At 30.2% G+C, this 123,643-nt stretch overlaps 10 protein-coding genes across 14 annotated transcripts in view; 4 read left to right on the forward strand and 6 right to left on the reverse strand.

Annotated features, from left to right (window-relative positions):
- The first annotated feature begins 21,902 nt into the window (after positions 1 to 21,902).
- On the forward strand, positions 21,903 to 38,090 carry LOC124420974 (beta-1,3-glucosyltransferase-like). Its single transcript, XM_046955563.1, has 3 exons — positions 21,903 to 22,147; positions 22,226 to 22,432; positions 38,085 to 38,090. Exons 1-3 carry the CDS (start codon positions 22,007 to 22,009, stop codon positions 38,088 to 38,090), a joined length of 354 nt encoding a protein of 117 aa, XP_046811519.1. The 5' UTR covers positions 21,903 to 22,006.
- A 16,503-nt stretch (positions 38,091 to 54,593) lies between these two features.
- Positions 54,594 to 56,886, reverse strand: LOC111688066 (myotubularin-related protein 2). Its single transcript, XM_023450557.2, has 2 exons — positions 55,245 to 56,886; positions 54,594 to 55,188 (listed from the first exon to the last, which is right to left on the reverse strand). The coding sequence occupies exons 1-2, from the start codon at positions 56,788 to 56,790 to the stop codon at positions 54,866 to 54,868; spliced, it is 1,869 nt and encodes a 622-aa protein (XP_023306325.1). The 5' UTR covers positions 56,791 to 56,886; the 3' UTR covers positions 54,594 to 54,865.
- Positions 56,887 to 57,250: 364 nt separating this feature from the next.
- LOC111688071 (FAST kinase domain-containing protein 1, mitochondrial) lies at positions 57,251 to 61,799 on the forward strand. Its single transcript, XM_023450562.2, has 9 exons — positions 57,251 to 57,760; positions 58,276 to 59,603; positions 59,658 to 59,806; positions 59,865 to 60,144; positions 60,202 to 60,352; positions 60,426 to 60,549; positions 60,613 to 60,722; positions 61,205 to 61,287; positions 61,348 to 61,799. The coding sequence occupies exons 1-9, from the start codon at positions 57,368 to 57,370 to the stop codon at positions 61,553 to 61,555; spliced, it is 2,826 nt and encodes a 941-aa protein (XP_023306330.2). The 5' UTR covers positions 57,251 to 57,367; the 3' UTR covers positions 61,556 to 61,799.
- On the reverse strand, positions 61,688 to 67,341 carry LOC111688070 (phosphoribosylformylglycinamidine synthase). 2 transcript variants are annotated; one of them, XM_023450561.2, is made up of 9 exons: positions 67,281 to 67,341; positions 66,843 to 67,059; positions 66,612 to 66,739; positions 65,198 to 66,117; positions 65,054 to 65,133; positions 64,730 to 64,990; positions 64,443 to 64,657; positions 62,583 to 64,380; positions 61,688 to 62,515 (listed from the first exon to the last, which is right to left on the reverse strand). In XM_023450561.2, the coding sequence occupies exons 3-9, from the start codon at positions 66,687 to 66,689 to the stop codon at positions 61,815 to 61,817; spliced, it is 4,053 nt and encodes a 1,350-aa protein (XP_023306329.2). In that variant the 5' UTR covers positions 66,690 to 66,739; positions 66,843 to 67,059; positions 67,281 to 67,341; the 3' UTR covers positions 61,688 to 61,814. The 2 variants fall into 2 exon arrangements, with proteins under 2 accessions (XP_023306329.2, XP_023306328.2); XM_023450560.2 differs by having other exon boundaries at positions 66,827 to 67,059.
- Positions 67,342 to 70,771: 3,430 nt separating this feature from the next.
- Positions 70,772 to 72,389, reverse strand: LOC111688064 (protein slowmo). Its single transcript, XM_023450555.2, has 2 exons — positions 72,236 to 72,389; positions 70,772 to 72,115 (listed from the first exon to the last, which is right to left on the reverse strand). The coding sequence occupies exon 2, from the start codon at positions 71,983 to 71,985 to the stop codon at positions 71,338 to 71,340; it is 648 nt and encodes a 215-aa protein (XP_023306323.1). The 5' UTR covers positions 71,986 to 72,115; positions 72,236 to 72,389; the 3' UTR covers positions 70,772 to 71,337.
- Positions 72,390 to 74,825: 2,436 nt separating this feature from the next.
- LOC111688063 (ras-related protein rab7) lies at positions 74,826 to 77,668 on the reverse strand. The gene has a single exon (XM_023450554.2). The coding sequence runs from the start codon at positions 77,271 to 77,273 to the stop codon at positions 76,647 to 76,649; it is 627 nt and encodes a 208-aa protein (XP_023306322.1). The 5' UTR covers positions 77,274 to 77,668; the 3' UTR covers positions 74,826 to 76,646.
- Positions 77,669 to 78,155: 487 nt separating this feature from the next.
- Positions 78,156 to 78,906, reverse strand: LOC111688069. The gene has a single exon (XM_023450559.2). It carries the CDS (start codon positions 78,802 to 78,804, stop codon positions 78,274 to 78,276), a length of 531 nt encoding a protein of 176 aa, XP_023306327.2. The 5' UTR covers positions 78,805 to 78,906; the 3' UTR covers positions 78,156 to 78,273.
- A 1,995-nt stretch (positions 78,907 to 80,901) lies between these two features.
- Positions 80,902 to 86,090, forward strand: LOC111688068 (sesquipedalian-1). Its single transcript, XM_023450558.2, has 4 exons — positions 80,902 to 81,381; positions 81,451 to 81,645; positions 81,710 to 81,943; positions 85,319 to 86,090. The coding sequence occupies exons 1-4, from the start codon at positions 81,180 to 81,182 to the stop codon at positions 85,714 to 85,716; spliced, it is 1,029 nt and encodes a 342-aa protein (XP_023306326.2). The 5' UTR covers positions 80,902 to 81,179; the 3' UTR covers positions 85,717 to 86,090.
- A 1,969-nt stretch (positions 86,091 to 88,059) lies between these two features.
- Positions 88,060 to 91,839, forward strand: LOC111688065 (protein RCC2 homolog). Of its 2 annotated transcripts, none has more exons than XM_023450556.2 (4): positions 88,060 to 88,215; positions 89,149 to 89,510; positions 90,199 to 90,777; positions 90,846 to 91,839. In XM_023450556.2, the coding sequence occupies exons 2-4, from the start codon at positions 89,175 to 89,177 to the stop codon at positions 91,380 to 91,382; spliced, it is 1,452 nt and encodes a 483-aa protein (XP_023306324.2). In that variant the 5' UTR covers positions 88,060 to 88,215; positions 89,149 to 89,174; the 3' UTR covers positions 91,383 to 91,839. The 2 variants fall into 2 exon arrangements, with proteins under 2 accessions (XP_023306324.2, XP_046812405.1); XM_046956449.1 differs by lacking the exon at positions 88,060 to 88,215 and adding an exon at positions 88,494 to 88,706.
- Positions 91,840 to 107,326: 15,487 nt separating this feature from the next.
- LOC111689752 overlaps positions 107,327 to 123,643 on the reverse strand; it is a 33,373-nt gene continuing 17,056 nt past the window's right edge. For all 3 annotated transcript variants that reach the window (XM_046945171.1, XM_046945170.1, XM_046945169.1), the window contains 4 exons: positions 110,531 to 111,221; positions 108,804 to 109,483; positions 108,164 to 108,426; positions 107,327 to 108,100 (listed from right to left, as the gene is read on the reverse strand). In XM_046945171.1, coding sequence (XP_046801127.1) covers positions 107,847 to 108,100; positions 108,164 to 108,426; positions 108,804 to 109,483; positions 110,531 to 111,082 — 1,749 coding nt within the window. In that variant the 5' untranslated portion in view covers positions 111,083 to 111,221 and the 3' untranslated portion in view covers positions 107,327 to 107,846. The remainder of the gene's footprint in view (positions 108,101 to 108,163; positions 108,427 to 108,803; positions 109,484 to 110,530; positions 111,222 to 123,643) is intronic.

Here is a 123,643-nt window from a genome sequence, read left to right on the forward strand (position 1 = left end):
CTCTTTAGCTTTAACCGTTTAGGCTGTGCGATGATGAATCAGTCAATCAGTCAGTCAGTCAGTCAGTCAGTCAGTCAGTAACGTTAGAATTTTATATATATAGATAAACAAAAAAGTTATACAATCCAATTCAACTCGTTATTCTCAAAAAATATTTGACTGGATCTTTACGCCTGGCGTTGCTTTTAAATTCTTTTTTATATGTTTTGTACAAAAAGTATAAAAAAATTGAATACCACACTAGGGATTCGTTGCTCAAAAACACTAAATAAATCCTTGTGGAATATATGTTTAATTTTAGAATTTCTTTGAAGAGAAGTGAAGAGGTGAATTAAGCATAAAAAAGGAAAATTACAAAATGTAAAATTTGAATAATATTAATTTTTAGACAACTCGCTTTTAAGTTAAACTAAACGCAAGGAAATGACTAGTGTTAAATACTTGTAAAGTAGATTCAAGAAATGAAAATTTATAAATATTATAACTTTAGAGGACATTTGAAATTTAAACAACTTGAGTAGTGTTCTTATGGTTTTAAAAATTATTCAATTAAAATAATAATAAAACTAATCCTACTTAAACTCCTGCGGTTATGAAAAATGTTGTATACATGTGTAACTAGGATGGAGCAAATTGCTAACACACATACAAACCACACAAACTTTTAAAACCAGTAAATTTTTACTTGTGTTTGTCTACTCCGTTTGTTCTATTTCATGTTCTGTTTAATGATTGTGTCTTTTTAAAATGTAAATCCTTTTAAAGTTAAAAATTTAATCATATAACAAGTAAAACTCTTGATAAAAGCGACAAGCTAGCAAATAAACACCTGTATATAATTTCAATAGCAGACATAAAACATTTTTATTTACTTAGAACAAATATAACAGAGGTTCTAAATATGTTAAATTTATATAAACTCCACTGTAAAGATAGATGATAGAGAATATATATAAGTTTATAGCACCAAGAAAAAATCACCAGAGAACCAACATTGAATGAAGAATAATTTTAAATTATTGTGATTTTAAGCCCTTTGTCTGTTTTTATCTTAAATAGAGAGTTATACCAGTAAGAAAATAATCCTTAACATCTTTTTACACCCTACACCACTTTAGTGGGGAGGGTTTTATGCGTTTGTGTTGTTGTTTGTAACACCCAAAAATATTGGTCCTACACCCACTTTTAAGTATTCCAATCGGCTCAGAATCACTTTCTGGTTTTATATAACTTAGTTTTATATAATTTTCAAAAACACTACTGATTTTTGTAATGATCGGGCCTCATTTGACCCTAACCCCCACACAAACTCCCCTTCAGAAAATGACTCGAAGGTTAAAATAATAAAGACAAATAAGGCATGATCATTTCTGTTACGGCTTAAATAAAGCTTAGATGTGCCAATTTAAATAGAGTTATTAAAATATTTAATATTAATTTTAAATCAATTTATTGAGTAAAAGTTAATGTTCGATTGCAATAATATTGGTCCTCAGGATAAAGGTAAATCCTTAATACCCTTTCAATTATAGTAGTGTAGGGTAAAGTCATATGCCTTGCTATAACTAATTGTTATGTATTTACCTACAAGTTCGGCAACTGGTTTTTGTGTAAAATTGATACAACAAACGCATACAAACATATATACATATATTTTACACATTACCAACAAGATAAAAAACAAACACAAATAAATCACTGCAGCTTTTCAAAATCATAGCAGTAATGCTTAACAACACACATTAACACTGCAGCACAACAAAAAACAAAAATACACCAATAAATTTTATGAAATTTTTATCAGCAAAATCGCCTGATGTAATTTTAAATAAATATTTTATGGTTCACCTATAAATATAAGTATAAAAGGATATTTGGTCACAAATGAAACTTTCAGTGCAGATATGCTGGGAAGTCTTAAAATTACTGGAAATAAATTTAAAGATAAATAAGTTGAACATTCACCACTGTACAAACATACCTTTTGACTAATGTTACAAATTACAAATTGAATTCGATGCTAGAACAAAGAAATCGATAGGAAACCATTTGGGATTTTCAAAAAAAATCTATGTCATATATGAGTGCATTTTTGCAAACATATAGCAAATATCCCTGGTGCAAGAGGAGGCTGATGATAATAACGCATGCAAAAATTCTAATTCTGTAAGAAAATACTAGTTGTTTACATAAATAAAATGAAACGAAAAATCTACGTATTTCCTTTTAATATCATAAACCACAATCTGTATTAATACTGGCTACATATACATATGTTTGTAACTCCGTGTGGCAATTGCATTGAAGATGATTTAAAGTTTCATCCTAGTCATCACTTTGAAAACTATTACAAAAGTTTGCAGTGATTCTTGATAGTAAGTGTATTAATATCTTGAAGATAATCTGCTTTATATACATCCATATAAATCCAAAAAGTTTTAGTAATCGAACAAATTTAATCTTGTGAAACAATAATTCTGAAATACATTAGTCTGTCTCAGTATGGGGATTCAGTATAAGATCAAAAATCTTTAAGGCTATAAAACAACATATATTTTTTTTCTCTAATATCATCCATCGCCTTCAGATTTTCCATGTTACCACCAATAATGCTGTAAGTATTAAAAATTTACGCAAAACTCATTTTGATTCATAATTATTAATGCATTTGTATTAATGTTTATAATCAGGGCAAGGATTTTAATGCACTAAAAAATTAAAAATATGCGCTTATAATACGCACTATAAAATGGAAAAATATGCACTAAAAATGAGAAAAATATGCACCAAAAATATTTCTTTATTAAGGAATATTTTAATAGATATTCAGATCATAAGTGTCTGACAAATATAAAGACTAAGAAATAACTTTAAATAAAACATATTTGATTTCTGAAAGTTTAAAGCTTGATAGCAATTCTTATAAAATTTGGTGAATGAATGTATTTTTGTATAAATTATATTTCTTCAGAATTTTATCGTTTTTTAATGTTTTTAAGTGAATTATGGACGTGAGAGAGATATAAGAACCAAATTTCATTAAAGTTATCGTTTTATATGGACACACAGACGGACTGACTGAGAAATTGATACTGAACCGAAACTTTAAGGACCAATATTTTGGACGTTACAATTATCAGCATTTATAACAAAATATGCAACAACAAATCGATGCCATTTTGTAGCAAATATTTTAATTTGAAAAGAAAACATGTTGTAAGTTAATTTGAGTTACTGACTACAAACATGCATTTGCAAACCTTGCCCGGTTTATAATGCATGTGATGTATATTTATTTTATCTAATTTAAAGAAAGTTAATGAGAAAAACTCCAAAGGCTGGTAATTTACTTCTAGAAATACGTATCTGCCAACACCTGTATATTTTTCATTATCTATTTATATCCTTTTATAGTAGTTTATTTCTTTATCATTCTAATTAAAATGTTTCACATTAGAAGACAAATATACAGGTCTTAATATACATAAGATACAAAATGTTGTGCACATGTATGTGTTGCCTGCAATTAGAAAGGATTTGGATTTTGCTGAGTCTCTAATTTGTAAAGTACATCACATTTTTTACTTTAATATTTTATTTGATATTGTATCACCTTAGGTTTATATAGGTTGTTCATATCTTTTACATATTAATTACACGTCACTTTTGAAATTTTATTTGTCTTTAAATATATTTTTACCTTTTTATGTAAGAAGATACCTAAAATTATATAATAAAATATATTTAATACTGAAATTGTATTATATTTCTATGCTCAGTTACATGAACGTAATACCTAAGAATTTTACAATCAATGTTCGTAGGAAAGCTTGTTTCCTGAATCATATCACTCTCAACTCAGTCTTGCTTATTTTGAGGAGATTTCTAGTCTTGCTCTCATCAGGTTACACCATAGGATCAGGTATATAACAAGTGTGTACACGCATTACGTCACTATTACCATATAATTGTCTGACAATTATTATAGTCAGATGTGCGAATGTATTGCATTTATGGATTCATTGGCAGATAAATGTTTGCTATTGGTAACATGCTGCGTTAAAAGAACCTATACACATAAAATAAGATCCGGCAACATTTGCCATACAACAACCTGCTAATGGTGTAAACTGACAATTTTACTTGGTAGATAAATTGATGGTCTCACAATTATTTGGCAATGTAATTGTAAGGTTTTCTTGCAATCGTCTAAACTGACAATTCATCTGTTACTAACATGTCTAATTGACATATCTAACAACGTTGGTAGATCTAACAATCGTGTATGCATACAAACATGTGGCTTAAGTAAGCAAATAGTTTATAGTATACGGGTCGTATGAGTGATATAAATATAAATACACAAAATTTCAATGAGTATACGCTCTGATGAACACAAATAAGAAAAAATAAACAAACATACAATTAAAACAAATTTGTAAAATTCTAAAAAACTACAAAACTGTAAACTTTAATGTTGGTAATATGATTTCAGTCACATAATTTCCTTCTAAATGTTAACAAGTCAAAGTTACACAAACATAAATGTACATTTTCATTCATAAAATCACAAAATATTTGATTATGCGCAATAAACGCAGAGCTCAAACTGCAATGAGTGAAATTATAAACAATATAAGATAGAAATCTACTATTATATAAAATTCAAGTAAATTGTATCTTCAAACTGCCAATAAACGAAATATTTATAAACAGTTGATGTTGGTACATCAATAGAAATGGATCATAAAGCTCTGTATCAAACAAACTGATTTGATAAAAAACACGTGTAGAATAATACAAATTTATGACAGAAAATGTAAGCAAATATTTTTACAATTACAAAGGGTGTATAATTTCATTGTCAGCTTGCATATTAAACTATTATGTAGTAATTAATAAAATGATAACTTTATAAATTTAAATTGGGCTGTTAATTAATTTGTGAACTAACAATTCACAGGACAAATATTAACGAAAGTAATAAGTATGAATAATGTTTTTATTAAACACAGTTATGCCCTTTTTTAACACTTACATGAAAATAAAACTGCAATAACTAACAGAAATAACGGTTTTATTACTAAGGTTGTCATTCGAATAAAAATTATTCGATTAATCGAGGAAAATTTTTTGTTCTTCTTCGATCGAATAAAAAATTTCAAATTTTGAATTAAGAATAATTCGAACAATTTTTCTCGAATATTCGAATAAAATGTTAATGTTACTTTTTGCTCATATTTCATTATTATTATTGTTGAACAAAGAAATAACAATTAAAAAATCTGTTATAATTTAAACAAGACTTCTACTACTTTTTGTAACTTATAAAAATGTATATTTTGCAATGTTAAAAGTAGAATGCCTCTTGTTTTAGAAGTGATTCTAGGTTTTTTTTTTAAATGCTTGCAATAAGTAAAAAAAGATAGTTCCTAAAAAAACCTGTTATGTAGTTTCCATACTGGTATTTTTACGCGAGTTATATACGTTAAAGTATTTTTCTGCTGAAATCTTTATATGGGAGGTAGGACCGATTCTTGACCGATGTTTCTTAAAAATATTAAGCCAGTTTTCTAAAGGGAACCTTATATGAGCGCAAGATAAAATCGTAGACAAATATTGCCCATTTTCAATATCTAACAAAAAATATTTTGTTAAAATTTCAACTCTAAACATCGTATACATATGTACTTTATCATTATCAGGGCAAGAATTTCTATGCAATGCATGTTTTTAGTCAGAAATTCAAAATAACTTTTAACTAGTTTTCTTTTCGAATTAAAGAATTTGCTATAAAATTCAAACGATTTTAAACACGAATAGTTGGCAACGCTAGGTATTATTAATTGACCCACCTTTATTGAAATATTTGTTTATTATACCATCATTTATTCATATTGAAAACAAACAATGACATTCATCAATTGTAATTGTTTATTCATTCTTGATTAACTCCATTGTTGTATTTACATACATTTCTCTTATATTTAGATATTTCATGTTCAATTTAAATTACATAGGACAGCACATTCTAAACGCATTAGTTTACGTAGATATTTAAAAAATTGTATATAATAGCAAAAAGTGTTAAAACATTACGCTATCATAAAACATTGTTCAAGAGTATGCTGATGTTCAAAATATAAATAAATCTTAGGAAGATCTTCAAAAACATGAGTATTTCATTTAATATATTTCAAAATTTTCACAATCTCAGGCTCCGAAGTTTAAAAGATTTAGTTCATTGCAAACAAATTGAGTATTTATATTTATAGAGTACATGAAGCTCCGCTTCCCAAATTACCAATTTTAATATTTTTTAAGATTATATATATGGCATCACTTGATTCATTTAACTTATGAAGATATTTAAAAATAAAACTCTCTTCATTCTAGAAGATGTGTTGTTTACTTTTTATGTTTTGATTTGTTTGTTATTTAGTTCAAGCATACGTACGTGTGACTTGTGTTTCTATGTATTAGTAACAACTTTTAATGCTTATAGCTTCCAAAATTCTAAACCGATCTCGTTAATATTATATATATAATTATATATATATATATATTATATATATATATATTATATATAATATATATATATATATATAATATATATATATTATATATATATTATATATATATATATTATAATATATATATATATATATTTGTGCATATTTGCGAACAAATACCTTTAAAATTATATACCCTTGTCCAATATCGAATGTATACTACTATAAGAGTATATACTATAAGAGTAAAAGGGGTCACAAAAAATCGCCTTGCCTATTAATTATATAGATATAATATTTATATAATCTCATTGAAAGCATTTTCTTTGGATCTATTCTTTCTATAAGTTTTGTAGTAAATAAACGACAACCTGACAGTTATTTTAACAATTTTCTATACTTTTCAAACTTCATCTATCGATGTTCTATCGAAATCTAAAGGAATATAATCAAAAATCAATAGAAATGCAACCAAATATAGAATGTACTGCATGAAATATTATATTACCCAGGAGACTGGACAATACATAATTTGCATAATTTAATACCAAAACAAGTGTTACTTCAAACAAACATGAAAACGAAAATGAGTACAACTACAAATAATAATCAACAAGTGGAAATAACCAGTGAAATCTCTTTCTGATCGGTACATAATTAGTCATAGCAACTTCCTAAAAAACAGAAATGCACAAACTTCATTAACATAGTATTACGATTGAGATTTCACATATACAAACATCATTAAACTTTACAAATGTTTTGCCACAGTAATAAATATACTTCCTTTTTCCTTCTTTTGTTTTAGCGTTTCAGGCGTTTGCCAAGTACTCTACATGCTGAAGATGGTTTAAATTATATTACGGGTGGTGGTGGCATCGCATTATCATTGCCAGTGGTTAAACTTATTTTGAAGCATTGTTCGTGTCCTTCAGCCACGGCGCCTGATGATATGATTTTAGGCTCTTGTTTCCATTCACTTCAACTGAAAGCTTAGCACTCGCCAAGGTTTCATCAAGTAAGTTTTATCTTTAATTTTTAAATTAATATTTAAATATACAGAAATGCATAAATTTATTCGCCTCAACTTAAATATTATTTAGTAGATACATCAAAATTTCTTCACTTCAGGATCGCCCTAATGACTAGCTCTTGGAGTTGCTGTAGCAAGAGCCGGCAGTTTTGTTTGTGGTTTGCCGCTAAGGACCATCAACTGTTAGCTATGGAAAATCACGTGCATAAAAATCTTATTGAGATGGATTACAGTTCCATGAATCGTAAGCTGTTGGCGAAAACGGAACCGTTGAATTTAAATGAGATTCCTGTTTCTTTGGAATCTTCATTATATCATTCCAAGGAACACCATGTTGATCTTTAATCAAATGTTTTTTATCTTATAAAAAGCATTATATTTATTTGAAACTAAAACATTTTCTCAAAAGTTAAAAAAGTTGGAAAGTCATATGCAATTTTGAAGCCAACCCTATATGTTTTTGTAAAGAATAATAAGAAAATTTGCTTTAAGTAAACAAAGTACAAAGTGATTTAGTAAGTTCAAGACATTACTTAGTTTTGGCTGTATAGTTTTTGTATAAAATTCTAGAAATTGTTTCCTCTACTTATATATATTTATTCACAATAATATTTTGAAATCTAAAACTGAAAATTTCTGATTCAAACATTTATTTGTCACCGCATATTTACTTTCACAATATTCCGCATTAGCCAGTTATAAATATGGTGGTCTTGTTTATGCAGCAATTTGGCCATTACATTAATTTCGATATTATTTTTGTATATAGTAGGAAAAATATAAAACTTCAAATATAAAACTTCAATTTGTGTTTAATTAAATGGCTGTGGCAAACAAAGTTGTTGTGCAGAATAAGTGCGGAAGAGTGTTTATCTTTGTGTATAGGTATACTTTTAAATATTGCTTAAATTGAAAGGAAATCATTGTTAAATAGAAGGAAAAACAACATTTAATTTAAACTTGTTGATCACTAACAATACTTGTTGCTGGTAAATTATTATAAACACTTTAAATTGCAGTTGCAGCACTGGTTTCAATAGCATCAATTAGCATTTAAAAACATCAAGATTTATTGGAACCATTGCAGTATTTTTATTCTAATTGCTATGAAATATACTTATTGGTTATTTGTTATGTCCACCACATGTGTATTAGAATAATTTGTCATTTGCTTAGAATAATTTGTTATTTATCAAGTATACGTCGTGAAGTGCAATCAGTTGTTTTGCTACTTGACATTAGAATTTGCCAATAGTGAAACCAAATAGTTTTTTCTCTTTTAAAATAATTAGTGAGAAATTCTAAAATCTTATACAAGCAAGTTTTCTATATTCTAAAAAAAAACGAATTAAGTACAAATTTCATTACAGAAAATCACAAAATACAAAAATGTCCCCATTTATATATTCTCACTTACTCCGGGCCCTAATTTAATATTCCTAGCTTCAACTTAATTTATAGAACGACAAAATACAAAAATATTTTCTTTAATATATTCTCATTTAAGCAGGACTCTACAGAATATAATTTATAGTTTATTGGTAGCGTGTTGTTCTTTCAAATCAGAGAAAAGACTTAATCAATTCCGCTTTCTACAAGGAAAATTAAAATATAGAAATTACAAATGAAACGAGAATAAGGTGAAGAGCATAGGAAGGAACTTTCCATATTACAGGCTTAAAGTTCATGGTTTTTTGGCCACACACGAAATAAAACGGAACAAAAACTCTGGATATGAAGTTCAAATTTTTAATATATTTTTCTTTCTTTGCATTACGCCTTAATATACTTGTGATTAACATTGTATATGAGAACAGAAAATTAAATTAAAAAAATCAAAAAAAATTTTTCATTTATCAAAAAATATTTTTTGGGTTAACATTTGATGAATTTTAAGCAAATTAGATTAGATGAATTTTAAGCAAAATTTGTTGCTTAAAATTAGGATCATGATCTAGTGATGATTGGAATGGTTTTATACTTATGAATGAATTTGTAGATACATGTATTTGGGTAGCATTAAAAAAACATACATATTTAAATAGTTCTTAATACACATGTATTTTAACTAGAAAGTTGTTATAGATACTTTTTGATACACTTGAGTTCCAGCTAGGAAGGTGATGTAGAAACAATTTTACTTACTAGGTATATCGGTAAGAATGTAGGAATAGCTACTTTACCACACACAATAATATTTTAAAAATGGTATAATCTACTCACAATATCGCAAACCAAGTATATAAGTTAGTGTGTCATTTTTAAGCGGCCATACCTTGTGTAAAGTAAGCCGGAGTGTGTGTTAGTTTGTAAGCACTTTCGAATACATAATAAGCAACACAATATCAATGTAGTAAGCTATAAATTTTCTAAATACTTTCTAAATAAAAGTATAAAAATAAAATAAATTAAATTAACGTATGTATATTTACTTTGATGCATTACATTTTTTGATCTTTAAATGAAAACATTTTCAATATATTTCATATTCCAAATAAATAAATTTGTTTATTTTATTTTTAGTGCTATTATATATATATATATATATATTATATATATATATATATATATATATATATATATATATTATATATATATATATATATATATATTATATTATATATATATATATATATATATATATATATATATTATATATATATATATATATATATATTCTACAAAATATGACCAGGAATTGGACCAAATTAGTCGGAAATGCATTGTTTTTAGTCAAGAGGATTTACAAAAGCTAAGCATTAGTAGACTAAAGTGTTTTGTTACAAATAATGTACTTATTTTACAAAGGGATTTTGTTGGCAATTGATCCACCGAATATGTGTATTTCTCCAAATAGACAATAGAATTGAATAATTGAAATAGTTTATTTATTCTTAATGAAGTTTATTGTTGATATCTACATACATTTATCTATAACAAATGTAAGAAATCCACAATATTTAAAAATTAAACAAAAAACGTACAACACATACATACGTACTACATGGTCTAATGTTCGAAAGCACGAAAAAACCAAAAACGTGAGAAGCACAAAAAACATGGATTACAATGATGGCGAAACAAACGACATACATATATGCGGAATAAATAACAAATGAAGTCAATGACAAATGTATAAAAATTCTTATTTTTTAAATGCAAGGACAATACTCTATATGCTGAAGAAGGTTTCCGTTATATTTTAAAATATGAAGAAAACACCTGTACATTCAAAAGAAAAACAATTTTTTTGCATTTTTTCCATTTCATTTAATTAAGAACATTATGCACTAGAACGCTAATATTAGGAATATTTTGACTAATGCTTAATAGTGAAAATATAAAAATATTTTATTTATTAAACTATTTGCATTATTCGTAGTTGGAATCGGGTATGTTAAAGTGTCAAAAATTGTTTATAATATTTATTTATTTATTTGTCACATTTTACGAATGGATGAAGACAATGTTTAGTATCTTTAAAGAAAAACTTAAACTATAGTCATCAAAATCTTTAAAAGGATCTGCAATGCAATAAAAAAGGATGTAACTTTAACATAATATCATCTTTCGCATCAGTAGGCTAATAATTCACTGAGTATATCCAACCAATTAAAGTAACTTGCATATATAACAGTTCTATTTACAGTAAAATTGCAAGAATCGTATTTAAATTGTTTTTTTTTTTTTTTTTTTTTTTGAATGACCTGAAGATTTTTTTAATATTATGATAAAAATATATATATATATGCAAAAAATTATAATTCTCTTGCTTTCTTCTTTTTTCATCTTCTTCCAATAGCAAGGTTATGGAAAGTTTAAAAAGTTTTTCGTCATGTCATTTAGGAGTACAAAAAAAGCTAAAATATTTTTCACATATTTTGTATGGCAATGTCACTTGAAGGATATAAGAAAAACGCGGAATGGAAAATTCAAATCAATGAGACTTATATGAACACTGGCAGTCTTAGCGGTATTCTGCTATGATTGCGAAATTCAACAAGATCAAGCTTTCAAAATTCAACAAATAAAATATGTATGTATGTGTTTCATATTTGTAGATGTAATCATCGATTGAAGTTTTAAATTTAAAATTATGTAAAATGCAAATTTATAATATTGAAAATTAATACACATTGAACAGAATGATATATAAACATGTATGATGTAAATTTTATTTTATTAACTCTTTTAAACAAACTATAGTTGGTCGGAGATGGACTAAAGAGCTTGTAGCCGCAAGAACCACAAACTTTTTTAATCTCTATGAAGCAGATGGAAGAAAACAAAAGAAATATGATACTTTAATAAGATTATTGTTTGTGTAGATTAAAATAATAGTTTAGAAATTCTTTAACTATTACTATACTAATTAAATTGAAATTCACTGATTGTAATATTCTTATTCTTTTTGTTTCTAAAACTCTTTACTTTGCGTAGAAAATATTTTCATACAATTTATATGATAATATATGGATAACATACGATATCACAATTCTCTATTATGAGCCTTTTGTCCCACAACCGTGACCTACAAAAATTGTATTTTCATTGTTATTTCTTACGCGTTAACTAAAGTATTTCATTGGCAATTCCTTGATGTATATGTATTAAGATTAAGTGCTTAAAGTTTATGTTTTTTGGTCAAAAATATGGAAAGTAAAAGGAAAATAAATCTTATCAGATTTTGTTGATTTTAGAACAAATCATACTTACTTTTAAAATTAAATACTTTTATTAGAAGATAAGTAATTTTTCTTTAACAATAGCAAAATAAGGAACGTTTTTCTTTGTGAATAACAAAACTTTTGCTTATATTTTGGAACACGTAAGTATGAAATTGTGCTTCGCTTGCCACAGTTATTAATCACCCTTTATAACACTAGTTAAAAATTACAAATATTAACACAAAAGTTCTTTTCATTGAAAATAAATCTCTATCGGTATATTAACACAAAATCCTTGTTTCTATAGTTTATAGTATAGTATTTTTAAGTCACTAAGTTAAAGCCTACAGAAAGTAGAACTAAATCTCATATTCACAAAGACTCTAATAAACCGTAATAAAGTTATATTACGGTTTATTACGGTTTGTTTATTTGTGTATCAACAGGGCGTATGAATTATTTAAACGAAATTTATTATAGATACGTTATGAGCTACTTATAGGTATTTAATAAGACAACTTCACAAAAGGCTTTAAATACCACAATTATGAGTGTAAAAATTTTTTTAGATCGCAAAAGTTTGCTTAACAGTAGAAATAATAAAGACGTATTTTAATTAGATATCAAATTGTCATTATTGTGTATGTATGTATATGAACTAGAGTATTCAAACGATTAATTGTCGTTTGGTTAATCGATTAATTTTTGACGATTAATCGTTCAAATAAATGAAAATTTTTAGATTTCAAATAACGAATAAACCGAATAATTTCTATCAATTAACCGATTAAGAAAAACTCACTATTTAGCAGTAAAATTACTATGTATTTTCTACAAAATTTAATATTTTTATAATAAATTTTCTTCTTTTCTTAATCAATTTTCTAAAATAAAGAAAATTTATTTGATGATTTTTGAAAAGAAATCATGGAAAATAATTATATCGCTTTTATTTTTAAATCAGTTTTTTATTTTTGGGAACATTGTTGTGTTCTTAAGTATTTCTAATGAGTTTTCAGCAACAGCTATAGTTGAACTAGTGTTCAATGGAACGTATTAATTCTAGAACTCGTTGAAAATCTTAAAAACAATAATGTCTTTATATAAAAAAAGCATTTCACATAAACAGGAATAATTTCTAGTATTTGATAAAAAACTAAACAAAGAATAGAAGTGAAAATAATATTTTTGTTTTTAAACCGTGCAAAAGTTATTTTTAAACATGAAAAAATCTGTGCGTACAGATCTTCAGCTCTTATGCTCCTGTAAAATGACTTTAAGGTTTAAAAGACATCCAATTTCAAAAGATGGAATTCCAAATTTATATTAAAAAGTTGGTATTAATATTAATTTTAAATGAAGCTGAAATAATATAATTTAATTGAAATCATCAAGAAAGAATTGGAAATCTTAAAGAAAATTTGTCACAAAAAAGTGGTTAAAAGTTTTTGAGTCGAAAATTAACCTTTTTAAATTTAATTTGTTTTTTGTTATTTCTCTAAGTGAGAAAGATAAATAATATAGATAGAATGTACAGATTCCCAGCTTTCATTTGATACCAATAATAAATATTTTAAGTATTCGTTTGTAGTACTTTAAACTTTGAAATCCTTTTATAAGGACATACAAATCGGAGTACGCAATTCAATAAGTGGAATCTATTTTCAAATGCTTATCAACTTTTCTAGTTGTTAATGCTTTATTTAAAATTGTTACAGGGTGTATATCAGCCAAGCACAGAAAGAGAAACTGTTATTATAGTGGTAAGAAAATACTAAAAAAAAGATTTGTTAGTTACGCTTGCTATGATCAATAAATATTGTCGAATAAATAATTATTTGTCGAATAAACCGAATAAGACAAAAACCCGAATAATTGAATACTCTAATATGAACACATTAACTTTGATTAATATTAATTCTTTTTACTTTAGACATTTGGGATACGACTGTTGCCCATTTATGATTTAAATCACGTCTTAATTTAAAAAATTTATAATGTCGTGTATTCCAGAAGAACCTTAAATAAACAATATATTTAGAGTTTATTATAAAAAGAAGACATTAGAATAAAAAGATTAAGCATTATTTAAACATCAAATCACCTGTTTATTTGTTTGTATAATAATGCAGAATATTACAACTTTTTTTATTTGTACACAGATCACGTAGTTTAAAACTAAAAAAAAGCTTTTCACTCTCATTCCACAAAAAACTTCCATCGAAAAAGAAATCTGCCAAAAATAGAATGAAAGAAATGTTTAAACTTTATTCCCAAAGTTTATTATAAATTTTAAACGATTCAACAATTGCTGCAAATGTTGCTTGAGTTCCAAATCAACTGACAAAAATAATAACAACGGGAGCAGACATAGAATCAGTACACTGCACTGTTTTTTACTACACATGTACTACAGATGTTTTCGAACAAATTTACCAAATAATGTACATTTCTTAGGTTTTGTGGATATTGATATTACTTTCTAAGTTTTGAAACAATTCCACAAATATTAATTTTTAGATAACTTGCTTTTAAGTTAAACTAAACGCAATAGATTCAAGGAATGAAAATTTATAAATATGATAACTTTAGAGGACATTTGAAATTTAAACAACTTGAGTAGTGTTCTTAGGGTTTTAAAAATTTATTTAATTCACAGAAAATGAAGCAGTTTTCAATTTGTTTAAATAAAATAATAAAACTAATCCTAAAATGCAGTATAAATGTGTAATTAGGATGAAGCAAATTGCTAACACGTGTTTGTCTACTACGTTTTTTCCATTTCATGTTCTGTTTAAGAAATGTATGTTTTTAAAATATATGTAAATGATAGAAGAGACAAGCTAGCAAACAAACACCTGCATATAATTTCAATAGTAAACATAAAACATTATTACTTACTTGACATAAATATAACACAGATTCTAAACATGTTCATATTGTACATAAATGTTTGTAAATCATGAACTCTTCATATGAGAAAGAACTGACTTTTATAATTAGGATTTTTCGGTCCTTATCTGTTTTTATCTTTCTTTCCTAACAGTTATACCTGCAAGGAGACAAATTATAAAAATGTTTCTATAAATCTTTATGTTAAAGCCTTGGAACTGAAAATGATGCCAAAATTAGGAAAATTTTTATAATAATGTTCGTAAAAGTGATATGTTTTAAGTGGCAATTCAATTTGCTATTTAGTTAATTGTTTTTTTCAGATTGGATAAAGGAATGGATAAAAATTCCTTAATACTTTAAAAACTTTTTAACAATTCCTTTTGATATTTTGCATCTTAAGATAATGAATATAAATGATATGTATGTTTTAAAGCTTCATTATGTCATTTCACGACTGCTATTGAAATCTCCTTTTCTTTATAAAATTTTACATGTAAAGGAATAAAAATAATAAATTTAATAAAAATCCGACTTTTGTAGATTGTAAAATTTGTAACATCATAATGAAATATGAAATATATCGCCTCAAAGAGAGGATATACTACTATTTGGTGTACCTATTAATCAACTTATAATGTGTTAGTTCGTTTCGATTATTATCAACATAAACACTTGCAAAGAATAGTACAGCCAATTAGAACTGCACCTGTATCTACTCTTAAAATGAGCAGATGGGTGTCTGGTACTTTTTTGAAATTCGTACTTTTAAGGGGTAAAATGTTTAACAAAGGTGATTTTGGTACCTTTTTCAGCCCTTTATAAATTTTAAACTAATTAACATAATAAAATTTTTCTAAATATTTTGTATACATCTCTCAAAATTATGAGACACCTGTTTCGTACTTTTTTAAAACTTAGTCCTTTTTGGGTGTAAAAGGGACAAAACTGTATTTATGGTACTTTTTTTAGCACATTATGAAAACTTTTTCTGTTTATTGAATTATTCATATTAAATTACGCACTAGCTCTGTAATATTTATTGTAATAAAATTTTTGCTAATTCACTGGGTAAAAAAGTACCAAGGGGAAAAACGGGAAATTTAATTTTATTCAAACTCATTGAGCCAACTTTTATAAAATTTCAAAAAGTAGTTTATTTAATGCAGATTTTAATCGTTTGAGTTTTATCTGTGATATTTATGTAGATTTAAATAGAGAACATTTTGTAAACTTAATTGTCGAAAAAGTACATTTCTAAGCGAAAAGGGGAAACATTGTACTCTTTTTATTAGAACTTTCCACTTAGGTAAACTTTATTCCACTTTTGGTACTTTTTCTTCCTTCAAATGATACTCTATGTATTTTCTTTAATATGAACTGAAAACACATGATTATTAAACATACACGGTCCTCATTGAACAAGATTCTTTAAGAGACAACTTTTTAGTACTTTTTGCCTCATAAACTGTATTTTTTTAATTTTCTAAAATATTCAACCTAGAGACATTAATTTTAACATACATGGTCTTGACTGAATACTATTCTGTAAGTGGAAACTATTTGGTACTTTTCTATTCTTCAAATGCTTTTTTTATAATGGTTAACCGGAACACACAGTCCTTATTAAATGAGAATTTATTGAGAGACATCTTTGTACTTTTTCGTTTTTCCGATGGTACTTTTTGATATTTTACGATATTGAACATAGTTAGGGTAGCGAAGCACCCAGGGTATGCTAGTTTATTTATATTCTGTCACATACGCGTCAATTCTTGTATATATACTACAGATTCGCAACTTGTTTTTGAGTAAAATTAATGCCAAAAATGAAACAGGATGAAAAACAAACACAAATAAATCACTGAATGAATTTTGTGACATTTTTATCTTTATAAATCGCTGATAAAAAGTGGTAAGAGATATTTGGTCATTAATAAAACATTCAGGACAGGTCTGTAAAGAACTTTTAAAATTATTGGATATAAATTTAAAGATAAATAAGTTGAATAATCGCCACTGTGCAGACATATCTTTTGAATAATGTCAGTAATGTCATTGAATCTGACATTAGCACGAAGAAATCGTTAGGAAAACCATTTGCAATTTTCAAAAAAAAAATGTGATATATGAGTGCATTTTTGCGAACACATAACAAAAGTCCCTGGTGCAAGGGGCTGATCAAAACAACGCATGCAAAAAAATTAAATTTAGTAATGTTTGTATTCCTATGACTTTTTCTGTAATGCTATAGCAATTGAAATGTAGATTTACATAAATTAAATAAGAAGTGAGTATTGCAGTGACTCTTCATAACTGACTGCTATCATAACACTTAAGTACGATACATGAATATCTAGAAGATATGCTGTTTTATTTACAACCATTAAGGTCAAGGTGAAGAAGCAAATATAATTCTGTGAAACAAGAACTGATTGTTTTTTCCAAATAGTTTTGTGATATAAGTTCCTTTCTCAAGATTTTTTGTCATTTAAAAGTGTCCTGACCTAAACGGTTCCCTTTATTGGCTTTAGTAGTGACCTTAGTATTTTGAGTAATATGTTCCAATGGTCTGAAAACGAGAGCTCGTCTTTAACTCTCTAATCCTGAGTTTTGTTTATCTTCTAAACATATATAGTTATATTACAGTCCAATAGCAATTTGTTCAGCACTTTCTAAAGTTATGGACCGCCTGTATGGCTTTCGGAGAGGTCGCTCTACGGGAGACTTTCTAGCATTCCTTTCTGAGAAATGGTGTCATTCCATCATTTGGCAAAAGTAAAGTGGTTTCTCTAGATATTTCAAAGGCCTTTGATAGAGCGTGGCATGGTGCACTTGTATCAAAACTAATTGCATTTGTTGTCGGTAATAACTTCTCTCGATTTATTTCGAGCTTTCTCAGAAATCCCACTATACGGGTTGTCATAAATGAGATCTCATCAAACGAGTTCAAAATTAATTCATGGGTACCGCAAGACCCTATACCCTATTTCTTATCTTTATAAATGACCTTCTATGTCAAACTTCCAACTCTATCTACTCTTTTGCGGATGACAGCAATATCTGCCATTCTTATACATTCAATCATAGGCCAAGCCCTTAAGAGATTTGGGCAATGAGGCGCAATATGAATAATGGGGTCGTGTTAACAGCGTCGATTTTAACGTCCGTAGGACTCAATGTTGTATTTTTAACACATAAACGCTTGGCAGATACTGTTGTTCCATCTGTATATATAAACGGGTGGTGTAAATATTAAGGAATCAGAAACTCTTGATGTTCTTGACATGAAAATACAGTGCGATGTGCGCTGGACTTAACATATTTTTCAAGTGTCGAAAGAAGTATTCAAGTGTCTCGGTTTTTTGAAACGGTGTAAGACATACTTCACTTTATCTGATCATCTTATTATTTACACATCTTATATCTGACCGAAAATGGAATAAAACTTTCATATATGGGCCGGAGTCTATTTTGGAGCTACTCGACTGCGAACAGGAAAGGTCGAAGGTACTTATCGGTGACAGTAGGGTATCCAACTCTATTGATTCACAGAAGCACCGTCGCAACGTGGGGTATATTTCACTATTCTATCGATACTACAATGGAATGTGTTCCTTTGAAAGTAGGGAACTTGTTCCCGATACCCGTATATTCTTTCGCAACATACGTCTTTCTTCAAGAACATATCCATTTGTGGTAGATAGGCCAGTGGACCGCACAACACTTAACAGGGAAAATTCATTCTTCAGCCGAACTGTTCGTATGTGGAATAAACTTTCTGCAAAATACCTCTGCAGGAAGTTTATTGCCATTTTTTATATAAATTTCGATATAAGAAGACTTAAATCAAATATCCACAAACACTACTCCCTCTATCCTCCCTCCACAACCTATTTTCCTAGTTTCAACACAATGCTTCGCATAATTAGGAGTCATCTCCTGAGTGCTGGTCCAATTAAAACAAAAACATATAAAGTTATATCAAATACTTCTTCTCAAAATTACATTTAATGTAATACAATACAGCACTGTTCCATCCGATAGAAATGTACATGACTTAATATGTGATTTAATGTTGTGAACGTTCAAGGTCCCAAAATCTTGTAGAATAACCCGTTTTGAAAGATTACGTCAAAATAAGGAGATATAAAAACTATAACGAATGGTCTTAGTGACTACTTTAAAAACCTATAAGATTCCTTTAAAGTTTATCGTAAACATATTTTGATTCATACTTACATATCGTCATAGGAAATCTAAAAAGCCCTAAGTTACAAAAAATCAAAATCGACTTATTGAATGATGGACCGTATATAAATACATGTTCCTGCTAAATTTTACACTCCTACAATTAAAATCAACGTCCCTATTAAAGGAATTCTAAAAGATTATGTTCTAAAATTACTTTAAAATTTCGCCTATTTGACCAACAAAAACCGATTTAAATTTAGTTGAAAATGTTAAAACTTATTATTGTTTAATGTAACTTAGGCCTTTTTGGGTTTCAGAAAAAAATAATTCTCTAAAATCGCAAATTTGTCTTCAAATAATAATTGTCAATAAGAAATACATAAGCTTAACTTGAGAAAATTTTGAACATTTTTGGTTTATTTATCATTTTTGACAGTTTTTTGCTTCTTTTGAAAAATTTGTTCAATGTGATTAAGGGCTTTCATATGACGATATGTGTATGTATTTGTATATAATGCATGTGATGTTGATATATTTTATCAAATGCGAGAATAAACTCTAAAGGATAATCATTTACCTTGAGAAATATATATTTACATACACTTACATATATTTCTAACTATGTATTTATATCCTTTCATAGTAGTTCATTTCTTTCTCATTTTAATTAAAATATTTCTCAACAGAAGACAAATACACAGGTCTTGTTTATTTAGATACAAAATGTCGTTCATACATGTGTATATATGTGCTGCCTGTAATTAGAAATGATTTGGATTTTGTTGCATTATAAGTCTTTAGTTTATAAAGTGCATCACATTATTTACTTTTATATTTTATCAGACTTCTTATCACTTTGGATTTATACTTGTTTTATCATATCTTGTACATACTAATTACTCATGTATTTTTAAATTTTATTTTTCTTTAATTATATGTTTTTCATTTTATGTCAACTTTTCCTATTAAAAACTGAAATCGTAATTAATTATGAATTTATACAAAAAATGCTCATTCATATACTACGTATGCAAAGTTTACGGGTCGTATGAGTAATATCAATATAAACACACACAATTTCTATGAGTATACGCTCCGAAGAACGTATACAAGAAAACAAAAACACAAAATTAAAACAAATTTATAAAAATCTTCAAAAAATTACAAATTTAACGTTTTATAACATTTGTTGATAATATTCATGCAATGATATTTATTTAACGGATTTGGCAATATGACTTTAATCAGATAACTTTCTTGTAAACAAGTCAAAGTCAACCATTTTTTACATCAATTTTTCATTCATAAAATCACAAAATATTTGAGTTTGCGCAGTAAAGGAAAAACTCAAACTGCAATGAGTGAAATCATAAAAAATATGAAATAGAAATTAACTATTAAATAAAATTTATGTAAATTATATCTGTAAACTTACGATTAACAAAATATTTATAAACAGTTGATGTTCGTACAACAAAAGAAACGGATTTTCTCCTTAAACACCTATATAAAAATTAGATAGCACTAACTTACATAAATAATAGCGTAATTATCAAGTAACCCACGTCAACTTGAATATTTGTTTATCATTTCTATATAAATGTCATTTATATCATTTATATGACAAACAATAGAATTCATTAATTGTTATTGTTTATTCATTCTTGATTAACTTTGTTCTTGTATTTACATATATTTATCTTATATTTTAAGATATAAGATTTGTGTTCTAGTTTATATACAGAATAAACTACACTTTTTTAACGCAGTGTTCAGAGTATAGTTTATATACTGATTTAGTTTTTATAATAAAATATTTAAGTTGAATTGTACATTGCCTCCGATATACTTAAGTCATTTATTGTTGAATAAAATTATGGTCATTTATGTTAAATATTGAGGGTGGTTTTTTATAGGTGCTAGGGCCAAATGAGGCCCTATAATTATAAAGTTTATGAGTATCATCAAGGTTAGTATAGAACTTGGTTTTTGCAACTTTTTGTAGAGATACGAGTATATTATACATAATTATGAACATAAAAGCCATTTTTGGCGGGTTCAGTTGTATGGGAGCTAGGTAAAATAATGGACCGATGTTAACTATTTTCAATAGGCTTCGTCTACGGTACCATAAAAGATCACGTGCCAAATTTCATTGAATTATCTCCAAATTTGTTACGATAATGGAAATAGTTTGATTACAAAGTTTACAATCCCTTTTAGGGAGTGTTTTAGAAGTGTTAATGGTATTCAGTACAGTCTTGGCAATCAAAGCAAAAAAGGCACAACTGTTTATGAATATTTATTTTAAGTTTAGCAAAAGATAAATTAAAATCAATAAATTTCAATATTTTCATTTCAGTCTTCATAATTTCCATTTCTTATACTATTTTATTCACTAACTAAATATTCAAAATTACCAATGTCTGTGGCTTAGTAACAAATAAGTTCTTGAGTGTCAATATTTCTAAAGACAGCGATTGTCGGTATAATTTTACTAATTTAAATGATGTAGAATATTCATATACAAAGCTCATTAAACTTTAAATAATGATTTTTTCTTTTCTCTGGGTTTCTTTAGCGTTTCACGTATTTACCAAGTACTTGGTTGTTAAAATTCAATATATGAAAATTATTTGGGTGAGCTCTATGGCAATTGTTTACATGCTAAAAATGTATTCAATCATATAACGGATTGTGATGTTGGTATGGCATTCTCATTACCAGTGGTTAAACTTATTTCACTGCATCTCTCGTGCCCTTCAGCTACGCTGCCAGATGATATGATTTTAAGCTCTTGTATGCATGTGCCACTACCGAAAGCTTTGCATTTGTCAAGGTTTCATCAAGTAGGTTTAAATTTATATTTGGTCATTAATTTTAAATAAACACCAAAATAAACTATATTTATTTTCTCTTCATTTTAGGCTCGCCCTAATGACTACCCTTTGGAGTTACTGAAGCAAAAGCCGCCAGCTTCGTTTCACAACTTTAAGAAAATCGATTCCATTAAAATCTACAATCAGTGGTCTGCCTCTGGGGGCCATCAACTGTTCTTTAAGAAAAATCATGTCCATAAAAATCTCAATTATTACTATTACAGTTCCAAAAATCATGAACTATTAGCGAAAACGGTACCTTTGAATTTAAATGAAATTACTGTTTCTTGATTTTTTTAACGAAAACGTTTTCTCAAAAATTAATAAAAAATTGAGTGCGACAATTTTAACCAATCAGCTAAATAAGGTTATTGTTTATTTTAAGTGAGCAATATAGTAGTGAGCAATACAGTACAAGTAAAATTACAAGTAAAATTACAATACCAATAATAATAATAATACCTCAAATTTAAAGTAAGTCATTAGAATAGACTTGTTATAAATAATGCATACAGTATGTGGTTGTCATTAAAAAGTATATTATTGAGTAAATACAAGTCATTACGTAATTTTCGCTGAGTAGTTATTGTATATACGGGAACTGAAAAAATGTAGTTTAAAATGTTTTTTGTTGCCGCATGTTTACGCTCACAACATTTAGCAGCAGCCATTAACATGCATATATGATAGTCATGTTTATACAGCCATATGACCATTATATTAATTTCGATATTATTTTTGTATTTTAGCAAAAATATAAAACTGCCACTAGTGATTATCTAAATGGATGTGACAACAAAGTTTTCATGAAAATTACGTGCGGAGCAATGTTTATGTGTATGGGCAAAAAATTAAACAAAATTGTTTTTCAATATAAGTTAAGAAGAAATTTAAAAGCGCGAAATTTAACTATTTTTTTAGCAGTTTTAAAAAATATTAATTACTAACAAAACTTGTTTTTGCTAAAAACAACAAACAATCATTATTGCTTTTAATTCGTCAACATTAAAAATGGCTCTTTGCTGTTGCCAAACCGGTTGCGGCATCAACAACTTGCTTCAAAAAGATTTATTAGAATGACAATATACATATGTACATGTGCGGCATGAATAATATTGTTAATTTGTTACTAGCACTACATGATGTATGAGTTATTCGTTTATAAAATATATTGTATATCAAGTATACGCTGTAAAGTCCAATAACTTCTTTTGTGACTTGGTACATAGTTTGTGTCAATAGTGTAACCAATTCGTTTTCCTCCTTTTTAATACAAGTTTACAACAAATTTATAAAATTTTAAAAAATGTTTAAAAAATAAATGATGAAACAGAACACGACTGTAACTTCAAGCAAAAACGTTGTCAAAACGACATAGGCCCATAATTAAAGCTAAGGCAGTAATTACAAATTCTATTATTTCTTTTGTTTTTTTTTTATTTTTTTTTTAAATAAAAATATCTGATTACTATATAGTTCCACCCGCTAAGTTAAAAAATTGACACCGTATTATCCAATTCATTCGGAAGACAAAGAAGTTTGACACAAAAATAAAAGAATAGCAAAACCGTACGACATACAATGATACCACGTTATGGGAGCGATTGTGAATTGTGTAATATTTTGGATTCATGAGCGTGTAAAAAAAACAGTAAAAGTTGTATTTAATCCGAAATATTTTAACGCGTTTTTAACCTATTTCTAATTTTAATCGAATATTATGTATGGTACTTTATTATTTAAGGATAAAAAAAGTTCAAACTTCAACTTCCTTTCAAGGCAATCTAGTTATACTGCAGCAACTATCATCATGATACTCCTTAGAATGATAATTTTGTGTAGATTTTCATGCTGTTAAATTTTTAAATTTATTTCCACTTCTGCAAAATTTAGTAAAAATTTCTTAAAAGTGACGCAAAAATTTTAGTACAAAAAGGATGTTTTGTCATTCGAAATATAAGTCACGTATGGTTATTATTTAAACAAAACATTATTATGTTGTATCCAAACTAAAAGCAAATTAAAATTTGTTTAAAAGTTAATTATAAAAACCAGATATTTACATAAAAAATGCGCAATGTGTTCTAATAAGAAATTCAAAAGTGTTATTACTTATTCTTTATTAAAATAAATAAAAGAATAACAAATTATACTATTTAGTTTACAGATCACGTGCTTATTTAGGTTTCATTATATATGTTTCCTTTTTAAAAGAAACATTTAACAAAAAAATTTTAGATATAAAAATTTTTAACTTTATTTTCAAAATTTGAAGAAATTCCACACCCTTTCGAATTGTATATTAGAACATTTCAAATTGAATTTCAGAAATTTCTAATTATATTTCAGAAACTTTTAATTGGTCTTTGGGTTAAAAAACTTTTCATCCTGTGTACTGCATTAAACAACAAAGTGGAATGCACTTTACCGCAGTTGAGGATAACTTGAGTTATCTTGAATAGTTGTAGTTGTAGAAAGTTTACTACAATTTACGAAAAGCATCTAATCATTTGTCAATCAATACAACACATTTGTTATAAAGATTAATTAATTTAATAAATTTAATTAAAAGTTTATTATTTATTTGAAATAAATAATTTTTATTCGAATAGAAAATAACGCTTAGCACCGATAACTCCACCTCCGGTTATCGTTTAACCGATAAAAATATTTTTTTATTTTTTGTATGAAAACTCTCAATTTAACTTAAACATACAAAATAACCAGACATTGCAATAATGGTGGTTACTGAAACAAATTTTTCTTAAATTAAACTATTAACTAAAGTATTTCATTGATTTCATTGACAATGGTTTTGTGTATATGTTTTCCAAATTACGTGCTTTAAGTTCATGGTTTATTGGCCAAACACAAGAAAGGTGTATAAAATAAACCAAAAATCCCCTTACAATAAATAATGTAATCTGATATGGTTAAATGCTTTTTAACTTAAGTGACCATTAATAAAAGTGTTGACATTTTTCTTTAACAAAGTTCACGAATGTCTTTTCTTTAGTGTGGAAAAGTATTTATTTGTTTACTTATAGAACAAGTGAATACCAATAATAATCATTAATCACCGTGAATTAACTCATGTAATAAAAATTACAATTGTTGAAACAAGAATCAAGATAAGGGTCAATATGCACTACACCACTTTAGTGGGTATATAATAATTTTCTGTGTCGATTAAGCCATGTCTGTCTGTCCATGTAAACCTTATGGTCAAACTTAAAGGATAATTGGATACAATTTGCTACTCACATTATTGTTTACACCAGAACTCATAATTATGCCAAATAAACTATTATCTCTACAAACATAGACACAACTAACTTTTGTATATGCAAAATTTCATAAATAAAACTGAAAAATGAGCGGCCCTTATTTAACCCTCTCCTCCCTGCAAAGTCCCCATATAAAATTCCTTAAAAAAGGTTAGATTCCTTATAAATGCGTTTATTTCAATGATATTCAACTCAATTAACTTTAAATTTTCTGTTCACATTTTATTGTAAAAGTTATATATAAAAAACAAAATGTGGTTGTAAACTATTATCACATCTGCATCGTGTTTATTTTAATTATAATATTACACACTAGAATCTAAATATACAGGACTATACTGAGTAATTTAAAGATTAAACATACAAGGATGTACGAAATGTATAATTAATTTCTGAATGCATATTATATTTATATTTAATGAATTTATTTTAAGTCTTCTAATTAGTTTTGACAACTTATTTATTTATTTTTTTATACCCACCATCAAAAAAGATGGGGGGTATATTGTTTTTGTCATTCCGTTTGTAACACATTGAAATATACGTCTAAGACCCATAAAAGTATATATATTCTGGGTCCTTATTAGATTCTAAGACGATCTAGCCATGTCCGTCCGTCTGTCCGTCTGTCCGTCTGTCTGTCTGTCTGTTGAAAACACGATAGAGTCCAAACAGAAGTAGCTAGCGAGCTGAAATTTTGCACAGTTACTTATAGTTGACTCAGTTCGTTTGGTATTGAAAATGGGCAATATCGGTCCACGATTTCGCCTAGCCCCCATATAAGGCCCCCCTTAGAAAATGACATTATCACCCATAACTTACTAACAAAAGCATCAATAGCGGTATAATTCGGCACAAACATGTTTTATGGGGACATTAATCTTTTCGTAGAATTTTATAAGGATCGGTCAATAATTGACCCTACCCCCCATATAAAGTCCCCTTCAGAAAATGACTTTATCGCTCACAACTGACTAACAGAAACAGCAATAGCGGTGTAATTCGACACAAACATGTTTTATGGTGACATAAACCTTTCGTAGAATTTTATAAGGATCGGTCCATAATTGACCCTACCCCCCATATAAAGTCCCCTTCAGAAAATGACTTTATCGCCCATAACTGGCTAAGAGAAGCATCAATAGCAATGAAATTCGGCACAAACATGTTCTACGGGAACATAAATCTCTTCGTAGAATTTTATAGGGATCGGTCCATAATTGACCCTACCCCCCATATAAAGACCCCTTCAGAAAATGACTTTATCGCCCATAATTGACTAACAGAAGCATCATAAGCGGTATAATTCGGCACAAACATGTTTTATGAGGACATAAATTTCTTCGTAGAATTTTATAAGGATCGGTCAATAATTGACCCTACCCCCCATATAAAGTCCCCTTCGGAAAATTATTTTATCGCTCACAACTGACTAACAGAAGCATCAATAGCGGTATAATTCGGCACAAACATGTTTAATGGTGACATAAATCTCTTCGTAGAATTTTATAAGGATCGGTCCATAATTGACCCTACCCCCCATATAAAGACCCCTTCAGAAAATGACTTTATCGCCCATAACTGGCTAAGAGAAGCATCAATAGCAGTGAAATTCAGCACAAACATGTTCTACGAGAACATAAATCTCTTCGTAGAATTTTATAAGGATCGGTCCACAATTGACCCAACCCCCCATACAAAGTCCCCTTCGGAAAATGACTTTATCGCCCATAACTGCCTAACAGAAGTATCAAGAGAGGTTTTATTTGGCACAAACATGCTATATGAGGACATAAATCTCTCCGTAAAATTCTATAAGGATCGGTCCATAATTGACCCTAACCCCCATATAAAGTCCCCTTCGGAAAATTACTTTATCGCCCATAATTGGTTAAGAGAAGCATCAATAGCAGTGAAATTCGGCACAGATATGTTTTACGGAAACTTAAATCTCTTTTTAGAATTTTATAACGATTAGTCTATAATTGACCCTATCCCACCTATAAGGTCCCTTTCAGAAAACTCATATCTACCTTAAGAAGCATATATATGACAATAATATTCGACATACAAAAGTTTTATAGCAACTAAAATCATTTTCATAAATTTTATAAGGATGGGTCCATTATTGTCTGACCCCCCAAATAAGGTCCCCTATAGGCAATGAATTCATCGCTCATTACTACAAAATTCTACATAAACAAGTTTCGTGCGAGCCAAAATCTCCCTATCAATTTTTATAAGGATCGATCCTTATAATCCTTATCTCCCATATAAGGTCGCCTTGACTTTAATGCTCATATCTGCTCATAACATATATATAAAGCAATAAAATTCGACATAAAAAAGTTTTATAGGAAATAAAATCATTTTCATAAATTTAATGAAAATGGATTTATAATTGACCTTACCAAGGTCCCCTTCTGAAAATGATTTTAAGACTTGTTACTGACTCAAAAATGTGAGTACATCAGTAAAATTCTACATAAACATGAATGATTTGATGGTGGGTATATAAGATTCGGCATGGCCGAATATAACACTCTTACTTGTTTCAATTTAAAGTCTTATTTCATAATAATTTATCAAAGGTTTATATTGTAGAATATAAAAAACGGAATGACGAACTTATTTATATATCCTTCTAACCAAAATAGAGGGTATAACAAATAACTGTACTATACCCACCATCAATGCATATGTTTACATGACTTAATCATTAATACTATATATGCTAAATGATATGATAATGTATCGCCAGCCATATGATTATGATTTTCGAAATACAGACTTTAATGTGTGACCTTATTGAGGGGCTTGAAACCAATATGATTAAAATTTGAGATTTATTTTATTGATATACTAGCTTGTTCTGAGTGTTAAAGGCATTTTCTAACGAAGACCATATATTAGAGGTAAATTAAATTATAAACCGAATTATGAATCCTTACAGAATTAAGTGCAAAAATTTGAATTTCTAAAATACTTGATCATTTCGAATTTAATGGTTATAGGGATATTTTTAAGCTATTTATAAACATTAAAGTAGTTTTCTCTATGGGAATCTTATATGAGGGGAATAGTCATAAAACTGTAAAAACTATAAAACTATAATTAAATCCATTGCGAAAATTCAATCTGTCTGGACTGACGTATGGTCACAGAAAGGTCGTCTAAAAATTTAAGAAAGAACCAAACTATATGTAGATAATTTTACGAAGTGTTACAAAGCCTTTCTTCACTACTTGTTCATTATAATTTTAAGTTATTATATTAACATCATAACAACGTTGGAGTCAAGCACAAGTTCGCTTATAAATCACTACTTATATAAGCACATACAAAAAAGGAATAAAAAAGTATGTTTTCTTTTAGGTTAGGATTATGTTAGGTTGATGTGAGGATGTATACCACATCAAATCCGAAGAAATATACCTGGAAACTATCGGGGCTGTTGTGCGCACCTTATCATAAAAAATGGAACTAAAAATATTATTTTTCATTGTCCAGAAACTCTGTTTCCTGAACGTAATTCCCAAAAATCTTCTAATCAGTGTTAGTCAGGATTGTTATTTCCGGAATAACATCACTTCTAAGATACTTGGATTTAACTTCGACGAATGGCTGGCAGTAGCAAAGAAAGTACTCCACTGTCACTGTTCTCTCCACATGCTCTACATACGTCTGAATCAGCATGTTCAATTTTGCATAGATGTGCTCATAATCCTCTGTATCCACCCAGAACACGTACCATCATACTAACTTCAGACTTGCTCATTTTGAGAAGATTTTTCCTTTTGCTCTTATCAGGGTCACCTGATAGAATCTTCGTGATTCCACCCACTGTTTCATTATTCCAAGAGACTTTATGGGATTCTCTCACCCATATATTTAGTTCAGCTTTTGTTGCGTCGAATGGTTTTGCGTTTGTCAGGTTAACTGTCTCGACTACTACCGAGCAGGCTGGTATCCTTATGATGTGAACCTTACAGCTGGAAGGTTGCTTAAGCAGAATATGAACCTGAACTTCTTATTCGTTATTTCACTGTTAGAGCTTTGAAGAGCCCTACCCCAAGTAAACTAGGACTGGGGCTCTTCAAAGCATGAGTAGGAGTCATTCTCTGAATTCTAATGAATAAGCAGTAAAAATGTTAGTTTTTGCTGGGAATTTTTGTTATATTTTAATTACTCAGAAAAGACCTTTGTATTTGTCTTCTAGATAGGAATATTTTAATTAAAATGAATACTATACTACAAAAGGATGCATACGAAGATGTAAACAAAAGCATACTTAATTATATATGCACATTAGGGTGACCCCGTTGGTATGAAAGAAGAAAAGAAAGTTTAATTGATTTTAAAATAACTTTTTTCCAAATTGTTGTCCTGACGCCAAAATTTAATGACCTTGAACTAAGGATAAAGGTTTTTTGAGGTTTTTATAATTTTTCGCACCTTATTATCCTTTGATCCAACTCATTAAATATTGACTAAACTTTAATTTTTGGTGGGAACATCAGCAACCTCTATTCTGGAGTCACCCTAATGTACATATGTATGTAAGTGTTTGTCTGCTGATGTGATAATCATTTAGAAAAACATTTTATTTATTTAGTGGAGTTTTACATTATCTTGTATATGTATGCTTGTATCTTTATAAAGGTTAAGTATCTCTGGTTTATCTGTTTTAAACAAATAAAGAAAGGTATCACAAGTAAATATATAATACAGGTGTTAATTTGTCAGTTTATTTCTTCTGAAGTAAATTTTACTCACAAAATAAGAAAAGTAGATAAACATGAAGAAAACTGTTGCGAGTTTCGTGGTTTGTATATCTATTTACGATTTTTTCCTTCATTATATAATTGCTAAATGTCTGCTGCAGTTTAACGAGGTTTTTTTTGTAATTAAATGTTATATTTTAACAAATTCAAATTAAACGTAACATCATTTGTGTTATGTAAACAAGTTTTTGAAGTTTTATTTAATTTAATTTAATTTAATTTAATATCCACTAAATAAAAACTTAGCAATAAGAATGAAGAAAAATTCTTATAAGTTTAAATTTACACTTATACTTATCATGCTTCTGATTAATGTGATCCTAATGTTGACAATATTATTCTTTCATAATTAAATCATAATTTAATTCTTAATAATAAAAACTACTTTCATTCATAAATATTATAAGTTAAGCGCCAACGTCTGTAACATGAAACGTATACTTTATTTTGTATAACGATACATAACGTATACGTCGTGTCAGTCTAATAGAATATCAGTGATTGAGAATATGTGAAAAACTGCTAATGTTGACAATCAGTTAATAATAAAATAGTAATGTACACACATAAATACAAACCCATATTATCCCAGTGTTGTACGTTATAATGACAAACTTTTTGTGTTAAACTGTTAACAAACCAACAAAATTAAAACTAATTTGTCATTTCAATTCCTGCAGCAAGTGTTAACAACAACACCAAATAAACAAATAAATAAGTTTTTATTGTGGATGTAATTCGTTGCAAAAACTGTTTGTAATGACAGCAACATTTGCAACCACATATAATTTATTAATGGGAAAGTTTTGGTCAATCTGTATATATAAAAATGAATGTGTATTTGTATGTATATATGTGTATTTGTTTGGACTATATATATAGCTAAACACTTAAAACGATTTTCACAAAATTTTCGGTATGTATTTAAGAAACTATAGGCTACCTTTTGTTTAGGAATTTCAAGTATACGTGGTGACACGCCCACATAATGTCATAATGTCATGTCACATATTTAAAAAACTTCAAAAGCATTCATATGCATATATGAGAAAATAAAATATCTAGAGTCCTCCGTGAAAGTATTGAAAAGACGATGATATTCGAAAAGACGAAGAAACCTTCATGAGAAGGGTATGACTGACTGTCGAGAATTTTAACGTGTGCACCTGCCTTGACGGCCTTATCTCACGGTGGTGTTTTTCATCCACTGGGTAGACTCCCTTTTGTTCTTCAATGAAGAACTCAGGTGGCAATTTTTGTACATTGGCTTTGACCGGTCCAGGCACAAGTACTTTGCTGGAGTACTCGAGCTATCTAATCTCTGACCATTGGATGGCCTCTGTTGATTCGGCAACAGCACACAGAGACGTAACCGGTGGACCGAAGAATGATCAATAAGCCGAAGACATTGTTCTTACTCACAGGGACACACTGTGGTAATTCCTGTATGAACAGAGTATACATACTCTGAACATATGTGGACAAGGAAGGAAAATTCAATGGTATCATATGTATACCTTTCATCCATCATCATTCAACCCAACACCCATTCCATTTATATGACACCTTCATAAGAGAAAAACATACGACACAATTATTAGGTAGACGGGTGGTATAAGGCCCGCCGAACCTCACATTCATCCCGTATCTTTAATTTAATTAATACCAACTCATTTCCAACCCTTAGTCCCACAGCCACTCCATCTGCGGGAGTATCAGTTGTTTTCGGCAACAGCACCGAACTTATCCCAAAATATTGACTATTATCATGCATCAGTCTTTTAACCGTCACTTACTCTCCCCGCGAATTTGGGTTTAAACCACAGCCACTACGTGGTACCTCAGCCAGGACATAGTCCTGCGGGCAACTGGCTAACCGTAGTACCAGATTATGCGGTGCTCTGGTCTGACCTCTGACAATCTATTATGTGATGTTTTTATTTCGTTCACAAAATAACAGTTATTTTCAGATTTTTATTTTTCACTTAGAAAATAATAAATATATTTGTTGACTTTTATTTTTTTGCTTATAAAATAAAATTAGTTTTAGAATTTTCATAATATTCATAGGAGAAAACTAAAAGTTATGATACACGGTTGTCAGATCTTACAACGTTGTCAGTAAAATGTGCATAAAATGTGCTATTTGGATAAAATTCGACACAAAAACATTTTGTTTATATATAAATCAGCCTACAAATTTTTTTTCCGGATAGGGCCATAATTGGTCATAGATCACATATAAGGTCCACTTTCGAAATTCACTTAAAACATATATCTTACCGTTTTCGAGAAAAACGTACTTCTATGTGTTCACTAAAATATCGCGTTTTAGTATGAAATAAAAGTGATCACATATTTGGCCTCTTTTTGCTGTATCTCTTACCGTTTTCTAGAAAAGCGGACTTTTATGTTTTTACTCAAAATATCGATTTTTCGTATGAAATAAAAGTGATCACAGATTTGGCTTGTTTTTGCTGTATCTCTTACCGTTTTCGAGAAAAACGGACTTTTATGTTTTCACTCAAAATATCGGTTTTCCATATGAAATAAAAGTGATCACAGATTTGGCTTGTTTTTGCGTATCTCTTACCGTTTTCGAGAAAAAAGGACTTTTATGTTTTCACTCAAAATATCGGTTTTTAGTATGAAATAAAAGTGATCACAGATTTGGCTTGTTTTTGCTGTATCACTTACCGTTTTCGAAAAAAAACTGACTTTTATGTTTTCACTCAAAGTATCGGGTTTCAGTATGAATTAAAAGTGATCACATATTTCGCTTCTTTTTGCTGTATCTCTTACCGTTTTCAAGAAAAACGGACTTTTATGTATTCACTCAAAATATCGGTTTTTTTGTATGAAATAAAAGTGATCACAGATTTGGATTGTTTTTGCTGTATCTCTTACCGTTTTCGAGAAAAACGGACTTTTATGTTTTCACTCAAAATATCGGTTTTCCGTATGAAATAAGAGTGATCACAGATTTGGACTGGTTTTGCTGTATCTCTTATTGATTTCGAGAAAAACGGACTTTAATGTTTTCACTCAAAATATGGGTTTTTAGTATGAAATAAAAGTGATCACAGATTTGACATGTTTTTGCTGTATCTCTTACCGTTTTCGAGAAAAACGGACTTTTATGTTTTCACTTAAAATATCGGTTTTTAGTATGAAATAAAAGTGATCACAGATTTGGCTTGCTGTATCTCTTACCATTTTCTAGAAAAACAGACTTTTATGTTTTCACTCAAAGTATCGGGTTTCAGTATGAATTAAAAGTGATCACATATTTCGCTTCTTTTTGCTGTATCTCTTACCGTTTTCGATAAAAACGGACTTTTATGTATTCACTCAAAATATAGTTTTTTTTTTTTGTATGAAATAAAAGTGATCACAGATTTGGATTGTTTTTGCTGTATCTCTTACCGTTTTCGAGAAAAACGCACTTTTATGTATTCACTTATATTATCGGTTTTTAGTACGAAATAAAAGTGATCACAGATTTCAATTGTTTTTGCTGTAGCTCCTACTGTTTTCGAGAAAAACGGACTTTAATGTTTTCAGTAATCACAGATTTGGCTTGTTTTTGCTGTATCTCTTACCGTTTTCGAGAAAAACGTGCTTATCCGTATGAAATAAAAGTGATCACAGATCGGTTTTTAGTATGAAATAAAAATGATAACAGATTTAGCTTGTTTTTGCTGTATCTCTTACCGTTTTCGAGAAAAACGGAATATTGTGTTTTCTCTTAAAATATCGGTTTAAGTATGAAATAAAAGTGATCACAGATTTAGCTGTATCTCTTACCGTTTTCGAGAAAAACTGACTTTTATGTATTCACTCAAAATATCGGTCTTTTATATGAAACAAAAGTGATCACAGATTTGGCTTGTTTTTGCTATATCTCTTACCGTTTTCGAGAAAAACTGACTATTTTCACTCAAAATATCGGTTTTCCATATGAAATAAAAGTGATCACAGATCGGTTTTTAATATGAAATAAAAGTGATCACAGATTTGGCTTGTTTTTGCTGTATCTCTTACCGTTTTCGAGAAAACAGACTTTTATGTATTCACTCAAAATATCGGTCTTTAGTTTGAAACAAAAGTGATCACAGATTTGGCTTGCTTTTGCTGTATCTCTTACCAATTTTAAGAAAAACGGACTTTTATGTTTTCGTACAAAACATCGGTTTTTAGTATAAAATAAGTGATCACAGATTTGGCGTGTTTTTGCTGTATCTCTTACCGTTTTCGAGAAAAACGGACTTTTATGTATTCACTTATATTATCGGTTTTTAGTACGAAATAAAAGTGATCACAGATTTCGTTTCTTTTTGCTGTATCTCTTTCCGTTTTCTAGAAAAACGGACTTTTATGTTTTCACTCAAAATATCGGTTTTTAGTATGAAATATATTTGATCACAGATTTTGCTTGTTTTTTCTGTATCTCTTACCGTTTTCGAGAAAAACGGTCTTTTATGTCTTCACTCAAAATATCGGTTTTTAGTATGAAATAAAAGCGATCACAGATTTTGCTTTTTTTGCTGTATCCCTTGCCGTTTTCGAGAAAAACTGACTTTTATGTTTTCATTCAAAATATCAGTTTTTCGTATGAAATAAAAGTGATCACAGATTTCGCATGTTTTTTGCTGTATCCCTTGCCGTTTTCGAAAAAAACAGACTTTTATGTTTTCACTCAAAATATCGGTTTGTAGTATGATATAAAAGTGATCACATATATACCTTGTTTTTGCTGTATCTCTTACCGTTTTCGAGAAAAACGGACTTTTATGTTTTCACTCAAAATATCGGTTTTTAGTATGACATAAAAGTGATGACAGTTTTGGCTTGTTTTTTATGTTTTCATTCAAAATATCAGTTTTCCGTATGAAATAAAAGTGATCACAGATTTGGCTTGTTTTTGCTGTATCTCTTACCATTTTCGAAAAAAATCTGACATTTATGTTTTCACTCAAAATATCTGTTTTAAGTATGAAATTAAAGTTATCACAGTTTTCGCTTCTTTTTGCTGTATCTCTTACCGTTTTCGAGAAAAACGGACTTTTATGTTTTCACTAAAAATATTTGTTTTAAGTATGAAATAAAAGTGATAACAGATTTCGCTTCTTTTGCAAAAAATCTGTTTTAAGTATGAAATAAAAGTGATAACAGATTTCGCTTCTTTTTGCTGTATCTCTTACCTTTTTCGAGAAAAACGTACTTTTATGTTTTCACTCAAAATATCGGTTTTTAGTATGAAATAAAAGTCATTACAGATTTCGCCTGTTTTTTCTTTATCTCTTAGTATGAAACAAAAAAGATCACAGATTTCGCTTCTTTTTGTTGTATCTCTTACCGTTTTCGAGAAAAACGTACTTTTCCGTATGAAATAAAAATGATCACAGATTTGGCTTATTTTTGTTGTATCTCTTACCATTTTTGAGAAGAACGGACTTTTATGTTTTCACTCAAAATATTGGTTTTCAGTATGAAACAAAAGAGATCACAGATTTCGCTTCTTTTTGTTGTATCTCTTACCGTTTTCGAGAAAAACGGACTTTTATGTTTTCGTATGAAATAAAAGTGATCACAGATTTGTCTTGTTTTTGCTGTATCTCTTACCGTTTTCGAGAAAATCGGATTTTTATGTTTTCACTCAAAATATCGGTTTTTAGTATGAAATAAAAGTGATCACAGATTTCGCTTGTTTTTATCTTGTTTGTATCTCTTACAGTTAGTTAGTTAGTTAGTTAGTTAGTTAGTTAGTTAGTTAGTTAGTTAGTTAGTTAGTTAGTTAGTTAGTTAGTTAGTTAGTTAGTTAGTTATTTAGTTAATTGGTTGGTTGGTTAGTTGGTTAGTAAGACGGACAGACGTTTATATCTTAATCGTCACAGAAATTGATAAGGACTATATATAATTATAGAATTTGATAAGAATATATACTTTGTTGGGTCTCAGATGAATATTTCTTGATGCTAAACCAGGACCGTCAAACTTATGTATACCCTCCACTAATGGTGGTGGAGTGTATAAAAATATTAAAAGAATATTTTCCCAAAACTTTTTTTTTCGCTACACTCATTATAGAAACAAACAAAAAGTGACTAACAAACGCAAAAGCCTAATGTTGTGGGGCATAATGTAATGTCCCTATTTTAACGGTCAACTTTTTTTTGTACATTTTTACTGTAAATATCCTTAAGCTATTTAGGTATTTAAGTAATAACTTAAATTTAAATGGACAAAATAATAAAAAAAAACTAAAATTGTTTATAGTCTCATTTTTTGAAAAAAAGGAAAATTAGTAAAGTTTTCACTTTAATAATTTTCCCTCTAATTGCCCTCGTTATAGGGCATATTCCGAAAACCAGACTGATATTAAATACATGTAAATCTATCACTTTCTAAAATTCTCATAGTCGCTATTTATTTTATTGGTCTTAATGGCTGCAACATGTTGCTAGTAGCAAAATAAATAGCTTTAAAAAGTAGCAATTGAATGGAAAACAAACACAAATAAATCATTTTATGTTTATGCTTGACGTTGCTTATTTGCAATGCAACTACAACAAATTATAGTTTTTAAAAACCTTGAGAATATATTGATTTTGTCATTCCATTTGTAACACATATTAATCATAGAACCACAATAGTATATATTTTAGGAGCTAGTTAAATTGTTAGACTATCTAGCAATGTCCGTCTATCTGTCCGCCTGTTTATTTTTTGAACAGCTTTATAGCACAGTAAAACGATTTGAAATTCGACTTAAACAAATTTTACGTGTACTAAAATCTCTCTACTAAATTTTTGCAGGATCTATCTACAATTATAACCCAATTCCATATAAGATTCCCTTGAGAAAATGCTTATTACTGGCTTCAAAATGCATTTGCAACGATGAAATGTCCCAGTAACAAGTTACTGGTTAACTTCTAAACGGTTACTGGTAACTTCTAAACGGTTAATCCGCTTTTAATGAATGCACAAAGAGGAGTTGTTGTCGAGTTTAGGTTTTGAATTTGGACCTTATAGGCCAACCATGGGCCGAGGTGAGACTATAGACTAGACTATAGACTAGACTATAGACTAGACTATAGACTAGACTATAGACTAGACTATAGACTAGACTATAGACTAGACTATAGACTAGACTATAGACTAGACTATAGACTAGACTATAGACTTGACTATAGACTAGACTATAGACTAGACTATATATAAATTGCATTCGCATACTCGATAAAAGTGTTATGAAACCTTAAATGAAGTTATTTTTTTCATTTTGAATTCCAAATCTTTCCATTAACCACAAACTAACACGTAATCAAAGCTCAAATATATGTATGTGGTCTTATTCAATAATCGCCTAATGAAACTTAAGAAAAGATTGAATGATATACATATGTTTATTGCTTATTTACTACAAAAAGGTACCCACACAATATCATTTAAATCATTATTTTAACGAGATGATGCCATTGAAGGCAAGTACTTACCACAAACGGTTACAAGTCATTAGAAGAAGTAGTCATTGTAAATCACATGAATAATCGTATACAGCATCTGTATCTTCACTGGCAAGATGACTAATGAATTAGAAAGTATTTATATAACACATTACTAGTAAGTCCTTATTAGACTACATCTATGTAATCTAGACCATATGTAGTAGTCATTTATACTTCATTTACAATTGAAAGCCATTACCCAGTTCTTGTTGGGTATAGCTTAAAAAGTAATTTTTCCAATTCACAAGGCCTGGTACTTTAGGTTTTTTGAATTTATATATATTTTTTTAATTAAAATTTTTATTACTTTTTTATCCAATAGGATTAAACGTATTCGCTTCATTGAATTCTACATTAAATTGAAACGAAATGAAAAAATTTTAATTTTAATCTTCATAGGCAAAAGAATTCATTGTTTGTGTTTTATTTTATTTCATTTCATGTACTGTGTTTCTGGTGGAAACAATTTTGTGGGCAAATATTCAATCAATATGTTGTAAAGACAGAACAATTGTCCGTTGTATAAAGCTCATTTTCGGTAAAATGAAATTTACTACATATATGTAAATTTCATTTTACCGAAAATGAGCTTTATACAACGGAAAGCAAACATCATTTAGCTTTTCTGAATATTTGTAAAATAATTTAGTTCTTTCTTTCTTCCGCATTTTATAAATATTTTTTTAGCATTTCAGGTGTTTGCCAAGTACTTAGTTGTCACAATTAAATGGATGAAATTTATTTTATTGAAGACGCTATGACTGCCGTTTGTATTTGGTTCCGTGTATTTTCGTTTTATGGTATTTTTTTGCTAGTGGTTAAAGTTATTCATCAACATTGTCTGTGTACATTGACTTTGGCACCGGATGATGTGAATTTGGACTCTTGGTTGTATTCACATTATTCGTCGCGGTTTCATCAAGTATGATTCTTTTCATATATGTATATATTTTTATACCCAACATTAAAAAGTATGAGGGGTAGGGTAGAAGAGGGACCATATACCACTTTTTTTTGAGTCAGCCTCAAATTAAAACTACAATACATATTCTTAATTTTTTTTCTTGGTTCGGATACTTAGATATGTTGGCTTTATTTTTATTTCTTTCAATCTTTTCTAAGTCATCCTCATGTACATATTTTTTAACTTTTCCGCACTGACCAAAAAAAAATTAAAACAAATTATTACTGATTTTTTCTATATTTTAAACAAATATTGTTCTACATCAAAAGCATTACATATATTTGGCGCATGTGCCCCATGGGCAGTTCTGGGGTTTTGTTATCAATTTTTTTCGGGCTTCAAATTATTTTATCGAAAATATTATTACGTCTTATTGTTCACTATTTTAATACTGACCAATATATTTTTTCTATCACAAAAAGTTAAAGTAAAGTTAATGTTTCAAATTTTCAGGGATGATAGATAATCGATAAACGAAAACAAAATTTGATAATGCGATAAAATCGATTACTCAGTTTTAACGTTATTCGCATAGACAGATGTGCCCCTATGGCACATGATCCCCCTTCTACCCTATATTGATTTTGTCATTCCTCATTAAAAAAAAAAAGCTAGAAAGTTAAAATTATTAAATAATTTTTATTTTAGGTAAGGTTTATTTGGTATTAAAAATAGACAATATTGGTTCACGTTTTCGAATAGCCCCCATACAAGTGGCCTCTCGAAAAGCAGCTTTAAAAGTCATAACATGATTAAAAATACGAATATAGAGATAAAATTCGACATAAGTAAGTATGATCCATAACCACTTTTTTCCCCTACAGAAAATGACAGCAACGCTCATTAATGGCTTAAAAATACGAATGTAGCGATGAAATTCGACACAAATAAAATTAATACGAGTCAAATTCTGTCTACCAAATTTTATGAGGATCGACCCATAATTGACCCAACCCCCCTATTAGTAAAAACATTGGCCCAATAACAGTCGTGCATTAAAGTGATGACAATCATACGTTTAAAACTATTTATTGACTTGATTCATTTCATTTTGTCATTAGTATTTTAAAATATTATTTGGCATAAACTATTTATTTTAAGTTCATTATTAAAGCGGAACATAAATATAAAATTATTAAATAGATTCTAACAAGCAATTTATTTTAACTGCAAATCACCTCTTTTGTTTAAATTGAACGTGAGACTAAAAGAACTTATGCTATTTTGTTAACAGATCACGTGCTTTGAAGAAACGTTTAACTCTCATAAACTATTTGTTTCCCTTCAAACTTCCTTAAAAAATAACAACAACAAAAGTTTATAATAAATTCTAAAAATTTCATCAATTTGCTGTAATTGCTTCTTGTGCAGACGACACAAAAACAACACATTTCAATGGTTTTATAAAGAAATTGAATTGTTTTCCAACAAGCCGCCCAAATCATGTACATTTTATAACTATTTTCCTTTTATTGTGGTTTAATGGTCTTATTTGTACCCTAAACTAAGCAAATATGACTTTTCAAACTTCTCAGAACTTTCATTACCATGTAAGGGGTTAAGATGCAAAAATTCACTTACACAATAGCATTTTAAGTCATGATGTCATTGAAGGAAATTACTTACCACAAACGTATACAGGTAATTGGAACAAGTAGTCGTTGTAAATCGCATTAAAATAATGTATGTAAAAAGTGTAGATTACTTCTATTAATCCAGATGATATGTAGTAGTCCTTAAAAATTAAGTCGTTAGGTAAGTAATTACAATTAAAAGTCATTACGTTTTTGCTGGGTTCATGTAACTAAGGTCTATTAAATAGTCTTTTCAAATCTGATTTTAGGGTGCACAACTTATTAGTCTAAATGAATGGTTTATTCTTGTAAATACCAAATACTATTTAGAGTTTATGTACTAAATGAGAAACAAAACTATTAGTTACGAAAAATAAATTGTCCACGTACAACTTGTGATAAACGTGATTTGCAGAATTTTAAAAGTTTCAAAATGTGTGTTAATGAACTAAGAACTTTCGAAACGCGATTGTATTAAGCATCTTTAAACGAAATGTGGTTAGGTATTTTAGAGCGGGTTTTTAAGTTGGCTGTCAAATGCCAAATAATAATTAGATTAGTTAATCTAAAAAGAAATTGATTCTGATGTAAATCACCTTGATGTTTTTGAGTACAAGATTAAACTTTGCAGTGTTGCCATAAAAAAAAATCAGAAAATGTCAAAGTAATTCATGTTTTATAAAAAAGTAGAAGGCAATTGTAAATGTAATATGAAAATTAATGAAATCCTAAATTTAAAACAAAATGATATATTATTCCCTATAATTTATACTAATCGATAAATCAATCATTTCAATACATCAGCTGTTTACACTTTTGCATTTCTTTCTGAAGTTTAAACCACCTCTATTGGGAGCTTAAACTAGCAAACAAAATTAACTAATTGAGTACTTTCGAGGACTTTTTTCTATTTTAATCCCTAATCCTTCACCTAAAGATTGGGCCTCAGTTAGTTAGTTAGTTTGTCAGTTAGTTAGTTAATTAGTTAGTAAGTTAGTAAGTTAGTAAGTTAGTTAGTTAGTTAGTTAGTTAGCTAGTTAGTTATTTAGTTAATTAGTTAGTTAGTTAGTTAGTTAGTTAGTTAGTTAGTTAGTTAGTTAGTTAGTTAGTTAGTTAGTTAGTTAGTTAGTTAGTGAGTGAGTGAGTGAGTTAGTGAGTTAGTTAGTGAGTTAGTTAGTTAGTTAGTTAGTTAGCTAATTAGCTAGTTAGCTAGTTATTTAGTTAATTAGTTAGTTCGTTAGTTAGTTAGTTAGTTAGTTAGTTAGTTAGTTAGTTAGTTAATTAGTTAGTTTGTTAGTAATTTAGTTAGTTAGTTAGTTAGTTAGTTAGTTAGTTAGTTAGTTAGTTAGTTAGTTAGTTAGTTAGTTAGTTAGTTAATTAATTAATTAGTTAGTTAGTTAGTTAGTTAGTTAGTTTATTAGTTAATTAGTTAGTTAGTTAGTTAGTTAGTTAGTTAGTTAGTTAGTTAGTTAGTTAGTTAGTTAGTTAGTTAGTTAGTTAGTTAGTTAGTTAGTTAGTTAGTTAGTTAGTTAGTTAGTTAGTTAGTTAGTTAGTTAGATAGATAGATAGATAGATAGATAGTTAATTAGTTAGTTAGTTAGTTAGATCTACTTTTTTTAATACATGGAACCATTATCATCATCTTAACGTACAATCTTGGCCGCCTTAATGTAATTTTATACATTTCTATAATAAACTTCAAGGACTTTTCAAATTTAACTTTATTAAATAAAAATATGCATATAACTTTGTTGTTTTTAATTCTATTGTAAGTCTCTTATACCCTTAAATAGCTTTAGGACATTTAAGATGAAAATAAACAAAATGAGAAAGCAACCAAAACGTTACTAGAACTGGTATAAAGTGGTAAAAAGATTATCACTTGGCATTATCTTTTAACATTGTTTGTGGTAAAAAGTTGTTAATTCTTCGTCATTTTTTTTTTTTTTTTGTATTTTTTAATAATAAACTCTTGGGACTCCATAGTTCAAAAATCCTATACAAATCCCTGGAAAGTATGTTTTTTAGCATTTTTTAAGATATTCCATGAAGTTTCTTATGGAATTATTAAAGTATACAAAAGATAAAAATCTTTAGTGTCAATTTAAACATTTAATATAAAGTTTTTGCAAACGTTTATTTACCTCTTGGCTACATATAATATGCAAATTTTGGTTAAGTTTGTTTAGTGAATTCTTTAAAAATGAATGAAAAATGATTATTATGGTTTCTTATAACAATCGTTTTTTAATGATATTTGTCTTTTATCATCTATTTCTCTTATTTCTTTAATTGCTCATTAATGGTGCATTTTATGACAGTTCCTAGGGTGTCCATATATTGAAAACAACATACAAAGTGATTCAACACTTAACTATAACATCTTCAGATTAATCAAAAAAATTTACCTTCAGAAATTGACTAAAATATTCATAATTTATTAGCAGACACTAATATTACGATGACATTCGTTATGTATATATAACTTCCTTCACCCAAAGTTATATGAATCGACCCACAGTTGACACTAGAACTTATAAACAGCTTTTTTAAAAAACAAACAGTTTTTTATCAATAAATTGCCTTAACATATCGGTGAATTTGATCATAAATACTTTATGACAAAAAATAAATTACATAGTATATAAACTCACAACTTTAGAGTTTTTTATGGTCTACAATAAGCGACTTACACTTTAGTTAAATATTCAGTATTCATTTATTTTGTCATTAAACAAAAACGTATAAATGGGCAAATCGTTCGAAGCCTACTAGACGTATGAGTTTTTAAAATATAAACAGACAATTTCAACGATTACTTATACGCTGTGATAAAGGAAATTAAATTAAAGTACTCTATAGTATTAATGGATGATATTCTTATAAAAAACATCATAAAACTGTCTACTTATTATTTGACATTAGCCACATGCTGGTAAACTAAATATATTTTTTTCATTCATAAAAATACGAATAATTTGCTTGTGCGCATTAAACTATTATCTCAAACTGAAATGAGTGAAATAATAAAATATTTGAGTTAAAAATATTTATAAAGTGAGAATAAAATAAATATATATTTACTTGCAGTTGATTTCTGTGTATCAATGGAAACAAATCGTAAAGGTCTGTATTAAATTAAAAAAGTCTACGAAAAACACGTGTTGAATAATAAAATATTCAAACAGAAAAGAAACAAATTGTCTGTAGCTTAATCTATAGTCTAGTCTATAGTCTAGTCTATAGTCTAGTCTATAGTCTAGTCTATAGTCTAGTCTATAGTCTAGTCTATAGTCCAGTCTATAGTCTAGTCTATAGTCTAGTCCATAGTCTAGTCTATAGACTAGTCTATAGTCAAGTCTATAGTCTAGTCTATAGTCTAGTCTATAGTCTAGTCTATAGTCTAGTCTATAGTCTAGTCTATAGTCTAGTCTATAGTCTAGTCTATAGTCTAGTCTATAGTCTAGTCTATAGTCTAGTCTATAGTCTAGTCTATAGTCTAGTCTATAGTCTAGTCTATAGTCTAGTCTATAGTCTAGTCTATAGTCTAGTCTATAGTCTAGTCTATAGTCTAGTCTATAGTCTAGTCTATAGTCTAGTCTATAGTCTAGTCTATAGTCTAGTCTATAGTCTAGTCTATAGTCTAGTCTATAGTCTAGTCTATAGTCTAGTCTATAGTCTAGTCTATAGTCTAGTCTATAGTCTAGTCTATAGTCTAGTCTATAGTCTAGTCTATAGTCTAGTCTATAGTCTAGTCTATAGTCTAGTCTATAGTCTAGTCTATAGTCTAGTCTATAGTCTAGTCTATAGTCTATAGTCTAGTCTATAGTCTATAGTCTAGTCTATAGTCTAGTCTTTAGTCTAGTCTATAGTCTAGTCTATAGTCTAGTCTATAGTCTAGTCTATAGTCTAGTCTATAGTCTAGTCTATAGTCTAGTCTATAGTCTAGTCTATAGTCTAGTCTATAGTCTAGTCTATAGTCTAGTCTATAGTCTAGTCTATAGTCTAGTCTATAGTCTAGTCTATAGTCTAGTCTATAGTCTAGTCTATAGTCTAGTCTATAGTCTAGTCTATAGTCTAGTCTATAGTCTAGTCTATAGTCTAGTCTATAGTCTAGTCTATAGTCTAGTCTATAGTCTAGTCTATAGTCTAGTCTATAGTCTAGTCTATAGTCTAGTCTATAGTCTAGTCTATAGTCTAGTCTATAGTCTAGTCTATAGTCTAGTCTATAGTCTAGTCTATAGTCTAGTCTATAGTCTAGTCTATAGTCTAGTCTATAGTCTAGTCTATAGTCTAGTCTATAGTCTAGTCTATAGTCTAGTCTATAGTCTAGTCTATAGTCTAGTCTATAGTCTAGTCTATAGTCTAGTCTATAGTCTAGTCTATAGTCTAGTCTATAGTCTAGTCTATAGTCTAGTCTATAGTCTAGTCTATAGTCTAGTCTATAGTCTAGTCTATAGTCTAGTCTATAGTCTAGTCTATAGTTTAGTCTATAGTCTAGTCTATAGTCCAGTCTATAGTTTAGTCTATAGTTTAGTCTATAGTCCAGTCTATAGTCTAGTCTATAGTCTAGTCTATAGTCTAGTCTATAGTCTAGTCTATAGTCTAGTCTATAGTCTAGTCTATAGTCTAGTCTATAGTCTAGTCTATAGTCTAGTCTATAGTCTAGTCTATAGTCTAGTCTATAGTCTAGTCTATAGTCTAGTCTATAGTCTAGTCTATAGTCTAGTCTATAGTCTAGTCTATAGTCTAGTCTATAGTCTAGTCTATAGTCTAGTCTATAGTCTAGTCTATAGTCTAGTCTATAGTCTGGTCTATAGTCTAGTCTATAGTCTGGTCTATAGTCTAGTCTATAATCAGAGGTCATAAAATTACTTCAATAGATAGTAAAGATATTATCAATTGTTCCACTTTGATTTTAATATTTGTTCAATATTTCTATACAAATGATAGTTATTCATACAAAACCAAAAACTTGTATTGATCAATTGTAATTGTTTATTCATTCTTGATTAACTTCATTGTTTGTCTTAACACAGATACAAAAACATATAATTCATAAGTTTGGGGGCTTTGTATCTGTGTTCGATGTACAAACTGTATTTCTGTTATTAAATGTAAATAATTTAAAATATTGCATTAAAGTGATTTATAGTCCAATGCTGTAGGAATTACAGTAGGTGAAATTTTTATAACCTTCGACCCCTGACAAATTAAAATAGCTAGGAATAGCACAAAATAAATTTTATTCTGAAAGGAGTGAGCAAATTTTTGTTTAAAGCTTGTTACATTACTAATAGTGCACAGTAGGGCTAGAAAGGAAGTTTAGTTTAACCTTGTTTGAAACAGTTTAAGAAGAGGAATCTTTACACCATATGCAACATTATGGAAGCAAAATTTTTCATAATTGTATTCATATTTATGATTGGTGCAAATTAAGTAACTTTTGCGAAAATGTGACAATTAGCAACCATAACGTTTAGAAATTCGCATTAGTGGCGCATATAAGTTGTCTCGTTTCATAGATAATTTATAAAATTTAAAAATAATAAAAAGAAAATGGTACACGTTCTACAAGTTCATCTAATGATTCTGACATGCTACTGTAATTCCTGACTTTTACTCCTAAACGAATAATGAAATCCTAGACAGTTTTAAGACATACACTACTACTAACCTGGTCACACATAAGCAAAGAATCATTTTAAAGAAAATTTTATATATTTGTCCTGCGGCCACTTGGACGACCGGATGCATAAAATAAGAAAACTACATGAGAAGCAACAAAAACGGGAATTACAATGAAGAGAAGGCATGTGCCATGTGTGCGAAACAAACAGCAAATGCAGCATTATCAGTGACACGTGTAAGTATCCGTGAGGAGAATTCCAAAAAGGTATACATTAGGGTGGTCCTATTTGAACAGGAAAAAATTAAGAAAACGGAAATGTAAACTTGAATCATTTTAAGATACTATTTTCCAAAAGTGTTCTCCTGGGGTCAATATTTTTTGAACTGAGTCAAAGGTTAAAAACATATTTTTTTATGAGTTTTCCAAATTTGCAATTTATATGCAATTTTCATTTCGTGTTAAAGGTCTTTGAGAGGAGCTTTCAATGGCATATTATCAGTAACACAGGCCCAAAATTTGTATACTTTTCTAAAGTTTTGAAAACTATTAGATCCGAATATGAAGTTGAAGATATCTCAAAGATGAAAGAAGATATGTCAGTTGTTAAGATGTTATTTTAATGCTGACAGAATGAACTTTCTGCTGCTATACAACATGTTATGAATAAAGTTGTATTCGAGCAGTTATAACATCTTAAAAATGGACATATTTACATGTAGTAAGGACATATGTACATAATATTTCAAATCGCAGATGTGATGGAGATCAAAGTATAACTTTCTTAAAGATTGAGCCCATTTTTTTGAAATTGTCATTCACCTCGAAAATAAGGTTCATGGCAAAACTATATATTCGCCTTGGGAAAATTGCTATCGTGAACTTGCTGTAAACAATTCATTTGCAATTTTTGCTTTTGTTTTCAACAGCTGTTTATTGTTTACAAAATTAAATAAAAAGATTTGACAAGAGAAGTAACTTTCTCATATTAAAAAAGTTAGTGAGCCAAAAAAGGTTATGTTACACTCGGAGACCATAAGGTCCATTGTAATAATTATAGATAATTCCTTTATATATAATAAAGGAAATCCATATTCACCTATAAAACCCTGTCAAAGAAGTTTCTAATTCCCTTGACAAAACCTAGTAGAATGCGAGGGTTAAGTCCTGCAATTTCCCCCAGTTCGGCATGGAACCTATTCCGTAGCCATTTCAGTCTGAGGTTCTGTAACCTAATACATTGGCTCGATCGTCTCTACTTCCTCCTCATCTTCGCATAACCTGCAATAGTCCGGTTAGAATCCCCACCAGAACACTTAGACTGTGTCTGTCCAGTACTACAAGTATTTTGGTAGCACCCATATCAAGTTTTGGCCACAGCGCCTTTGATATCCAATTTACCAGGAATAATTAATGATATCGCGAATTCTTTCGAATATCAACTAGCTAGATTAGGTTCGAACCTAAGTGCCCTGACACCCAACACAATCTAATGACAAACAGTCTTATAATGTCCTTAAGAGCATTTCTACAATCTCCAACTAGGTGCAAGTGTACCGTGTGACAATCCAATGCTTTAAGAGCAGCTTGACCAACAACATAAACTGCCATCAGTTCCGTCGCTTTCCAGATCGCAAGGATCTCTGCTTGGAAGACACTACATTCGTCAGGGAGTCTGTATGACCGTTTTATGTTGATATCAGCGATATATCCATATTGGACCCACCAAACAGACTATCGGATACAAGCCAATCATCCCTAGTTGGAAATTCTCTCAAAGATGCTTCCCCGAAGTATAGAGTCGTGATATCATAATCCGAAATTCCGCGAAGGGAATTATCCCGATCAAGCAGACCTACTTCATACAAAATGTTTGTATGATTGTCACGCGAAGGTTTCACTATCGAAGACTCGTAGAGCCACGCCCGCTACAAAATGTTCTATAGGTGACAGGTTCAGAATGAAAATACTCTTTCCTGAGTATTTTCCTTCCATGACAGCTTACTATCAAGGAAGTTCCCTAAATACTTAGCTCCTCTAGATAAACCTAGTTGGACGCCATCTAGCGTTAGCAATCTGAAATTGTCTACCTTATACCTTCTGGTAAATAGTACCAGTTCCGTTTTACAAGGATTAATACCCAGACGTATATATATTCTGGATCCTTATAGATAGCGGAGTCGATTAAGCCATGTCAGTCTGTCTGTCCGTCTATCTGTCTGTCTATCTGTCTGTCTTTTAAAATAAGTTTTTAGAGGTCCCCAGATATCGGCGAGATCCGAATCTTTAATAATTCAGTTAGACATGCTTTCGAGAAGATCGCTATTTAAAATCAGCAAAATCGGTCTATAAATAACGGAGATATTAGCAAAAATCCGAGACAACCTCTAAAAAATTTCATCAAAAAAGCCACATTTTTTCATGCTTTGTTAAAAAAGCAACAACAACATTGTGAATTGAATAAAGATGTACATGTGCGTGTGGAGATGTATTTGGTTTTATTCAGCTGTGTATTTTTTTCTGTTTGGATGCTGTTCTGTTCTCACGAAGGTAAGTGGGTATAACAAGAACAAGGAGATAAAGCAGTACTATGTTGGTAATACAGCTCATTTTTGTTTGAGGGTGGTAATACAGTTTGACGGTGGTATTACAGTACAACGGTTAATATTTCTTTCTGCTACAGTTTATATTTGTTTGTGTGTATGTTATGTGTGAAATGTGTGCAGATATACAAAATAAATAAAGACTGTTTTTTAAAACATACTTGGTGAAGGGTATATAACATTCGGCACAAACGAATATAGAAATATTACTTGTTTTTAACTCAATATTACATATATGTGTACTTATGTAAGTAGTCAACACTGTATTAAAATAACGAGTTAAAATGCAAATGAATTAAGGAAACTGCCCTTTTAAGCTTTTTAACTAATTACTTTAAAATGTATGTTTTTCTTGAGTGCAAGCGATCGAAGTAACTACTTACTTAACTCAATACTTTTGAAAGTACAAGACTTTAATGGTATCACCGTAAAAGTCTATTGTGTAAGTTAAATAAGCATTTTAAAATCTTACTTTAAAATGACTAATGTTTTTGCTGGGCACTTCTGAATTAAATTGATAATACATTAAACAACGAACGAACATATCATCCTTCGATCCATATCCCCTTTTAGAAAATTACATAACTATCTTAGAAACTAATGTATTTAAGTCCATATAAAATTCATGAGAAATGCTTCATAGTTAATCCTAAAAGTAGGTCTCTTTTCTACGAATATTTACCAAAAATTTTAGCTAAAGCTTAATTTATTTAAACTAAAATTTAAATGTCCTATTTTAACGAGATTTCCATACATTAACGCCTCATTGATTTTAATATTAAATCCGCTTTCAATAATTTTGTTTTATTTTATTTTCATCCCCATAAGTTGTAGAATTCAGTCGTTCTACTTTTACATTTTCCATTGCATTAACTTTTCTACTATTCGATTGTACATAACTTCAATATTTGTGGTTCTGTGGCTTCAATTTCGTTGGTCAATCATTCAGTGATTTTATTGAAATAAAATTTACATTTATAAATATCATTTAAGTTTATTCCTTTTTCCTTTTATTCTATTTGAAGAATATTTTTATTTTCTTAACATTTCAGGTGTTTACCAAGTACTTGGTTTGCTACAATTCAATGAAATTTATCTGGGTGAACGATATGTTGATATACTGAGGATGGATGATGGTGGTCTCATTGCAGTGGTTAAACTTATTTTACAGCATTTTTTGTGTCCTTCGTCTTCGATGCCGGATGATATGATTTTGGGCTCTTGTTTGCATTCATTTGAATTGAATTCACTTCATTAGTTTATTTTATATATTTTTTTTTTATTTTTTCTTAATTTAAATAGCAGCTATGAATGTTATACACCCAAATATTACTAAAAGCCTGCTTACATTATACCATATGTAATATCCCAACGAGCATTTGGAAGATTGTAAACTGAGTCTTTTTTAACTGCTTTTGATGACCCAAAAAGATTAAAAAGAGAAAACCCTCGAAAACTACTTAAATATGATTCGAAAATTACTTTTAAACGGTCAGTAATTCGACTTATTAATGAGTCAAAAGAGATGAGTCAGAACTGATTAGGGTTTTATAGTTGAAACGAAAAGTCAACTTTTTGCATTTAATTAAAAGTCGACTTTTTGCATTTTATGCAAAATCGATTTTTCGACTTTTTTTCATTTAGTTAAACGTCGACTTTAAGACTTTTAGTATTTTATAAATAGTTAGTTAGTTTAGAGTTTTTGGCTTTTTTCCACTTTTTTAAAATTTTCGACTATTCTTCACTTTTTTCTACTATTTTCGAGTTTTCGACTTTTCCGATTTTTTTCGACTTTTATTTACAAAGACGACTTTTCGACTTTTTCTTAGACGATAGACTTTTCGACTTTTAGTATTTTATAAATAATCGACATTTTCCGATTTTTCGACTTTTTATTACAAAGTCGGCTTCTCGACTTTTTTCATAGACGATAGTCGAGTAATCGACTTTTTTTTGAACAAAATAGTCGACTTCGACTTTTTGATTATTTTCCACTTTTTTCGACAATTTTTTTTTTACTTTTTTCGAGGTTTTCCTTCTATTTTAGAGCTTTTGACTTGTTTTCCATTTTTTTTAATATTTTCGATTATTTTTGATTTTTTTCTACTGTTTTCGAGGTTTCGACTTTTTCCGACCTTTTTACGACTTTTCGACTTTTTTCATAGACAATAGACTTTTTGATTTTTGGTATTTTATAAATAGTCGACATTTCGACTTTTTCCGACTTTTCGGCTTTTTATTACAAAGTTGGCTTTTTTCATAGACGATAGACTTTTTGACTTTTAGTATTTTATAAATAGTCGACTTTTCGACTTTTTCCGACTTTTTATTACAAAGTCGGCTCGACTTTTTTCATAGACGGTAGTCGAGTAATCGACTTTTTTTGAACAAAATAGTCGACTTTGACTTTTTTCGACAAAAAGTCGATTGTTCGATTATTCGAAAGTCGATTTATAGAATCCTAGAACTGATCAGAAGAGGAACATATAAAAAGAGGGGCACATAAAATACTCTTTTAGAAGAGTCGCAGATAGGGTTTTTTTCTCCCGATGAAATTATCTTTTAGGAACAGAAAATTAGAGTATATGCAATTAATTTTAATCGCTCAGAAGAGTCATAAATTACTCGAATATGATAAAAAAAAACCTGCTAAGAAGAAGGACACACTCTTTTAGAATAGTTAAGGATAGGCTATCATTTTCTCCTGACGAATGTCAGCATATAATTTAATCGCTCAGAAGAATCATCAATTCCTCAAATATGATTAAAAAAATGCTATATGTGATGATCTCTTAAAATCTATTAAAATATTCAAAAATTATTTTCTTAGAAGTGTCACGGATAAGGTACTATTTTCTGCTGACGAATGTATCTTTTAGGATCAGAAAATCAAAGCATATATGATAATTTTAAACGCTCAGAAGTATCCTAAATTACTCTAATATGATTTGAAATATAACGGATGATCATGATAACAGATGTATGTATAATATCAACGCAATATCAATGAATACGAATGAAAATTTTGTCAGTCGTATGGCTTACTTCATATTTTGACAGTACGTTAGCACAATTATTACCTTCTTCTATTCCTTGGGTTCCAGGACGTCCGTGTGTACGATGTGTCTCATTATCACTGCTCCGCTCGGACTACCATAACATACATCTGTGTGTGTATCTGATTCATCGGTAAACAGCTGAATGGCACTTTAAAGTGTTGACGTAAGAGTACCTTTTACCATAATGGCTACCGTTCTAATGATGCGTTCAAATTTACTCTGGGATTATCATTTTTTAACGCTATCCACAAGACGGTTTTAGGGCGGGTTTCTTACTACTCAGTTAAACTAGGCTTAACTTGCTGTTAGATTAAACTCGAAACAAATTTAGACAGACTTTAACCGATAATTGTGTTTTTCAGTTATGGATTTCAGTTCAGTTAACTTTGTTAGTATTGCCAACTTTTCACGCAAAAACATAAACAATGAACAGCTGTTTTTTGCAAATAACACTTTTGTGAAATGGAAACTTTTGAAAAAAATTTAAATAAACATTTAAAACAATAATTAATGAAACAAAACAAATCAGAAAATTGCAATTTACTTAAAATATTATTTCTGTTCTTCCGAAATCATTGTTTTATTGTTTTTGTTAATTGTGTTTTCTCACTTATAACTTGAGTTTAATTTGCCAATTACACTCAATTAAACTAAGATAATAAGTAACTTTACTGATAACTGAAGAACACGAAACATATATTAAACCAGGTTTAACCAATGAATGAAGATTATCTTTATCAGAAAAACTCGCCCTTACTGCTTCTAAAACTAAGATTAAATAAAGATTAGATTAAATGAAGCACTTCGGGTTACTAGTTGTGTTGAAAATACTATATATTTTTCCACACTTCTTTTTCTCTCTCTCTCTCTCTCTCTCTTTCGTCTTTGAGGAATTTCTTGGTAATCATATACACACGTATTTACATACATATATCTGTATTTGTGTGTGCATTTTGTTCGTTACACTTATGACAACAAGTCGTATAAGGAATACAAAATGTGTTGACAATTATTAAGTATACGTTTAAAATTTAAATCATTAAGGCCGGGTTTCTTACTCCTCAGTTAAACTAGGCTTAACTTGCTGTTAGATTAAACTCGGAACAAATTTAGGCGGACTTTAACCGATGATTGTGTTTTTCAGTTTTAGATTTAAGTTCAGTTAACTTTGTTAGTATTGCCAACTTTTCACTCAAAAACATAAACAATGAACAGCTGTTTTTTGCAAACAATACTTTTGTAAAATGGAAAATTTTGGAAAAATGTTAAATAAACATTTAAAACAAAAAAAATCAGAAAATTGCAATTTACTTAAAATATTAAATTTTTGTTCTTCTGAAATCATTGTTTTATTGTTTTTGTTAATTATGTTTTTTCACTTATAACTTGAGTTTAATTGGCCAATTACACTCAGTTAAACTAAGATAATAAGTAACTTTACTGATAACTGAAAAACACGAAACATCTATTAAACCCGGTTTAACCAAAGAATGAAGATTATCTCTATCGATAAAACCCGCCCTAAGGGTTTTCATTTAAACGTTCAAAACCCTCGTAATCTGTGCAACCTGTACATGAGCGACTATTTAGACCTGTAAACTTGCGCAAACACATTGTGCATTGAATATTCACATTTTAAATATATTTTGTAAAATTTTTTGTTAAAATAATTTATTTATTATTTTTCGATTTTGTTTGACATTACATTTAAGTCTTTATAAATATTGCAATTGAACAGAATTTCAACAGGGATTTCATGAAACATGTCGAATAAACTTGCCCACTTGCACAAATGGGAAACTTAAGTGTTTAAATGAAAACCTTTATTGTAACTTACCAACCCCATATAAACAATATTATTTAAGTTCATTATAAACATACTACATACAAATAAAAGAATTTTATAGATTCTAATAAGAACAGCAATTTATTTAAACTTTAAATCACTTCTTTTATTTAGATTGAACCTAAAAGTAAGAGAATTTATGCTATTTTGTTAACACATCACGTGCTTCAATGAAAAACTTGAAAACGAAAAGAAATCTGCAAAAAAAAATATATAAATGAGAAACGTTTAAATTTTATTTCCAAAGTTTATAATAAATTCTAAACGTTTCATCAATTGCTGCAAATGTTTCTTGTGTTTTTCCAACAAGTTATAACAACAAAAACTGCGGGAGGGAGTAGACTCTGAAACAGCACATTGTACTCGTTGTTATAGTAAATGTAATGCAATTGAATTGTTTTCCCACAAACCGCCCTAATCATGTACATTTCATTATTGTTTTGATTATTTTTTGAGTTACAAAATTAAAATGGAATGTCTTTGTTTTTATTGAGAGTTCACAAAGCAAAACTGTTGTTTGTGACAAATAAATTGTCCACGTACAACTGGTGCAAAACGTGATTTATACAAGTTTTAAGACAATTTTTGGCCAAAATGGTGTTAATGAACAGAGAAATAGTTTTCCCCGTCAAAATCATTAAATTGAAGAATGAATGAATTTTAGGTAAAATTTTGAAGAAGTACTGTAGGGAAATTGTGTAATGATTTCTAAAGTTTTAAGTTAAAACGAACATCTATCTATCTATCTATCTATCTATCTATCTATCTATCTATCTATCTATCTATCTATCTATCTAGATATCTATCTATCTACTTATCTATCTATCTATCTATCTATCTATCTATCTATCTATTTATCTATCTATCTATCTATCTATCTATCTATCTATCTATCTATCTATCTATATATCTATCTATCTATCTATCTATCTATCTATCTATCTATCTATCTATCTATCTATCTATCTATCTATCTACCAATATATCTATCTAGCAATCTATCTATCTACCAATATATCTATCTACCAATATATCTATCTACCAATCTATCTATCTATCTTTCTAGGATTTATGATTTCTGCGACTGTTAATGATTGAAAATAATAATAAATAATTTTTTTTGTTTTCCTCTAGAATTAATTTCATATAGAAAGGATTTAGATATCTCTTATGTGCTGTGTTTATTCGAAATAACAATATACATAGTTATTATTAAAGTAGTAAATATTTATTATAATATATAAATATAAATCCATTATATTTGAGATTTTTTAACGACATAAACAAATTAAAATAAGATATGAAGAAAATCAAAACAAAATACTTAAAATAATTAAAAATATATTTCGCATGCCTTTGAAAAAGGAAGAAAAATACATATATGTATATAATTACTGTTTGAAAGAATGACCTAAAAAAGAAATTCTCTTAATGCATGGGTGAGGCCAGACGTGTGGAAGCCTGAATTGTCTGACGCATATTGGCCTTCATACGCTTCTCGCTAACTTGTTTAACCAACTGTTCCTGCAGAGCCAATAGCTCACGTGTACGATTATAAATTTTATTTTGAGGTCTCATGCTGGGATTCCAACGACAATAGAGACCTTTCCAAATTTTAACAATGCGCATACTAGCAATAGGACGCAATATAGTCTGGGCACCCTGTGTGAAAGAGGGATATAGAGGATTCAAATATTGATCCAAGGAGGAATTGATGTAGGTCCACAAAGAAATGGTCTTGTGTTTGAGATCTGAAAATATAATTATTTGTTAAATTCATTTTAAATGAATAAGTAATAACGTTCACCTTCTTGTATCCGATCGGCCTCTGTGTTGCAAAGGAATGTGCCAAAACGACACGAGTATAAATGATCGATAATGGTTATTAGGAAATGTTCATTGAATTCGAAGGCATTTGGATATTGTTGCGACACCTGCCAAACACAGTCTATGAATTGTAGAAATACGGGCGAACGATCAGCATCCGAATGTCGATTATCACCATGTCCAATACGCTGCTGGAACTTATGACCAAATGAAAGCCATTCTTTTTCAATTAATACCTCGAAACCTCTAAGAGTACGATAATAAGGATCAAGTAGCAACATAGCCAAGGCTGTCAATTGGGCAGTACGATCCCAGCCATCGGAACAATGAACTACCACGGAAGTACTCATAGTTTCCACTTTATCTACTATGCGCACAGCTCCCGCCAAAATACATTTAATATGCTTTAACCACAAACTATTGTCAATGGATGACAACCATTTAGAGTCATCGATAGTGGGATAACAAACCTCCTTCACCTTGCGCAAACTCTCACGCATTACATGAATATTGTGTATGTCTAGAAAATGTATTTCTACATTTTTATAGGCCTCCTCGGACTCATAGCCACCACCTTTGGCTTTATTAGCAATAGCATTGGCACTGGGTCGTGCATCCATAATGGCCAATTTGTCCGACTGGGCATTAGCTTCCATTATATAGTTCAAATATTGCTCATCATCAGCACTACGTTTGCCTCCCACACCCACCAATGGCTGGGAACATCTAGTGATAGTAGCCTGTGATCTGGGATGCATCCACGACAATACCGGCAAACGGCATCTGGAACGAAATTGTGCCACTCTACGCAGGAAATCATCTGAAGCTTGTTTTGGCACTGCCCATACAGCTGGGTAACTGTCACATACCGCATATGTTTCATTAATCTTTGTGGCCCTCCACATATCGTTGGGCACACCCAAACGTCTTAATTCAGCCAAAGGTTCATAAACCGCCCAACCATTTTCTCCAGGCTGAGAGCTACCCACTGCCGCAGCATGAGCAAAGGCAAATAAACGTCCACTGTAGGATAAGGGAAAAGCATACGACTGCAGCTTTTCAAATACTGTTCTCCGGGAATGATTTTGTTGCTTGTGCGCAAAACGTAAATTTCTCATATCTTTGCAAAATATTTCAATACCATACGAATTTTCTCCCCTAGAAGTGGCGCCACCAATCTTTTCCACCCGAGCTATTACACCCAATGGCACATCCACCACTACTGGTGGCTCGTGGTCACGCAAAGGCAGAGAACGGAAATATAAACGATAATTTGTTATAGTTAATGCACCATAAGCTGGTCCCCTATAAGGACACACGTAGGTAACATCATTTTTCTGATCCTGATCTTCTTCTCCCTCTAAATAGGTAAAGGGTGTGTCTTTCGTTGTGCCCATTTCCGCACCATGTTTCGAGCCAATCGAACTAGACTTAGAATCCGTGTCCAGTGAGTTTGTGCTGGCATTTTTCGATATCACTTTATCTACCATATTATTGGTGACATCTATACTTTCTTTATTATCCATTTCTTTTGTTAAATATTATTTTTTTACTAAAAATTTTCACTTTATTTTTTATTTCTGCTTTATTGTTCACTGATAAACAATTGACTCCAGAGATGTTCTACGTGTAATGAATTTTAATTAAAATTTAGTAACATTTCTAAGCTACGCTGGGTTTGTTTACATATTATAAAAGTAGTAAAAGAAAAAATGTTGCCACTTGAGAGTGAAAAGAAAAATCCGTTAAAATAATTAATACAGTTTTTGAAAAATTCTAACAAGATATTAAATATATAATAGATAGAAGAACAAAACAATTAAATTGTTATATTTTTTAATCCAAAAGAGTTAATAAAACTATTTCTCTTAAGTTAAAAATACATAAAAATAATTGGTGTTTACTTTCTGCCAAAAACCCTGTATTTTAACCATCTGGCAGCAATACCAACTAACGTCATAAGTGATTTTCTCACAGCTGATCAATGTTTTTGTAAATAAAGAAAAAAACCGAAGAGTAGCCAAAAAAATGTGGATTTTTTGAAGCGCAATTATTTATTGCAAATTTTTTAACAATTACTGAATTAAAGCGTTAATAACGAAAATGTATACAACATTATTGGCAAAACAGCAATTTAAATTAATTGTGGGATTATGGCAAAAACAACAATTACAACTAATAACGGCAAGTTTTATAAACAACAGTGCAAATGTAACCACCGGTCAGAGTATTAGACAATATGCAGCAACAACTGCACAATACTTCACAAGGAATGTGGGTGCATGTAATGACAGCAAAAGATTATATAGTGATGATGCTAAACAGGGAGGAAGTAAGGATAAACAATTGGATATGTCGGAAGTGGAAGATGAAACAAGTTTAAATGGCTCGGAAGAAGTGGATACATTTACACAAAATTATAATTTAAAACAATTGCTGTATGCAGAAGAAGATGATATAATGAACAAATTGAATTCATGCGGCAGTATTGAAGAGGTAAGAGAGTGAAGATGATTCAGGGACCCATCGTAGTATTGAGCTTATTGAAATGTATTTAAATGTTTATTCCTCTTGGACACATGTTTTAAGTAATTTGTTTTATTAATATTTTGAATCAACTTTTAAAATAGTTATCAATTTAGTGTTATTTTTAAAATATTTATTATTAAACATTATCAAAGGAATAATTCGTACTTAATTAGTTTCTTGTTTATGTTAAACTTGCTAATTCGTAAGTGTGTATTAGCGATATAAAGATAATAATTTTAATTAAAAAGTATTATAAAGTTCTGATTCATTTCGCAAAATTATACCTTAAGAAATAAAACAAAATATTGTAATGTGTATGAACTAGAAGTTGGTAGTAGTTAGAAGTATTCCATATAATTTAAATAATAAATAAAACGCGTAAATATCGTGGTTATCTACCAGGAGTGTAGATATGTTTAAATAAATCTTATCCTATCCTTATTTCTAATTAGTTAAAAGCTGCTTCCTTTTTCTTTCTACAGCTAAAAAGTATTCTTGAATCTGAAAAACTCCATTTGCACAAAGAACACATAGTACAATCCGTGATTTTGCTATGGATGTTTAATAGACAAACTAATTCCGGCACTTATCAGCAAGAACAATCAAAAGAACAAAATTTTATGGAATATCTGTTGTCCATGCTCAGCGAATATGTAGTACAATTAAATGCAAATGAATTAAGCACTTGCTATTTATATTTACGTAAAATGGGTGTGAAAAATACGGATCCAGTATTAGAACAATTACTAATAAAAGCTCTCAATGAAGTAGAAAGTTCAGAAGATATTATAAGCCTACCCACACTGTCTCGCCTAGTAGTGGGCATTAACTCCGGTAGGGATTTCTTTACTCCCATGTTATGCGCTAATTTTATGAGGCATTTACAACAACACGTAGAATTGTGTAACAGTGAAGAACAGGCTCGCATGATTGCCATATGCATGTTTAACTTACAAATCTTAATTACCGATGAAATGATTGAGTTATATAAGAGTAAAGTATCTGATTTAATACAATCAGGACAAATTTCCAGCACTACACCAAAGACTGTTATAAAAATTTTAAATCTATTAAATATGATGGTATGGTCTCATAAACATGAGCCCCTGATACGAAAGTTACTGTTAACTCTACAAACTGGTATTAAACAATTAGATGCAAATGATTTAAAAAATGTTTGTCGCATCTATCAATATCACATGGAACCGGCTGCTTTACATGAACCCTTAGCGGAAGCTGTGGAAGATTTATTGAGTAAACAAATGACTCCCGAAACTTTGGCTTGTTTTGTACCCTTTGCCCAGCCTCATCGTAGGGAGACTTTGATAAATGCCTTCAAAGCTTTAATATCAACTCCTGAATCTTGGCAATTAAACAATTCTACCGGTCATCTTTTCACCACCTTAAGAGGTTTAAAAATATCAGACAATAAAATATGTAATACCTATTGGAATGGGGTTGTGGCCCAGCTAGAGACTATACCCGAAGAGGAAACACATTTACGTTTCTTACGACACTGTCATCGTTATATGAATTTCAATAATAATCTGGGTGGCACCTATAGACACACCGTATTGGAAAAGAAATTAACTCAAATGTGTATGAGATATATTGAACATGATTTAGCCGGTAGAATACCACAGAAATTTGCTCGTTTGGCCTCGTTTGTTTTGGCTTATGGTCATACACCGTATAGTTGGAAAAAATATCCGAATATTTTGTTATCAAAAATTATAACAATGGGTGATCAATTTACGCCAACCGATTGTTTTCTTATTAGTCGGGGTTTGCAGATTTCACTGGAAATGAGGTAATTTTAAAAGAGTTTATAAAATATAAGTTGTTTAACTCTCATCTTATTCAGATATCGTTATCAATTACCGCAATTAGTGGGCATGCAATTGTCCACCATTGATAGCGTCTTAACCGCCTGCATAGAAAAGCATTTAAATGATGAACAACTAACCGTAACCGATTTAAATATGTTAGTACGTACCTTAAGTAATCGGAGAAGTAAGTTGAAAAGTTTAATCCAAAATTCTGTCAATATTTTACTACTTTCTACTTACAGGCCTTAAGAATAGTGTAATTTATCACAAAACCCTGCAAAAGTACAAAGAAATTCAATGTCAAGACCTTAATTCACGCATCATTAAAGATATGTCCTATAATTTCCTAGCCACTAATTATGTAGTGCCTGAAATTCTCGAAAATATGTTCACATATCTAGAGACAAATCATGAACATATTGCAGGTGAAACGGTGGAAAAACTTTTGACTTGTACCTATAATTTAGGCTATACACCACAGTCCTATGATGCTTTGCATTATGCGGGCGTGATACTATTAAGGTGGGTTAAAAAGTAAACTAAAAGTAAAGGATAATGTGTATTGTATTCCTTTTGCAGAGATTTTAATTATATGAGTGGTTTGGCGTTGGTTCAAGCCTGTTTAGCTTTATGTTTTTATAAAACTATACCCGAAGAACTTATAAATAAAGTATTCTGTGTTAAATTTATACAAAGAGTCGAGGAAGAAATTCAAATGTGTTATTCTAAGGTAATTGGAAAAAGACTTTTTTTAGTTTTAATATAGTTATTACTGCATGTACATATTTGTCTCTTCCTTAAAGGCCACTTACCCCGAACGTGTACTTAATATTGTTATGCAATTGAATCGCAGTGTTTGCTTAGATTTTCCCGAGGCTAATGTTCCTTGGTTCCAACAAAATTTCATTGAGGCACAAATTAGCAAAAGTATGTTTTTTATCTCATTATATAATTAGCTATATTTTATTAAATTGATTGTTATATTTGTAGAAACTCCCATGGAAACCCGTTTTAGTCGAGATGTTAAAGGTTTATTGACAGCTTTACTTAAAAATGAGTCTTATATAAGATGTAATCATACGACACCCTATGGTTATCAGGTAAGAAAAAGAAACTATTAACAAAACCTTGTCAAGTGCATGCATAAGGCTCCAAACTCGATCTGTTACCAGGACGCGAAAAATCAAAGATAGATAGATAGATAGATAGATAGATAGATAGATAGATAGATAGATAGATAGATAGATAGATAGATAGATAGATAGATAGATAGATAGATAGATAGATAGATAGATAGATAGATAGATAGATAGATAGATAGATAGATAGATAGATAGATAGATAGATAGATAGATAGATAGATAGATAGATAGATAGATAGATAGATAGATAGATAGATAGATAGAGTAGATATATACTAGATAGATAGATCAAAATATTTTTGAAATAAATCTAACATTTCTAAAGGATTATTTGAGTTAAACTTTGAAATTACTTTGTTAACAGACGTATTACTGAACGACCGATTTAAGTCTATTAAGACTAGAACTGCTAAAAATTAAAAATATCTTTTTCACTTCAGATTGATTTTGTTATAAATTTCGACAAAAATAAAAATCCCATAAATGCACCCGTTGAAACGACCATGTTGGATCGTATAACAAAGTAAGTTAACCTGACCTTTAAATACCAAAATTTTAAGAATACTTTCGAATTCATTTACAGAGTTGCAATACTATTACTTAAGCTCGATTCGTTTTGTGAAAATGACTTAAACGCACTAAGAGGACCAGAGTCTATGAAAATTAAGCATTTAGAAATGATGGGCTATAAAGTGCTGCATATAAATGAACATGATTGGAATTCCAAATATATGAATGTACCTGGCGCTAAGCAAAACTATCTAAAATGTCTGCTGCAAATATCCAATTAAGCAGAGAAGAGGGACATAAGACTACAATAATTAAAAATATTAATAAAACAATAGTTAATAATAAAACCTCTATTTCTTATTTGTATATAAATGTAATTAGTTGCAATTAATATAAATTTCCTATGAAAATACTTTTTTTGTAATGTTAAAAATAATTAGAATTTATTTATTGTTGTTTTTTATAATATAAAACGTTTAGTATACAATTAATTGTGGAAAATAAATGCAATAATTTTGTTTTAAAGAAATATTTATATTTTTACAACGATTCTGTACACCATTCATAGGCAGTATTGAACATAATTTGCCAGGGACTGGCTTGAGATTTACAATTGAAACCAGGCGAAAGATAAGGCCATTGATGAGTAGCAAAACAACGTTCAGGATGTGGCATTAAAGCCAAATGACGACCATCTTGTGAGCAAAGACCAGCAATACCCTCAGTACTGCCATTTGGATTCATGGGATAAACTTCTGTAGCTTTGCCATTATCATCTACATAATGTAAGGCCACACATTTTTGTGATTTCAAGTTATCTAATATCTTCTGATTGCGGAATGAGAAGCGGCCTTCACCATGAGCCACCCAACAGCCCAAAGTTGAACCGGTCAATTTACTCAACATCATAGCTTTGCTGTCAGCAATGCGTAGCGAAGACCAGCGGCATTCAAAACGTTCGGATTTATTGTGTAAAAGAGCAACATCTGGTTGATTGATTATCTGTGCATCGGTTTGCTCGTTAGCAGCACCCACCCAGCCAATTAAACTCATCAATTGACAGCCATTACAAATACCCAAAGAGAAGGTATCTTGACGTTTCTTAAAGGCCTGGAATTGAGGCACCAGCAATTCACTGAACATAATATTGGCAGCCCAACCCTTGGCAGATCCCAAGGTATCAGCATAACTGAAACCACCGGGGAAAATAAGACCACGATAACGATCCAAAGTGGTTTCACCTGAAAACAAAAGAAAAACGCAATTACATTTTCTAAACTGTTAAAAACTAACACAAAATATAAGTACCACTTAATAAATCCGACATGGTAACATCATGAACCACAAAATTGGCCTTAAGCAAACAAGCCATCATTTCACGATCACTGTTAACACCTTCTTCTCTTAAAACAGCTACGGGCACAGAGCAAGCAGCACGTTTCACCACCAATTCTGCACCTAAGTCCACAGTACAGTTGTATTTGGGACCAGTACGGTAATCCAAAGTGTTATACTCTTCAATGACACAGTCGGCATTAGCTTGCAATTTCTCCAATTCAAAACTAATACGTTCCCATTGTTTGTACAGGGACTTAACGGAATTTTGTACCAAAGTTTTACCATTGCAGGCAATTTGTATGTTAGATTCCAGACCATAAGACTTGGTAGAGCCAATCAAATGGTTAGGAACACCAGCCTGGGTAAAGGCATTTAGTACTTCCTTAACATTGGCGGTAGCAACTTCCAAAACCCAACCACATTCCTCAGCATAAAGAACAGCCAATTCGGGCATATTTTTACAGGAATTGTCCACATTTTGTGCAGAAATCTTAGACAAAACACTGGTTAAGTCTACTTCAAGGCCACTAAGACCAGCTAAAGCCATTTCCAAAACACACACCATTAAACCACCCTCACTAATGTCATGACCAGCCAAAAGTTTGCCTTCGGACAAGAGTTTTTGTGTAACATTAAAAGCTTGTACCAAAACTTCACTTTCTTTGAGATTGGGACATTCATTGCCTTGTTGGCTAAAGACTTGAGCCAAAGCACTGCCACCCAAACGGAATTTATTTTCAATATTCACCCAAATCAAGGAGGTTTCCAAGCCATTCAAAGGACCTTTAAGATCGGGCGTGACTTTAACATTTACATCAGGACAAGGGGCATAAGTAGATATAACCAAAGTGCCAGGAGATTTAATAGTCTTGCCACCAACTTTAGCTGCCATGGATAAAGAATCTTTGCCACCATCTACAGCAATTCTAAGCTCCTTCATGATTTGACACATTTCCACACAGGCATCATACATGCGAGCGCCTTCGCCTGGCAACTTAGCGGCCCACATCCAATTACCAGAACACTTAACATCAGCCAATTCACTGATCTTAACAAACACCAAATTCGATAAAGCCTCAGCCACACTCATGCGGGCCATGGCACCCGCATCTAAAAGACCCTTAATAGGTTGTGTGCCTATAGACGTAGCAATACCTTCAGTGCTAAAATGAGACACTGTTACTAAGCCAAAATCAGCCAATGGTGTATGCAAGGGACCCACACATTGTTGTTGAGCTATTAAGCCGGTAACACAACGATCGACCTTGTTGGTTAAATAACGTTTGCTGCCCACTGAGACCAAGCTTAGCACCTGTTCCAAACTCTTGTTATAATCAAAATTACTTTCGAATTGCAAAGGCAATAGATTATTGTTCAAACGTTGCAACTGATATTCACGCTTGGGCATTTCACCTAAAACATGTTTCAATTCCAAATCAAAAGGTACTGGCCCCATAGCAGTGACCTCATTGTCAGCACTTAAAGCCTTTTCAAAATCAGCCTCACTTTCAACTAACGTAACACGACCATCTCCCGTTACCACACCCACAAAACTAATGGGACAACGTTCTCTTTCACAAATTCTCTCCAATAAGGCACGATCTTCAGGTTTGCAAAGAATGGCATCGTTTTCTTGATACTCAGCACCCCATAATTCCAAAGCATTTATAGTTGGATCACCCAGTTGGAATTCCTTGGAGAATATAATAGCACCAGCAAAGCCAGGCTCAACCAATTCTTTCAAAACATTGCCATTACCACCAGCACCCTGTAAAAATTAAGAAAAAGTTATTTTCATATTAATAACAAATTATGGATATTTAAACATACTTGATCATGTATAGCCAAAATGGGATTTTTATCACCCATTTCTATGCAAGCTCTGACCACACGATTCAATTTATTTTCCATTTCAGCGTCACCACGTTGCACAGCATTGAAATCTAAAGAAGAGTCATTGGAACCTTGTACCTCCACAGAGCTGGCAGCACCACCGCCCACCCCGATACGATAAACTGGACCACCGATTTTTGCCAGTAAATTACCTGAAAAATTAATTTGAAAATTTCATTAAATATTTTCTTTAAAAACAAAGTTTTATAGATTTCAAAACTTACCTCTTTTAGGATCAATTTTCTGACGCATAGTAGACTCCATAGTACCCATACCACCACTGAACATTATAGGTTTAACATATTCATCACGTTCGCCCTGTGCATTAGTCAAACCATATGAATTAACGAAACCGGTAATAACGGGTTCACCAAATTTGTTGCCATAATCCGAAGCACCATTACTAGCTTCAATAAGAACCTTCAAAGGTTTGGCGAAAGACGAGGGATATTCATAGTTGGCATTTTCATAGGATTGAGGAAAACCTAAAGAAAATTAATAGATAAATACAAAATTTTCCAAAAAAGTTGAAAATATTCAACACTTACCAGGTATATTCAAAGAACCCACACAATAACCAGCTGTACCAGCAATTGGTATGCCACCACGTCCCACACCTTGAACATCTCTAGAAAATTGTATGCATAATTATTAATTTAATTTCGATTTTATTGTTTAAACTTGCTTCTTACCTCAAACGTCCACCTGTACCAGTTGTAGCACCACTGAAAGGAGCCACAGCTGTGGGCATATTATGTGTTTCGGCAGTATAAATCAAATCTGAATCCACAGTTTGCAATGAAACCATACCAGGACCATCGAATACCTGAGGTCTAATAGTGACATGCTTAAAACCACGTATCGCACTGCTGTTATCACTAAATTTAATGGTGTTATTGGCGTTGGTATTCTTTTGTGTATCCATAATCATGCGTATCAAAGATTGAGGCTGTTCGACACCATCCACAATCATTTTACCACGGAAGAACCAATGTCTAGAATGCTCACTATTACTCTGAGCGCAATCAAATAATTCCACGGTGGTGGGATTACGTTTGAGTACATTCTTAAAAAGATTTGTATAATAGTCCAAATCCCAGTCACCAAAAGCTAGACCAAGTTTAGCGTTAACTTCCTCTAAAGCTTTGCGACCTTCTTCCAAAACTGGTACTTTATACCAGGACTCTTGAGATTGTGGTAATTGTTCGTTAAAACTATTGACGGGTAAATTTTCCTTAGTATAAGGACATTCAGTCATGCGGTCACTGAGCAAATCAACAAGTTTTTCAAGATTAGGTTTATCACCCGAATAGCCAATGAGATAACGATCAGAGGCTTCAACACGAGTGACTTGGCTGAGACCGACATTTTGGCAAATGTTAACACAATTGGTAGAAAATGCGGTGGAGAAATTGAAACGTGGTCCAATTTCTACTAAGAATAGTTCTGTCTTTTCACCGGGTAATGTAGATTTCTCATACAAACTGCTTTCATCGCCTTGTGGATGTTTGAGCAACCATTTCAATAAACTCTTAGCTTTAGGTTCGATGACTGTTGTTGTCTCAACATGATAACATTTTTCCACTTGCAGTGAGTTAATATTAGGAAATGCCTAAATAATGCAATTAAAATTTTAATATAATTGTAAGAATATTCAACATTGGAGATTTTTCAATATATTGAAAAATATCAATTTATTTATTAATCAATCAAGCTATCTATCTATCTATCTATCTATCTATCTATTAATCTACTATATATCTATCTATCTATCTATCTATCTATTTTTCTATCTATTTATCTATCTATCTATCTATCTATCTATCTATCTATCTATCTATCTATCTATCTATCTATCTATCTGTCTATCTATCTATCTATCTATCTATCTATCTATCTATCTATCTATTTATCTATCTATCTATTTATCTATTTATCTATTTATCTATCTATCTATCTATCTATCTATCTATCAATCAATCAATCAATCAATCAATCTATCTATCTATCTATCTATCTATCCATCTATCTATCTATTTAACTATCTATTTATCTATCTATCTAATTGTCTAATAATCCAACGTAGTTTTTTGTAATAATACTCACATTTTTTAATTGTTTCAACACCTTTGCACGGTGAGCTTCTTCCCAAGCTTCCTTTGAATAAAAACGTAAAATTGCCATGATTTTAAATCGAGTAAATTACACGCACTAACGATCCAAATCAATGAAAGCTAAAAATTGAAATGATTAAAATTACTAAAAGACGATCACCAGTTGAAATTGTGAGATCAATAACAACAACATGTCTCAACACTTACACACAACAACACTTACAGTTTTCTATAAATGTTGTTTTCTTTTAATTTTTTTTTAAATTTCCTCTGGGGGGGTTATCACTTGATGAAGGCAAATCAACCTTATTACAGACGTATAGAAAATGGTTTTTAGGGGCAGGAAGGAGACAAGGAGGTTCGGGATTTAGTGAGGTATTTAAAACAAAACTGATTTTACTGCAAATAAACTCTGTTTATACCAGCAATCACCAACAGCACTGTTTTAAAAAAATAATTGATAAGAAAAAAAGCACATTATTTTTACATTTCATTTATTTCCATTCAATAATAATTTTGTTTTCAATATTTGTACGTATTAGGTTTCCTTAATAAATCTATAAAGTTGATGCAATTTTTTATTATTATATTGTAACACAGTCTATTTAATTTTATATTATTAAATAAATTTATTTAAGTTTTTAATTTAATTCCTACGCACAATTTGAACTTGTTGCTCGATAACTTGCCTACACGTGTCTGCGAATAGTCTTACGGCCGCAGATTTACTTAGTGCGTTAATTTAGTGAATGGTTAATAACAGAGTGTTCAGTCAGTGTTTACACTTTTAATAGCTCTCATTGTATGTTAACATGCCGGTGATATTGTCAAGGCGGATTTAATAAGGTGGAGTCATTTCAACATCTGATAATATTATATGTGGGGTCTTCTTAAAAAGAAAGTATGTATGTATATATGTATTAATGTATATATGTATTTATGTACTTATGTATGTATGTATGTATTTATGTATGTATGTATGTGTGTATGCCCTCTTCTCACAAAGGGAATAAGTTATAATAAATACTTAATACTGGCCTTCGGTATGTTAGTGGTTAGTGTTCTAGTTTGGTAGACCGGAGGTGGTGAGTTCGATTCCCACCCGTGGCACTGGTTAGGGAGCGCACAACAGGCCCAATAGAGGCCTAGTTGTATTTCTTCAGTTTTGATGTGTATACATCCTTCTTTCAAACTAACTAATACTTACTTAAAATACTTTTTCTTTGCTGTTACCGAAATAGACCAAAATTAGTTAAAAATTTATAATATTAGAATTATGCTTCTGCTTTGCCGTGAAGGGGGACGATGACCATACGTCCGTTGTAGTCAAGCAGACACCAGCGAGTTTCTGGTGGGAATCGAATCTACAAACCTACCAACTAGCCTAATGGCACCGTTTCAATGTACTTACAAATTTTCTCATTATTTCAGATTTATACACAATTTAACACAAATTAAATTCTAAGAAGGAAAAATACATTAACAGCTCTGCATTATAATAATATATAGTAGCATGCTATAATTTACTTTTGAATATGTACGGTATTAGCACAACATATGTATGTATATGTAATTTGTATACCATGTGATTTGTTTGGATGTCATATACATATATACATATATACATATATACGTATAATATATGTACATATGCATGCATACATATTTTCAAGTTCAAAATTTAATGACAAAACCAAAAAAAAAAATTCACATCCAAACACACTCGTTGATTAGAAATCTAAAGCACAACAAAAACAACTTGTAAATAAACAACTAAATAGTTGATGACGTTTCAAAGAGATTGTAAACAAAGAATAAATAAACAAAAAAATGTTCGAAATATTATTCACTAACACGAGTAAATATTTATTTACCTTTTATGAGAAAAAATGCAAAGACATTAGTTTCTAGGCAGAAAGAATTTCAAGAATAAATGTATTCATACTCATGATAGCGCTTTCCCACTTATCAATTCTAAAGTAATTTTGATTGAAATAAAAGTGATACAAATTGAGAATAAACTTTTTTTCAGCATGATATGGGGAAACAATCGTTCGATATTAGAAAACAACCGTGCATATATATCTTAAGGTTGACAACCTTTTGGTAGATAAATAAATATATAGATAGATAGATAGATAGATAGATAGATAGATAGATAGATAGATAGATAGATAGATAGATAGATAGATAGATAGATAGATAGATAGATAGATAGATAGATAGATAGATAGATAGATAGATAGATAGATAGATAGATAGATAGATAGATAGATAGATAGATAGATAGATAGATAGATAGATAGATAGATAGATAGATAGATAGATAGATAGATAGATAGATAGATAGATAGATAGATAGATAGATAGATAGATAGATAGATAGATGGATAGATATATTCATTAATACAAACCAGATCTTAATAATTTCTTATTTTCAGAAGTTTCCAAACAACAAATAACGACAAATTTTTGAATTCATAAATACACATGATTCGCATTAATTAAATAATCCTCCTTTCTGAGGCAGTGTAAATTTTTAATGCAAATATTTCTTTATAAATGAAAATATAATTTGATTTTTGGAATATGTTTATACAATATACGTTATATTTAAAATGCGTATGTATGTATAATAATAGACATGTACATAAGTGTGTATATCTTATCATATGCAATTATTCGTACCCCTTATCTGTACGTTATATACATATGCATATATAAGTAATGTATAAGGTTCAAAAATTTTATTTTTGCTAGACAACTGACGACAAATGTGTAAATATATATTGTTTTTTTTTTTAAGCAATAATAAATTGTTAATAACGTTAAAATGCATTCATTGTTTTAAGCATTTTGTTAAAACATTTGATTAGTTGAAGGATGATGCAACATCTGCGCATAAAGTGAAAATATAGTCACTTGCTAGTATCAATTCTAATTTAAAACAGATCAACTTTTTTTAATGGCTAAAATTAGTTTTCAATTGAAAAAATAACGAAAAAATGTTTTGCGTATCTTTTTTTTTTAATTTAATTTTACATTTAAGTTATAAAATAATAGAAAATTACGCTGTTGATAAATATTTCTAGTATTTAAAAAAAATTTCTTTAAAATTAAAATATTTATTTAAATTTTCAAATAATTTTAAAGTTTTATAAAAAAACTTTAAAATGCGAGAAAGTGGTAAAAACTTCAGTTGCAATTGTTTTTGTTAAAATAAAATTTTGAAATCCATTAACTTAAATTTTTTTCTATAGTAATGACGTATTTTAAATTTGGCATTGCCCATGTATATATATTTATTGTACATTCTTAACTAGTTTTATTTTATTGGACTTTGATCCATACTAATATTCGTCATTAAACAAAATGTGCAAAAAACAACATAAAATAAAATTTAAAAAAATTTTTATGAATATGATTTTTTTAGATAAAAACACACAAACAAGCGTTGGCAACACAATTGGGAAATTGCTTAGAAAATCGGGCTAAAGCCTAAAGACATAAAACAATTTGATTTAAATTAGTTTTTAAAGAAATGAAGCAAGAGGTGGCGAGGACGCTGAACTCAAACACGTGCTATACTTTGTTTATATTGCAATTACTAATTACAAAAAAACATTTGAATTTAAAACAACTTTGTAGTGAAAAAAAAATTCGTTTTTTTGTATAAATCCTTGAGAATAAAAATAATTGCAAAATTTCCTCGAATTAAAAATATATAGAATTTTATTTATTCAATTATTTCTTTGTTTTCTTCATAATAATAAATTATTAAAATTATACTACTACTTCAAATCATACATAATTATTTATTATAACTACACTAACTTGTTTAAGGTAACTTGTTAAGGTAGTTTTTTGTTAAGGGTTTTACATAGAATATTTAAATTTTTCAACTTTATTAGCAAAATTGTAAATTATTTGTAATTTTTTGAACTGTTTTTTTTTTACTTTGTGTAATACAATAAAATTAATTGATGATATATGTATGAAATGACTAATATTAAATAAAACTAAATTACTAATATAATCAAGTCTCTAAAGGGGTAATTGAAATAAGATTTGTTTTATTACAATTGTTTGTTTGTTTGTTTTGATTTTGTATATGCAATTGCAGGTTAAAGAGAAAAAAGAATAATGCCAATATTTTGTATAGATTTTTTTGATAAACAAAATATATATTTTTGTTACAAAATTTACACTCCATCTGATAGATATAATGAAAAACATTCACATAATTGCAGTTTAAACAAAAGGAAATCACTCGAAAATAGAATAAATTATCTTAGTGGAAAAAACGAAACAGGAACTGGAACCACATGACCAAAACGTTAGCTGTTTTCTGTTGTAGTTGTTATTGTTAAAAAGTGAAAAGCACACCTTTCTTATGCCTTATTTTATGTTTCAAAACAATTGCTTAACATTTCATTTAGACCGCCACAAAGTTGGAAAAAAAAGTAACAATTTATTCTATAACATATTTATCATCCTTCCCATAATTGCACGCCAAGGTTCTGCATTATCTTAAGCCTTCCTTTTGAAACAAATTCCTCATTCACTAGCATGTTTTCTAGGACATTGTCAGTCGGTACCACTTGAGCTTTTTGCGACCTAATAGGTATATTTATTATTGTTTTTAATTGCTGTTGTTTTGTGTTTGTTTTTACTTTAATGTTGTTTAATTTGTGGGTTTTTTTTCTAAATTTGTAAACCTAAATGTGCATATGTTTGGCGGCCTGCGCACTTATCTCATCCAAATTCTTTCGTGCACTTTCTGTCATATCATCGATGGACCGTTTTGTATTCAATATCAAATCATCTGTACTTTTGGCAGCAGTTTCGGCAATACCTTTAACTTCGGAATTAATACATCCTATAACCCACTCAAGACCCTGACGTCCTTTGCCCGCATTCATGCTAATGGTGGAGGTGACCATATCTTCCATATAATTACACAGCGGTACACCATGTACAGTAACTGAGGCCTCCTGCTTCAGTAGGGTCTTTGAGGGATCTGTGGGATGGGGTTCATAGTATACAACTTCGTCGACGGAAATGTGACGACAAAATGTTAAATTAATTGTCTTCAAAACCATGGAACGTTTACTGGGATCCACTGTGGAGCGTTCACTGGCCAAACAAGTTTTGGCGGTGCCAATTAGTTTGTGTGTCCATTTGGGTAAACACCATTTGGACTGCACCAGACGGTGTGTGTGTAACACTCCATCGACCACTTTGCGTTCGACTACATCGGTGCCAATGATGGACGGTGTCATGGGATTGGGATATTTACGCCATGCTGCCTGTGTTACCGTCTCCCACGGATGATTGAATGTGTGTTCTGACGTCCAGATTTTCATTATGCAAGATTTGTGTATGTGTGTCTGTAGCGAATCGATTTCCGTGTGTCGTCGTCTTAGAGCAATAGCAGAAAAAAAATTAATCCACTAAAAACTCTGTTTCGTTGGGCTGTGTCCTTAGATCAGCAGCCTAAAGACACAAAATAAAAAGAAAACAAACAAATTTCACAATAAATTTCTCAAAAATAATACTTTTTTTCGTTTTAAAATAAAAAGCAATTATTATAAAATTTTAGAAGCACGTAATAACCTTTGAATATGAACAAGAAAAGGAAAAATACTAGCGATCAGAACCCAGTGCCGAGAAATACTAACGTCGGCAGCGACTAACACTAAATATATCGGCTGCGGCTTAAAATCGAATGTAAGCCCACGTCTATATTAGACAAATATATTTACTAAACTAAACATCAAATTGTTATCATGATAAAAAAATTAGCAGTTACAGGCGGCATTAATTAGAGCTGTAGTGTCGTGACAGTGTTGTCCAAACAATTGTTTAGACATCGTTGTCTTGATAACAAATGTCATTGTATTGTACGATTTGTATACGATTTTTGTTTTTGTGCGTTTAAAATTGATTTTTAACATAAGTTTTAGTAAAATAAGTATTTATTTATAAAATTTGCATATAATATGGAAACAGTTGTTTCCATATTATATGCATATAAAGATGGAAACAGTTGTTTCTCTTTTTTTGTATGTGTTTACATAAAATACACCCCTGTCTAATCAGTATTATAAAAAAAATTAAAAAATACTTTTTAAAAAAACGAAAAAGTGTAAAAATAGTGTAAAGCTTGGACCTTTTCTTTAAGATCTTTTTGGGCACTCCAAGATACTTGGATCTAACTTCGACGAATGCCTGACAGTGGCAAAGAAAGTGCTCCAGAGTTTCACTGTCCTCTCCACATGCTCTACATTCGTCTGAATCCGCACATCCAATTTGTATAGATGTGCACGTGTCCACTCAGAATACGTACCATCATACGTATTTAATACCTAACGAAAATAAATTTTTTAATGAAATTTTTCTTTCATTTTGGAAATGTGATTTTTATTATTTGTTTAATTCATTCTTCAACGATCAACCACCTTGTTTACAATAGGTTACTGGTACAAACAAAACAAGTGTTTTGCATTTGTTTTCATAGCTGAAAAATTTCTGTCTAGCTTAAAAGAGACCAAAAACGCAGTCAATGACTATTAAAAAGGTCAATAATGGTGAAAAGGTTAAATTTTGAAACCAATTACAATAGAAATTTTTTAATGAAACGTAGAAAATTACTGTTTAAAAACTAAACTATTGAGAGTAGAGTTCTACAGTTGAAACGAAAAGTCGACTTTTCGACTATAAGTATTTTATAAATAGTCGACTTTTCCCGACTTTTCGATTTTTTCGACTTTTTGACTATTTTCGACTTCTTTCTACTTTTTTCCGACTATTTTTTGACTTTTTTCGAGTTTTTCCGACTATTTTAGAGTTTTTGACTTTTTTTTCACTTTTTAAAATTTTTGACTTGTTTCTACAATTTTCGATTTTTCGACTTTTTCCGACTTGTTGACTTTTTTCGACTTTTTACGACTTTTCGACTTTTTTCGACTTATCGACTTTTTTCGACTTTCAGACTTTTCGGCTTTTATTCACAAAGTCGACTTTTCGAGTTTTTTCACAAACGATAGTCGAGTTATCGACTTTTTTGAAACAAAATAGTCGACTTCGACTTTTCGACTTTTTTCGACAAAAAGTCGATTGTTCGATTATTCGAAAGTCGATTTATAGAACCCTAATTGAGAGGTTTCGTCAGAACGATTGAATGACCTTTTAAATACTTGCTATGGAAAGTTAACTATTCTGGCAATGCTGCTAATAGTAAGAACAGGAAATGCACCAAAGCGGTTGACTAGTGTTGTATATACATTGTCACTGAACATACTTTGGAAATTTAATAATGAAGACACATTCAAAAGTGATGTTAAGATACATACATTGAAAATACTATAAGCACCTTATTTATACTAATATTTAGAATAAATGAGCTACATAGGTAGGATTTTTGTGTAATAGTGTATGTATATCTTATCTAATACTACTAATGCATATTACAATTCTACATTTTGAATCACATATTTTTGTAAATTCATATTCATATTAAGCCATTGTCTACAATACGAATAATGGTCATTTAAACTAAGCATGACTCATGTATATTTAAACCAAATTTTGATAACAGCAACTACAAACTGACAATTTAAACTGATACACATACGTATACAGTCATACGGGCAAGAAAACAAAATAATAACAAACAATAACAAGTCTTTGTCATCCAATGAGATAAAAGAGCAATTTGTTTAAACTTGCTATTGTTTTTTTTTTATTTTAATATCTCGTATTACAACAAATACTTATGAGCGTAGCCACCCTGAGAAAATATTCAAAATGACTCAATGATAATTAAGAAACAAACAATTGCAATGTCATAAAAAATCACATGAATAGGAGAATACAAGTGGAATTTACACCAGATATTGACAGAGACGAATTAATTTGACAATATCGTTTGAGAGTAATATCTTGTGAAGAGAGAGTTTGATAGTTTTGAAAGAATTTTTTTTTGTATCCTACATCTGTATAAATGCCTTTATCTTGTGAATGCATGTATGTTTGGAATGTTTAATAAAAAGTGAAAATAAACTACTATACAATTAAATAAAAGATAATGCTATGTTTGTGTGCATTGTATTATGTATAAAGTAATGAATTAGGCCAGAAATTGCATTTATGTATGCCTTTTCCACAGTTTTATTTTGTTTTTGTTTATGTACTTTATTAATAAGTTTTTGAATATTAATTACAATTATTTATTTATTTATTATTTACTTATAATAAAATGATTTTAAAATAATAAAAAACAAAAAGTGAGCACGAAAAGCTTTTACTAAGGCTAACGGCTTTTTTCTTTGCTTTGTTTTTGTATTGTTTTTCCTTGCAACTACACTATTTCCAATATAAATTATTTGATGAGAAGGAAAAGGTATAAAATATTAAAATCTAATAGTTTAATTTGTTTCATCGAAATCGGAAAGAAGAAAACATTTTGCATATTATAAATTTGATAATAATTGCGAAATTTTGACATATTTAATTTTTTTTCTAAAAGACCGGGGACTTGACATTCCATCAACTTTAATATCAAACGGTATGATGGCTCAGTAACTTATATTTCTATATAATATTAATCGTTCTTATATAGCTGGGATATTGATGAAAATCTTAGAATAACATAATAGGTACAGTTTTTCAAAAATCAGTTAAAAGTTGTCTTTTGTTATTTGAAAAATGTCAAAATTTAAACCGTAATTTTGTTAAAGATATGAGCCCCAAAGCGATATAAACAATATATATTCGAAATCATTAAACTGGAGGGTTTCGTTTCGAAAGCAAACTTGTTCTTGTTCTTTCAAACCAGACATGTGGTTTCAAACTATAGGGAGGCAATACGATTTTGGTATGAGATTATTACTGTTACTGTTGTTACAACTGTTTACTAATTTAAAGCTTTGCATTTTTAAATCCAACGTTAAGTCTATATTATTTTACGGTAGTGAATAGTGGAATGCTGCACCGAAGGACACCAATAGTACTTATGTTTTTTGTAAACAGTTGCCTTTGTAAAATCCTACTTATATTTTATGCTGAAAGAATAAGAAACACTGATCTTTCGTATATAACCCAAGAAATTCCAATCCAAATAGAGACACGATGAGTTAATGACATCGGATTAAATAAACATAATGTCTATCAATTAGAAATAATGTCTATCTCCTTAGAAATTAGATTTTCATTAAAATTTTAATGCCTATAGTAATATTTTCTTTGTTTATACTAAATTCGTATTGGATACAGTGTAGTGTGTGTGTATTTTTTCTATTGAATATCTATTCGTTTACGTTTTTTTATATTTATTAAATAAGTATGTATTTATTTTACTCGTTATTTACTATTTTTCTTCTCTAGCATTTAGCATATCATTGTATTTTATGTTGTTGTTGTATTGGTTTTTTGTTTATAAATTTTATTTCGTTTTATTTTATTTATTATATTAAAGAATTTTATTTAATTTTATTATGATTATTTCTTTATATGTGTATATTATATACTATAATCGAAATTTAATTTAATAAACATACAAATTTTTTATATGGATTTGTTTTTTTAAATAATTTCTTAAATTATTAAAAATGAATATAATTTCTTAATAGTTTTACTAACACAAGTTGTTCGTAAATTAATTTTTGCAATGGAAAAATTTTTTGTTATAACAGAGGGGGGTTGTGAGTAGTACTTGTTATAGCTGTAATTTGTTTTTAAAAGATAAATAATTTTACATTTTTTAAATTTAACTTATCGACACTTTATTTTTGATCAGCGCTTAGGAAAAAGAAAAGTTGGTAGGGAGGAGGTTTGAAGTTTTTGTGAAAAATAACATAAACAAGACAACAATATAACATTTACCGGACACGAAAAGTATGGGCAAAATTATAATATGTATGTAATTAAAAAAAAAGGGAGGCCGATAACCACCAACCAGCCAGCAACCAGCATCATAAATACACTTGTCGTATGTAAATGTATGTAGAAGAGAGTAGAGCTTAAATTAGCATTGACAGTTATCAGCATTTCCGGGACGATTGTTTCGATCAGCATTCAAACGAATTTGATCGGGAAATTCATTGTACAGCTCAACTTCGGCTTCTTGGGCCAATGCATTTTTGGCGATAGTCTGAAAGGCCAATTCCACGTTAATGCCCTCTTTGGCCGATGTCTCGAAGTAGGGTATGTCATTTTTCGATTGACACCATTGTTGGGCGCGTCGTGTCGACACCTGCCTATTGTCCATGTCCACCTTGTTGCCCAGCACAACGAAAGGAAAATGTTCGGGATCTCGGGGACTTGCCTGTATTAGGAACTCATCGCGCCATGAGTCTAGATTCTTAAATGAGTTGGGCGATGTGACGTCATAGACCAAGACACAACAGTCGGCCCCACGATAGAAAGCAACGCCCAACGATTGGAAACGCTCTTGACCCGCAGTATCCCAGATTTGCAATGTGACAACACGATCATCGACCACCACCTCTTTTGTACAGAAATCAGCACCAATCGTGGCCTTATATTGATTTGAGAAACGTTTGCTTACATATTGATTCATCAATGAGGTCTTTCCAACACTGCTGTCGCCCAAAATGATGATTTTCAACAGCGACTTCTTACGTGTAGCCATATTTCAATTTAATCTCTCTCGACCAGCACAATCAATTAACCAAAAATATAAAGAAAACACCAACAAAAAAATATCTTTCAAAACGTAATAATTTTTTCGCCTTTATGCAGTTAAATTTTCTACTTTTTTCGTTTCTTTTTTTTTCGTTTATGTCGTACTTCTTTTTTATTTTTCTTCTATTTGCCACACACACAAACTGCGCAGTTTTTTCTTTTAAATTTTTTTAATTATTCAATAGTTATTTTGCTATTATTTTTCAGCAGATTTTTTAATTACGTAGCATAATTATTAAATAATAAAAAAATTTAATTACACTCGTTAGAGTTTAGCGTTAAATTAAATACCACTTTTTTCGTCTCTTAACAAGGAAAATACAAGTTTTTATGTAGTAATTGTGTAAAAATTTTTTCTTTGTTTGTGTTTTGACAGATAAAAAGATGAATGTTGAAAAGTGTAAAAGAGAATGATTTTAAGATCAGGTGGCAGCTCGGTGCAATATGTGCAACTGTGTAATAAGTGTTGCCGGATCTTGTTGGGGAATGAAAGTCACTTTAAACGAAAATCGATTCAAACGTTACGCATTAATTTTGCTAAGTTATAAAAAATAGGAAAGAAAGTGTCATAGGTCTTCATAAAGATATGTTTATAGTCTGTAGGTCTGAATCTCTTGGGTTCTATTTTGAAGTAAGTAAATAAGTAAGTAAGTATGTAAGTAAGTAAGTAAGTAAGTAAGTTAATAAGTAAGTAAGTAAGTAAGCAAGTAAGTAAGTAAGTACGTAACTATGTAAGTAAGTAAGTAAGTGATTGAGTATGTCAGTAATAATACGCAGCCCATTACTCTTCGTTCCAAATGATACTGTCTGAAACTAGTATTTTTGAAAAACTTTTCATTACATTTTAATTTCTTATTGTTATATGCTTAACACAATACTAATATAGTATTGTTAAATTTATTTAAAATTCATTTATAATTTATAAACTTTATAATACTACAATAAATTTATTTCTTATTAGCATCCAAACGTTTAAGTTGTTTGCGTGCCGGTTTAAAAGTCTGACAATATTTCTCAAACGTTGCTGGATTTACTTGTAATAGATTTTGTTCAACTATTTTACGAAAATTACGCAAGCTCTGATGTTCGAAACGTAATTTCTCATGTTCCGTCTCAATGAAATTCTGTATAATGGTCTGAGCATTCTGATTGTCCATTATGACGGGTTTATTGTGCAAAACCTGTTGCCTTACTTTATTGTATTCACAGTCCATTAGTTTGTTTAAAGAATCCGGTAAATTTGCATTGACTTCTTCGAATAATTCCTTGTTACTTGCAGAATTGGTCTTACGATTTCTCTCGCCTTCCGTATTAACACCCAGCAATTGGGACAAATTGGTTTCGGTGCCATTGGTATCCGTGGTGCGTTCCGAGTTAGTTTGTTTTTGAAAATTATTTATTTCATCTTGCATGCCATAGATATCGTAAAATTTATAGCCCAACATCTCTAAGGCAATTTCCGTGAGCAAGTACGACATGTTTTGCGAATTTTTTTTGCCTCTTTTATGTATAAAATATTTACAAATGAAAAATGTTTGTTTGGAATTTTCAAGCACACTTTTGTAAATAAATAAAAAATAAACAAAGGGTATGTTCAGTTAGGGTGTTTTTAAAATAATGTAGCGATAAGTGTGTCAATTGTAAAAAAATCGCTTAAAAATGTTTTCCAAATATTAATATTTTAATATCAAAGAATGTTTGCCAAACATTTTTTCCAATGGTGGGAAAATTTTTACATTTTGTTGTGCCAAACGATATATATTTTTGCTGTGATACATTTTAAAAATGTGATCCCGAAAATTCAATACTACCGATAAAAATAATTATATTATACCATCCTTTATTATCTGTTTAATAAAAATTTTTAATATGAAATGGATTTTGAAATTCAATTTTAAATTTTATGTACATATTTATTTACACCCTACACCACTTTAGTGGGGAGGGTATATTGGGTTTGTTCTGATGTTTGTAACATACAATATATTCGTCCTATACCCACCTTAAAGTATACCAATCGGCTTAGAATCATTTTCTGAGTCGATTAAGCTATTTCCGTCCGTTCGTCTGGCTGGCTGTCCATGTAAACCTTGTGCGCAAGGTACAGGCCGCAATATAATTGGATGAAATTTGGCACACACGCTTCTCTTTGCCCAAGGACGAAGCCTATTGAAAATGGTTAAAATCGGTCCATTATTTCGACTAGCCCCCATACAACCGTACCCCCCAAATAGGGCCTTTTGGCTTATAATTAATTTTAATGATATATTATGTTAACAAAAGTCGACAAAACTTAGTTTTATAGAACTTCAAATGACACTACCGATTTTTATAATGATCGGGCTTCATTTGACCCTATCCCCCATACAAACTTCCCTTCAGAAAATGACTTAAAGGTCAAAATTCACTTACAAACACTAATAACACTTTTAAATTCTACATAAATAATATTGAAGAAGACTTAACTCCCCCAACCAACATTTTTAAGGATAGGGCCATATTATGCCCTACTCCCCTTTGAGCCCTCTTAAAAAATCTTTTTTTGCTAAAAAAAAGTAAAAATATTCCGAAATAAATTTAAAAAAATAAACCAAATGCTTAATTTTTTAAATAATCCCCATTTTTAACATACATACTGCCTGGTGTAGGGTATCATATGGTCGGTTACGCCCGACTATACATTCATACTTGTTTTTTATTTGTCAATTTTTTTTATTTGTCGGAGCAAATTAAGTGTTCTAATCCAGCAGATTTTTAGAGTTTTTTTTTACTACCTTATAGCATTTTACGTTCTGAAAAAAAATTATCCGCTCTATTAGGGTCCGGGAGTTATGGGCCTCCAAAGTTTTGATATATAATTGCATATTTCTTGATCACTGATAAACGGATATGGGCGATATGGGTATCATTGAAAAGGTCTTTGAAAGAGCTTTCCATTGATGTGTAAGATGACAAATGTCATTAACCCATTGAGAGCCAGAAAAATTTTTATGATTTTTTCTTTTGACTTTTTTTAATAAAGTACCGTTATCTCTAAAACATACCGATATAACGATGCCTCGTCTCACATGAAAGTTTGTAGACAACATTTGGGGCTTTCCTTTGATATATGTTTGAAAGCTATAACCCATGAAATGCAGGAGTTATTTAAGTTTAAAATTTCATATAACTCCCGAACCTTAATAGAGCGGATATTTTTTTCCTTTGTTGAAGTCACAAGAACAAGTACTATCATGTGGTATAAACAAAAATTTTAAAATCAGCTGGATCAGAACGCTTAATTTAAGCCTAAATATTGAACGTATAGCATGTTTTGTGATATCAATCACGATACATTTGTAAAATTTGGAAAAATAAATAAAATAAAAACAAAAGTCAAATATTTTTTATATAAAAATATAAAAGATAATACATTTTTTCTAAGTTTATCATTGTAAGATTTTTAGATTGATTTTTGCTGTTGCCTTCGTAAAAAAATTTCACAACGCTCAACAATAATACCGATTTTTTTAATCTCCCAACACTGAACACACCCACTACCAGACAGCTGTTGCAACAACAAATTCATTACAAACTTCTTCATTCTCCTTTTACCTGTGTTTATTTTAAGTATAGAAATTCTATGTGATTTCATTGCATTTCATTGTTATTGTTGTTGTAAAATTTGTTGTTTACCTGGATATATTGTTGTATTTTCTGGACAAAAATCGAAAATAAAATGTTACAAAATTGATCCTTTGACTTTAGTAAAAGTAAAGTGTTTGTGAACAAATTATTAACAAAAAGGAGTTGAGGAATTAAAGAACAGTGGCAAACAGAGTCTAAAAATCATTTTGCCTATAAACGTAGAAACATGAAAATCAACGAAAAAAATTTGTGTGTTTTTGCCACTAGTCCACCATACGACAAGGAGGGATTTCTTTTAAAAAAGGGTGAGGTCAACAAGGCCTTCCAAAGACGATACTTTGTGTTGAAAGGTAATTTACTATTTTACTTTGAGAAAAGAGGCGACAAGGAACCTTTGGGTTTGATTATAGTTGAAGGCTGTACTATAGGTAAGTAGAAAAATGATTCATGGTAAATTTTAGAAGATACCTACTTAAATTTTATTTGTATATTTTTAGAACTTTCAGAAGAAAGTGATCAATATTGTTTTGAAATAGCTTTCAATGGCAATCGTACGTATATTTTATCAGCGGAATCACAAGAAAGTATGGAATCCTGGATGAAAGCTTTAACATGTGCTGGCTATGAATATAAAAAACTTATGGTGGCGGAATTGCAAAGGCAACTAGAGGAAATAGACAATTCTCGCAATAGTATGTAGAAAAAAATGTAATAACAAAGGCTATAATTTAAAAATATTTTTTTATAAAATTTCAGAAATAACCACTGATTCCATGCCCTCGTCAACAAATGTTTTAACACCCAAACCACCACCACGACGCACTAATCCTTTTAATCGTCCTGCTCCCCCTTTACCTGGTAGTGTCAATGGCAATAATGGCTTACCGCTTGCTCCCCCAGTAATGCCATTTATAAATGGTCATTTCGGTTCATCTTCGCAACGTAATACTACTGCGTCTAATGCCCCTACTGTCAATAATATTCAAACAGGTATGTAAATATGGCAAAAAATAACGTCTGTTATCTAATTATGTATTTATTTTTTGTTTGTTTGCTAAAGCTTTAAAGAGATTAAAGAAACAGAAAAATATTTTTGGTTTGTAAAACATCCATATATATGTACATATTTATATGGTGATTCATATTTGTCTTTTTAATAGAATCTTTAAATAGTTTTTAAATGTCACAGAAAAGTTCTACATACTACAGTTTTATAATAGTTTTGGAGGTCATATTCATCTATGTATTTAAATATGTTTGAGAAACGTAGGTATATATAGTGTTTTTTTTCTATTTTTCTAAGGCCCTTGGGTACATCTGCTATTTCTGTGTAGAAGCCAATGAGGATCGTTAAAAATTTTGCCAAAGCCGCTTTAAAGTTTAGTATCTACACCACTAGCTACATTTTTGTTTCTGCTATAATAATTCTAAAGCTTTCCTAATGAGCTTTTCGGCAAGCAAAAACTTTCCTATTGAAATCTGTTGCAAGTTCATAAAAATCATTAATTAGCTCAAATTTCCTTTTTAAACCCCTTGTAAGGCTACTGAAGTAGTAGTTCTTGTGTAAGAGATTTAGATTCCTTTCCTCAACAAAACCTACGTCTGATCTTCTTCTGATGATCTTCTGCTAGTTGTCTGTTAAATAACCTCTGTCAATAACTTTTTTAAAACGCAAGCTGGACGCTTTCTTGCTCTGTTTAAAACAAACAGTTGGTTGTTTGCTTTACGCTTCGGCGAAACTTAACATATTTAAGTAAAAGTTCTTTGAAAGCGAAAGCATCTGATGTTCATTGTCTATGCCTGAAGATAACATTTGCACAGTTTTTTAGCCAAATTCAACAACTGAGGAGATTCCTTTTAACTTTACATTCCGATTTGTATTGATTTTCACCTATCCCCAGATTCATATATTCCAAATTAAGAAGTCTGACTTTAAGACTAAATACCTTGATGAAGAAAACATATATTTCGCTCTCACCCCTCTTGGAACTATCAATGTAGTCTTTCGTTACACTTTCAAAAGTAAGGTGAGTTTCATTTAGATTTCAGTCAAACTTATATTTATGAAGATTTTGTTTTTGTTTGAATTTGTGTATTTAAAAAGATCAGTAGAATCTGGGTAAATATTAAGCACGATTTACAACTCAAGTACATGTGCCCTAAACATGTACAATAAGAATTCTTTTGTGAAGAAAATATCGAGCCCTTTTCGCACAAAAGACGTAAACGACAAAAACAAAATTTTACAGGAGAGCATTTTTTTAATTATCTTCGAAGTAGGACAAAGCATTACTACAAAACTCCGTTGTTGTTGTTATGTTATGTATAATATTTTGTATATTGATTGTATTTTTATATTAGTAATATATGTATTTGTTGATTTTTCAATTCTCATAATATTTTATTCGAAATAATACATTTACTACAAAAATTAATATCCATACATTGTAGTACAATTCGCCTTATATCGAATAAATAAGTAAATTCTGGGACTACTGATTCATTAAATTCATAAAAAGTTATAGAAAATTATAAATTTTAACACATAAATTGTAATGGCATAGTGATAATTACATGAATTTATTACAATTATTCTCAGATATGTGGCATTTCATTGACAAACAAATTTAATACGTTAATTTGTTCAAATTTTTCTATCAATTTAATATATATTAAAAGAAAATTTAGACGTAACCGACACCTTGCTATTACAAAATTCATAAACAGAAAATAAATGTGTACTTAGGTCTTTTTTCTTTTTCTTGTAAAGTTGAAACCATTGGATTTATTACTATGAAATTTTCAGAGATGATGCTAATAGACCTAAATTATCGATTTCTATAAAAAAACGAAAATCGAAAATCAAGTCGCTTACGTTCATTTTGCCAAAAAGGCTCGATATAATTGAATAATTTAAATCAAAAATATTGTAAAACCAATAAAAATTAAAAACAGGGTATAGAAGTTTGGAATGATGTTTGCGTGTGCCGTTCAAGAATCATTTTATGGTATTTTTCGTGGTTTGACTTAACAAGGCAGAGAATTGACAACTCTCCCTACTGATTCTACCTTTCTATGGTTGTAGCTTGATTCACTCTTAAATATCATGTGTGAAAGATGAAAAAATTATAAAATGATAAGGAAATAAGCTTTCATTGCCGATAGTAACATCAGTACAATACATTTTTCCCTTACAAAACAAAAACTTTAATGGAAGTAGGTACATTGTAATTCTATCTTTAATTGCTAGAGATAATTTTGCCAACTTATCATTGGTATACTTCTCAATATTAATACATATTTCATTATTTGTTACACTTGTTAGTCTATGAACTACTTCTTAAATTACATACCTATGTACATACTAGTAAAACGTGTAAAAAGAATGCACAAGGCAGAAGACAAACGAAAAAAATTTACGTTTTTATCAATCAATGAGAGAATATTCAAAAGCAGAGCAATAGACAATGAACAACAAAGTACAGCAACGAAAAGAGACTAAGGGCGAGTTTTTCTGATAAATATAATCTTCATTCTTTGGTTAAACCTGGTTTAAAATATTTTTCGTGTTTTTCAGTTATCAGTAAATTTACTTATTATCTTAGTTTAACTGAGTGTAATTGTCCAATTAAACTCAAGTTAAAGTGAGAAAACACAATTAACAAAAACAATAAAACAATGATTTCGGAAGAACAAAAACTTAATATTTTAGGTAAATTGCAATTTTCTCATTTGTTTTGTTTTATTAATTATTGCTTTAAATGTTTATTTAACATTTTTTCCAAAATTTTCCATTTTACAAAAGTATTGTTTGCAAAAAACAGCTGTTCATTGTTTATGTTTTTTAATGGAAAACTTGGCAATACTAACAAAGTTAACTGAGCTTAATTCAAAAACTGAAAAAACACAAGCATCGGTTAAAGTCCGCCTAATTTTGTTCCGAGTTTAATCTAACAGCATGTTAAGCCTAGTTTAACTGAGGAGTAAGAAACCCGCCCTAAATATTATAAACAAAAACATTGTTTTATATTATTTAGATGTTTATATGTTTAAACAACAATCGTGGTGTTTATACGACATATGTACATACATTCTTCAAAAACAAATATACATCAGTTGTAGAAGTATAGACGACAACAGTTTAACGGTTTATTTTAATCTCTAAAGAAGTCGCCTTTAAACTTTATAAAAATATTGTTGTAGTACTTTTAATTATAATAATTATTAAAATTGATAAAAAATCTGTCATTAAACGTGAAAATAAATAAATAATGGGCAAAAATGTATACCTATGCCTTGAATACATTTGTTGTATATATCCAAAAAATGGTTATTCATTATTGTCAACAACCTCATCTATTACAGGACGTGAAACTAGTCCCTTGCCACCACCAAGAGGCATAAATTCAGCACATGGTTCAACATCATCTTTGGCTTCAAATTCCAATACTACTACTACTACATCAAGGAGTGAATTCTTTATACCAACTCAAGCAATTACTCAGCAATTGCAGTCACAACAACAACCGCAGCAACAAAAACAACATAACCACCACCACCATCATCATCATCAGCATCATAATAATCTCCATAGTGCCAACAAATTACCTACTAACACAGTATTCTTTAATGATTTTCAAAATCACAATCATTCATTGAACTTTAACGAAATTCACGAACAATTTCGCCAACTTGTCATGAAAGATATTTTAGAATATCAGGCTCAACGTGAAATAAAAGCCCAGCCTCTTATTCAATTGTGATTTTAAAGAAATTTGAAAAAAAAAGAAAGAAACAAACAAAGCCTCTTCTAGTAAAACATACACTTACTTATACTTACCTATAAAACGTGTAGTCTATTACCTTTTGCTTTATCATTAATATTTTTTTTTTGCTAAGAGCAGATTTATCATTTTTCTTGTCCCTTTAATTATTGTGTTTTAATTTAAAATCAAAATTTCATTAATTTAATGTTATTTATTTTAAGTCGCTTGGAAATTAATGCAAGACGTCCAATATGCACACACTTTAAATAAATAAACTTAGCGTTAGATTATAAATAAAATCTTCCTTAAAAGATTTCTAAAACAATAAAATGTTACTAAAAAAATTTTAATAAAAATTAAAAAAAAAAATACATATTTCATTGTTCTATTTTTTAAAAATAAGAAAAGTATAAAGTTAGTATTTATGTATTAAAACCTGGAAAGAAAAACATACATATTCAAATTCAAAAATTAGCACTTTTACGGGTCAATCTATAGGTGCACAATTAACGATTAGAGCACTAAGGCCGGATTTCTTACTACTCAGTTAAACTAAGTTTAACTTGCTGTTAGATTAAACTCGGATCAAAATTTACTCGAACTTTAACCTATGATTGTATTTTTCAGTTTTGGATCTAGGATCATTTAACTTTGTTAGTATTGCCAACTTTTCAGTCAAAAACATAAAAAATGAACAGCTGTTTTTTGCAAATATTACTTTTGTAAAATGAAAAATTTTAGAAAAATGATAAATAAGCGTTTAAATCATTAATAAATAAAACAAAACAAATCAGAAAATTACTACTTACTTAATATATTAAGTTTTTCTTCTTTAGAATTCATTATTTTTTTGTTTTTGTTGAATGTGTGTTCTCCCTAATAACTTAGGTTTAATTGGAAAATTACACTCAGATAATAAGTAATTTTACTGATTACTGAGAATCTAACAATATACGTATACTTAATAGAACCAAAAAATTATATATTTATAAAATTCTCTAACTGAATGAAATAAAAACTTGTCAGAACACTTTTATTATACAAAATCTTAACAGCGTAAAACTCAAATCAGATTTTACTGAAAGAAATTCTATTTTGTTAAATAAGTTTATTTAAATTTTTTATTATAATGCTATGTTATTATATTTCTGTTACATTTTCCTCAAATTTTCCTCTTTTGTAAAATATTGACGATTATTCTATTACAATATGACAGCACACTAAACATAAAGGTTGGCAACATTAAATACAACTCGTCATGATGGTAACTCATTAAATACAACGCTGTTAAAAAGCAACAACAACGATAGTTTGCAAACCTGAGACCCACGCCGATTCGGCTTTAAGCCTAGCCGCCGAACAGAATGTTAAAACCGCCGAAAATTTTTTAGCTTAAAACGGCTTAAAAAATTCGCAAAATTTTGTAGAATTTACAGAACACTTTCGATAAATTTATGGAATTTTATAATATAAAATTAATTTGTTTTCATTTAAGCAAGTTTACTAATAAGCCTCTCATTGAAATTTGACCGGCTAAAATATTGCTCAACGTTCGATGTATATGCTTTGACTTAGATATTTTCGTGTTTACGCGACTAATTCGAGTCGCTGCTTTTTCTTTAAACCAGCTTCGTTGACGTCAACAAAGACCTGATTCACACTGGGAAACTTTTTTTGGGGAAACTTCTTTCTCTCACACACAAAATCAAAAGTTTCATTAATTACATTAGCGTTTTTCTCCAAAAAGTGTTTTTTTATCTCGTAGTTCTCATCTCGTTGTTCATTATAAGATACCGTTTCCAAAAATGTGTCTCATTTGATCAAATAATAAAAATAAACTGTTTTAAAAGTTTTTCCTATTTTATTTATGTTTCAGAGGTATGATAATTTATTGAGATATAATGGAAAAGTCTTTGAGGGGCGCTTTTAATGGCGTTTTAAAAATTAAAGTTAAAAAAAAAAAACAAATTAAAATGTTATTTCGATTATTCAAAATATTATTATATAGATTCCAATATGCGGCAAAATTAAATACCTAGGAAAACATAGGCCGTTCATCATAAAACTTCAAAGGATTTGTTTTTAATTCTTAAGAATTAATCAAATTTTTATTCTTTTCCATCGTTGCATAATTTTTCACACAACTTTTGTGCTTGTTCTACTTTATTGTTATAAATTATATACAAAATCGCACTTTTATATCTTTCGGATCCCGTTTTTATTTGAAATTTTTGAAAATTTTAAAATTGTGCGCATTTGAGAACTTACCCAACTTACCGTCGATTTTAAGCCGCTGCCGATAATTTTAGTGTCAGCCGCCGTTAATATTCGTCAGCACAGGGTTATGTTGCAAACACAACAACTCTGTTCAGTTGCCGCGGTTCAAGGAAAAAAAGTGGTGCGTCTGTGTTTGCGTCTTTTCAGTTCTTTGAATTTTTGCAATTATTATTTTTTTGTAAACAAAATTACAACTACTATTTCTCCATAAAATAAAACGTAAGTTAAACATAATTAATAAAATATATTTATATATAATGTTAATGAAATGATTTATCCAAATTAAGTGAAAAAGAGTAAATGTAATGAAAAGAATGAAATGAGTTTTTTTCTTGCGGCGTCAGTAGAAGTGACGCCAACGTTTGAATTTTTTTTTGCCAAAATGAACGCAGCTTGCAGAGGCTTCTTGTTAGTTCATTGTTTTTTGTTTTGTTTTAAATTAATTACAAAATTGTTCGTAATTATATTATGGATATGAAAGATGATTATCATTCAAATCACAAGACGGAATATAGAAGTGCCCAAGTTTCAATTTTGAAAGTATCACTCGCTGCAGTGGTGTCCTTCATTTTGTTTTTCTTGTAAAACCACTTACACCTTTTGCCCCCCGTTTTCCCGGCATCTTATCATGTTTTGTGTTTTTTAACCCACCAACATTTGGCCAAACGCTTAATGAGAAAAACTGATATAAAAATATTCTTATACACATTGTAAGTATGTACGGCAAACGAACAATTTCTGCAATTGTGTATATTATGTTTTTTCTTCGAGTCTGTTGTTTTTCTGTTGTATGTAGGTACTGACGAAGAATAAAAGACTCAACGGGCACATACAAACAAACAATCAGCACATTCTCATTATTTCATTATTGTCGCTTCTTTTGACCCCAGTGAGTTAGTTTCTTTTCTATAGTATAACCGAACTATGGTCTGAAGTTAGTTGAACAAGATAATGATGATGTTGCTTTTCTTACTACCTTTATGCTATTGTTTACACAGGGGCAGGAGAAGTTCGTAATCTAAACCAACGAACCAAACAATAAAACATAAACAAATACAAGCATAACATCTTAAGAACCTAGTGACAAGCTTAACCTAATATTTCACGAAGCATATAAAACTATATCTACAGCGTTTCATTTAATCTTTACAGCTTAATTTTTCTAATAAAATTCTATTATGTCGGCCAAACGTAAAGCTGGTGGAAATGGTAATGGTCCCAATAAAAGACGTCCCAAAAAGAAGGAATCCGACTATGAGGATGAAGTCAGTGATGAGAGCGAGGATGAGGGTGCACAATCCTCTTCAAATCAAGTCGAAGTTTTAATACCCAATGATGATTTGGAGCCGCCATCCAAATTGCCCGATGATTTATTGGCCACTATGGAAAAGACACCGGGTAAAATGTTAATAGCCGGTATGGTTACTTGGGATTTGACGGGCAAACGTGATCGTAAAAATGTCGTTAAAGTTCGTCCAAATCTATATAATTTTCATCGTTTCACAGATGAGAAGGTAAGTGGATGTTTACTATTAATATCAGTAGTATATAGTCTAGTATATAGTCTAGTTTATAGTCTAGTTTATAGTCTAGTCTATAGTCTTGTCTATAGTCTTGTCTATAGTCTATAGTCTTGCTTATAGTCTATAGTCTTGCTTATAGTCTATAGTCTTGTTTATAGTCTAGTCTATAGTTTAGGCTATAGTCTTGTCTATAGTCTTGTCTATAGTCTAGTTTATAGTCTTGTCTATAGTCTAGTCTATAGTCTTGTCTATAGTCTAGTCTATAGGCTTGTCTATAGTTTAGTTTATAATATTGCCTATAGTCTTGTCTATAGCCTAGTCTATAGTCTAGTCTATAGTCTAGTCTATAGTCTAGTCTATAGTCTAGTCTATAGTCTAATCTATAGTCTAGTCTATAGTCTAGTCTATAGTCTAGTCTATAGTCTAGTCTATAGTCTAGTCTATAGTCTAGTCTATAGTCTAGTCTATAGTCTAGTCTATAGTCTAGTCTATAGTCTAGTCTATAGTCTAGTCTATGTCTCAAGCCAAATACATTAAAACCTTCTAGAGGCTCAAATCGTTCAGAAATCAAATACCTGGTTAACACCCGAAAATGTAGATTCATCATTAAAAATACTAACTTTCCATTGAAATACATTTGCGTTTTTTTACGAGCAAGTCTTTATTTATCCTCTTCCAGTATCGTTATGTGGCCAGTGGATGTGCTGCCGCTCATACCATTCTTATCAATATGGATCGCAAGGCAATGGCTTTTGGACGGAATCCATCGGGTCAATTGGGTTTGCCCGATACGAAATTGTGCGAGAAACCAACCGTAATACCAGCATTGGAAAAATTCAATATTGTACAGGCAGCTGTAGGACGTCATCATTCACTTTTCCTTACAGATACCGGTACCGTCTATGCATGTGGTGATAATAAGTCGGGTCAGTGTGGCATTGGAAATACCACCCCTAACGTTAATACACCAACTTTGATTAATTATCGTGGTCCTCCCATTATACGAATTGCTTGTGGTGCCGAGTTTTCAGTTATCTTGGATATAAAGGGAAATTTACATACATTCGGTCTGCCCGAATATGGTCAATTGGGTCATAATACAGATGCCAAATATTTTGTAAATGCCAATAAATTATCATTCCATTTCGAGACATCACCCAAGAAAATTGTACTCTACATAGAAAAGAGTAAAGATGGTCATGTAACACCGGTGGAGGGAGTACAAATTGTAGATTTTGCCTGTGGCAATAATCATACGGTAAGAGAAAGGAATTTTTTTTGTTTTATAAAACGAAACTAATTGCTATTGTTTTGATTCTTTTACAGGTGGCTATAGATTCCAAGAAACGTGTCTATAGTTGGGGCTTTGGTGGTTTTGGTCGTTTAGGTCATGCAGAGCCTAAAGATGAAATGGTACCTAGACTTATAAAATTCTTTGATATTGGCGGTCGCGGTGGTCGCAGTGTTTACTGTGGTGCCACTTATAGTTTAGTGGTCAATGAATTGGGTGTACTCTTCCTATTCGGACAAAATAAAAAGACTGGTGAAGCTAATATGTATCCCAAGCCGGTACAAGATTTATCGGGTTGGAACATTACCGCCATTGGCTGTAGCAACACATCGATTATAATCTCAGCGGATGACACGCTAATTGCCTGGGGTGCTTCACCCACCTATGGTGAATTGGGTTTGGGTGAGTTCCAGAAGTCTTCCACGGTTCCCAAAGAGGTGCCAAAAATGGACAGCATGAAAATACCTCAAGTAGCCATGGGTTACTCACACGCCGTCCTTCTGGTCGACACAGACAATGAAGCCACAGAAGGAAAATATGAAAAATTACCCGAATACACTATTGATGATTAGAAAGAGGAGGAAAATGAAAAAGAAAAATGTTAAGTTAGAGTACGTTTACATAAAAATAGTTTTAGAAAACAAAAACAAGAAGAAAAAAACGAAAGAGAGAGAGAGAAAGCGCGATAACTGGTAAAAATTGTTTTTTTTTTTTGTTTAAAAAAGCAAATTTTAAACAATCATTGAAAGTAAATAAGAAAATTAACAATAATTATAAAGAAATAAAACAATAAACCTCTTTTTATATTGCATTTAAAAATGAATGCTTTAAACAGATTACATTATTAAACATTTCTTAATTTTTAAAATAATATTTTGTATCTTTGTGCTGCTCCTCTTTTGTATACTTAATTAATGTTTCGTTTAATTTGGAAACAATTGAACTCTTTTTTTTTGAATTTTAACTAACTTTTTGCTTTTTCTTTTTTTTTTTAATTAACTTAAATTATTATATTTTTTAAGCCAACAACAATTCTTTTTTTTAAATAAAACACAGTCCCTCCCTTAATTTTTTTTCTGTAAGTTAAGTGTCTAAAGAAATGTCTTATTTATTTTGTTTTTTATCTCAGTATTTGAGTTGCTTTGCAAACACAAGAAAACTAAAATAATTACATTTATATTTACAATACATTGTCATATTTTTCTATATAATTTAAACTATTTTTTTTATTATTATTATAAATTATCCCATTTTTACTCACAAAAATCACATATTAATTAATAATAAAAGCAAATATATAATAAACTGTTAGTATTTAACTACAAAATAAAAAAAATAAACCAATAAACTTTAGTGTTATTTGTTAAAGAGTAGCTTAACGTCTGATTAAGTTTGTGCACTTATGCACTTTTGAAATTCTCAGACGATGTTGTCAGAAATTTAAGAGGAAAAACTTGTCTTTGGATATTGAAAAAGCATTTGACTCTGCGTGGGGCATTTAGGAATTTTATACAAATTATTAGAACTTGGAATTGACCCATTTTTGTTGAAAAATTTTCAAAGTTACTTTGTCAACCGCATAATTTGTGTTCAGATCAACGATTCTATTTCCATTGCTGGATCGCTTAAGAGTGGTGTGCTGCAGGGAAGTGTACTTGTCCCATTGCTTTTTAATCTCTTTTGAAACGATTTTCCGCACATAACTGACAACACTAAGGCGATTCTTTACGCAGATGACTACATGATATACGCCCACGATGTGTCGCCAATTCGTGCATTGAACTTTGCTGCCGTTCATCTAAAAACAAGTATGAATGTAGCCGACCATATTATACCCTACACCAGTCAGTATGTATGTTAAAAATGGGGATTATTTAGAAAAATAAAGCATTTGGTTTGTTTTTATACCCTACACCACTATAGTGGGGAGGGTATTATGCGTTTGTGCTGTAGTTTGTAACACCCAAAAATATCGGTCCTAGACCCACCTTAAAGTATACCAATCGCCTCAGAATCACTTTCTCGATTCGATTTAGCTATGTCCGTCTGTCTGTGTGTCCATGTAAACCTTGTGCGCACGCTACAGGTCGCAATTCAAGATAATTTGATGAAATTTGGCACATACTCTTTTTTTGGTTCAAGGACGATCGCTATTGAAAATGGTTGAAATCGGTCCATTATTTCTCCTAGCACCCATACAACCGTAAGGGGGAGTTAAGTCTTCTTCAATATTATTTATGTAGAATTTAAAAGTGTTATTAGTGTTTGTAAGTGAATTTTGACCTTTAAGTCATTGTCTGAAGGGGAGTTTGTATGGGGGCTAGGGTCAAATAAAGCCCGATCAGTACAAAAATCGGTAGTGTTATTTAAAGTTCTATAAAACTAAATTTTGTCGTCTTTTGTTGACATAATAGATCATTTAAATTAATTATAAGCCCAAAGGCCCTATTTGGGTGGTGCGATTGTATGGGGGCTAGTCGAAATAATGGACCGATTTTAACCATTTTCAATAGGCTTCGTCCCTGGGCCAAAAGAAGTGTGTGTGCTAAATTTCATCCAGTTATCTTGAAAATTGCGGCCTGTGCCTTGCGCACAAGGTTTATATGGACAGCTAGCCGGCCAGACGGACGGACGGACATAGCTTAAAAATGATTCTAAGCCGATTGGTTTACTTTAAGGTGGGTATTAGAAGAATATTTTTGTATGTTACAAACATCAGCACAAACCCAATATACCCTCCCCACTAAAGTGGTGTAGGGTATAAAAATGGGGTATAAAGATCAACGCTGCAAAATCTGAAGCGATTTTATAAGAAATGCATCTGGTAAATGTGCAAGATATGTTGTACCCGAACGTAAAATGCTTGACCTAAACTTGTATGGCGTTGACATTCCTTTTAAATCTTCAATTAAGTATGTTGGTGTCCATTTTAATAAACTCTTTAAATCATGGACGAATTATCCTCTCAAAGTGCAAACGTGTATCAGGCATGTTCCCTGGACTGTTTAACAGTTAATACCTACCCCGGCAGACGAAACTTCTTCTATACAAGGTTGCAATTAGATTGGCTTTATCCTACACATTCCCAATCTGGTTCGAAGGAATTGGAGATCTTCGAGAGGAGAATCCTAAGAAATTGAAGTCGGAAACATTTTGAGAGTTTCACGAAACGTTTTCCCAATACTTCTGTATATGAAAATGAAAATGTGATGTCTTTTAACAGATACGTTTTGGCACTTCAGAGAAGATTTGTTGAAAAACTTGAATTTCATGACAACTCATTGATGAATCTGTTATTTGAATCAGAGAAGGATACGATTGGTGTTTTAAATGAGCCCACCGCCTTTGATACTACTGGACTTTTACGCCAACATTGTGACAGAATATCTAGCTGCAATATTTTACTTTTGATTTTAATATTACTAACCAGCAAAAAAAGAAGTGAGGAAAAAGAAGTAGAATTTTCACCACAAATAACATACTTGAAGTACTTCCAAATTTTGGTGAAAAACATATGAATTTTACATTAGCATGTCATTGGAGGGATGTTGTTCAATTTTGACAACTATGAACTACATCAAAACTTATTTTTAGAAGCTGTAAAAATTCGATATTTTTTACCAAAGTTTGATGTACTTCGAATATGCTATTTGTAGTGAATTTTCTACATTTTTTCCACACTTTTAACTGGGTTTTCATTTGTAAGGAAATATTTGGTTTATAAAAGCGAAAAATATTTAATTTTTTGCTGGGTATTATTATTTATGATTATTATTATACCATCGTGAGAAAGGTATATATAAGTTTGTCATTCCGTTTGTAATTTCTCTAATATAAGCTATAAAGTATATATATTCTGGATCCTTATAGATAGCGGAGTCGATTAAGCCATGTCCGTCTGTCTGTTGAAATCAATTGTCTGAAGACTCCAGATATCTTCGAGATCCAAATCTTCAATAATTCTGTCAGACATGCTTTCGAGAAGTTTCCTATTGAAAATCAACAAAATCGGTCCATAAATAACTGAGATATGGGTAAAAATCAGAGACTACCTCTGAAAATTTCCTCAACAAATTATAAATAAAAGCATAAACACAACAAGTAAGAAGTTATAGTCGGGCGAGGCCGACCATATAATACCCTACACCTGTATACGAATAAAATAAAGCATATAAGTTGAATTGTACCTTGACTATACTAAAGCCATTTACTGTTTAATAAAACTGTGGATATTTAAGTAAAATTTTTATGGGGGCTTTTTAGAGGGACTAGGGTCAAATGAGGCCCTATATTTATAAAGTTCATCAGGGTCATCAAGACTAGTATAGAACTTGGTTTTGCAGCTTTTTGTCGAGATACGAATATATTAAACATAATTATAGACTTAAAAGTCCTATTTGGCAGGTTCAGTTCTATGGGCCTAGGTGAAATAATGGACCGATGTTAACAATTTTCAATAGGCTTTGTCTGCAGTAGCATTATCTCCAAAATTGTGACCTGTCGTTTGATTACAAGATTTACAAGCTCTATTCGGAGGTTCAGTTGTATGGGGGCTAGGTGAAATAATTTAGAATTTTAGTAGTGGAACGACATTTCTTAACCGATTTATTATCCTATATACCTATTCGAATTTATCAATAATTGATTTAACATTAAATCTATCGTTTCTTTGAATAAATTTCAAAAATAATAATTAATTTTGAATTGGATACATGATATATTAGATAATCAATGGATTTGGACCTAGAACAAATGTTTTGTGAGGTATAAATCTATATAATATAACAAAAATAATCCGGTTTTTTGGTCATTTTGTATTGATAAACAAAAACTACATTACAGAAACTCCATCTATTTGGGGAGTATTGTGTAAATTTTATTTAGAATTGTATAATATTGATTCTTATTCAATAAATCTAACACTAAGTACCATCCTAGACACTCTAAGTATGGGGACATCACCATATACCACTATAGAACTATTACATGATAAAATCCTGATTTTCAACCTCATATTTTAAATGCTTTATTTTATGAATAAGATATAGTAGGCATATTAGGATCTGGATAGTTATTCTTGATTTGGGTTCATAATATATATAAGTGTATGTATTAGGTGAAAAATATTGCCTTTGTTTACGTTACGTTATGAGAACCACCTCTATTTTAAAATATCTAAATTATGTATTTTTCCTGTACTACACGACAGTTCCTTTTACATTGGTTCCAAGCAACCAAACAAAGAGGTCTAAATTTAAACATAGTGTTCCTCTTAGTTCGTATATAGATTTTGAAAAAGATAAATCAGGAGTCCAATAGTTATCATTGGATACAAGTCTCCTCCCTTTGGCAGTTAAAGATTTTGAAAGAGCACTCAGTGAGTTTTTATACCCTACACCACTATAGTGGGGAGGGTATTATACGTTTGTGCTGATGTTTGTAACATACAAAAATATTGGTCCAATACCCTCCTTAAAGTATACCGATCGATTCAGAATCATTTTTTGAGTCGATTAAGACATGTCCGTCTGTCCGTCTGGCTGGCTGTCAATGTAAACCTTGTGCGCAAGGTACAGGCCGCAATTTTCAAGATAATTTAATGAAATTTGGACCAAGCATGTTTTTTGGCACCTAGCCCCCATACAACCGTACCTCCCGATTTGTACTTTTTATGGCATAATTACGTTAAATATTCTATTATCTCTCTGAAAATTGGTACAAATAAGTTCTATATAAGTATAAATTACACTGCAGATTTTCGTAAGGATCGGCCTTATTTGACCCTAGCCCCCATACAAACCCCCCTTCAAAAAATGTCTTAAACGTCTAAAATTGACTTGTAACCATTTGTACCGCAATGAAACTCAACAAAACTAACTGTTATTTAAAAATATATCCTTTCCCAAATTTAACGAGGATCGGCCCATATTTGACCTATATAAAGCCTCATTTAGAAATTTTAGTTTTTTTATCAATAAATGCTTAAATATTTTGGAATTATGGTAATATTCAACGTAAAAGTTTCTTTAAAAAAAATAAAAATTTTAAAAATATTATATGGTATTAGGGTTTTATTTGGTCGGCCATGACCGACTATACTTTCCTACTCGTTTCTAATAATTCTTTGGATCATTTCATCTATTACTCTATTTTATATTTTTTAATGTTATTGATTAAATATTTCATAATTATATTTTATTGACTTACACTTGTTCTAGAAATCTAAACTAATTTTTTATATCAAAATTGCCTCATTATCCTTTAAACATTTTAAGGCAAATAACATTACATTTTCACCCAATTTGGATATGATTTTTGTAAATCGCAATTGAAAAATACTTAACACTCTTCCTTTTAACAATAAAACAATAAATTCCAAAAATAATTAAAAAACAATTTAAAAAAATCCAATGAAATTAACCGGAATTCTTAATATGCAAAATACTTTATTGACATGCAAACTCTGATGAAAAATAATAAAATGCAACAACAAATGCAGCAAAATTTGTATTTTAATATTTTTTCTAATTTTTCCCATTTTACACAATCCTTATTTTTAATTGGAAAACATAAATTTACTTTTTACCTGTTTTTTCGAACAAAAAACAAAATTCTCTTAAAAAAAAGGTAGGTAAAAAACTTAGTTGATTCACTGTATATAGTTCTAAGAATTTTCATGTCACTAAGTTTATTATTTAAACATTCGTTGTAAAAGAAAGAAAATAAAACTCAATAATACAATTTACTTTGTGCACTTACCTTTAAATATCTTTATGCTTTTTTTAAAGAAAACTCTCCATTATTCTTGTTTATAAGGAAAAGTTTTATTTTGTTAAATTTTTTCTGTTTTCTTTTTTTTTTTTGAATAGATAAATATCTGTATGCAGTTCATACAACACAAAGAGATTTGTTTTTATTTTCAATTATAACGCTACACAACAAAATTATTTTCACTTTTTCTTTGTAAATATTAAGATGTTTTTTTTTTGCTTTTTTAATTTGTTTAATGAAAATAGAACATATGCCATAAAAAGAAGTCATTAACATATACATAAATATTAAATATTTTCAAATTTCAATACAATAAATCTTATTTTTTATGCCTATTGTATAATTTTGATCTTTTTAGGAGGCTTGATTTGATTTTAAAGTAGATATTACAGAATCCAAATTAATTAAATATGATTTGTGTTTTTTAAATTTAAAAATATAATATCAATTGTTTGATTTGCTGTTAATTCGTAAATTAATGTAGGTAAAGATTTGTATGTGCAATTAAAAGAGTTTTAAAAATTTTAACGATTTATAGAATTTACTAATCGACCCCTTTACTAGAAAGGGGTCATTGGCATCTGTTATTACAATGCTCAGAAGCGTTGGTCGATTGACTACAATTGCTCGATAGCTAGTATGTTGTGGCTTAATATGAACCTACGACAAAACTACCAAACTCATTGATTTTTATAGACTTCATGTCGGAAATCTGGTATCGAATATAATGGTCACTAGAAATTTGATTATCCCATTTTCTATGTAAGTTTCCAGACCAGGAAATGGCTCGTAATCAAACTCTAGGGTCAACTAATATCAGCGATCTCAAGACCTCAGACAGGGGATCCACCTAGAACTGAACTAGAACTGAACTAGAACTGAACTAGAACAGAACTAGAACTGAACTAGAACTGAACTAGAACTGAACTAGAACTGAACTAGAACTGAACTAGAACTGAACTAGAACTGAACTAGAACTGAACTAGAACTGAACTAGAACTGAACTAGAACTGAACTGAACTAGAACTGAACTGAACTAGAACTGAACTAGAACTGAACTAGAACTGAACTAGAATTAGAACTGAACTAGAATTAGAACTGAACTAGAATTAGAACTGAACTAGAATTAGAACTGAACTAGAATTAGAACTGAACTAGAATTAGAACTGAACTAGTATTAGAACAGAACTAGAATTAGAACTGAACTAGAACTGAACTAGAACTGAACTAGAACTGAACTAGAACTGAACTAGAACTGAACTTGAACTGAACTAGAACTGAAGTAGAACTGAACTAGAACTGAACTAGAACTGAACTAGAACTGAACTAGAACTGAACTAGAACTGAACTAGAACTGAACTAGAACTGAACTAGAACTGAACTAGAACTGAACTAGAACTGAACTAGAACTGAACTGGAATTGAACTAGAATTGAACTAGAACTGAACTAGAACTGAACTAGAACTGAACTAGAACTGAACTAGAACTGAACTAGAACTGAACTAGTTTTGAATATTCGGAGAACTGAAAATATTTGGGCGTTATACTAGATAGGATGATATTAAGATAGGATGGTATTTAGAGTACTAGAACTGTACTAGAACTGAACTAGAACTAGAACTGAACAAGAACTGAACTAGAACCGAACTGGAATTGAACTAGAATTGAACTAGAACTGAGCTTGAATTGAACTAGAACTGAACTAGAACTGAACTAGAACTGAACTAGAACTGAACTAGAACTGAACTAGAACTGAACTAGAACTGAACTAGAACTGAACTAGAACTGAACTAGAACTGAACTAGAACTGAACTAGAACTGAACTAGAACTGAACTAGAACTGAACTAGAACTGAACTAGAATTGAACTAAAACTGAACTAGAACTGAACTAGAACTTAACTAGAACTAAACTAGAACTGAATTAGAACTGCACTAGAACTGAATTAGAACTGACACAATATAGACACTGGCATAGTCGCTTTCGATGTCGATGTTGATCTGGCTACTGTACGACAACTATAGGCTTTCATGAATGTGTACGCGGATATTGACCAGGAATTTTTTAATAAGTGCGCAATGCACATGCTATGAGACGACATCTCTATTTAAGTTACAATGCTGGATAGAAATCGTTTTAAAAGGTTAAAGTTCAATTGCACATTTTAAATAAAAAATTTACGAATTAAATAATTTTAAATAAAAATCATGTTAATTTCTTCTTAAACAGTAATAAATAGAAATATATTTTTTTAATTTAAAATAACATTTGTTTATGTAAGATATTATTATTTTTACTCTTTTGTGTTTTTGTAAAGAAACCTTATGTTGAGTTTTTATTTGTTATTGCTTTTTTTTTAAGTCCTTGTTTAGATAAATTAGTTTCTCTTTAGTTAGAACTATAGTTTTCAAAATTTAAACTATTATTTTTATGTAATTTAATTATTTTATAGTTTTGTCTTAAAATAAGAGTTGTAGTTTGTTTTTAGAAAATTTACTATTATTCTTTTTTGGAAAATATTACCTGTATTTTTTAAAAAAGTTTTAATTTTTAATATCAAAAAGGTGGGGAGGAGTTGTAGTTTTGAAAATAAAACTTTATTTAATGAAGTTTAATAGATTTAGGTAGAAAAGAAAAAAGTTAATAGGATAGTATATAATATTAGGATTTATCTATTTACTATTTATATAATTTTCAGCAATTATTTGTTATATTTGTTTTGTTGTCTTTTATTTCTAAATATAGTTTATTACACTTAAAGAAAAAAACCGGCTAAAAGTTGTTATGCAAAAGCAGTTGTATTCGAATAAGAAGTTTTAGAAAGTTTTTTTCATTAAAAAACTTTCTTTAAATTATTATGAATAAGGAAGGACCTTAATATGTAAAATACATTTTAAGAACTTTGGATCGTGATTTAATTAGGAGTCAATTATCGAGAAGTGTTAAATTTGGTATTTATTATTGCTAAATATCAAAATAAATGAAAATATGGTGCTGTTACTGCCGGTCCGCACTAGGAAATTTTTTTTCGTTTTGTTACAGACGGTCCACACTAGGAAACTTTTTTTTGGGAAACTTTTGATTTTTGTGTGTGAGAGAAAGAGAAGGAAGTATCAACCATCTCTCTCTCACACACAAAATCAAAAGTTTCTCAACAAAAGTTTCCTAGTGTGAACCAAGTGTTATTTTTCTCTTTCGTACAACTAAACAATATGTAGTTTCTGAAACAAAAGTTTCTATGTGTGAACATTCCGGAAACTTCATAAGAGAATTAAGAAAAAGTTTCCAATAAGTGTTTCCTAGTATGGACCGGGTCTCATCTGCATAAGAGGGTTGGAAGTATGACATAGAAGAGATAGGGTATGAGAAAGATCGAAGTTTTGTGGGCGGCTAAGTATCAATAACCCAGCAATTCACTGATACTTAACTGCACCATTGACAATCAGTTGAAATGCAACTGGACTTATCCAAAGGTTGCGGATAGTGAACACCTAATAGATATACTCCGCAGCTGCAGGAGTAAGAAGTTGTTGTAAGATAGTGTTTTAGAGGTTTTAATATAAGAGTCTTTGAGAGACTGTTTAACGATCCGTCCAAGTATTCGGGTTGCCGATAATCTCCTCTAATGGGAACTTGGAACGAGAAGTATTTTACCAGTTTTAATGGTAGTATTTTAGCGGTTTTAATGGTAGAGTCAATGAGAGGCTATTCAACGATCCAACAAGTATAGGAGTTGCCGATGATCCCCTCTTACAGGAATTTGGAACGAGCGACGAAAATTTTGCAGAATTGTATGCAAAACATAATTTCATCATCCGTGGGACGATATTTTCGCATAAGACAGTAAATAGGTTTCTCCTTATCACCAAACGAAGACCCAAATAGATCACAATATCATAAGTAGGTAATAGAGACGTTTTTTGCTGAATGTTTTGAAAATATCAGAATCTCTCATGGATATACATAGTATGTTATTGGTAAACTCCAACATTCAAGTTCAAATTCAAGACTTGAGGAATCTATAAGGAAGATGATATGAATAATTATCTGAACATTGGAACGTGTACAGTGGAGTGAGATATGGAGTATAATAATGCTAGACAGCAAATCGGATACAAACATAAATTGGATTTCGAATGAGATGAATTATCATCTGAACATTGGAACGTGTACAGTGGAGTGTGATATGGATTATAATAAGGGAAAATGCTAGACAGCAAATCGAATACAAACATAAATTGGATTTCGAATGTGACCTGACATCTAATCAATAAAAGAGGAAGACTAAAGAATGAAATTAATGCAGCATGGACAAGAGAATCCTACAGGTACTATTAACTGGTCGTCAATGGATCGCATAGTGTTCGACGGAATAAAAGAATTAGGGAGCTATAGAGTTTGACAAAGGAGATTTGTCAGCTTGTTCCCTAAAGGACCTGTTGGACGTTGTTACGTTTTTTATGGAATATGAACCGACTACTTTGTTCCCAAAATGACCTGATAGACGAGGTTACGTCTTTTATGGAATATGGACTGACATCCTTACCGACATATTGCCAACTTTTAGAGTTAACTTAGAATGGATGCGAATCTACCTGCAATCCATGCAGATATTCATTTATTGCTCGTTGCACAAACTGCTGGAGATATTTTGACCTAATGTTATCTCAAACTGAGATCTATGGGAAAGAATATGTTGATTAGCAATACGTATTGAGATAGTCAATCGTAAATGGTGTTGAATTTGCAATTTTTTCAGTTGAAACAATTACAAAGTAGCCACGATGATACCTCAAACTCAGTAGAAGAAACAGACCCGCTAACATCTGGAGAAGACAAATTGAGACTGATGGGAATTTAACTGGAAAGTATGGGGACGAAGTGAAGTTAACAGTACTGGATAGATCACAATGGATAAATTTTGTTGTGCCCCTCTTTGTTCCACCATGAAGGTGGATCTTGTGGATAAATTAGATCCAAAAAGTTTCTAATATGAAATTTCAGAAATATTTTTCGTATTGTATTTTCGTTTGACTCCTAATAACCAGATCTGAAATATATATCTATTAAACATAAATTTCGAACTGTTCGAATAGCAACACTGTTTTGCATTTGAAACTATTTGTAAAATTTCTTTCTGTTTTAATTTCAATATTTTCAAAGTGTATAAATTAATTTTATGTTTTTTGTTTAATAATTATTTACAATATTTTGATATCTGTATATTTGTTCATTTTTAAACATTTTAATTTCTTTGTTTTTTTTATTATTTAAAAAATGCGTTCAATAAAACAGCATCTATATATAATTAGAAATTGTTTAGTATTTTGTTTCTTTCAATATAACAATTTATAATTATTTTTTTTTTGTGAAATTGTTATATTTATTTTTCAATAACATTTTTTTTTAAGGTTAAAGCGTAATTATTGCTTGTTTTACATTAGAAAATAAGGAACCTGATTTATATATATATTTTTTGTTAAAATATTTTTTTGATTTTTTTAAAAAGAGGTTTAGTTTTATTTTGTTTATTTTGATCTTTTTTTTTAAATATATTGCATTAGTTTTATAGTTGAAAGTAAAAAATATTTATTTTTCAAGTCCTGTTTTAAGTAAATTTTGTTTATTTTTTTTATAAACATTTTTATTCTTTACAAAATTTAACATATTGAGTATTAATGTAAGGCGATTATTAAATCATTATTTTTTTAGTTTATAAACATTTGTTTTTGTTAATAATATTTCATATTTTTTGCTAATATAGAATAAGGCTATTCAAGTTAAATATGAGTTTTTCTTTTTGTTATTTGCATTTTTAAAATGATGATTGATTAAATGAAAGTATTTTTGATTAATTGTTACAAGGAATTTTAGAAATTCATTTGTTTCGAATGCTATAGATTATAGGTTAGGTTCTTAAATTGAAAGTTTTGACATACAACTCAGAAATTCATAATCCATCAACTTTTTTAAATAAAATTCTAAAAAAACTTTTTATTAAACTAATTTAAAGGCCAATTTTTAGATGAAGGATTAGGTATATTAAATTAATCTTCGAAAGTTGTTTTTGAGAACTCAGTCAGTTAGTTTTGTTTGTTAGTTTAAGCGCCCAATCGAGGTAGTTTAAACTTGATCTGACAATGTTGCAGAAAATGCCTAATAATACTGTCAACTTACAAATTTTGTCTTGCAATATTGTCGGTAACGCTTTTTCTGTCAACGTTGCAAAAGAAAAATATTAAGTTCAGACGATTTTTAGATATTTTCTGAACATTTTACTGACAACGTTGTAAGGTCTGACAATTGGCAGATAACACTCAGTTAAGATAATAAGTATCTTTACTAATTACTGAGGGCAGGTTTCTTAATACTCAATTAAACTAGGCTTAAATTGCTGTTAGATTAAACTCTGAACAAGTTAAGATAATAAGTAACTTTTTCTGATTACTAAGGGCGGGTTTCTTACTACTCAGTTAAACTAGGCTTAACTTGCTGTTACAATAAACTCGGAACAAATTTTGGCAGACTTTTGCCGATGATTGTGTTTTTCAGTTATGAATTTAAGTTCAGTTAACTTTGATAGTATTGCCAACTTTTCAGTCAAAAACATAAACAATAAACAGCTGTTACTTTATAAATATCTCTTTTGTAAAATGAAAATTTTTTGAAAAAATTTAAATAAACATTAAAAACAATAAAAAATAAAATAAAACCAATCAGAAAATTGCAATTTACTTAAAATATTAAGTTTTTGTTCTTTCGAAATTAGTGTTTTATTGTTTTTGTTAATTGTGTTTTCTCACTTATAACTTAAGTTTAATTGGCAAATAACAACACTCAGTTTAACTAAGATAATAAGTAACGTTACTGTTTACTGAAAAACACAAAACATATATTAAACTAGGTTTAAACCGAAAATGTATGTTTGATCTTAAAAACTCGTCCTCGTAAGATAATAAGTAACGTTACTGTTTACTGATAAACACAAAACATATATTAAACTAGGTTTAAACCGAAAATGTATGTTAGATCTAAAAAAATCGTCCTCAGTTAAATTAAGATAATAAGTAACTTTACTGATTACTGAAAGACACGAAACATATATTAAACTAGGTTTAACTAAAAGAAAATAGATTATCTTTATCTTTATCAGAAAAAAATTTAGGTGTTCATTAATTTCCATAAAACATTTACAATTGTCTTCTTCTTTTTATTATAAAACATGTTTTGTTTTGATAAAAAGCAGTGACATTTTCCGTTGTTTTGTATGGCAACACTGCGAAGTTTAATCTTGTACTCAATAACATCAAAGGGGATTAATATCAGATCAAATTTTTAGATTAACTAATCTTATTATTAATTGGCATTTGCCAACTTAAAAACCCACTCTAAAATAATTATCTAATGAATCTTTAATATAAACTTAAGATTCAAATTGATCGAAGATCTTTCTGTTAAATAGAATAGTAAGGCTCTTTGTGTCTTTTATTCTTGAACGACAACCTATTGAAAGACTGGGCTGACACCTTTCTTCGGAACGATGTGATCTCAGTATATAGTGACAATTCAAAAAATGTTTTGGATTCTGACTTTAGTGTATTCTCTCCGTTAACATTCTTCTAGACTTGACATTCCCTTGGACTTTTAATTTGCATATAGAAAACCTTGGGAAAAACTTGGAACTTAAATACAAACTAAAGCCGTTTGGTGGAAAAAATCTGTTGCAGTATGATAAATAATACTTTGATAATTTCGCTCTTATAGTAATAAGTATTATACAATCGATTATTTTAGGAAACACTGTTATCATTCCCAATAACTGATTATAAAAGCGATGGGGACTTTAAACTTTGATGGAATCTGTTAGGAAAAGTCAAAAACTCTAGGAATATCTATATCTTCCCATCATTATTATGATCGTAAAGATCTAGTAATACTTTCGCTTCAACTTCAGATTCATGTGATTATGGGAAGAAATATGAAGTGGTTCATTATTTTCCATTATTTACAATAATTGAATATACAGTAAACGGAAATTTCTTTTAGAACTCGAGATAGCGAAACATTTGAACTAGACTTGGAGCTTTGGCAACTATATTTGCCGAGAAAATAGACTTTAGAAAGAGATAAATTCGTGTGTAAATTCGCTATTAAGATAGTTTTGCTGCTGCCAGATGGTGCTTTCACATGTGCCATGCTTTCGGGAGAATCGCTAAATCGGTCCATAAATAACGGAGATATAAGCAAAAATCCGGGACAACCTCTGAAAATTTCATACAAAATTGAGAGAAATTGCAAAAAAAAGGAACGAAATGCATAATCATACGGTAAATTTTGTTATTGTGCTCTTGTTTATAAAAACAAGGCAGAGCGAGAGCAGCAGGGTAAGAGTAGCATAGTAAGTAGTAGAATCCAAAGCAAATTAATTGTTTAGAGCCTGGCTTAAGTAAGAAGCCATAAAAGGGAACTTTTTGGTACTTTTTCGTTTTTCAAAAGGTATTTTTTGAATTTTCTATAATATTGAACCTAGAAACATGAAATTAAGTATGTAGAGTCTGATTCAGAACCAATAGAATGAAACTTTTGCTTTTCAAAGGGTACTTTTTGAATATTCTATAATATTGAAACTAGGAACATGAAATTAAGTATGTAGATTCGGAATAAGATGAGAACCCATAAAAGGGAACTTTTTGATACTTTTTCGTTTTTCAAAAGGTACTTTTTGAGTTATCGATAATAATGAAGCAAGAAACATGAAATTAAGTATGCAAAGCCCGGATTAGACGAGAACAAATCAATGGGGATTTTTTTTGGCACTTTTTTAATTTTCTATAATATAAATCCTAGAAATATTAAATTAAAAAAGAGAACTTTTTGGTACATTTTTGTTTTTCAAAAGGTACTTGTGGAGTTTTCTATAATAATGTACGCAGAAACATGAAATTAAGTATGTAGACCCCAGATTAGACGAGAACAAATCAATGGGGATTCTTTGGTACTTTTTCGTTATGCAAAAGATACTTTTTTCTATAATATGAAACCTAGAAACATGAAATTAAGTATGTAGAGTCGGAATTAGGTGAGAACCGGAACTTTTTGGTACTTTTTTTGTTTTTAATATGTATTTTTTGAATTTTCTGTAATATCGAATCTAGAAACATGAATTTAAGCATATGAGCCCGAAGAAAGTGACGTAAAAGAGGAGTTTTGTGGTACTGCCTGTTTTTTTAAGATATAAGATTCGGCACAGCCGAATATAGAACTTTTACTTGTACTAATTTAGAATTCTCAAATACAACTCTGTACTTTTCACTATTTAGAAAAATCTAAACATTTAAAAGTTTTAACATTTATTGCTACATACTTTTTATCTACTCCCTTATATTCTGAGAAATTACTTTTTAATTTAAAATAATATTTTGAAACATACATAGAGTATGCGAAGGAAATCTGTTTAACATCGGGAATTATTTCATACAATATATGCAAGTACTAATTATTAAAATCAGTTTAACGACAATAACGATTTTTAAAAAGAAACATCAAATAAATTATTTAAGCTATAAATTCTAAACGAATATTTTCTATGATTATGTAAATGTTTATGTATACATATCTGTACAAATGATTAGATATATATATGTATATACAAATAATATATAATATTGTTTATTATATATATATTTTGATTATTTTACATACATACACAATAACTTTTCTAAATATAATTTGTTCAGTTTAATTTTAAATATTTTTTCAATATTTAATTAATGTAAATAGGCTATAATTAGTTTTGAAATTAAGTTCATATAATGTCGATCCGTATTAAATCTAATTTTAGCATTTTTGTAGAGAAAAGTAGAAAGTTTAAGAAATAATTTAAGTTTTCATTTTGTTTACTTATAGAAAAAGTTTAGATTTTATAGAAATTTCGTAAATATTGATTATTTTTACATTAATACTTATATAGTTAAAGTATATAGTATATATACAGATTAGAAAGAAATTAACTAGGTTTATATACAAAATTTTCAAGACACTTTTTACTGAACCATTTTGTAAAAGAAAATGAAAAGATAATGATTCCTCTATATAATTGTCGGGTATCTTGTTAACAACTTAATAAGTAGCCGGGAAAATATTATGGTTCAGAGATAGGAATAAAATTTTTTTTTGGTTTACAGACATTGTGGAAAGTAGTCTATTTTACGAAGACATTTTAAGAAGAATATATTATACTACATATACATATATGGTCAAACCATTTCAATACAAATAATGCGATGAAGCCTGAGCTCTATATTGTTTTGGTGTTAATTTTATTAATTTCGGATTGAAAGCCCCCAGTTGGGCTTCATTTGTTGATGAGGGTGCTGGCGGTACGGGATTTGAACGAAAACGTGTACGTAAGAATTTTTGCATTGAACGTAAACGTATTATGGGAGCACAGGGCGATTGTCGCAAGCTATTATGATTGAGGGCCCAATAAATGATGGGACTTAAAGCTGAATACATGTAACCTGTTAAAAATAAAAGTTAAACTAAAGTTATTTGTTATAAAAGTTATTTGAGATTGTATTTACCCAATAATAAATTAAAATATCTTGATGATTTTTTGCAGTACTCTTTGTAACCCATTATTTTATAAAGGACACAGAATACATGAGGTGCCCAACATGCTATGAATATAATAGCCGAACCTATAAGCATATTAGCTAGATGTCTACGTGATCGTAATGTTGAGGTTTGCGGTAACGGTATGCCGGGTGTGGCGACTCTTCGGCCACGCTGTGCTGCGCGAGCCATACGTTGTCGTTGGGAATGTTCGCGTATTTCACGCATTGCTCTGAAATTTTAAAAATAAATAAATAAATATTAAATTATAATTCTATTTACATATATCCTAAAAGAAAGGATAATATGGGTTTGTGCTGATGTTTGTAATGGGTCCTATGGGTCCGATTGAGCTAAGTGTGCCCTTTCAATGAAACTAGAGGTCGATTTCTAGTTTCATGCTAACTAACTAACTAACTAACTAACTAACTAACTAACTAACTAACTAACTAAAAAACTAACTAAAAAACTAAATAAGCAACTAACTAACTAATTCTTATTCTTATTCCAAATTTTAGAATTTTAATTAATATTTCGATCGATATCGTAATCGGGATCCTAGATTCTATAAGCCAAATAAAAGTTCTAATCTCAAGAACTATTACTCACCTTGGTGATATGGGATTTTTCGATAAAATAACATTACGATTACTATGTGCAGCACTTCTTGGATTTAAATTCTGCATTTGTATATCGCCACCATTGGAGGTGTCATCCGTTGCACCACCACAGCCTGCCTGATGGGCATTTGCAATACCCGTCACAATCACCATATGCGTTTGACGACGTAAAATTGGCATCGGAAGTGGTAGTTCGCCATGAGCGGCACGTGCTGTCAACGAGAGAGCGCACAATTTCCGTCGTACCCCGTAATGATTGAGGAGAACACCCAAACCAGGTAAAATGAAAACAATAAATGTGTGTATTAAAATGAATACAACAAATACAGGATTGGCACCCGGATCCGAGTGGCAACTTATGCTAACGTTGGGAAAATCGGCGGAAGGTGTGAGCGTGGTGGTAGCTGCCATTAACGATGTTGTCGGTAAAGATGTCGGTGGAGATGTTTTGATGGTGGAATTTTTCATAACAACTGTTCTCGCCACAATTTTATAGATAAACAAAAACGGAACACTGACAATGGCTGATGTCAACCATGAGAATACTGCCAAGGAAACATGTAAATAGCGGCGTTGACGTAGTTGTGCTAAACGCGGATGTTTTACGGTGGCATAACGATCCAGCGATAGTAAAAAGAATGATAATGTACTGGCGGCAACTGGCGTAGCCTAGAAAAAACAGTAGTAATACGAACATAAATATTAAAATTGAAAATAAAAAAATTGCACATAAAATACACAAAACAGGAAACGGAAAAGAATTAAGTGAAAATGTTCATATTTTTAAGTGTGTTTTTTTTTTTTTTTTTTGTTTTGATTGAGGTTAGTAAAAGTTTTTAAGATTGAAATGACCTTTTAAGGAAAAATATTTATATTTATATTTGAAATACAATAAATATGTTTATTGTTCATGTTTTTAAATGAGTTTTTAGATTTCAGTATGATAAAAGTAAAAGAACTGTAATTTACGACTGTGTACATGTTTACTTCATCCTGCAATACAGTGGGTGCTAAAATGTTGTCACAAAATTTAAGGAGAGATATGTATATGATGACATATAACGAAATATATATTTTGTAATAATTGTGGCTTACTTAAGAACCAATAAATCAGTTTCTGATATAAAAATTAACAGGCTCTTTAACACACAGACCATACTAGCATGTGAGATGTTTCCAGGTGATATTGAATCTGCCATTAAATATTATCGATTATTGCACTCCCAAACACCTTTTCGAAGGAAACTTTTTTTTTCAGATTTTGAATGATGACTCTCTAAGTAACCTATCGGTATATATGAACGGACTATAGACTAGACCGTTAATAAAAATGTAGACTAGACAATAGACTAGACTATAGACTATACTATAGACTAGACTATAGACTAGACTATAGACTAGACTATAGACTAGACTATAGACTAGACTATAGACTAGACTATAGACTAGACTATAGACTAGACTATAGACTAGACTATAGACTAGACTATAGACTAGACTATAGACTAGACTATAGACTAGACTATAGACTAGACTATAGACTAGACTATAGACTAGACTATAGACTAGATTATAGAATAGACTATAGAATAAACTATAGAATAGACCATGGACTAGACTATAGACTATACTCTATACTAGGTTATAGTCTATACTATATAAGTACTAGACTGTAGACTAAATTATAGACCAGACCTTAGACTAGATTAGACTTACCTGTATAAAATCAATCACTTTACACAGTTCCAGAGGTAAAGTTTTCGTTTTTCGGTTCATGGCTAAGTTTAGAAGAGTAACCGGTGCTGATATACCCGTCACCAGCAGATCTGCAATACAAACAGCTAATAGCAAAGGATTTCGTAATCTTACCGATGAAGCCGAACATAGTGTTAGCAAGAGAGTAGCATTTCCCAAAACACCACCAAATACTACCAATCCATAAGAAATGGCCATAAAGAGTAGGGTTAGTGAGGGTATTGCATGTTCATCACGATCACCATCGTAGGGATTAACATAAGTTAAATTGCCAAAATGATCATAATCTAAAACACCAATACTGGCTTCAGCAGTGCCAGTACTAAGACCCTCGGAAATATTGCTTTCATCCAGACTTTGCTGCAAAGCAGCCAAATTTAAAAGTTCTCTACTATTGCTGGTCTCCTGTACCGTGAGACCTGAATCAAAGTTGACGACCTGCTGTTGCTGTTGTTTGGTCAAATGATGACGATATGTATTCTCCCACCATTGTTGTAAATTATTGCTATTCATGGTATTGCTGCAAGTCCACTTTTATTCAAAATTACTTGCTGCAGTAGTTGCTAATGAGCAGGCAGAGTTGGAGAAAGATGATGATGTTGATGTGGTGATGTTGATGATGACGTTGTTTTTTTTTCATTTCATAAACATGCTAAAATTAATAAAGCAACAATTGCAAATTATTACAATAGAAATACATACATACATAAATGGTGAAGTAGAAGAAGCATTGTATAGGAAAATTAAATAAATGTTAAGAAAACATTTACCCTTATTAAACTAACTTTATTATACATACAACAATAATAACAACAGCAACAGTTAAACTACTGGAAAATATTTTGTATTTATTAAAAAAGTTTAGCACAATGAGGGTAAAGAAATAAATGTAGGAAGAATTTAAAAAAGCAATACTAAACAAAAACAAGTAATATTTCTATATTCGGCTGTGCCGAATCTTATATACCCTTCACCAAGTATGTTTTAAAAAACTGTTTTCATTTATTTTGTATCTCTACACACATGTTACACACAAACAAATATAAACTGTAGCAGAAAGAAATAGTAACCGTTGTACTGTAATACCACCGTCAAACTGTATTACCACCCTCAAACAAATATTAGCTGTATTACCAATATATTACTGCCTTATCTCCTTGTTCTTGTTATATCCACTTACCTTCGTGAGAACAGAACAGCATCATCCAAACATACAAAAAAATACACAGCTGAATAAAACCAAATACATCTCCACACGCACATGTACATCTTTATCCAATTCACAGTGTTGTTGTTGCTTTTTTAACAAAGCATGAAAAAATGTGTCTTTTTTGATGAAATTTTCCGAGGTTGTCTCGGATTTTTGCTCATATCTCCGTTATTTATAGACCGATTATGCTGATTTTAAATAGCGATCTTTTCGAAAGCATGTCTAACTGAATTATTGAAGATTCGGATCTCGCCGATATCTGGGGACCTCTAAAAACTGATTTCAACAGACAGACAGACACCCCCCGGGGGCATGTTACCTTGGCGAAGACCTCCGCCTTGGTGTTATTGCAATCCCGGGGTATAAAGAGGGCCCAATACCTCCAATCTGACCGGGATTGAAAAATTGTTGTCTCAGTCTACTGCTTGGCTTAGTCCTTGCATAGATTGCCAGAGGTCTGACCAGAGCACCGCATAATCTGGTACTACGGGTGGCTAGTTGCCCGCAGGACTATGTCCTGGCTGGTCAGTTGGTTGAGGTTCCTTCGGGGACCAAGGTTGAACCCAAATTCGCGGGAAGAGAATAGGTGGCGGTTAAAAGACTGATGCATGATAATAGTCAATATTTCGGGTGCTGTTGCCGAAAATCAACAGATACCCCACAGAGGAGTGACTGTGGGACTAAGCGTTGGAAATGAGTTGGTATCAATTGTATATGATAAAGAATGAATGTAGAGGTATGCGGGACTCATCCACCCGTATACCTAAATGAATGTGTCGTATGTTTTTCTCTATGAATGTGTCGAATAAATGAGATGTGTGCTGGGTTGAATGATGATGGATGAAAGATATCATATACAAGATATACCGATTAAGTTTCCTTCCTTGTCCAGATATGTTCAGAGTTTACTCTGTTCATTTTCGACTTGCCACAGCGTGTCACTGTGAGTAAGAACGATGTCTACGGCTTATTGAAGGATCGTGCTTCGGTCCACCGGTTACGACTCTAGGTGCTGTTGCCGAATCAACAGAGCCATAGTAGTGTGGTTGTCTTACAACGTGACTACTTTGGCAAGAGATTAGATAGCTCGAGTACTCCAGCAAAGTACTTGCGCATGGTACCGGTCATAGCCAATGTGCAAAAATTGCCACCTGCGTCTTCATTGAAGACAAAGGGGCGATGGTAGACCGTTCTCAAGTCTACCCAGTGGATGAAAAAGACCACCGTGAGATAAGGCCGACACGGCAGGTGCTCACGTTAAAACTATCGACAGTCAGACAGACAGACAGACAGACGGACTTGGCTTAATTGACTCCGCTATCTATAAGGATCCAGAATATATATACTTTATAGGATCGGAAAATTATATACCCAGTGGACGAAAAAGACCACCGTGAGATAAGGCCGACACGGCAGGTGCTCACGTTAAAACTATCGACAGTCAGACAGACAGACAGACGGACTTGGCTTAATCGACTCCGCTATCTATAAGGATCCAGAATATATATACTTTATAGGATCGGAAAATTATATTATAGAAATTACAAACAAAATGACAAACTTATATATACCCTTCTCACGAAGGTGAAGGGTATAAAAAAAGTACAAGTAATATTGAGAATTGAGGATATAATATTATAGAAAGAGCATGAAATGGAGATAAAGTCAAATGTCGTTAACTTGGTTAAAAGTCAAACACGAGCTGTCTGTCTCTTTGTAGTATCTACAAACTCACATTAGTTGATTTGTAACATTACAAAATTCAATTACGTGCACGCTACTTATTGACATTGTTTAAGAAAAGTAATGAAATTTAAACGCGCAAATTGTTAAATACTTATCGAGATGTTCGGTTTTTTCTATATTTAAAACGATTATATGATTGTTGTTATGCAGTTCTTTAACGGTTGTAAGTTTACATGTCTTTATTAAATTCTTAAATTTTTTTCTATTTTTTTCACATATATGCATAAATATAACTCACATCTATCCCTGTGCTAAAACTTAGTAAAAAATTCGAGTCACAACTTGCCAAAATTAATACTTGAAATTTTGCTAAAATGGAATAAGGGCATATATCCATATATTTTAGTAAAAATTGTACTTAGAAAAATCTTTCTTAGAAAAATCTTTAAATCGCACCTTATTGCGTTATTGTCAAAATCAGCGAACCACATTATTATCTTAGTTCATTATCAAATTAGATAGGACCTCTTTAACTAAAATAATCCGAAAATAACAAGATATTATAATTTTTAAAATATAACTATAGTTATGGATATACGCCCTTCTTTTTGTCCACACTTTCATACTTAAATAGTTCATTCAATAATAATCTTTTTTGCAATATAATTAAAAAATTATAACATTTGAAATATTTTCCAACCATTCTGCAAATTTGGTGCAATTAGAATTAAAATTTATACGATTTTTTACAGAAAAATACATTAAATTGCTAATATTTTTTACCCAAAAAAAAAAATAAATAGTATTTAAAAATCGTGCTTTTAAAACTATCTATTTTAGCGAAAAATTTATAATTTTATGAATAGATGGAAAAAGGTTAGTTTAATATAATTATGCGAAAAAACGCGATTTTGAAAAGGTGGTCTTTACGCCCTTATTCGCATCCATGCTTCAATTGTTCAATTCACAATCGATGTTGTAGCGTTGTATGCTTTGTATGTCAGCAGCTGCTACAATAGTCATAACAATGTTGTTGATATTTTCTATGCAAAAGCTCTATACAAGTAATACGACAATTTTTCATGTGTTTTTTGAATGTTGTAAGAAATTTTTGTGTTGCCAACTGTTTATTTCAACATATAAACAAAAATTCAAACGATTTTAGCCTAAAAAACGATAAAGTGGTAACACTGAAATCAAAAACAAATAGCTGTTTACAAAAACAAAAAACTAAAATTCTTTTAAAAACAGTTTATTAGTTTAAAATGTGGAATAACGAAAATAAAAGAATTGAAAATTCAAAGAAATTATTGTTATGTATAATTGTTTTGATTGTTTTTTTCCTTGAGAACATAAACTTATGACTTGCTGCAAAAGATCTGTTCACAATCACTGTTACTACACTTTAGTAGGTACAATATACAACTTGATTGTGAATTGAACAAATAATAACAAACTTTTGCAAGCGTCACTATTTTCGAAAGTTACCCACAAGTCTGCACCTCATTTGTACAACAATTTACAGTGACCTCTTAACATAGAAGGCAATTGGTGCAAGTTATAAAACGAAGCATATTTTTATATGAATAATTGCAAAAGTTTTCAACAAGTGTGTTTTATGATCATTCTTCTGGTGAACAAAATTTCATCACCTTCTTCTTTTTGTACGATCGCTGGGTATTCAAATCATGTTTCACATTTTACAAAATGTATAATTTTTCCAGCTCTGTTCTAGTTCATTTTACTTCAGTTTAGTTCAGTTCAAATCTATTTCATAGTTCAGTTCTAGTTTAGTTCTAGTTCAGTTCTTGTTCAGTTCTAGTTTAGTTCTAGTTCAGTTCTAGTTCAGTTCTAGTTCAGTTCTAGTTCAGTTCTAGTTCAGTTCTAGTTCAGTTCTAGTTCAGTTCTAGTTCATTTCTAGTTCAGTTCTAGTTCAGTTCTAGTTCTAGTTCAGTTCTAGTTCAGTTCTAGTTCAGTTCTAGTTCAGTTCTAGTTCTAGTTCAGTTCTAGTTCAGTTCTAGTTCAGTTCTAGTTCAGTTCTAGTTCAGTTCTAGTTCAGTTCTAGTTTAGTTCTAGTTCAGTTCTAGTTCAGTTCTAGTTGTTCAGAAACTCAATATCTTGAACGTAATTTATAAATAAATTTCAGTTATATAATCCTACAAAAAAAGGGCAAAGTACTTCCAAAAAATAACATTTATCACCACTTCAAAAGTAGCACCAAGTGAATTTTTTTCCTTCTGTGGATGTGATGTTTATTGACGTCCAAAAAAGCGAAAAGAATCCATTTTTTTAATTAAAGGTAAATTTTTTTGTACTGAAATTTTTTGAATTAAAACAATATTATTTAAATAAGTTAATTGATAAAGGCGTGAAATTTATGTATTTATGTTAATACTAGCTATACCCAGTGTGCTTCGCTACCCTCATCGTAATGGAATAAAATAAATATCATTATTGTAAATGTATATATATATCTGCAATATCAAAAATTCCCCTTTTAAAGAACTCTTTAAGTTTGATTGATTCTAGCCTCAATATTACAGAAAATTAGAAAAAACAGTTGAAGAACGAAAAAGTACCAGACAGTGCCTTTTTATACATTTTCATTAAATCAGAATGACGCATGTTTAATTTTCAACCAGAAACCAAAAAAATCGCATAAAGATTTTTATACAATCAGGAAGCTACATGTCCAATTTAATATTTTTAGGTTCAATATTATAGAAAATTCGAAAAGTATTAGTAAAAGAACAAAAAAGTACCAGAGTATGCTTTTTCAATTTTCGTTCAATTGGGATACTGCGTGTTTAATTTTATGTTTATATATTCAATATTTTAGAAAGCTCTAAAAGTACCAGTACCAGTGAAGTACGAAAAAGTACCAAAGGACCTATTTTATTTAATTTCATGTTCCTAAGTTCAATATTATAGAAAATTCAAAAGTACCAGAAAATATTCCAGTTTAAATTTTCATTTACTCAAGTCCCTGATTGCTTTTAAAGATTCTAATTAACTCCAGGCTTCACATGCTTAATTTCATGTTTCTAGGATCAATATTATAAAAAACACAAAAAATACCTTTTTAAGAACGAAAAAGTACCCTTTATAGTTTCTCACTTAATCCAGGCTCTAAACGCTTAATTTCATGTTTCTAGGTTCAATATTATAGAAAATTCAAAATGTACCTTTTAAAGAACGGAAAAGTACCAAAAAGTCCCCTTTTATAGGTCCTCACTTAATCCGGGCTCTACATGCTCAATTTCACGTTTCTAGGTTAAATACTATACAAAATCCAAAAAGTATCTTTTGAAGAACGAAAAGGTTTCAAAAAGTCCCCTTTTATATGTTCTCCACTTAATCCATACTCTACATACTTAATTTCATGTTTCTAGGTTCAATATTATAAAAAATTCAAAAAGTACCTTTTGAAGAACGAAAAAATACCAAAAAGTCCCCTTTTATAGATTCTCATAAAAAGTACCTTTTGTAGAACGAAACAGTACCAAAAAGTCTCCTTTTATATATTCTCATTTACTCCGGGCTCTACATGCTTAATTTCATATTTCTAGGTTCAATATTATACAAAAATCCAAAAAGTACCTTTTGAAGAACGAAAAAGTACCAAAAGTCCCCTTTTATAGGTTCTCACTTAATCTATCCTCTACATACTTAATTTCATGTTTCTAGGTTCAATATTATAGGAAATTCAAAAAGTACCTTTTGAAGAACGAAAAAATACCAAAAAGTCCCCTTTTATAGATTCTCATAAAAAGTACCTTTTGTAGAACGAAACAGTACCAAAAATTCTTCTTTTATATATTCTCATTTACTCCGGGCTGTACATGCTTAATTTCATGTTTCTAGGTTCAATATTATACAAAAATCCAAAAAGTACCTTTTGAAGAACGAAAATGTACCAAAAAGTCCCCTTTTATAGATTCTCATTTACTCCGGGGTCTACATACTTAATTTCATGTTTCTAGGTTCAATATTATAGGAAATTCAAAAAGTACCTTTTGAAGAACGAAAAAGTACCAAAAAGTCCCCTTTTATAGATTCTCATTTTCTCCGGGCTCTACATGCTTAATTTCATGTTTCTAGGTTAAATTTTATAGAAAACTCAAAAAGTACCTTTTGTAGAACGAAACAGTACCAAAAAGTCTCATTTTATAGATTCTCATTTACTACGGGCTCTACATGCTTAATTTCATGTTTCTAGGTTCAATATTATACAAAAATCCAAAAAGTACCATTTGAAGAACGGAAAGTACCAAAAGTCCCCTTTTATAGGTTCTCACTTAATCCATCCTCTACATACTTAATTTCATGTTTCTAGGTTCAATATTATAGGAAATTCAAAAAGTATCTTTTGAAGTACGAAAAAATACCAAAAAGTCCCCTTTTATAGATTCTCATAAAAAGTACCTTTTGTAGAACGAAACAGTACCAAAAAGTCTCCTTTTATATATTCTCATTTACTCCGGGCTCTACATGCTTAATTTCATATTTCTAGGTTCAATATTATACAAAAATCCAAAAAGTACCTTTTGAAGAACGAAAAAGTACCAAAAGTCCCCTTTTATAGGTTCTCACTTAATCCATCCTCTACATACTTAATTTCATGTTTCTAGGTTCAATATTGTAGGAAATTCAAAAAGTACCTTTTGAAGAACGAAAAAGTACCAAAAAGTCCCCTTTTATAGATTCTCATTTTCTCCGGGCTCTACATGCTTAATTTCATGTTTCTAGGTTAAATTTTATAGAAAACTCAAAAAGTACCTTTTGTAGAACGAAACAGTACCAAAAAGTCTCATTTTATAGATTCTCATTTACTACGGGCTCTACATGCTTAATTTCATGTTTCTAGGTTCAATATTATACAAAAATCCAAAAAGTACCATTTGAAGAACGGAAAGTACCAAAAGTCCCCTTTTATAGGTTCTCACTTAATCCATCCTCTACATACTTAATTTCATGTTTCTAGGTTCAATATTATAGGAAATTCAAAAAGTATCTTTTGAAGTACGAAAAAATACCAAAAAGTCCCCTTTTATAGATTCTCATAAAAAGTACCTTTTGTAGAACGAAACAGTACCAAAAAGTCTCCTTTTATATATTCTCATTTACTCCGGGCTCTACATGCTTAATTTCATATTTCTAGGTTCAATATTATACAAAAATCCAAAAAGTACCTTTTGAAGAACGAAAAAGTACCAAAAGTCCCCTTTTATAGGTTCTCACTTAATCCATCCTCTACATACTTAATTTCATGTTTCTAGGTTCAATATTGTAGGAAATTCAAAAAGTACCTTTTGAAGAACGAAAAAGTACCAAAAAGTCCCCTTTATAGATTCTCATTTACTCCGGGGTCTACATGCTTAATTTCATTTTTCTAGGTTAAATTTTATAGAAAACTCAAAAAGTACCTTTTGTAGAACGAAAAAGTACCAAAAAGTCCGCTTTTACAGATTCTCATTTTCTACGTGCTCTACATGCTTAATTTCATGTTTCTAGGATCAATATTATAAAAAACACAAAAAGTACCTTTTGAAGACCGAAAAAATACCAAAAAGTGCCCTTTTATAGTTTCTCACTTAATCTAGGCTCTAAACGCTTAATTTCATGTTTCTAGGTTCAATATTATAGAAAATTCAAAATGTACCTTTTAAAGAATGGAAAAGTACCAAAAAGTCCCCTTTTATAGGTCCTCACTTAATCCGGGCTCTACATGCTTAATTTCACGTTTCTAGGTTCAATATTATACAAAAATCCAAAAAGTACCTTTTGAAGAACGAAAAAGTACCAAAAGTCCCTTTTATAGGTTCTCACTTAATCCATCCTCTACATACTTAATTTCATGTTTCTAGGTTCAATATTATAGGAAATTCAAAAAGTACCTTTTGAAGAACGAAAAAGTACCAAAAAGTCCCCTTTTATAGATTCTCATTTACTCCGGGCTCTACATACTTAATTTCATGTTTCTAGGTTCAATATTATAGGAAATTCAAAAAGTACCTTTTGAAGAACGAAAAAATACCAAAAAGTCCCCTTTTATAGATTCTCATAAAAAGTACCTTTTGTAGAACGAAACAGTACCAAAAATTCTTCTTTTATATATTCTCATTTACTCCGGGCTCTACATGCTTAATTTCATGTTTCTAGGTTCAATATTATACAAAAATCCAAAAAGTACCTTTTGAAGAACGAAAATGTACCAAAAAGTCCCCTTTTATATGTTCGCACTTAATCCAGGCTCTACATACTTAATTTCATGTTTCTAGGTTCAATATTATAAAAAATTCAAAAAGTACCTTTTGATGAACGAAAAGTCCCCTTTTATAGATTCTCATTTACTCCGGGCTCTACATGCTTAGTTTCATGTTTCTAGGTTAAATTTTATAGAAAACTCAAAAAGTATCTTTTGTAGAACGAAACAGTACCAAAAAGTCTCCTTTTATAGATTCTCATTTACTCTGGGCTCTACATGCTTAATTTCATGTTTCTAGGTTCAATATTATACAAAAATCCAAAAAAGTACCTTTTGAAGAACGAAAAAGTACCAAAAGTCCCTTTTATAGGTTCTCACTTAATCCATCCTCTACATACTTAATTTCATGTTTCTAGGTTCAATATTATAGGAAATTCAAAAAGTACCTTTTGAAGAACGAAAAAGTACCAAAAAGTCCCCTTTTATAGATTCTCATTTACTCCGGGCTCTACATACTTAATTTCATGTTTCTAGGTTCAATATTATAGGAAATTCAAAAAGTACCTTTTGAAGAACGAAAAAGTACCAAAAAGTCCCCTTTATAGATTCTCATTTACTCCGGGCTCTACATGCTTAATTTCATGTTTCTAGGTTCAATATTATACAAAAATCCAAAAAGTACCATTTGAAGAACGAAAAAGTACCAAAAGTCCCTTTTATAGGTTCTCACTTAATCCATCCTCTACATACTTAATTTCATGTTTCTAGGTTCAATATTATAGGAAATTCAAAAAGTACCTTTTGAAGAACGAAAAAGTACCAAAAAGTCCCCTTTTATAGATTCTCATTTACTCCGGGCTCTACATACTTAATTTCATATTTCTAGCTTCAATATTATAGGAAATTCAAAAAGTACCTTTTGAAGAACGAAAAAGTACCAAAAAGTCCCCTTTTATAGATTCTCATTTACTCCGGGCTCTACATACTTAATTTCATGTTTCTAGCTTCAATATTATAGGAAATTCAAAAAGTACCTTTTGAAGAACGAAAAAGTACCAAAAAGTCCCCTTTTATAGATTCTCATTTACTCCGGGCTCTACATGCTTAATTTCATGTTTCTAGGTTCAATATTATACAAAAATCCAAAAAGTACCATTTGAAGAACGAAAAAGTACCAAAAGTCCCCTTTTATAGTTTCTCACTTAATCCATCCTCTACATACTTAATTTCATGTTTCTAGGTTCAATATTATAGGAAATTCAAAAAGTACCTTTTGAAGAACGAAAAAATACCAAAAAGTCCCCTTTTATAGATTCTCATAAAAAGTACCTTTTGTAGAACGAAACAGTACCAAAAATTCTTCTTTTATATATTCTCATTTACTCCGGGCTCTACATGCTTAATTTCATGTTTCTAGGTTCAATATTATACAAAAATCCAAAAAGTACCTTTTGAAGAACGAAAATGTACCAAAAAGTCCCCTTTTATAGATTCTCATTTACTCCGGGCTCTACATGCTTAATTTCATTAACGAAATAAAAATTCTATTCCAAAATGTTGCAACATCGTAGTGGAAGCCCGTTATTACGTATTTATATGTATAAGTTAATAAACCAAAATCAATGTTTTATGAAAAAAGTACCAAAAATAGGTACAATTTTCACCCCTTAAACATCCGAATGACCAAAAAGTACTAAATTTATATTTTTATTTTTTCGTCAAGTTATGAAGGAGTCAAAAATATTGTTTGAATGTTCACTGGTTTTAAAGATACATGGGTGCAAAAAAAGTACCAAAATACAGTTTTTACCCGTTTATTCCCTAAAGGGGCCGAAATTGAAAAAAGTACCAGACACCTGTCCGCTTATTTTTTAAATGAACGACGATAAGCTTTAAACTATTTTTGTATCTTTTCTAGTTTAGGAGATATGAGGTTACCGATTTTACCCGTTTTTACCCTTTTTTACCCCCTAAACATTCGAATTTCCAAAAATCCCGTCTTAGTGGATCTATTTGGTGGGAGACCAACCCCCTGTCCAAATTTCAGCTCTTTAGCTTTAACCGTTTAGGCTGTGCGATGATGAATCAGTCAATCAGTCAGTCAGTCAGTCAGTCAGTCAGTCAGTAACGTTAGAATTTTATATATATAGATTATTTAAATGAATTTAGTTGTATTATATAACATTACAATTTCACTTCCAAATAACTTCAAAAAAAAAGAACATAAAAATTACTTCCTGAGAATGACTTCAGAAGTAGTGAATTTGGAATCAAATAAAAAGGAAAACCTGTCTTAAAATCATAACTTTTTCAGGACTATTTTTTAGTACTTTCGTGGAGTAAATTCTACTTCTTTTTCGCTTCTTTGGAAGTTCTGTTTTTGCTGGGAAATAGTAGATGTTATATATAACAATATCGCTCCTAAGATTTTTGTACATTATATAAGTTTCAGTTCATTATTCAGAAGTATAATTTCAGTTGTAGTTGTTCAGAAACGCAGCATCCTGGGCGTATTTTCTAAGAATTTTATAACAAAACATGTTCTACATTTGTCTAATTCCATATAACTTCTGGGTCTGCTATTTATAAATTACAAGTGTCAATTAAACACAATTATTTATTTTATTTAATGTCCTTGTATCTGGTTTAGGTTATTATAGGGTCGTTCATGTCCGACTATACTATTTTACTTGTTATTGTTTAAATTTCATTTTCTGCCACAATGAAACTTTGATTTAAATGGTGTTCTTTATACTTGTATTCATATCCTTTTTACTCATGGCCCATGGGGTCATTTCGGAGAACAAAGTTGCAAAATGTTATTAAATATTATAATGGTGTTTTTGTTGTTTCTTTATTTCTCTACAATTTAAGTTGTTTTTGTTGTTATTACTCTATTTCTTTTGATTTTATTTAACATTTTCAATTAGTTTACATTGCACCTGACAAAGATGAAAGAAACACTTAAGAATTTATTGGTATGAAAGAAAAGAGAAAAAAGTTGTAAATTGAAATTTTAATTATTAAATTAAAATGTTTAATTAAAATTAAAATTGAGTGTAAAAGAAATATTATCAAACTAAAATAAAGTTGTTTAATTATACTTTACTTTACATTTTAAGAGTAAAAGTGGAAGATTTGTTACAAAATAAGAATATTAAATTAGTTTTGGGTGTTGTGGGGAATTTTTGAAACAAAAATTGTGGTTTGGTGGTTTCTATTGTGTTTAGAGAACTTTTTGTCTGTTTGAATATTTCCTTTATATTTGAAAAAGGTCCTTAAACCCTTTTGAAAGGTGAACAAATTATAAATGATTACAATATGTGGTTATTTTAAAACGAAAACCTTATACATTTGTAATTAATTAATTACAGTTTTATTTGTATTGAGACAAACTATGACACGTATACATGTAAGTGTGTGTTAGTTATAGCGAGTTCTCAAGGATAACCCAAGACAAACCAACAGACCGATCTGCTTCTATAGCAAGCGATCGCTCTTTTGAATAGAGCATAGCTGAACGAGGTTTCTAGATCCGAAATCTGAGGGATACTAGAGGTTCTTCTGACATCCCTATGTATGACTGAAAGTTTGCAATAGTATAAGAATCCAGAAGAAGGATTATGGTTATAATAAAAACGTAAGAAACACGGAGAGATGTATTACGGATTCGAGTTGATTTTTTCCCAGAGTCTACCGGTGTACGCTGTACTTTCCATCTCTACAGATGGTGCAGAGCACTTTAATTAACCTTCACCACTTAAGAGTTGTAATGTAGTTTAGTTCCACTAAATTCTAGTTCAGTTCTAGTTCAGTCCTACTTTAGTTTTAGTTCAGTTCTAGTTCAGTCCTACTTCAGTTTTAGTTCAGTTCTAGTTCAGTTCTAGTTCAGTTCTAGTTCAGTTCTAGTTCAGTTCTAGTTCAGTTCTAATTCAGTTCTAGTTTAGTTCTAGTTCAGTTCTAGTTCAGT

The sequence above is a fragment of the Lucilia cuprina genome, chromosome 2 (assembly GCF_022045245.1).
Source record: "Lucilia cuprina isolate Lc7/37 chromosome 2, ASM2204524v1, whole genome shotgun sequence".
In the NCBI taxonomy this organism is placed as follows: Eukaryota; Metazoa; Arthropoda; class Insecta; order Diptera; family Calliphoridae; genus Lucilia; species Lucilia cuprina.

What these genes read in the sequence shown, in the direction of transcription:
- LOC111688071 (XM_023450562.2), top strand. Translation starts at nt 57,368, where the DNA reads ATGTATACAACATTATTGGCAAAACAGCAATTTAAATTAATTGTGGGA. An exon ending in CGACACCCTATGGTTATCAG is followed by an intron (nt 60,723 to 61,204) that starts GTAAGAAAAAGA and finishes TTTTCACTTCAG; the next exon opens with ATTGATTTTGTTATAAATTT. An exon ending in ATGTTGGATCGTATAACAAA is followed by an intron (nt 61,288 to 61,347) that starts GTAAGTTAACCT and finishes ATTCATTTACAG; the next exon opens with AGTTGCAATACTATTACTTA.
- LOC111688070 (XM_023450561.2), bottom strand. Translation starts at nt 66,689, where the DNA reads ATGGCAATTTTACGTTTTTATTCAAAGGAAGCTTGGGAAGAAGCTCAC. An exon ending in GAAAATTGATCCTAAAAGAG is followed by an intron (nt 64,658 to 64,729) that starts GTAAGTTTTGAA and finishes TTAATTTTTCAG; the next exon opens with GTAATTTACTGGCAAAAATC. An exon ending in CATGTCGGATTTATTAAGTG is followed by an intron (nt 62,516 to 62,582) that starts GTACTTATATTT and finishes TTTTGTTTTCAG; the next exon opens with GTGAAACCACTTTGGATCGT.
- LOC111688063 (XM_023450554.2), bottom strand. Translation starts at nt 77,273, where the DNA reads ATGGCTACACGTAAGAAGTCGCTGTTGAAAATCATCATTTTGGGCGAC.
- LOC111688068 (XM_023450558.2), top strand. Translation starts at nt 81,180, where the DNA reads ATGAAAATCAACGAAAAAAATTTGTGTGTTTTTGCCACTAGTCCACCA. An exon ending in AGTTGAAGGCTGTACTATAG is followed by an intron (nt 81,382 to 81,450) that starts GTAAGTAGAAAA and finishes GTATATTTTTAG; the next exon opens with AACTTTCAGAAGAAAGTGAT. An exon ending in TGTCAATAATATTCAAACAG is followed by an intron (nt 81,944 to 85,318) that starts GTATGTAAATAT and finishes CATCTATTACAG; the next exon opens with GACGTGAAACTAGTCCCTTG.
- LOC111688065 (XM_023450556.2), top strand. Translation starts at nt 89,175, where the DNA reads ATGTCGGCCAAACGTAAAGCTGGTGGAAATGGTAATGGTCCCAATAAA. An exon ending in ATCGTTTCACAGATGAGAAG is followed by an intron (nt 89,511 to 90,198) that starts GTAAGTGGATGT and finishes ATCCTCTTCCAG; the next exon opens with TATCGTTATGTGGCCAGTGG. An exon ending in CCTGTGGCAATAATCATACG is followed by an intron (nt 90,778 to 90,845) that starts GTAAGAGAAAGG and finishes ATTCTTTTACAG; the next exon opens with GTGGCTATAGATTCCAAGAA.
- LOC111688064 (XM_023450555.2), bottom strand. Translation starts at nt 71,985, where the DNA reads ATGAAAATCTGGACGTCAGAACACACATTCAATCATCCGTGGGAGACG.
- LOC111688069 (XM_023450559.2), bottom strand. Translation starts at nt 78,804, where the DNA reads ATGTCGTACTTGCTCACGGAAATTGCCTTAGAGATGTTGGGCTATAAA.
- LOC111688066 (XM_023450557.2), bottom strand. Translation starts at nt 56,790, where the DNA reads ATGGATAATAAAGAAAGTATAGATGTCACCAATAATATGGTAGATAAA. An exon ending in GGCCGATCGGATACAAGAAG is followed by an intron (nt 55,189 to 55,244) that starts GTGAACGTTATT and finishes TTATATTTTCAG; the next exon opens with ATCTCAAACACAAGACCATT.
- LOC124420974 (XM_046955563.1), top strand. Translation starts at nt 22,007, where the DNA reads ATGGCATTCTCATTACCAGTGGTTAAACTTATTTCACTGCATCTCTCG. An exon ending in ATTTGTCAAGGTTTCATCAA is followed by an intron (nt 22,148 to 22,225) that starts GTAGGTTTAAAT and finishes TCTTCATTTTAG; the next exon opens with GCTCGCCCTAATGACTACCC.